Source organism: Lissotriton helveticus, chromosome 3_2, assembly GCF_964261635.1.
Source record: "Lissotriton helveticus chromosome 3_2, aLisHel1.1, whole genome shotgun sequence".
NCBI classification, from domain to species: Eukaryota; Metazoa; Chordata; class Amphibia; order Caudata; family Salamandridae; genus Lissotriton; species Lissotriton helveticus.
In genome coordinates, this window is record NC_136062.1 from 17,081,696 (window position 1) to 17,225,874 (window position 144,179).

A 144,179-nucleotide genomic window follows, 5' to 3' on the forward strand; every position below is an offset into this window, starting at 1 on the left:
TGTGCGTGAAAGCGGGGAGGGTCACCTCCTCTCTTTGCGGAGCAGCTAAGACAAACGGTGGGGGCCAATCGACCTCAGCCAACAAAATGTCATAGGTAGTTGTCAGATTTTCCCCCCAAAAAAACCTTTTATGGTACGTTCTATGTCACCTTTAATCAATAGGACAATTTCATAAAGCCTATCAGGGGGAGCCACTCTAGTGTCTGCTGTCTCTACCACAACGAAGGTGTCAGTCGCTGTCACCCTCAGTAGTGGATGCAGCGCAGCGCCTCTCGAATGATGGTAATCTCCGCCGCGCTGTCCAGCAGATTCAGCGCCCATGTCAGATTCCAAAGCTGTGTTCTCACTATCTGTGGCATATCTCGCTGTTACTGCAGCCACTTTCTTCTTTTGAAACTGGGGCTTGGACGCTGCGTCTCGTCCTGCTTGCCTTTTCCATCAGCCTTACAAGGTTGCTCACGGCTCTGTTGGGCACCTCGACCTCTGCCCCCACCTCCTCCACCGGTGGCTGTTACCGATGTTTCCTGGAAAGAGCGAGGAGAACGTTGTTCAGGAACCTGAAATCTGTCAGGTGACTTAATAGTACTGTGGTCACGCAAATCATATGTATGCTCAGCGGGGGCAGGTGCAGGCGAAGCGGAACGGGACCCCTGTTTCTGCTGCTTCCCCTGTTTTTTGTTCTTACTCCAATTTTGTTTCTGAACCTTTGGGCTGTCATCTTTTTCAGATGACGTTTGTTGAGTTTGCTGCTGTTTTTCTTTCTTAGCGAAAGACTTAACACTAAAACTATTACGGCCAACGGTCTTATAAGCCTCTGTAGTAATTTTCGGTAACTGACGGGGTTTGTCTGCGTCGGGGACATCGCACAAAGCATTAGAGACCAGGAAACTTACCGCATCTCCCTTAACATTGGCAAGGACGAGATTGTGTACCATTTCAAATGCTGAAAAGTTAAAGTTGGAGGGTGCACTGCAAACTGGTTGTTCTGAGTTGAAAAACTATGGGGTTTGGTATAAACAGGTAGGGTGCTCTCACAGGTGGCGTTTCCGTCCTGGTAACGTCTTTGAAATACTAGTGAATTTGTGCACACTGTGGAATGTGTGTGCATCCCTGTGTGTTGAGGCACTCCTTGGGGTTCAATGAAGACTCCAAGGGTAATCGGAAGATAGTCTTTATTTATTCTTGATCATTAAATGACTGTTTAGCTTGATATTATTTGCATATCAGCGCATTAGAATCACAATATTTGACTTTAGTGGAACTCCGATGCATTTCGGGCATATCCTGCCCTTTTTCGAGGAGTTACTAAAAAAACAAAGAAGATATGAACAAGCCGGTTAGGAGAAGAGAATGTATAACGGAGGTATCGGTGGTGTTAAAAAGGGCATGCGGAGTGCTCGTCATTTGAAAATCGAGACAAAATCAGGAAAACAACTATTTGGCGTGTGTTAGTTGGGTAGTGGTTAGGGAGTGATTGGGTTGCTATAAGGCTACGTGATGTGCAACAAGGGTCCTGTACTTACGGATTTCGAAACGGTGTGGGAGGGGGTCGGGCTAAAAGAAAAACGGCGATAGCAAGTGTTAGAAATGAAGTGATATAAATTAAAATATGCAAGTGAGAGCTTGCAGTGAACGCGAAGTGGGTTAAGAAAGCTTACGTCGTAGTAATAGCGTTGATGTCTTGAAGCGAAGTCAATGTTCGGGACACAGGTTATTGTGGTGTGGAGGGGTGGAGATCACCACGTTTAATGGGAGGGATTAGTAATAGAAGATGGACTAAGTGTTTGGATTAAGGGAGGGTGAGTTTAGACACAAAAGTTGGACAAACGTTGAAGCCATGTTGGTGAGTGGTCGGGGCAGGTTGGGGAGAGAGGAAAGTAGTTGAGCAGTACAGAAAAAAGAAGGTAATTGAGCAATGCAAAAGAACAAGAGTATACAGCTGTTATGTCGATGACGTAGAAAAATAAATGAATAAATAAAGGTATACATCTATCATGTCGATGACATAAAAAGTACTACAAGTATTATTATAGATAGCAACTGAATTCTGTACGATCATTAAGTCCATATGGCTTCAGTGATTGAAGGCGGTATATCCATTCCATTTCTCGCTGTAAGAGAATCTTGCGATTATCTCTTCCTTCAATTTTGGTGATGGTTTCAAGAACAATACATTTTAGTTGAGCAACGGAGTGTTGTAGTTCTGAAAAGTGTAGAGCTACACTGGATTTCTCATTCTTGTTGCAGATGTTTGATTTATGTTCATTAATACGTGTCTTAATTTTTCTCTCCGTTTTGCCTACGTAGATCTTTCCGCAGGGACATTTAATGGCATAAATGAGGTTCGTGGAATCACAGGATGCATCAAGTTTAAGTTTGATGGAGTGTCCTTTCATGGGGTGGGTGATGTTGTTACCCTTGATGATACAATTACAATTGTTGCAATTCATGTATGGACGGGTTCCTTTGTGTGTTTTGGGGATGCCCGTTTTTTTGTGAGTATTTGTTGGATGTTATTGCTGCTGGTGTAAGGGAATAGAGGTTGAGTCTTGAAGATGTCCCTGAAGTCGGGTTCCATTTGTAGAAGGGGCCAGTGTCTTATGATGATTTTCTTAAAGGTGGTGCTCAAGGTAGAGAATTTAGATACTAGGATCAATCGTTGGTCCTTTGGTTTGGTGATTTTTGTCAGGGTGTCTTGTCGGTTGATGTTTTCGGTGCGTGTCATGGCGTCTTTAAGAATGTGTTCAGGGTAACCTCTTTCGCTGAATCGGTCGTACATTTCTCTGGTTCTGGTTTTGAGTGTCAGTACATCAGATACAATACGTTTTACTCGCAGCATTTGCGAGTATGGTAGATGTTTCTTGAGGGAACCCTCGTGGAAGCTAGTGTAATGTAGAGAATTGTTCCGGTCTGTGGGTTTTCGATACAGGTCGGTGACGAATCCATGTTCTGTTATCTGGATGTTGACGTCCAGAAAGGGAAGGTTGGTTTCACTTATCTGCCATGTGAATTTTATCCTTTCATCCTTGGTGTTCAGTGAGGTTAAAGCATTTTGGAGAGAGTCTTTTGAGTCAGTCCAAATTATGAGAAGATCGTCGATATACCTGACGTACAGTTTGATTTTGTCATTTAGATCTTTGTTGCCATATATGTGTGTGTCTTCGAAATTTTGCATATTAGCATATGTGGGAGCCGCACAGTTTCCCATTGCCATGCCGGACAGTTGGAGGTACCAGTGGTTGTCATGTTGAAAGTAACTGTGGTATAAAGTGTATACCATAAGTTCCATCAGAAATTCTTGTGTGGGTCTGTCAATCTGGCTTTGAAGAATGGCTTTTTCAATTGCTTCAATACCTCTCTGGTGGGGAATGGAGGTATACAAGGAGCTGATGTCAGCTGTACATAATACTAGAGATTCTGCCTTGTCAATGTTGATTTCCGAGAGTTTCACTAGTAATGTTGTAGTGTCTTTGATGTAGCTTTTCATGTTGGTGACCAGAGGTTGTAAATAACGATCTATGAATTTTCCCACCGGTTCATGTAAGGATCCCTTGGTGGACACGATGGGCCTGAAGGGTGGGTCGTTAATGTTCTTGTGGATTTTTGGAGACATCTGAATGGACGGGCTTCTCGGATGTTCGTGTAAGAGATAGTTTTTTGTGCGAGGTTCGATGGTGCCTATGTCACAAGCCTTTGTTACTATGCTTTGTAGGGTGGTTTGAAATTCCTTCGTTGGGTTGTTGTCTAATTTCATGTACATAGTCTCATCGTTAATATGTTCATAGAGTTTTTTATTGTACATATCTGTGTTCAAGATTACTAAGGCTCCGCCTTTGTCAGCCTTCATGCATTTGATGTCAGGTTTGTTGGCTAGTCTTTTAATGTGTCTTTGTCTTTTTGTGTGATGTTGCCGTACTTTGTGGGTTTTTTAAAATTGATTTTCGATAGATCGTTTCTGACCAGATTTTCAAATAGGTCGATGCACTTGTGGCTACATGGTGCTTGGTAAACCCTGGTTGGTTTCAAGCCTTTAAGTTGGTCTTGTTTTTCTTCCGTTTTGGGAGGTAGCACGTTATCGAAGAAATGGCGTAATTTGAGTTTGCGTGTGAATTTAAAAGTGCTGACTTCCAGTTCCAATAAGTTGGTATTTGCTGTCGGTATGAACGACGTGCCTTTTTCAAGAAGTTGCATTTGGTACGATGAAAGGGTGGTATTTGAGATGTTGATAACTAGGTTTTTTTGGGGGGTTTCAGGTCTTTCTTGGTTACGGTGCTCCGTGTGGCTGGTGGGCTCTTTTCTTTTTCTTTTCTTTTGGCTCCTCCTGAGTCTTCCGTTTCTTCCTGGCCTAATTCTAAAAAATTAACCGGGGTAGGTTGTTGTCCCTCTTTTGAGGTAGTCGCTTGGTTGGATGGTTGTTGGTCTGTTTTAGATGTCATATCATTTTGTGTGGTGGTTTTTCTAGGTTGGCGATATGCTGAATCGCTTCCGGATGATGAGGTGTCTGTCTGGGTGTTGTACGGTTTGTTCCTACGTCTTTGGGCGCATACGTCGGCCCATGTATACACTTCATCCAACTTATAATCCATGGTGTCGCTCCTGAATTTTCTCACTTTGCGTTCATTTATTTCCTTGCTGTGTTTGTCGAGTAGCGAGTTGATATCTGCTAGGGTTTTAGTGAGTTCGTTAGATGTAAGTAAATCTGTAAGTTCGCTTTCTATATCTTTGATTTCTTTGTCGAGTTCTTTGAGGATACCGGATAATTCTTCTACTATGAGTAGAATTAGATCCAAGCTACACTTATTAAGGATGCCGTTCCATTTTTCTCTAAAGGCTTTAGAATTTTTACAGAGGGAGGGCTTGAGGGCTATCCGTAGGCCACGTGGAATTCTGAGGGCTCTGTGGTATTTCAATAGTGTACTTGCGTGGAGCTTTTGGTTGATATGGCGTTTAGATAAGCATAACAGTTGTTTGATGCATTGCTCTTTGGTGCGTCTGGAGGGGGTTTGGTTAACATCTTCTTCGATTAATGAGTAAATGCGTTGTCTCTCTTCATCGCTGTAAGCGAGGATATTGGCTCTTGCTTCAGTTGATTTACTGATTTCATCAAATTGCATGATCTGGGCGTGCTACCCTCGTATGGGCGGATAACAGTAATGACGAAAAGTTAAAGTTGGAGGGCGCACTGCAAACTGGTTGTTCTGAGTTGAAAAACTATGGGGTTTGGTATAAACAGGCAAGGTGCTCTCACAGGTGGCGTTTCCGTCCTTGTAACGTCTTTGAAATACTAGTGAAATTGTGCACACTGTGGATTGTGTGTGCATCCCTGTGTGTTGGGCACTCCTTGGGGTTCAATGAAGACTCCAAAGTTAATCGGAAGATAGTCTTTATTTATTCTTGATCATTAAATGACTGTTTAGCTTGATATTATTTGCATATCAGTGCATTAGAATCACGATATTTGACTTTAGTGGAACTCCGATGCATTTCGGGCATATCCTGCCCTTTTTCGAGGAGTTACTAAAAAAACTAAGAAGATATGAACGAGCTGGTTAGGAGAAGAGAATGTATAACGGAGGTATCGGTGGTGTTAAAAAGGGCATGCGGAGTGCTCGTCATTTGAATATCGAGACAAAATCAGGAAAACAACTATTTGGCGTGTGTTAGTTGGGTAGTGGTTAGGGAGTGATTGGGTTGCTATAAGGCTACGTGATGTGTAACAAGGGTCCTGTACTTACGGATTTCGAAACGGTGTGGGAGGGGGTTGGGCTAAAAGAAAAACGGTGATAGCAAGTGTTAGAAATGAAGTGATATAAATTAAAATATGCAAGTGAGAGCTTGCAGTGAATGCGAAGTGGGTTAAGAAAGCTTACGTCGTAGTAATAGCGTCGATGTCTTTAAGCGAAGTCAATGTTCGGGACACAGGTTATCGTGGTGTGGAGGGGTGGAGATCACCGCGTTTAATGGGAGGGATTAGTAATAGAAGATGGACTAAGTGTTTGGGTTAAGGGAGGGTGAGTTTAGACACAAAAGTTGGACAAACGTTGAAGCCATGTTGGTGAGTGGTCGGGGCAGGTTGGGGAGAGAGGAAAGTAGTTGAGCAATACAGAAAAAAGAAGGTAATTGAGCAATGCAAAAGAACAAGAGTATACAGCTGTTATGTCGATGACGTAGAAAAATAAATGAATAAATAAAGGTATACATCTATCATGTCGATGACATAAAAAGTACTACAAGTATTATTATAGATAGCAACTGAATTCTGTACGATCATTAAGTCCATATGGCTTCAGTGATTGAAGGCGGTATATCCATTCCATTTCTCGCTGTAAGAGAAACTTGCGATTATCTCTTCCTTCAATTTTGGTGATGGTTTCAAAAACAATACATTTTAAATTTATTGTTTTAAATTTATTGTTTTTGAAACCATCACCAAAATTGAAGGAAGAGATAATCGCAAGTTTCTCTTACAGCGAGAAATGGAATGGATATACCGCCTTCAATCACTGAAGCCATATGGACTTAATGATCGTACAGAATTCAGTTGCTATCTATAATAATACTTGTAGTACTTTTTATGTCATCGACATGATAGATGTATACCTTTATTTATTCATTTATTTTTCTACGTCAGCGACATAACAGCTGTATACTCTTGTTCTTTTGCATTGCTCAATTACCTTCTTTTTTCTGTATTGCTCAACTACTTTCCTCTCTCCCCAATCTGCCCCGACCACTCACCAACATGGCTTCAACGTTTGTCCAACTTTTGTGTCTAAACTCACCCTCCCTTAACCCAAACACTTAGTCCATCTTCTATTACTAATCCCTCCCATTAAACGCGGTGATCTCCACCCCTCCACACCACGATAACCTGTGTCCCGAACATTGACTTCGCTTAAAGACATCGACGCTATTACTACGACGTAAGCTTTCTTAACCCACTTCGCGTTCACTGCAAGCTCTCACTTGCATATTTTAATTTATATCACTTCATTTCTAACACTTGCTATCGCCGTTTTTCTTTTAGCCCGACCCCCTCCCACACCGTTTCGAAATCCGTAAGTACAGGACCCTTGTTACACATCACGTAGCCTTATAGCAACCCAATCACTTCCTAACCACTACCCAACTAACACACGCCAAATAGTTGTTTTCCTGATTGTGTCTCGATTTTCAAATGACGAGCACTCCGCATGCCCTTTTTAACACCACCGATACCTCCGTTATACATTCTCTTCTCCTAACCGGCTCGTTCATATCTTCTTCGTTTTTTTAGTAACTCCTGGAAAAAGGGCAGGATATGCCCGAAATGCATCGGAGTTCCACTAAAGTCAAATATCGTGATTCTAATGCGCTGATATGCAAATAATATCAAGCTAAACAGTCATTTAATGATCAAGAATAAATAAAGACTATCTTCCGATTAACTTTGGAGTCTTCATTGAACCCCAAGGAGTGCCTCAACACACAGGGATGCACACACATTCCACAGTGTGCACAACTTCACTACCATTTCAAATGCTCCCATTGGTCGCATTCCCAATTCCATAGCCGCCTCTGGTCCATGTTCAACCTGAACACGCTTGATCACAGAGGGCAGGACAGTCATTGACGGGGTACCAAAGCACCTAGTATATACTGCCACAAAAATCACACCCCAAGTTGTACACTCATTTACATCCGGCACTAAGTCTTTCTGCAAACTAACTGTAAGGATGTGGAATTTTAGTTCGTGAATTGAACATCATCTGCGCCATCTTGCCCATTCCTCAGACTCATGTATGAACATACACGACAGCCATTTTAGGTACCATGGTCTCCCTGTTCACGATCGATCATCAGCGCACTTCCCTGACCCTGCAAGCATCCCCCATGCACCCTGGCTGCCCCCGCACTCACATGCACAAGTCATGAACCCTCCTCTTCCGCATGACTCTGTCTCTGGGAATCACACCCTGCGCCTGACCAACACCTCCTTTCCTTCCATGAATACCCCTCTTTTGATAAACCCTTCCTCTATGCTCGATTGTCCACACCGATCCTTTCTTTCATGGATATCTCTCCTTTGATGACCCCTTCCTCTGAGCCCGATTGTCTGCACGGACCGCTGGTCATCCCTTGGCCTGAGGATACAGTTTATTGCCCATTACTGTATGCACTCGCCCCTCTTCAAAGGAGCTACTATTGATCATGACCGCCCCACCCCCTGAGAGTCGATCAGGCGCACACATTCCAAAGGAATCGGCGGAACACTCAGCTGCGTGATAGCCCCCTCCTATTGTATGGGGGGGTGAGGACCTCTACTGTAGCCACGTGTTGGAGTGAGCCGGAACGGGGGGGGGGGTGTATGTCATTTTTCCTTACTTCACAATGTCTTTATTGTAATAAAGATCGGTCACATGTCGTAAACCAGTGTATAAAAGGCCAGGCCTCAGAGAGGCTGTTAGAGAGCACCTCGAGATGATACCTTGTTGTCCGATCTGATGTGTTCTGCTCCGTCGGAATAAAACTTGTTTCCTGTCTTCCTGCCTCCAGCGCCTGCCTCTTTATTTGATAAACTTCGTATGGTATTAGAGGTGTTTAACGCCGGGCAAACTTAAGAAACATCGACTAAATCGCCTGACCATTTTCCTGACTTTCCTCAATTGGCGTCCCAAGTGTGGGGCCCATCAGCGACACGTGGATCCAGTGGGAGAGGTCCCGACGACAGAGTGAACGACTGCAACGATCGGGAGAGCTCCTGTCCGATAGACCCTCGTCTGACAGCCGATCATCCGAACTTCACTGGTTCCAAGCAGACCTCTCCCGAGTGATCTACGGTCCTGACTGGGAACCATCAGGATTGCCACGGTAGCAGCAGAGAGTAGAGGACGATCGGGCGCTGGAAGCGGAAGACGAGAAACTGTCCATGCGGTCCGGGTAAGGTCGTGACACACGACGAATTACGAATTGATTGATTGTTTGATTGATTGAAATACTAGTATTTGCATTGTCGCTCTTTGAGATATTCGCTGCCTGCAAACGGGGAGGAATAGGAATATTCTATCTCCCTTTGCGGATAGTGAAGGGTAGGTAACGCGGACTTTTGTCCCCCATTGTAATCTGTCGTACTTATTTTTCTCCCCACTGATTGATTGTCCGAACATAGATTGTTTGGAGTATAGTTCTTTTGAGGTTCTCTGCTTGCAAATAACGTAGAATAGCCATATTCTGTCTAGTCTTTGCAAACAGTGAGAGATAGGTAGTGCGGACCTTTGTCCCCCGTTGTAATCTGTCATGCCTGTCTTCTCCCCACTGATTGGTAGTTGGAACAACCCGGACCGCTTATTAGAGATGAACCATCCAGCTCCATTGGAAGGCACCCCTAATAAGGACATGTTCATTAAACAAGGACTAGTCGCTATAGCTTATAGTAAGTTATGGCATAAATATACAAAAAAGGACCCCGAAAGTCAGTGGCCACTGATAGGTTCCTTTGATGAACATAAAATAAAAGCGCTAGAAGCAGCTGCTAGAATAAATAAGGCAACACCCACCATGCTCGATAGTATCGGCATGTGGCGCAAAGAAGCAGAGCAACGAAGGAAAAGAGAAGAAGCAAGAATAGGGAAAGAGTTACGAAAGGCAGCCCACCTGGCAGCGAAGGAACTAGATGAAGAAATAAGAAGGAGAGAGGAAGTTAGACAAACGCAAGAATCAGGGTCGGCAGGCCAATGCCCTGTTAGGACCCCCTCTATGCTCTACCCGGAGGTGCCCTCCAAACAACGGGCAAATGACGAGTTACTGCTAGGTCCTCCGATTATCTACATGCCCCCTCCTTATGCCCCCTGCCAGCCTCTGGCACAGCACCTACCAGTTCTGAGTGCGGGCGAGGGTGACCCTAGCGCTAGTGCCCCGGCTCTTACGGCCTTCGCACCAGCCACATTGGTAACAACATCAGATGAACTCGAGACTAGCAAGCAGCTAACGGCCAGACCAAATAGGTTGAGCAAAGATGAGCGGGATGGGATTGACAAGATAGCAAAGACATTGGTAGAACCGAAAGAGAGCGAAGAATATACGATGGATATGCACAATTCACATGCCGGTAGCCATAGACGGCATTTCATTTTACGGTTCAGCTACCACACCCTGAACGCATATGAGGATAGGTATCAAACTAAGGGTCCTGCTAAGCTGACGACTCTATATAGAAAGATCGATGTTGGAGATGGGACTGAACGCGATGTGACGGACCTCTTCATGCAAACGCTTGAAGTCTTCCGCCACCTCACGGAATAGAAACCAGAGGTCAAGATCACAGTCCCTGAAACGGCTGAGTCCCCATTAGAAGTAGCCAACACTATGATGCCTATCAGAGAAGCCGCCCCCTACTGGGTTCCCCCAAGAGGTCAGGGAACAAACGACGATATCAACCACACAGATGCAAAAGGAAGGGTTGTGTACAATTGGGTTTACCAACCATGGGATCGACAAGATATTTTAACCTTTAGGCAAACCCTGCCTGATTTAAGGAAAAACCCGACAGCATTTTACACCGAATTAGGCACAGCCCTGGGCTCAACGATAATGACTCTAGCAGACATTGATTTGTTTTTCGGGTTATGTCTGCCGGCTGACGTGTGGAAGCAAATCCGGAAAGCCGATCACACAGATCTGTTCGGACATACCTGGAATCAACTCAGTGAGCTAGATAGACGACGAGAGCCCGGAAGGAAACCGATAAAAGACATACTGGAACTTCCGGACAAAATAGTTCAGAAACTAAAAACCTTGATCCCAGAGAAAAAGGTAGATTGGTCAATAGTCATGGCTTGCCGTCAGAAACCCCAGGAAGACGTATCAGAATACTTCTCCCGATTTGAAACGGTGTTCTCCGACTACAGTGGCCAAGACATGACCACCGCAACCGGTCAACACCTATTTGTGCAAAACTACGTAAAGGGTCTGTCACGAGAGGTTTCCGAAAAGTTACAAACGAGCGAGAGTAGTTGGGGGGCCTCCAAACCCGCCGCTATCCTCCAAATGGCTCAGTACTATGAACACCAAAAGAATGAGAATGATAGGGCAACCGAGAGAAAGAAGAAAGATTTGAAAGAAAGGGTGATGATAGCCCAGATACAAGGGGTGGCAGTCGGGAAAGAACTACACAGGGGGAGTTATCAATCAATCGCCCCTAGAAATCCACCCCCAAAGGACCGCACACCCACTCCCTACCCTGGACGTAGGGACATAGAAGATAATCAGTGTGCATTTTGCAGAGGATTTGGACATTGGAAGTCTCAATGTCCGGCTCTTCTGGAACTAATTAAAAATAAAGAAACGAGGGACATGACGAATGGCCCCAGGACTAGAGGGCAGGGGCGGGGGTACACAAATGACACCAACTGTGATAGACCAGGAAGATCGAACACATTTGACCGTCCCCGACAGAACCAGTACCAACTATCTGACAGTGAGAACATTCCCGACTTCGCATAGGACTGCCAGGGGCAAGGGAGGGATCCAGTCGAGCTCTGTGTTGACCAGCAAGGTCCTTACGTCACCGCTAAGGACCTGGGTACAAAGTCTCCATTCTTGGTAGACACTGGAGCGACACGTAGTGTATTATCAAAGCGACTGATTCCAAGGGCACCCTTGTCTGGCTCACACATTACATCGATAGGTTTCGATGGAACGCCCTCCACTAATCCCCTGTCTGTACCTATCTCCTTTGACTTAGGAAACAACCCCACTGACACAACATTTCTGCTCTCCTCCAACTCCCCTGACGCCATTATGGGTATTGATTTATGATAAGCACAAAAAATGTAGCAGCGGACCATACGATGCCGCACCTAAAACCCAGTTCCAACAAGAGTCTTTAAAGTTTTGTGCCGCCAACCCCGATGTCAGCTGCTAATTGACGTCGCTGTGCTTTCCAGATCAAAAAGTACTTTGTTTGATTTTCTATGGGGGCGCACCAAGAAGGAAGTCCAGAAATGTAGTCACTTGTATAAGTAGAAAAGTTCTTTATTTATTTTTGTCCATCCTTTTAAAAACAATCAAGCACTTTACAAACAAGTCAGCCAACGCGTTTCACTCCCTACCAGGGAGTTTCTTCAGGGCTGAAAATCAAAATAAAAAAAACTTTCATGAGTTTTGTATTTCATAAATCCTATACCTAAACACAGTTCATCATATACATTTAGTATTCACTTTAAGTTAAAAAACATGTTACAGATAATAACTCTCACCACAAAGGAGAACATAGTACCCAATATGAGAAAGACAACTAAAGCCACGGTACAGTGTAACATAATCCCAATGTTAGAGTTACAACTTATTCTTGCATAGTACCTTCTCATTTCCTAATCATGTATTTTCCAAAACATTTTTGACGGAGTCTTCTATCGCACAAGTAATCAAAGATCCTGTACATATGATCATTGTAAAACATGCCAAAGACCCCTGGGTAGGACCCTATTCTAAACTGTGTGGCCCTGGAAGGGGGAAAAAGAGCAGGATACACAGCAACACAGAAAAGAACAAGGGGATGAACAGATATTTGTTAAATCTTACAGAAAAAGATACTTATACACCTTTACAGTCTAATATATTCCGAGACAATTTGTAATTTCTGAGGTTAGCTCAGTTAAACATCTAGTGACTGCGTCATTGATTGCAAAAGTCACAGGCAATGATAAAAACCAACAAGCACCAATAAAACAGACATTGCAATAAGGAAATAAGGATTTAAGGTAAGTGCAGCAGAGAAATAAGTTGAACAAAAAGGGTGGGTAAGAGAAAAACAAATAATAATACCTCAAGCACGAGTGGAAACAATATTTGTTCAAACTAGACCATCCCTAGTTATAGTGATACTTAACAGAAATGTCTACCCAATCCAGACCTTATCATTCATCTGAAAATGATACCATGTATGTGACTAAGCTTACCAACTAAAGTTTTCACCGGAAACGTAGGTATTGACCCTTCAGATATATAGATCCCGTTAGTATTTCTTGTTCCTGATCGTTGGATTATCTAAAGATAATGAAGAAATCATGCCATGTCCGTCAGTAAATCTGCAAGTCTTTAGTGGTTTGAAGTTACAGACAATACCTATTCTATCTATATGGTCTTAAACTATTGGACAGCTTGAAAAAGGGGGGTTTCCAGAGACATAAGTTATCGTCTAAACGTTGATAAGGGTTCACAGTGTACATGATTCAAATGTTCGCCTATCGCCTGTTATACTAACCTCCTTATCCTTGTAATTGATTGTAGGTGTATTCGAACGTATTCTATTTAGATTTCTAAAGGTCCTGGAATGACCTATATGTGAATAGGAGGGGAAGAAGTTGTCATATCCCTCAGAATTACACATACTTCCCAGAAGTAAATAGAAGTAGCCTCATGCATACCTGATGGCGGGGACAAATATATTAACCCCTGTTGTTGACGTTTCACGTTCCGGTATAGAGAATAATGGCAAGGGAAGCCTGATCACTTCCTCCTCCCACAGAAATTTGTAGGTTCCACTGTAGCGAACCTAGTTTGAAAAAACAGACTAACTGAGTAGAAGGTCCCAAAATTTGTTACTGGATAAAATGTACATAAGAATTATTAATAAAAGTTACTAAAGGTGTATGGTATCAATGAGCCTCCTTGTACTGGAGACATATAGAGAAAAACGATCATTTAACAATTTAACAATTTAAATGTCATACATATTTTCAGACTCCAACTCCCAGTATTCTTAGCGACTGGTGTTCAAGTGCAATGGGTATTGATTTATTAAAACATTTCCGAGCTACTATTAGGTGTTCCCCAGATGGAGTCCGAGTCATCCTGTACGACAACCCGAGCATGTCCAGATCCCGCCCCGCACGACATATGTACTCTATAACTGATGCTGACCTAACCTTGCTCGACACCCTACCCCTGTACCTATGGGCCAGAAATGACTCGGATGTAGGACGAATGATGATCAACCCTGTGCACATAACTGTTCGACCAGACGCAATACTCCCGAAACTCCCACAGTACCGGATATCGCCCGAAGGCGAGAAGGCATTGGTAGCGATTATTCAGTCCCTGGTAGATGCAGGAGTGGTAGAGGAAGTGGTTAGTAATGTCTGCAACAGCCCTATCCTACCCATTGTTAAGAAGCAAGGTGAGGGAGATGAGAAAGCGTACCGCTTCATCATCGACCTGCGAGAAGTCAACAAAGTGGTGGTGCCACAGTACCCCGTAGTCTCAGACATCACCACCATTCTGACCCTCATCCCGTCCACTGCCACCACCTTCACCGTTATTGATCTCAAGAATGCATTTTTCTCTATCCCCATCCATCCAGACAGCCGTTATCTCTTCGGCTTCACCTTAAAAAACCGTTCGTACCGATTTTGTAGAGCTCCCCAGGGCTACACTGAAAGTCCCAGCATTTACAGCCAGGCCCTCAAAAGACAGCTGGACGCCGTCCAGCTACCAGATGGAGTGGTGTTGATCCAATATGTCGATGATATCCTTTTGGCGGCCGACACCACTCCACTTGCAATCACGGCCACTATCCAACTCTTGCACTTTCTTGCGGAGAATGGCCACAAAGTCTCCAAAAAGAAACTGCAGTTCTGCCAGCCTCAAATGACATACCTAGGCCATCTCCTGTCCAAAGAAGGGAGGAAACTTACACCCGACTGAATCCAGACCATCCTAGACACCCCCATCCCAAGAACACAGAAGCAAGTCCGTTCATTGGTGGGCCTTACCTCTTTTTGCCGACAATGGTTACCAAATTTCAGTCTCATTATAAAGCCCCTACTTTCCCTGTTGGCCAAAGACGTTCCCTTCCCACTCCCTTGGACCCCCGAATGCCAAGCGTCCTTTAAGGAGTTGCGGGATGCCCTTTGCTCGGCACCCGTCCTAGGGACACCAGATTACTCCAAGCCCTTCTCCCTCTTCACTCACGAAAGGGAGGGATGCGCATTGTCTGTTCTAACTCAGCCCATCGGCTCCAAACAACGCCCTTGTGCCTACTTCTCTGCCACTCTTGACCCAGTCGCCAGAGCTTTACCTGCCTGCCTTTGAGCAGTAGCCGCCGCTGCTGTCTCTATCCGTCAGAGTGAGGGTATTGTACTTTCAAACTCTCTCACGGTGTTGGTACCCCACGCAGTTGACACCCTTTTGAACCAGACCAAGACTCAACACCTGACTAGTGCACGACTAACGGGGTACGAATTGACTCTACTTGCACCCCACATCACTCTGAAGAGATGCACAACTTTGAATCCTGCTACACTGTTGCCCTTGCCTGAAAATGACCCCGATGTGCCCCCTATACACGACTGTGTGACCCTCACGGACGAACAGACTAGGAGTAGAATTGACCTCCGAGACACTGCTTTTACAGACCCTGATGGAGAGCTATGGGTAAACGGCTCTTGTATCAAACTCCCAGACGGCACCACTTCAGCTGCCTATGCGGTGACGACGGCCCGAACAGTAGTTGAAACAGCCCGCATCACGCAACGATCCGCACAGGCGGCAGAGCTAATTGCCCTCACACGAGCATGTATCATAGCAGCAGGAACCACGGCGAACATTTACACGGACAGCCAGTATGCCTTCGGGGTGGTTCATCATTTTGGGCTCTTGTGGAGGGAAAGGGGATTCCTGACGTCCCACGGCACGCCCATCCTTCACGGAGATCTAGTCTCCGCCCTGATTGAAGCAGTTCTCCTCCCCAAACGATTAGCAGTGATCAAATGCCAGGCACACAAGAAGGTGACGGACTTAGTTGGACAGGGAAACGCACTGGCCGATATCACTGCCCGAACCACAGCTGAGAATAGGACGACGACACGCATATATGTGACCAGGTCACAAGCAGAAAAATGGACTGACGCTAGGGAAACGATTAGGGACATCCAGTCGGCCAGCACACCTCACGAACTGACTGAGTGGGCACGGGTGGGTCTAAAGGATGATGAAGGCTGCTGGCGGACAAAAGACACATTCAAATGGTTGCTGCCTGACTCATACTTGATCCCCATACTGACTATGGCACACTCCCCTGCACACATAGGTTCTGCCCCCATGATTGAACTCATTTCCAAAGTCTGGCACAACAACAAAATCCCCGACTCAGCCAAACGCCTGGTCCAGCAGTGCCTTATCTGCCTACAACACAACCCCGGGAAAGGAACTGTGGTACCCCGGGGAGGGTTTGGGATCCCCGACCACCCCTTTGAGGTCCTCCAGATGGATTACATCCAGCTGGAGAGATGCCAAGGCCTGAAGTACGTATTAGTCATTGTATGCGCCTTCAGCAAATGGGTGGAAGCCTATCCAACCCGTGATAACACTGCCATGACTACTGCCAAAGTACTACTGAAAGAGTTTTTCCCTCGCTACGGCCTTTGTCGAATTTTATGGAACGACAATGGCCCCCACTTCATAGCTGAAGTTATCCAACTAATCTTGAAGGGGCTGGGGGTAAAACAGAGGTTCCATGCGGTCTTCCACCCCCAATCCGCTGGCCTAGTTGAGCGACACAATGCTACACTGAAACTGAAACTGTCAAAAATAGTGGCCACCACAGGACTTAAGTGGCCAGATGCCCTCCCACTGGCATTGCTATCGATGCGCTCCACTCCCACTAAGCACCACTTGACCCCCTACGAGGTTGTGTTCGGGCGACCAATGAACCTCTGGACTGCCCCCAAACCAACATCCATTCACGACGTCCCCGACGTCCTGCTGTCAGATTATTTGTGCAAATTAACTAAAACGTTGTCTGTCATTCATCAACAGGTGCAGCAGGCCATCCCCGATGCTTCCAGGGGTCCCGGTCACGATATCAACCGGGAGATTATGTTTTAGTCCGGAATTTTCAACGGGCAAAGAGTCTGGAACCCCGGTGGACGGGCCCCTGGCAAGTACTGATCACCACTCGGACGGCTCTTCGAGTAGAGGGAAAAAGGCACTGGCTGCACGCCCACCACTGCAAGAAGGTCTCCTCGACCCTGGCCACGACAGAAAACGTCGACACCCAAGAAGAGCTCCTGAACAAAGACCGGCCATCACTGAACTGCTATCCTGATACCGAGGCACTTGAACTTGCAAAATTCTCTGATCCCACTGTGCCATCCCGGGAAGGGTATTTCCTGCGTCGAAAGGAGGGAGCTTCGGCTAAGTAGACCACGGACTAAGTTAAAAATCTCAGAACGGTGGCCTAAAACAACCAAGGGTTACCCGGAGAGAAGCTAAACAAAGTCTGTGGTTCTGCCCACTACCGAGCACCTTGAAGATGATGGAAGCGCCAGATAAGAAGATGATGGAAGCGCCAGATAAGAAGATGATGAAAGCAACAGGAAATACCCACTACAGGAACCCAAAGACTGACAATTTGCACAAATCAAAGACAATCGCCTTCTTCATTCTCTTCCTCTTTTTCCTCCTCCTCATGACTTCCTTCTGGATCTTGGAGGACAGCACACCCGCTCATCAGATAATGCTGACCACTGCACAGCCAACCACCATGAAAGAGCATCACCTGATCTCCCTTTCGCCTCAGCTCCGAGAAAGGCGTAAGGAGTTCTGGAACAATTCCTTCGTGCAACTATTGCACCAGCACAACCTTGCTGCAAATGCCACGAACTGCTGGGTCTGCGGGTTGCTCCCGCATGCCACTGGACACTCCATCCCCTTCATCCCTTCTCCTTTCTCAGTTCACGGCTCCTGCCTCGCCTGGTTGATCCTCTTGCAGGAAAGCCACAAGGACAACGCCGCTTCTGGTCAAACAGTGTCACACTTCTACTATGGGTTCTGGCTGAACAAAACAGGAAGGACGTCTGCCCCCTTTTGTCCTGTGACCTCAGGTTCCGCCTTTCATATGAACATCCCTGCCAAAGAACGAGTTGAAATGCAAGTGCTCCACAATCCAGCTAGACCCACCTTCTCCCACCTGCGGAAGCGAACGGCTGCCACTCTGACTGTGGCCCTGTCTGTCATTAATGTCACAGGTCTCGTGTGCCTCGAAGGCCAGGGAACACAGCTGGTGGGTCACAGTTCCTGCCGTATCACCAGAACATTGGTCTCAGTTGATCCCCCCTCCTTTGTTGCTTCTCCGAATATGTACTTTGTTTGTGGCATCAAAGCTTACACTTGGCTTCCTAAAGGTTGGAGGGGTACGTGCTACATCGCCTTCATTCTTCCCCCCACGTATGTGGCCCCAGCCTACCATCACCGGCAAAAGCGCGCCGGAGACATTGGACAAGCCGACTCCACCGGAGCACAGTTCCTGGATGCGGTGAAGGGACTTGTTCCTCTGTGGGGCCCAATGGCAAATAGCCGTGCTATCCGACACCTGACTCAGGCAGTAGAAAAAAACATTAACATCACGGCTGGCATCCTCGCTAACAACACGGCTGAGCTTCAGGCAGTCCGCCTGGTGGCTCTTCAAAACCGCCTTGTTCTAGATGTGGTTCTGGCCGACCGTGGAGGAGCATGCCGCATCATCGGCTCCAGCTGTTGCACCTACGTGCCAGATAACTCGCCTTCAGTCTACAAAGCAATCGAACACCTCCACAGACTATCCTCAGAGGTTCACCAGGAGCAAGAAGGATGGTCGCTTGGAAGCTGGTTTTGGGACACTTTAAAGGACTGGGGATGGAGGTTGTTTACATTTATACTGATACCAATCATGATACTGTGTGGGTGTTGCTTAGGTATTCAATGTTTGCCACCTTTGTGTTCACTCATTTCTAACTGTATGTGCCCTAAGACTTTGGACTTTAGAACTGAGCACATGAGTCCCCTCTATGAGATAGAAATACGTGGCCTTATGGGGATAGATCCGAATTGACAAGCTGGCGAGACATGTTAAAAGGGAGGACTGTGGAATTTTAGTTCGTGAATTGAACATCATCTGCGCCATCTTGCCCATTCCTCAGACTCATGTATGAACATACACGACAGCCATTTTAGGTACCATGGTCTCCCTGTTCACGATCGATCATCAGCGCACTTCCCTGACCCTGCAAGCATCCCCCATGCACCCTGGCTGCCCCCGCGCTCACATGCACAAGTCATGAACCCTCCTCTTCCGCATGACTCTGTCTCTGGGAATCACACCCTGCGCCTGACCAACACCTCCTTTCCTTCCATGAATACCCCTCTTTTGATAAACCCTTCCTCTATGCTCGATTGTCCACACCGATCCTTTCTTTCATGGATATCTCTCCTTTGATGACCCCTTCCTCTGAGCCCGATTGTCTGCACGGACCGCTGGTCATCCCTTGGCCTGAGGATACAGTTTATTGCCCATTACTGTATGCACTCGCCCCTCTTCAAAGGAGCTACTATTGATCATGACCGCCCCACCCCCTGAGAGTCGATCAGGCGCTCACATTCCAAAGGAATCGGCGGAACACTCAGCTGCGTGATAGCCCCCTCCTATTGTATGGGGGGGTGAGGACCTCTACTGTAGCCACGTGTTGGAATGAGCCGGAACGGGGGGGGTGTATGTCATTTTTCCTTACTTCACAATGTCTTTATTGTAATAAAGATCGGTCACATGTCGTAAACCAGTGTATAAAAGGCCAGGCCTCAGAGAGGCTGTTAGAGAGCACCTCGAGACGATACCTTGTTGTCCGATCTGATGTGTTCTGCTCCGTCGGAATAAAACTTGTTTCCTGTCTTCCTGTCTCCAGCGCCTGCCTCTTTATTTGATAAACTTCGTATGGTATTAGAGGCGTTTAACGCCGGGCAAACTTAAGAAACATCGACTAAATCGCCTGACCATTTTCCTGACTTTCCTCAAGGATCCTGTGTTTCTCCACAGGCCTAGTATTCGGGAATACTGCTTCCAGTTTGTTGAATTTCTCGGCAAGCCAAAAAGGCATCTCCTATTTAGCCACGGGACGCTTGCCCATGACCGCATTAACCGTGACGGGACTAAGCTTCAGCCCGCCACCACCAACTGAAAGCGCCGCACCACCCAGGGCCCCACCGGGCGGTTGCGGGTAATGTAATGAATCAGACCCCTGATAACTGATACCGCAGAGGCATATAGGGGCCTTAGTTGCTGAACTGTTAACTGCCCCACCTGAGGCAGCAGGGTGTAAGCAGCTAAAACAGGCCAAGTCGCGCCTGGAATCGACAAAGACCCCTGTCTGACCGCTGTTATAACGTGTGGGAGGGCGCCATTAAACCAAACGGCATGCTGCCAAGCAGAAATTGGAATTTCCACTGTCCGATATGGAGCGTAAGCTGCAGGAGCATCAGCAGGGGTGTAAGTGTGAAACACACCAGTACCAGCATCTACCGCGGGAAATGTAACCCATGAGTAGTATAACTCAAACGGGTACGCCGCGTCAGCTGAGAACACAACAACCACTGCCTGCCATCCATCGAAACGAGGTATTCCTGCAAATGATTCCACACAGCTACACGGTTGTGTGCTGGGATATCAACCTCAGCCATATCGAAACAGTAATAGAGAAGTACAATGCAATAGAACAAGGCACAACTGGGTAGTAATTCAAACAGAAAACCTTTTTAAATTATCAAGCTTGAAGCAACCTATGTAACTATAGGTAGGTTTTATCCGTAACTATTGTCAACCGGAAACAATAGTGAGGGGGTCGTAGACTGATATAAGGACTACTAAAGTGTCTCACAATAAGACCACACTCGTTGGCGGCGCCATGTTGCAAGGATTTCTGCTCATACACAGAACTGTGCACAGAAACCTAGGACATTACTGAATTGTGGTGTACCAGAAACCCACCTCAGTACCTAGAAAACGCCAACCAGCTAGCATCAGTGTCACATTAGCTCTTTGTCCAATAGCAAAGTAACCAATGATTAGACAACCTAGAACATGCGACTTAGGACCATCTTAGGAATGGTGGGAAGTGAGAACACTCTTTTTTTGTACTTTCATACAAGTGCACAACAGGAGTAAATAAGAGACACGGTAAGGTTAAAATATTTATTTTAACGACGTGAACTCATGCGCAGTATCTTAGCAAACATAAGCAGACATATGATTAAAAATAATATGGTCAGCATGGTTACAACTCCATAAAATACAAAAGGAGGAATCGTATTACAATGATAGTGCAAACAGGTGATAAAAGCGCCTAGTTTAAACACCCTCTCTATTTTGGAACTATGTATTATAAAACTATAGAAAGTCTCTTGAGCTGGCTTTCAGGGACCCCATTACCTGTCCGCTCCGTAAGTGTAAATTACATCTGGATCGGCTAGTCTCTCTGTATCCCTGGATGCTTCCAAGTGTGTGAAATTATGGGAAGTGTGCTATGATAAAGGCGCCAGAATCCAGCTTGCAGCTGCCAAAATATTGTGTCTAAAATGTGTTACACGGACACGCCGATAAACAGGCTCACATGCTATGATAACCTTGACGTCTCAGCACTCACTGTACAGACTGGGGGCACGATGTATGTCTAGAGATGTCAAAAAACAAACCTTTTCTCATGTATGGCCCTTCCTAAAAGCGAACTTTGCAAAAACATCTAAGCAGTGTCGTGTGCAAAAAGCAGCAAAAGGAAAAATGGCGTTTAAACTTCTAATGAGCCATGCTAACTTAACATGCACGTAAAAGGAGGCCCATAAATCATACTACAGGGGCTGGCACCTGCCCCTAAACAGATAGTAAAAACCCTGGGGGTTTGGATCGACAATGCTCTTAGCTTCCATTCCCAAACCAAGATACTGGCCGGGGCCTGTTTTGGACTTCTGTGGGGGCTCAAACTTTTGCTGGGCTTTTTTGATCCCCCAATCAGGCAGGTTATTGTCCAGGCTTTGATTAAGTCAAAACTGGACTATGCCAGTTCCCTGTATCTGGGGTCCAACCAGACTGAAATTGTCAGACTACAAAGAGTTCAGAATGCGGCTGCCCAAGCTCTTTTTGGTCTGCCTAGGAGGTGCACCACTTCTAACACTAACCGTCGCCTCCATTGGCTGCCTGTGGCCAAGCGTATAGAAATTAAGGCCCACTGAATTACGTTTAAAATCTTGAATTTTTCTTCCCCTGGTTTTCTGGCCAATCTGCACACCTTTTATACTCCCTCCTGCCTACTCCAGTCAATGGGACAGAATCTTGTGGCTGTCCCTAGGGTGAGGAGGATCCGTGCTGGAGGGCGCTCCTTCCGGGTGTTGGCCTCGAAACTTTAGAACGCGCTCCCTTCTTCCATCCGCAGTATAAAGCTCTAGCTGCCCTTTCGCAAAGCTGTCAAAACATTCCACTTTCCTCCGTTGTAAGTTGCCTTTGGCCTTTAGCTACGCAGTTTTCTGCTTTTAGCGCCGGGACGCCCCTTTGCTGGGACAGCTGTGCGCTCTATAAGCCATTATAACATAACATAACTTATAACATAACATCATGAGCCAACCCCAAAAGGAAGGTTCTGAAGCGCTGGGGTACCACCAGCGCCCGGGCTGACCCAGGCTCAGCCACCCATGGCTCACTATACAGGAGATCACTCTCCCAGTAAATCAAGTGTGATCCAGACTGATCACCTGCTGCCTAGTTTGCTGCCTACTGCCGCAAACCTACAAGAGAATCAATCAATCAATCAATCAATCAATCAGAGCATTTATATAGCGCACTACTCACCCGAAGGGTCTCAAGGCGCTAGGGGGAGGGTCTGCTACTGCTCGAACAGCCAGGTCTTGAGCTGCTTCCTGAAGGCGAGGTGGTCCTGGGTCAGGCGGAGGTGAGTCGGGAGGGAGTTCCAGGTCTTGGCGGCGAGGTAGGAGAAGGACCTTCCTCCTGTGGTGGCTCTTCGGATGCGGGGGACGGTGGCGAGGGCGAGGGCGTGGCCGGTCGATCGAAGCTGGCGTTTGGGAGCGTAGAAGTTGAGGCGGTTGTTGAGGTATCCTGGGCCTTCGTTGTGTAGGGCTTTGTGTGCGTGGGTGAGGAGGTGGAAGGTGATTCTCTTGTTGACCGGGAGCCAGTGCAGGTCTTTCAGGTGTTTGGAGATGTGGTTGCGACGGGGGATGTCCAGGATGAGTCGTGCTGAGGCGTTCTGGATCCGCTGGAGTCTCTTCAGGAGTTTGCAGGTGGTTCCGGCGTAGAGGGAGTTGCCGTAGTCCAGACGGCTGGTGACGAGGGCCTGGGTGACCGTCTTCCTTGTCTCGGTGGGGATCCACCGGAAGATCTTACGTAGCATGCGCAGGATGTTGAAGCACGACGAGGAGACGGCGTTGACTTGTCTGGTCATGGAGAGGGAGGAGTCCAGGATGAAGCCCAGGTTGCGTGCGTGGTCTGTTGGTTTGGGTGCGCTGCCTAGGCGGGGGGCCACCAGGTGTCGTCCCAGGCGGAGGGTGAAGATCCCAGGATGAGGACTTCCGTCTTGTCCCAGTTCAGTTTCAGGCGGCTGTTCTTCATCCATTCGGCTACCTCTTTCATCCCTTCGTGAAGGTTGGCTCTGGCGGTGGCGGGGTCGTTGGTGAGGGAGAGGATCAGCTGGGTGTCGTCGGCGTAGGAGATGATGTTGAGGTTGTGCTGGCGTGCGATGGCTGCGAGGGGGCTCATGTAGACGTTGAAGAGGGTTGGGCTGAGCGAGGAGCCTTGAGGAACGCCGCAGATGACTTCGGTGGCTTCTGATCTGAACGGGGGAGACGGACTCTGTGTGTCCTTCCGGCGAGGAAGGAGATGATCCACTCCAATGCCTTCTCCTGGATTCCGACGTTGCTGAGGCGCTGCACTAGGGTGCGGTGGCAGACAGCGTCGAAGGCCGCGTAGAGGTCTAGGAGGATGAGGGCCGCTGTTTCTCCGTTGTTGAGCATGGCTCGGATGTCATCGGTCGCTGCGATCAGGGCAGTGAGAGAGGGGCACTTCTTCTGTTCCTCACAGAATTTCTCCCTGCAGGGCCCCCCTTCCTGCTGCCATTTGGTCAGCCCGGGTAGGTCCCCCAGTTCAGCCACTTGTTCCCCTGTAAGCTCCAGGGCATCCCCCTCAAAAGGTGCCTCCTCCTGGACTGGGGGAACTGTGGGGCCGGTTTCTCGCGCCCCCTGCCTCATCTCTTACTGGCAGGCACCTGGGCAACTGTTTCAGGCTCCAGGTTCTCTTGAATACCTTTACTGGCTACCATAGACCGAGTCACAAGCCCACTCAGGTAGATCCAACATCTCCAAATGCGCCTGGCGCTCCACCTCCTTCCAGAGGGAACTCTTGAGGTCATTCCCTTGCAGACAGTCTACAGGCATGGACGGACTTACAACAATCTTCAAGGAACCTGAGACCCCTCCCCATTTAAAGGAACCAGCGCCACCTTGCAGAGGCACACTGAATTGTCTGCTGACATTGCAGGGTGAAGCACATCGGGAATTACTTGCTCTTGAGACACCCACTGACACCTGACAGATGTCAAACAGGCTCCGGTGTCCCTCAGAGCCTCCACCTTCTGTCCATCGATGGCCACCCACTACCTGTACTTTTTAGTGCTCTCAGGCAGAGAGATTTCCTGGACCATCTCTCGATCTCCTAAGGAGACCTGGGTCATAACTGCTTGCTCCTACCCATTCCAAGTATTCAATTCCTCCCCCAAGGCTACACTCACTAAACCAGGTGTTGGAGCACCAGGGGATGCAGACGACTTTTTGGGGCATTTAGGGGAAATATCACTCACTTCTTTACAGACGTAACACGTAGGAGGACTTCGGGCTCCTTCTTGCCCTTGAAGGCCCAGGGCCTCTTGGCCTTGGGGGACTAGGACCCCACTTGGGGGAACTACCTAGGGGACCTTTAGAGGGCCTCGCCCACCTTCAGCGGGGGCCCTGCATACTCTTGGCAGTCCCAATCCCCTTGTGGACCCGGGTACTAGTCCAGCGGTCAGCCTCCTCAGCAGGCTTACTGGGATCAGTCAGCTTCTTATCAAATAGATGCTGGTGCAGCTCTGAAACACACAGACTACTCAAGTGCTCCCAACTGACTAAATTGCATAAGCCCTTAAAATTATTGACCTTGCTGCCCAACATCCAACCATCCAGTGTTCGGGTGTACTCATTCACACTTTCTACCCAAGTACAGGATTCTGGTTTCTTGGAGGTCCTGAACTTCTGACGGTATTGTTCAGGAGTGAGCCTATCCCGGAGGCATAAAGCCTCCTTAATGTTGGCATAGGTTAGAGTTCCCGACCTCTCTAAAGATGATATAACATCCCTCCCCGAAGCCTCAAAGTGTTTCTATAGGCTCATCCCCCAATGCTTTTCAGGCACCTCATTCATCCTTAGTGCGATCTCATATGCCGTGAACCACACAGAAATGTCATCACCCCTCTGATAATCTCGCCCTAAATCCTTGAGAATGTACACCTTCCCTACTGGCACTAGTGGTGCGCTGCCAATATTCGAACTGGGCTTGGGTTGTCTACCCTTAATGTCCAGTTCCCTCATGATTAGCTCATGAGCGAAGAGAATCCGTTTCTCTTCCAAAGTGAGAGCGTTCCTGCTCTCCTCTGCTTGAGCTTTAAGTTTTAACACCTCCAACTCATGCAGTCGGACCATTTGGTTTTCCTCCACTCGTCTGGTGAAAAACTCCTCCTTGAATAGCTACTCCCAGCCTGTGTCTGGTCCCTCCACTGGCAAATCTGCGGGGCAAATCCATTCCCTGGGTCATCCTCATCCACCTCAACATTACCCATCTCCTTAGCCTCTTTGGCTTCCTACCATGCCCTCAAAGCCACTTGCATCTCCTCCTTCTTGGCGCTACCCTTCATGGGACATCCCAAAGCTCTGCAAAATTTCCTCAACTGATCAACCTTGTAGGTAAACAATGCCTCAATGTTAAACTCTCATTCTGCAGCCGCAGCCTCACAGGCTATCTGGCTGCCATCCTGAGACGTGATGTGTGGTTTAAAGGTTACTCAACATTAGAGCCAACAATTCAAAACAATATACTGTTGCGTCGTAGTCTACGATCAATTTATGATGTACACCAATTACTATGAGTGGTTTTGCACACATGCGTTTCAATTATGTTAGGATCGTATCCCACCGCTCTGCCGCCAAATGTTGGAAGCCGGAGTCCCAGTCCCACACCACTGTCACCAAATGTGAGACCCAGGACTCCTCACTCAACATTAGGCCAAGTAAGGACACCGTTTGAGATAGCCCTGCTCACCCCCTTAGTAGCTTGGCACGAGCAGCCAGGCCTATCTCCAAGGCACGAGTGTACAGTATGTGCAACCACACTCACAGCAACCCACTGTTGACATCACAAATGGACTCCACACGAGTTTGATAAAATAAGTATAAACTTTATATAAAAAGATATACGATCAGACCACATGATACAAGGGTAATATTCGTTCCGGCTGGCTGGTAGGTTCAAATCCCATCCATCGCTTTCAAAATGCTATGCTGGTCGCAGTGCTAGAATCACATGTTGCAATAGACAAACAATAGTGCGCTGCGTAACAATACAATCCTGTGCTGGGCAAAGGAGAAATAATACAATGCGTAACAATACACCCCGGTACCTTGAAATGGGAGAAATAAGGCAATGCGTACCGCTACAACCATGTACTGCGCAATGAAGGAATAATGCAATGCATCACACCCCAATCACATACTTTGCAATGAAGAAATAAATGCAATGCGCACCACTACAATCATGTACTTTGCAATTAAGGAATAATGCAATGCATAGCTACAATCATATACTTTGTAATGAAGAAATAACGCAATGCGGGCTTCTACAAACCTGTACTTTGCAATAGAGAAATAATGCAATGTTTAGTGCTACAATAGTGTACTTCGTTATGCAGAAATAATGTCAGGCGTCATAAGACAGTCCGGCAGTTCGTTAGCAGCAATATTGGCAATGTGTATTACGACAGTCAGCCTCTTCGATAACAGTTGCCCTCCACACGTATCAACGATGAAATAAATCACAGCTTCTCCCTCTGGCCCCCCTACTGCTACTCCTTTGGTCAGTATGGGCCCCAATCTGAGCCGAAGCAAAGGCTCACGTCACCAGAAGGACCGAGAGACAGAGAGAGTGTCCCTCTGAGCCCGCACCCCGCCCAGGCAGTGATCTATATGTTACCTAGGGGCACGACCCCACTCTCCTCCCCTCCTTCAGCGAACTGGGTCTTCCGTGCAGAACTTTCTCAATGGGCCTCAGTGGCTCGGCCTGGTAGCTCAGCTCCTCCAGGGTTGCCGGTCCGGGCCGCGACTGTTAGGAAGGTCTCAGGCTGCCGCAGGGCACACGTACCCCATGCCTCTGAGATTACGTTACTCCGGGTGCACGTTCACCATAGCATCTTCCGGGTCTCCTCTGGCATGAAGACACACACACACAACGCTGATGGGTCTTCATGTCGACTCCGAGTGCACGTTGACCAGGCACTCCTTCCTGCGGTCTCAGTTGGCACAAAGACATGCACACCACTCTGCGGAGACTCACTTTTTTCCGGTGCACAGGATGATCAACCGATCACATCCACTGTCCCAGGTTGCACCAAAGCACGCACACTGCTTCACTGAGACTTAATCCAACTTCGGTGCCCCGATATGCAGGCAATCTTCACCAAGGCCTTTGGCTGCACCCCGACATGCTCATTGTGTCCGAGCCTCACTTCTCTTCCGATGCACTTGATGACCAGGCGCTCCTCACCAACGCCTCTTGTCCACCACAACACGCACTCTGCGTGTCCGAGTCTCACTTCACCTCCGATGCACACGCTAACCAGGCGCTATTCACCAATGCCTGCGGTGCACCACGACACGCACCCAGCACGTCCGAGACTCACTTCTCCTCTGTGTGTGCAAGATCACAGGACACACCTTCCGAGGGTCTCAAGCTGCCACAACACTCGCCCACCACATCGCTTGAAACTTCTCCGGAAACTTTTATGTTCCAGTGTTTCCAAACAGGGAGCCAGCTCACCTCGATCCCTTGGGGCAACAAGACACAGCATAAAGCACAGTCTTCTTGAAGCAGGGGGACCCAGCGCACAAAGCACAGTCCCAACAGCCTTGGCTAAAACAGCTAACTGCAGACCAGCCTCAGATTACAAAGCAAGAGTCGGTCCTTCCCAGCAGTCTCTTCAGTTGTTCCTTCCTTAGCAGAGGTTCCTCTTGACCACGAAATGGGTCCAAGCCTTTTCAGTCTCAATCCATTTCTATTCCAACGTTCAGGGGTCTCAGCTCTCATAGTTATGCCTAAATCAGTTCTGGGTGTCTCCCTCGCAGTGTCACCTTTCTTCCTTTGATACTGGGGTTCTGGATCCTTAATCACTCAGCAGGAGATGGGTCAACTGTTTTATAGCAGCAACCCAGGCCTCTTGACCTCCCGGGGGTTCTCCTCCGCCTACTCTACAAATGCAGGTCAGCCTGCTGCCATCTCATGCCCTCCCTGGGTCAAGACCTCCCCCAGCTCCTCTCACCTCTCAGATCCAGACAGTCAATCCACATTCAACAGAGACCCACAGGAATGCTTAAAGCACAAAACTCGGCCACTTCCTAACAGAGTGGTTTCTGAACACACTGTGACAAAACCACTTTCATAGAAAGATGTGTTTGGCAAACTAGACTAACAAACAGTACCCAGCCTCCCCAATACTACCTAATGGGCAGGATGGCCTTTCACCAGTGAAAAACTAAATGGAGTGTTTGTCACTGTCAGGACATAGCATACACCTCAGTATATGTCCTGCCTTTTGCTCACCATGCACCCTGCCCATGGAGTTACCTGGGACCTACCACAGGGGTGCCCACTGTATACGTAAAAGGGAAAGTATGGCCTGACAAGTGGTTGCACTTGTCAGGACAACATGCTAACTTAACAAACTGCGCGCCGGCCCTCCACTTCAGGCCTGGTGTCCGTTCTCTGCGCACCCTTGCATTACTAGCCCTGGCACATAGAGTGCACATCACTAGGGACTTTACTAGTAAGGCAAACATACAAATCATGGCCAACCAATTACCATTACACTTTGCACAGGGAACATTTGTACTTTGACACTGATCAGCAGTGACAAAGTTCCCAAAGCATCTAAAAGCGAAGGAGGTAGAGGCAAAAAGTCAGGGGTAATCATGCCAAGATATGCCAGGTCTAACAAGGCTATTATGTAGGAGCGTGGCATATTGTTGGGATACTGCATAACTGGTCAGTAAAACTCCCAGAACCCATCTCTGGCTGACTCGTCTGATGTGTCTTGTAATGCCTTTCCATGGGACTGCAAGAGGTGCCTTTGTTGTCGGTAACACAGGTACCGACAGCAGGACAGCTCATATTGTTCCTGCATTTCATAGAATGGTATCTTATTCCCTTGCCAGACGTTGCCCAGCATGTAGATTCCCAGCACATCCCATTTTCTGTGGCACTCAATTATCCGCAGAATATTCAGTACCTCTGAGTCTCAGAGTGGGGTTTCTAGCATTAGTTTGCCCTTCCACCCCAGGGCCTTAGTTGCTATCTATCAGATCTTGACCACCACGTTGGTGGGGGCCGGTAGCAGTGTGATCCCTCTTTCACCAAATAATTGACAGACGTACCTCTCCGGGGCCACTGACCGTCTGTCAGCCATCACTAAGGGTTCCAGCTGGGAGGAGGACGTGCAGTCATTGATCACTTGCAGTTGTGTTGCCCAATAATATACGCATAGGTTTGGGAGGGCGATTCTATCTTCTTGGGGTTTCCTAGTGAGACGCCCAGGCGATTCTCAGAGTCCGACCCTCCCACAGTAGGCCTCTCTTTACCTCTGTGACTGCCTAGATGAACCAATTGGGGATCTCGAATGGGGTGTTCTGTAGAACATAGAGGAATTTTGGCAAGTAAATAATGTTGTACATGGCAGCTTTGTCCAAGAGAAAGAGTGGTAGTTTCTTCCATCTGTGTCTGTTTTGTCCACAATTTTCAGCACCCTGTTGATCAAGTGTTTCGGATCCGGTAGATACAACAGTATGTCACCTGCATACAAGGAGACATCTTCCCAGTCTGAATACCATCTTAAACCACATATCAATGGGTCTTTTCGCAGTCAGCGGGCCAGGGGTTCAGTTGCCAACACAAAGAATAAGGGGGACAGCGGGGATCCCTGTCAGGTGCTTCTGTGTCAGCTGAACTCTCCAGAAAAGGCCTTGTTTACACAGACACTTTCTACTGGGTTTTAATATAACAATTGCACCCAAGCTATAAACTGTGTCCATTCCCATTTTAACCAATATCGCCATTAGTTATGGCCATTAAACCAAATCAAACGCCTTTTTGTCATCCAGAGAAAGTAGGATGACTGGCTCGGCTATCCGGTTGCATTGCACCAGGCATCCAGTCAATATACGAAGGTTATGTCTGGTGGTCCTGTAGGGCATGAAGCAAGATTGATCAAGCCAGCATCTTTGCAAAGATCTTTAGTTTCCATATTGAGGAGTGATATTGGATGATAGGAAGGCATACTTATTCCTTGCTTGCTTGTGTATCATGGCTATTGTTGCCTGCAAGAGGTCGTGGGTCAGGATACCCTCCTTCCTCACCCTATAAAACATTGCTCTCAGCAGGCCCACTATCTGTGATTTTGTACATGTAAAGAATTCAGGGGGGAAGCCACTGGGATCTGGGGATTTCCCATTTTTCATCTGACTCAGGGCATCGGGTGATCTTGTGCTCCCACAAGTCTGTGTCTAGGGATCGGCTCATCTTCCCTGGTTTGCAAGCACTGGTAGATTATTAATAAAATCCCTTCGGCTATGTATGTGCATCTCCCCTCTAGGTCAGTAAAGGTCAGCCAAGTGCACCCTAAAGGCTTGCGCTATGGCCGCTGGGGTTTCGGTCATTTTGCCATATCCCATATTAATGGCAGAAAGCCATATTTGGCTTTCCTCTTTCTTGGCTAGCCATGCTAATGTTGCCAACCTCAGAGTTTGCCCTGTTCCGCCCTATGCAGTGTCCTAACCTCACGGTGTTCTAGGGTACGCAAATCACCTCTCACATCTTCTATCATGGTGGCTAAGCTATGGGTGAAATTGGTCACAGTCTGCCTCCCAGAGTGCGAGTTTTGTATCACAGTCCCTAACCTCTTTGTTTTGTTCCTTCTGTTTGCCGTGACATGTGCATAAGTTCTCCCAGCAGCACTGTCTTGTATGCTTCCAAGAGGTAGGCCTCGGAGTCAACGTGCCAGAGTTTTCTTTAAAGTATAGTTCCGGAGACTGGTGTTCCGTCAGTTAAGTACCAAGGGTATAACTTCCATTTCTCTCTCACCCCCGTGATGTCTGTTAGTAGATATATTATCATGGCGAGTAGTCCGATTCCTCGTGGAATGATAGTTGTATTTCTAAACCTGCCCAGTTGATGTTTTGGCTTTAAAAAATAGTGAAGACAAAGAGTGCATTTTGTAAGTTATATATGTACTGTCCTGTCCCCGGGTGTTCTTCCACAGCATGTCTGCTAACCCATTAAGTTAAGGAACGAGGCTAGACAATTCTAGGTCTATCCCCAGACATGGTCACCCTATCTAAGTTGAAGTCCCCTCCCATTAGGAGTAGGGCCTCAGATGCCTCTGTTATTCAAGTTCTCATTTTGTTCAATTCCTCGTCTGTTGCTCAGGGCAAGGGGGGCATTGGCAGAGTATCAGACTCGCCCGCTTCCACCGCTCATACTCTTCTGCCTGGCAACCCATGGTGTCCACATGGGCGTCCGCAGGGGGCGGCAAGGAGGGGCGCTTGCCCGCCTCCCCCCCGCCCCCGGAGCACCCGTCCTCCCCCCCCCCTGTGGACACCCATGATATTACGGATGCCTTTTGTCCGTAATTCTGGGCCCTGCAGGGAGCAGAGATGTTCCCTGCGGGAGGCCTCAACTCCCTGATGGGGCGCCTTGCACGCCTCCTCGCAGCCCCTCCCACCCATTGTCATTCTGTCTGTGGCTGATTATCACACACAGAATGACAATGGCCAGTTTTAGCTGCTAAAGCATACAAGCATACATCCCACCCTGAACCGTTGAGGCAGCTCAGCAGGTTAGGTATGCGCTGCAGAGACCAGCGGATACAGAGCAGTGTTGTGTGTCCCATGATCGGGTTTTTCTCCCTAAGGCCATGAAACTGAACAGGCTCTGCCTCGAGTGTCACTTGACATCACCACTGCTAGAAGTGGTGCGGAAATACACCCACCCCTTTCAAACTCGTGTTCATTGGCATTCTGGTTAATGCAGTCCTTTCCTGAATCAGCCATAGGTGAAAGTGCAGGCTGAATCCTAAGGGGAAGTGGCAAACTAGGTCTGGACACCAAGACCTCCTTATAACACTGTATAGCCTGAGAGCAAGCGGTCTTCTGAATGAAGTTTGGGACGGGCGGGGGAGGGATTGATGCATTATCCTCCCAAGTCAAAAATTAAGGTTGCAGCATGGATTTCAGATCCCACTAAAACGTGCAGTCTTGTGTCAATAACATATCTATCTGCCAGTATGCAACCCTATCATGTCTGGCAGGACGTCCCGACCCTGTGTTTCACTGCTTTATATCCCTCTGTACCCCACTCCCCGCGCTCACTGCCTAAAATCTCTGTACCCCACACCTCTCGCTCACTGCCTTATATCCCTCTGTACCCCACACCTTGAGCTCACTGCCTTATATCCCTCTGTACCCCACACCTTGTGCTCACTGCCACAACATATCCCTCTGTATCACACTCCTCACACTCCCTGCCTGAGCGCTCACTTTACCCTGCCATTCATCTTCTACGTGTTCTCTCCCCTTCCACTCGTTCTACCTATGTTCACCCCTTACTTCTTTTAGTACCTTACTCCTTGCTCAATACCTCTACTTCTTTTCCTCTTCAGTAACATCTCTGACACATCTCTGCACTTCCTTTATATCAACGCACCCCTCTACCTCACCTGTCTACCTCAGTCTTTATTATTCCCGCTTCCTCAGCTGTCTCTACCTGTCTCTGACACACCTCACCCTCTCACGTTCTACAACTGAGTTATTCTCCCCTCTCCATCTTTAATTTACCTGTCTCTGTTACTGAATCTTTCTTCTACACCTCACTTTTGGCTACCATTCACCACTCGCTACCCTTCTGTTTGCCAAACTACGGTCTTTACCCGACCCACCTTTCAGTGTCTCTTCCCATTTCGCCTCCCTCCCTCACAGCGCTCTCATAGCATGCATCTGTTTCTCCCCTCACCATCATGCCTGCCTCTACCCCTCCTTAGCTTTCTAACCAGCCTAACTTTCTACATTCCTCTTATTTCTGGTAGTGAACCTTTCATTTCACGCCTCCAGTTGTATTATCTACGCATTCAAATTGAGTAGGTCATTGCTGTGCTCCCACCCCGACATTGAGACCCAGTCCCCTAGCCTCTTAACATGCCCAGATATAACAACAAGCATTGGCATAGCCAATAGGTCCCGCCTTTGGGAACTGCTGCATAACTAAATACTTATAAGGTCCCAAAGGTGAGTCCTATTGGCTATGCCAATGCTTGTTTTTCTCAGCTTGGCCTGAGCATTACCCGATCCTGATTGGTCTGTTTAGCCACGCCCCCATTGATTAACATTATCCATGCCCCTTCATTTGCCAGGTTAGCCCCCCCTTGAAAAATTTCTGCGGACGCCCATGGTTGTCCAACCATGTTTGGAACACCTGTAGAGGGAGGGATCTCCAGTCCAATATTTCCATTCCCCTGGAGCCCTAGGAGAATCCTGCATGCACCAGCAGACTTTACCTGCCGTGGTAGAGCACCATGCAGTTGTTTCCCGCAAGGTGTGTTTCTTGCAGTAGGATTATATTGGGATTTTGCCTCACCAAGTACTCCCACATTGTGCATCTCTTCACCTTGCTACCTAGTACATTATTATTCAAGGACAGAACTGCAAGGGTTATCGTTCTGGACGGCGCCCCAGACACCAGCGCCCTTCCAGGCACCCTGTGTGCCCTTTACACTGTAAACATCAGCTATGCTTTGCCCCTAGCACTAGAGGGGTCAGTCCACTAAGAACAATTCCATGCTAGCAGCTGTGGCCCATGCAGGTATGTGCAGTGGGCTGGCTGGGGGAGATTTCGCCAGACAGTGAAAAGAGAAAATGAATAACTAATTCCCTCGTCATCGTCCATCGAAATCCCCCCTCCTGGCCCCACCACTCTTACCTGCACACACTGCGGCTGCATGTTAGAGATTCAGATTTTTTTAGGACACCTAATGCCTTCACATTGTTGTGGGGGGAGCGCTCCTCTGCATCTTCCACCCTGTCCTGTAGGTGTTCAATTGTTTTTTGCAAGGCCCTCTCTGAGAGTGGTCCAGTCAGGGCAGCACCCTTTCAGTTTCCCCTACTCTATCCACCAGTTTCTTATGATCAGTCTGCAAGAGTCCTATATCCGTTGCCACTGCATTGATTTTTTTGTTCCTGGGTGTTTCCAGGTCCTGTTGTTCCTATGGGGTCCCAGCCATCGTCTTTTCACTGGGGTGGTCCATAGTTGGTCCCATCTACTGTGTTTGTAGTCGCACCATCCCTCTGCAGGTTTGACAGATCATTGCCCAGTTCCCCTCTTGGTACCCAAGTCTGCTATCAGGCATCCGGCGTCCACTGTGGCAGGGCTGCCATGCACAGTGCCACACCCTGCACTCCCATCCCGGTCAGAGCCCCAAGCACCTGCTGGCTGTGGCAAGACGAAGGGGCCAAGTCCAGGCAATCGAGGCAGTATCCCCCTCTGCCCACAAGTAGGAGCACCATCTGCTTACCTCTGCCCCCCACTGGTTAGGGGTTCTAATCCATTGTAGCATGCGGTCTCCCTTTCTCAAGGTGCCCCCTGTAAGACCATGTGGGCTTTAATGCCATCCCCGCAGGAGGGCCCTGGCCGGGCATTCTACCTCCTGCTCCCCCCAAGGGTATCTGGTGTCTCCCCACCCTGTCGTCTCGGGGTCTGGCTGGTTTCTCACTGCCCCCCTTTAGTTCTATGTTGGGCGGCCTGTATCGCTCCTGCTCCTTTTCCCGGGCTGAAGCGGCCTTTCATAGCCCGTTGACCACCTGCACTTCTTGGGCCTCAGCACCCTAGCCCCTTGCTGTCAGTGTCACTGTGGCAGCTTACCCTCGCAGGGCCACGGAACCACCACCTCGAAGTGTGGCTCAATGGTTAGAGTGGCAGACCCTGATGCAGAAGTCTGGCCCGGGACCAGGGTTCAATTCCCGCCTCGGCGGGTCTTGGGATCAATTTCCTCAGACCTGATCATTCTCGCCTCGGTGCCTATTCTAATCATGAGTCCCACTCTGCAACTCTGGACAATAGCTTGCTTAAGCTCCACAACGGACCCAACAACGCTAGGATGCCTGGCTTCACCTTGGGGGTGCCCAGGAGTGGGCACTTCACAGGGAAAGGCCAGGAAGGGTTCCTCAGCGGTATTCGTACAAGCGCCGAGAGGCCTCCGGGTAGTCGTGCGCTATACAAGTACCTCTACATTTACATTTACTTACGTCCGGACTCAGATGAGGGGCCACCAGGCTCTCAATGCTCGGCTGCCGCAGCTGCCATAATCCTGGGTTTGTGCTGCTTTGACTGTACTTCTGACGCATTCGGACCAGATTATCTTTTGACTGGGTATCCATTTGAACCCCTTGGATTATATCTGGGTCATTCTGAACCTCTGACAGTCTAAGTATTACCTATCTCCTTTAGTCTGCCGTTTTTGGTGTTTCATTATCAGCTGCCACCCCTCTTAAATGTGCAGATGCTAGTGTATTAAGGGGGCCCCCCTCTATGTGACGGGACCCTCTCAAGTGCTGCATGTTTAGCCCTTTATCACAGTCAGTTAAGAAGTCATAATCTTGTTGGATTTGATACTACTCTGGGATTTAGTCCCACCCTGCATCCCCCATTTGCTTGGATTTGAATTATTTTGTACCCTGAAAAAGGTGTGACCTCTCCCTTTGGTCAGCAACCAAACATGCGTTGGTGCTTACCAACTGTTAAATACAAGGGCCTCCAAAAATGGACTGTCATATTTTTAAAATCATGTGTGTATCGTTTGAAACACTTTCTACAACCACTTATAAGGTTGAATGCTGTTTATCTTACCGTCTCGGTTTGTTCTAGGGGATTTACAGTCACCCACTAAGAATCTATGCAAATATTGTTATATCTATTTGATGCCTATGTATAACTATAAACTCAATGTGATGTTGGTCCTTGTTATCTCTCAAGTCATATGTTTTTTAAACTTATGTTTTTTTCTGGATGTTAGTGGTCGTTATGGGCTACATGTGTAGTATGAATGTGATGTCTGAGTCTGATTGAAAGTATGAATGTATATGGGGTGTGAACAGCATGTTCTTCAGAGTAAGTCCTTATGTCTATAAATAGGTATAAGTATTGTTGTTTCCTTTATGTCCCAAGGGACACTACTGAATTCTGTTCTATTCATAGCCTTTTTGTATATGTATGATTGAATAGTATTGTGAATACATTGAAATGGCTTTTTGATAATAAAGATGCTGATGTCATTTATTTTCTTCTTTGAATCACAAGGCTCTATTGCGACTTGTTAGCGCCATAGATTTTAGAGACATATTCCTGATCTATATTTCCTAGAAGGCAGGCTGTTGTGTTTGGATTATGATCTTCCCAGGTTTGCCCTGGGAGCTCCTTGGCGTTCCAGTCCTGGCCTTCCCCCAGCATGCCCGATAGGTCTTGTTGCAGACTCCTTTCTGTTTGACGGGTCACCAGAGTGGGTCTCGAGATCTTCACCTCCACTGGGCCGTTTGCCAGAGCAAGAAGTTTGTGTCCATCTTTGCCTGCGGTCAGGCCTCTTCTCAGTCTCTAAAGCTTTAGACCTAATGCTGTCAGCTGCCCATCTTGACAGAGGGATGCTAACCCCTCCAGCCTCATTACACATTTTTCTATTTCAACCACCTCCTGGAAGGTTCAATATGATGCTTTATGAACTGCAAATCTATGTAATTCATAACGAATGCTACAAGCTCGAAAAAACAGGTTTATTAGCACATAAAAAAGTACCTTATCAAACAGAAATTCACAAATTTTCACAGAAGACATTTTCCACTTTGGATTTCCAACATTTTCGGGTATCGTCCTGGTACAATATGTCTAAAATGAAAACATTTGGCTCGAAGAGCATTTATTGTTGCTGAGTTCATAGCAATTACAATATTTCTACTTAATAAAAGGTCTGTTGATGTAATACAAATGTTTAAAATAATCTTAATGAAAAAGGAAATGTCATGTAAAAACGTAATTACAAAAGAATTCATTTAAGAATGATCTCAACCATACACAAAAAGATTTCAAAAGCGGTCTTGAGAAAATAAAATAAGAAACGGTCTAGCAACTTTCCCCCTCAATAGGGTCTCCATGGTCCTGCTAATCCAAAAATGTCTTCTACAGAGATAAGAGAATAAAAAATGTTTTTGTTTTTCCTATGTAACAAAAGAGTAGTCATTTAGTAGAATACCCCTGAAAAAAATGCGAGAAACAAACTTTCATTTTAAGCTGCCTTTTTTTTTTTTTAGATTAAATAGAGGTAGATGGATTACGCTGGTGGCAATATTATTCTTGCCCCCCAACAACCCTGGCCTAAAGCACACTAATGTCAAGTATTTTTTTGCAAATTCCACAGCAGCTTCATGTTAATAGGAAAGATTTCAAGAAGCCAGCCAGGGGACCTTCCCTGCTGGCACAGGAATACTTTCAGTCCAACTGTCCAATTTGCATAAAATGAATATGTGTGCAGAGAATGAGAGCTGGAGACCATTGAAGTGGCAGCATTGTTCATGCATTACACAGTCCATGCATCTGGCGCGGGGAAACTCGCTTTTCCTTTTCCAAGATGATACGTGTAGGCTGAAATCGCTGGTGCTTATTTAGCAGTGCCTAGTTAAAATAGGACTCCAGGGTCCCCCGGCGACGGATGTCACAGGTCCAGCAATGGAAGCCTCCTCCCAGTGAATTAGCATGACGGATATTCACTTTGATAGTGGATATACCTGTGCAAAATATAACGGAAAGAGTGTGAGTGTTTGTGGACATTTACTGTACAGATATTATAAAAGCTGTCTATTTCTATCACATGTAGCATGAAAGAATGTGCAGAATTGCTGTAATGAAGTGAAATGTAGGCACAATCACACTTGATTACGGAAAATGCAATCCGTCATCTAGTGCCATATTTCATCATAAAATGCGCCCTCGCATCACACATTTTGCAGTTTAAAACATTGCATAAAAAAATGACACAAGCAACATTTTCTGAGCTAGCCGTTAGTGTAATTTCTGCATGCTGGGGGTAAAATTTTGCTGCGAACGGTGCATAAATAGGCAATGTGGCATAATTTCGGGAACTCAAAATTGCCAAAATTATGCTAATTGTACCAGAATAAATGAAATCTCAACTAGACCTAGTAGCAAGCACTTTGTATGATTCTAGTAGGTATCATGAACTATTTGTGAATGTACAAATCGCATTATTTAACAGAATACCTTCTAAACAAGCAACATTCTGGAATGCCGAATGTTGGTGATTAGTACAGATGCACAACTGAGTAAAATGGGCTGTTTTTTTCTTCAACATTGGAGACCCCCTTTAAAGAGGGACTGTTGCAGGTCACTGTTTCCCTGGTAAGTTTGGAAATACCCTCAAACTAGACAATGGGTATTCTCATACTACTGACTCCTACCTACCCTGAAAACAGTCAGGGATGTACTCTTGCCACGGTGGAAAAAGTGATGCAGAACTCCCAACATTTTTGGGGAAGTAGATAAAATGTTAAATTTTTGCCTGTGAAGTAAAATCAAGGAAAACAGAAATGCAGCAATTCACAAAGGCAAGGGCATTCTGCAAGTGAAACTGCACAACAATAACATTATCCTTGTGGAAATAAAGGAATTCACAAAACATTTTCCGGAAATAGTACCGTTTTTCACGTGGATTTGTAGTATTTTGAAGAAGAGGAGTAGGTTCATTACATTTCTGCCCTATTTTTAGAATTCAGGGTTACAATATTAGAGTAGATTCAAGAACAATATCAGACATTTTCTTTTAAACATCAAAGCAGGGGGTCATAGGACATAAGCGATCCGTGTCTGCATTATCTGTGCGTGCCTGCTGCAAAAGTAAGAGCGGCAGCATAATATGAAGCTGCAAAATACTACTAAGTATTGAGTGCAAGCATGTTATGTGATGGAGCACTGTACGCTCTAAATCACATATCAGGCCGACATTCTATTACATTCCGACATCTTCCGATCTCATGTTATATCAGATCTGCTGGCTCTATCACAGGCAAGCAGATAATTAAGACAGTTTGGTTATGTACTCTGAATGTGGAGAAACAAAATGATAAACAAGCACTGCCAAAGCCAATAAGGCTGGCCTCGACTGTCTTTTGTATGTCAATAGTGACTGGATTATACATTTCATAAAAGAATGAGGATGAGTGTATGTTTTGACATTTCCCGTGTAATAGTGCTTGCACCAGTATTAAATTTGATGTGTAATGGTGCTTGCATCGTTTTGACATACATACCGTATTCATTATATACTCCATACACACAGAAATAGGCTTCTAGTCAGCATTCTTCCGCTATTGGATTGACATTTTTAAATATATGTAGGCATATACACAAAGCAATTTTTTGTTTTGGACGGCAGAAGGAATTTAATTGCTTTTGTCAGTTTTTGGACAAGGAGATGTCAGGTAGGGGGTGGGAGTAAGCAGGAGGTAGGGGGGATGTTGGAGTGGGGAGGACATGGGGGAAGCAGCTATATGTAAAAAGGACATTTTTTAAAAACGTACCTTTTTACCGAGTCTCTCCTCCTTAATCCTTTCCTCGCTTGGTCCCAGGAAGCACACCCAAGCTCCCAGTCAGCCAATCAACACTGCCTTATCAGCGTTGTGATTGGTCTGAGCGCCGAAATACGGCGCTCAGACGCTGACTGGAGGCCTGGGCATGTTCTATACGTAGGCTGTAATGCAGCCTGCATGGAGAACATGCGCAGTGTGCAAGCCTGTTTAGGGCGGCCCGATAGAGCTGTCCCAGCAGTCACTGCGCACTTTAGGAAGGTACTGCCACTTCTCCCCTGTCCCTGCCTCCTCACACAAAGCTGTGGGGTGGAAGTAGGTGAAAATAAAACTAAAATAACGCGAGTTATTTTATTTTTCCTTTCTCCTGGTCTCAGAGCAGTGGGGTGACGCTCCTCTGCCTTAGCAGAGGAACTGCCACTGGCCCAAAGATGTAAAAGGACAGTCGTTCTTTTACCCAGAGCGGTACAGAGCCAAAGATTTCCTCACAGAAGAATACAATGGAGATGGAAAGCTGCAGTTGCACTATACTAGTAACAGATGTCCTCAGAGAAGATGGAAGCCCGATATTGTAAAAAGACTAATGCCAAAAGAGCGCAGAAGGAGTCCAGAGGATGGCAACACTTTGAGAGTGTCGCAGCTCTTTCGGAGTAAACAGTGTTGGAAATTGAGTTACTGGTTGACTGGGGTATCAACCCTGGTCAAGCAACAACGACAATCCTAGTCAGGGTTAGGGGCAGCCAAACTCTAAATTAACTTGTGCACACCCTCTGGTAGCTTGACACAGAACAGTCAGGCTTAACTTAGAGGCAATGTGTAAAGTAATTTTGCAACACTTTAAACCGTAAAACTGTGAAAACACTACACAAAAAGGATCCCACACCAGGTTAGAAAAATAGAATTGAGTTTAATAAATAAAAGACCAAAACAACAAAAATTCAATGAGTAGAACTGGAATTATTGAAGTTCAAGGTTTGTGGTGAGAAACGTCGCCAAAAGCAAAAAGCCCTATAAGAGAATATCTGGTCATGTTGGACTGGGACAAAGTCAGATGTTTAGGCTGGGGTGCGATAAAGTGCAGGCCGTCTACGGGACCCTGTTGCCCGCTGGATAGAGTACCATGAATCCTGGTTGTGGAGCGTTTAGTGGATCCACGTCCCTCAGCCGAGGCGATGCACCGGTTCAGAGATGTGTCAAGGCTGTGGTAAAAGGTTCTGTTGCATCCACATTGAGGATTCCGTCGACGGGGCTTGCGATGTGAAGTCTTTATCGGGATGTGATGCCCAGCTGAGGCAATGCATCAATTCAGATGAGCAGTGAAGCTGCGATGCATAGTTTCGACGCAGTTACCGAGGCTGCCATTGACAAGATGTGAGGGCCTGCGCTGGGGAAGTGGGGCACAGTGGTGGTTCCGAAGGTGATGCGTCGGACCCAAGATATGGGTTGCGGTGGCGATGCAAGCCTATTGCTATGGGTCCAATCTCCGCAGCAGCAGCAGCGATGTATCGCTTCTGCTCCTGGATGAGACACTCACCCAAATAGATACGTATGTTCTGTTTGGGAATGCGTTTCTCAAAGGAGATGCATCAATTTTGCTTATAAGCACCTTCTGTCCACTTCCAGGGGTCTAAGCGTGGGGGCGACCACTTGGCAGGGTACACTCCCTGTTGGCAGAGTCCAGGTGCAGGTGTTGAAAGCCTCTTATGTCCTTGAGGATTCTGATAAGGAGGCCAGCTAACTAATTCTTGGAGTCACTCTGGGTTCTAGTCCTCTGTCTTTTGAGAGGGCAGCAGATCAGCACAACAAAGTAAGAGTCCAGCAGAGTGGCAGTCCTTCAGTAGCACAGCAGTCCTTCCTGGCAGGGAAGGCACAGGTCCAGAAGTGTATGTATGTATTTTGGTATTTGTTAGGCGTGTGTATCACCCGTAGGTCTCGCAGCGCCAGCAGATACTCAAGAGCCAAGGTATCATCAGAACTGGAAAAGCCAGGTATTAAAAATTTTGCGTAACTTTTTAAGATCTTGTTCCAATCAGAGGTAGAGGTAGGGCGTTCCAGGTTTCAGGGCCAATTTTGGAGAAGGCTCTGGGTCCATTACTTGGTAAACAGCGCTTACAACGCAACTTTTACCACGCACTACCTTTACCACGCAACTTTTACAACGCAAGTCGTTAAAATGACTTGTGCTGGGGGGCGCTGTAGGATAGGGAATAGTTTAATTTACTATCCAAAACCTTCCCTACTATCCACGGGGACTGGAGTTGGAATAGTAAATTAAACTATTAACTATCCAGCGCCCCCTAATGCAAGTCGTAACGACTTGCGTTGTAAAAGTTGCGTGGTAAAGGCATGCATTGTAAAAGCATGCGTGGTAACGACATACATCCCCGTTACTTACTGTACGTACTTTTGCTACTGCTAGGATATGTTTACTGGTGGAGCGCAGGATTCTAGTTGGTTGGTATTTTATTAGTTTTCTGGCTGTATATTTTGGCCCTTTGCTGGTCAAGGTCTTGTGGACCAAGAAGCATATTTCGAAGTTAATCCTCTTTTATAGGGAGTCAGTGGAGTGTCTTCAAGCTGGGTGCGGAAGGGGGGAGGGAGGTTTAGGACCAATCTGGCCGCAGTGTTTTGTAGGACTTGAAGTTTTGACTACTGCTCCTCATTAATGGAGGCCAATAGCACGTTTCCGTAATCTAGACGGCTAATGATTAGTCCTTGTACTAGGGGCATGTGGGACGATAGGGGAATCCACTTAAAGATTTTTCTGAGTGCTCGTATTAGACCGTAGCTTATCCGTACCACATTGTTTATGTGGTCCGCCATGGAGAGTTTATCATCTATTATTATACCCAGATTTTGCGCTATGGATTTGGGAGGAGGGCTGGGTCCTAAAGACGGCGGCCACCAGTCACCTGTCCATATTTTCTGAGCATTGCCAAAGAGCAAGGTTTCAGTTTTGCTTGCGTTGAGTAATAAGACGTTTCTCACCATCAAGTAGTTAATGGACAACATGCATTGTTTGAATCTGGATTTGGTGTCAGTGGGATCTGATCCAAGGGTGATCAGTAACTGTGTCATCGGCGTATGACACTGTGTCAAACCCATGTGCTTGGATTATTTTTGCCAATGGGGACACATACAAGTTAAAGAGCGTGGGGCTTAATATGGATCCCTGGGGGACTCCCTTGTCGATTATCTGATTTTAGAGGAGAAGGCACCTATTTGTTTTTTTTTTAAAAGACCTTTATTGTACGATGTTAATTATACACAGCAAAGTGCCTACAACCCTGGGGCCGGCTGCTAAATCTTCAGAAACACGTTATTGAAGTATCATATACACATTTCCAGCTTCGCGTATATGGACCATTTATACAATTTTGTCATTATTAAGGTCTTTAACTTTTCGTTACAAACAGGAACAAGACAGTTGTGGATTCAGAAACTCACCACAGTATCAACATAACCAAATTGAGACTTCTTCATTACTTCTTATTCAATAAAAGCATGCATTCAGGTGTCGATGGGCCAGATCTTTCGGGACCCTAACCCATACTAATTTCCACCCTTAAGGTCACTTCATGGTGAGCCCTCTTCTTCTGTGACTCGTGACAGTAGATAATCTGTGAGATAGCACCAGAAATCTTTAGGCCTAGCCCTGGCAGGTAACTCCTCCTCATACGTTTGTAGTTTATCCCTGCAACTTGTCATATCCAGTATCCACCTACTCGTTTTGGGTGTCTTCCTGCTGTGCCAGCATTGTGCAATCTGCCTCTTGGCCAGTAGCAGCGCTATCGCGCAAAATTTACGTTTTGTAGCCCGTAGGTGTGGGACCACTCCCAGCAAGCAAACTGTGATTGTACATTCTATCTCGACCTGCAACATGGTGGATAGTTCAGTAGTTACCTCTTGCCAATAGGATTGCACCGCTGTGCAACACCAAGCCAGATGTGTGAACCCTGCTCCCCCCGCATTACATCGCTTACACCTGTCATTATCTTGTAGGCCAAATTTATACATACGCTCCGGTGTGTAGTATGCCTGATGTATAAACTTGTAGTGTATAATGCGTAGATTACCGTTCGGTGTGAGGATCTGTGTCAGAGCACATGTTTGTTGCCACTCCTCCTCCGTTAGTGAGTTCTCTAGTGCCTCATACCATCTTTCCCTAGCCCTGGACCCAGCTTCTGGCATCTCGGTTTGTGCTGTAGCGTATAGTCTAGACACTAAATGTGAGGTATCTTGCGAAGTGATGACCATTTGTAGTGATTGCAGGCTTTCCGGTTCCAACGGAAATGCCGGGTAAAAGGCTTGCATAGCACGTTGCAGCCGGTAGTGTGTAAATAGAAACAGCGGAGTTTTATTCTTTATATAAATCAAGTCTACTGCATTCAGAAACTTGCCCTCCTGGAACATGTCTCCCATTTTTTCTATGCCAACTTGTCGCAGTATCGACATCCCCACTTTCTCCCCCGTGACAGAGAGCGCCTGGTGATGCGGAAGAGGCATTGCTGGCGCGTATAATGGCTCTTTGTGTGCTAATCTGGCCAATTTCCTCCAAGCCTTAACAGTGGTGTCAATTGTATTAATATCCTGATTATGTAGAGGTTGGCGAGTGTGCGAAAGCATTGACGCTAGTGGTATGGGTGCAGCATCCCTTTCCTCAATGGCTGTGTGCGTTAAATAAGGTATTTCGTGGAACCAGTATGCCGCGTATTGTGCTTGAGCGCATAGATAATACAGCAGAAAATCCGGCACTCCGAAACCCCCTCTGTTATATGGTAGTGTGAGTGTTTGTAAGGGCACTCGTGCTTGTTTTCCCGCCCAGATCAGTCGTAAAACCAGGGATTTAATGCTGCGGAAAACTGCAGTTGGCGGTTCAATAGGGATATTGTTGAAGAGGTACAGTAGTTTAGGTAGGACATTCATCTTTACAATCGCTATTCTATCCGCTAATGACAAAGGCAGTTGTATCCAGCGTGTTACTTTATCCTCCAGTCTGGATATAACCGTACCATAATTTGACCTAATCACTACCTCTGGATCCCTGTGGTATAACACCCCCAGATATCGCACCGGGTCTGACTGCCATTCCAAAGGGTAATCTGTGGCATGCGAGGTCGTCGTGTCCGTCAACGGTATGATGGAGGACTTTGACCAATTTATAGTTAAACCTGAGTGGCCCCCGAATTTTATATACTCTCGCATTATTGGGTTTAAATGAGTGCTAGGGTCGCGTATATACAGAAGCATGTCGTCCGCATATAGTGATATATGCAATGGTCTGGAAGGGAACTGCAAGGCCGAGGCCTTGTAATTTTGGCGTATTATACAAGCTAGGGGTTCCAGTGCCAGCGCAAATAGCAGTGGAGAGAGTGGGCATCCCTGCCTAGTGCCGCGCTGAATACTAAATGCTTCCGATACGTATCCATTAATGCGTACCCTCGCACTTGGATTAGTGTAAATGAGTTTGACCCATTGCACAAACCGCTTGGGGAATCCCATCCTGAGCAACACCGTGATTAAATAGTCCCATTCGATGGAATCAAAAGCTTTAGCGGCATCTAACATGACCGCCACGGCCTTGGTTGATGGTGTAAGATAGTGGGATAATGCAAACAATGATCTAGTGTTGTGGGCTGTAGAACGAGTGGGTATGAACCCAGATTGGTCCGGTAATACCAGCCGTGTCATGAGTGGTTTCAGCCGTACAGCTAGTAACTTCGCTAGTATTTTGGAGTCGGTATTAATAAGTGATAGTGGTCTGTAAGACTCACAAATTTCCGAGTCCTTACCAGGTTTAAGGAGCGCTATTATAGCAGCTTCACGCAATGATGGAGGAAGTGCTGAGTTGTCGAACGCCGCGCCAAACATTTCTACCAAGCGAGGTGCAATGCTATCAACAAAATGTTTGTAGAATTCATTTGTGAACCCGTGAGGGCCCGGTGCCTTCCCGTTCGGTAGGGACTTTATTATGTCTGTCACTTCCTCAACCGTTATGGGTGATGCTAATAATTCCCTCTGTCCATCTGAGAGCCATCCTATCGCCACATTATCTAGCTAGGTGAATGTTTCCTCCCTTGACGCTGTAGGTCTCGATTTGTATAGTTCCCCATATTCATTAGTAAAACAGCCCAGAATGTCCGCTGCCTGCGTGTGTATCGTGCCATCCTTCGCCTTAATACGTAGTACAGGGCTATGTCCCTTACCATCACAGATTTTGGCCGCCAATCTACTGTCAGGCCTGCCACCTTCCCCAAACGATCTGGCTGATATTCTCCTATCTAAATATTTGATCTCATCATCCACAAATGACTGATGTTCGGTGTGTAAAGTCCGCAACTCGCCTAGATGTGCGATGTCACCTGTAGTGTCAAAAGCTTGCTCTAGTTCCCTCATCCTTGTTTCACAGCGTGTAATTTGTCGTCTGATATCTTTTAAGATGCCTATCGTAGTGCTCATGCATATACCCCGAATTGTGGCCTTGAATGCTTCCCATAAAAGACCCGGGTCGTCCACAGTAGGTTCGTTTAGTAGGAAGTATTCCGTGATCGCTTTGTGAATAGTGGCTGCATAGATCGTGTCCGTGAGTGCTCGGGAATTGAATCTCCAATGAAAGGGAGGTGTAGTGTAGTTCGGTATTACCAGTGTAAGCAGCACCGGATTGTGATCCGATAGCGACCTTGGCAACACCTTAACGTCCCTTGTCCACAGCGCCACGGTATCGGAGCCCAGCCAGTAGTCCAAGCGGGACCAACTGTTGTGAGCTGCAGAAATGTGAGTTGCTCCCGGAACCTCAGGCAACCTGTGCCTCCAGATGTCTGTTAGTGATAGGTCTGAAATCATGTGTAAAAGTTTAATCCTGGCCTGCTTATGTGGTTCCAGTGAATTTGAGGAGCGGTCAACCCCTTCCAACAATGTCACATTCCAGTCCCCCCCACAGATTATGTGTGTGGTTGTCCGTGTCTGAAGATGTGTCCACAACTCCTGGTAAAAGTCCGGGGAGTCCGTATTGGGACCATATACATTAAGCAATGTTATTTTTTGACCACGTAGCATGCCTGACACAATAACATACCTGCCACCCGTGTCACATATTACCTTGTCAACCGCAAAGTTCACCCCCTTTCGTATCAGCGTGATCACACCCCTCGAATATGAGGAGTAATTAGCCAAGTATGTGGATTCCGCCCATCTATCACCAAGTAGAGTACGTGTGTTAGGTGCAATATGTGTTTCCTGAATCACCGCTATATCTACCTCCCATCTCTTCAAGTATGCGAACACCTGTCTGATTTTTTTAGGTTGAGTTAGCCCCCTTACATTCCATGTTAAGAGGTTAAGATGCAGTTTACTGTTGCCTCCTGTTACCTGTGCCATATATCAAAACGTAATTGCATTCTTGCCACCTGGAGTCTATTTTGTACAATACAGTATCTCGAATCCCACGTGCAGAGTAGTGGAGTCTCCCCAGTCTCCACCCCACCAACATACCCGAAATGCACTTGCATAATCAATGACAGTCTCAGAACAGTAACAAACCCCCCCTGCCCACCACCCCCACCCACTCCAGCAACCCAATTCTGCCGAAGCCATTGACCCATATTCAACTCACACAATTAACCGTACTAAATGAACAACTTTGGTGGGTGTTACCCTTTTGGAGGTCCGCCTGGGGCACAACTCTACACCCATACGCCTGGGTGCAGACGACTCACAATGACGTTACCTTTCCATGCAAGTTATCTGTGACCTTCTGACATCCTCCCGTCGCCCCGTGGGCCACGTCTTATGAGACCTGTTAGTAGTTGACCACATTCCCGTTACCTCCCCTAGCAGCCCGTACACGTGTGCCCTGCCTGGGTTTTACCCTCCACCCAACTAAGCAATGTGATGAATGTTCGTGCAACACCATAGTCTCTCGTCTGCCGCGATGCATCACAGAAGGAGCCGTGATAACCCCTGCTAGACCTGGCCTGTAGTACAGACACCCATATCCGCGAAATGAAAATACTAGGGCCTGGGAGGGGTAGATTGCTCACACGCAGTTAATGTCCCACATGTCGCTCCCACAGTTCAAGCGGATCACCTGCACACGCACCATTAATACATAAGTCTGCGACTTGCAAATGTGATGCAGATGGCCCTTTAGCGACATCTTAAAGAACGAAAGGAACATTCTTACCACAAGTCTGGTTTACACCCCCTCCAAGCTCACTCCTCTACATCAGAGTCCGTGCGTTGCTCTTCCCTTGCGCGTTGTTTGTTTTGCTGTACCAGTTTTTTAACAAACTCCTGAGCTGCTTTCGGGGACTGTAGGATCACCACCTTGTCCTTCCATGACACTCGTAGTCTCGCCGGATAAAGCATGGAGTATCCTACGTTCAATTCCCTCAGTTTGGCTTTCACAGACGCAAATTCTTTCCTCGCTTGTTGGACCGCCATGGTGTGGTCTGGGTAGAACTCCAGGGTGTTTCCTTGGTGTGTGATCTTTCCTTTCTCGCGCGCCAGGCGTAGTATCGTGTCCCTATCGCGGTAGTTGAGTATTCTTGCCACAATCGGCCGTGGTGTCGCTCCAACTTTGGGTTTGGGCGCCAATGACCTGTGGGCCCTTTCAACTATAAATATGTGGGATAGGGCCTCTGCCCCAAAAATGTCTCTGCACAGCTGTTCCACATATACCTCCATTTTGCCCGTGTTGGTTGTCTCCGGCAAGCCGGCTATGCGTACATTATTACGTCTGGAGCGGGCTTCCAAATCCTCCTCACGCGCCTTGATTACTTCCAGGACCCGTTCCATACCGGTACATTTGCTAGTCGTGGCATGTGATTCGTCCTCCACTGCAGATATTCTTGATTCGGCTTCATCTAGCCGTTCGTCGTGTTTCACTAGTTTGCCCGACATCCCCTCCATCCTGCAAGTAAGACTGTCTAATTTTCCATTAATGTCTTGTACATTAGCTTGTATGGACAGCAACATTTTTTCCATGGTGGATGAGGATTCCGCAGTCGCCGATCCTTCCCCATCCATCGCTTGATCTGTGCCTTTCGACGATTTTTTGTTTTCAAATGAGATTTTCGGTTGTTGTCTGTCCGGTTTCCCCATTTCGACCGGTTCAAGCGGCTTAGTATGTGTCAGCTGTGTCGTTTGCTTGACGGCCTTGATGGACGCCGCCGTGGCAGCACTTCTGGTAGTTATCCCCGCGGCGGAACTCGAGGGTCCGTGGTCTTCCAGGGTTCTACTCACCCTCACTTCCAAACCCTGTAGCGATGTGCTGGACTTCCTCCCGCTCGAGTGCTGTTGCCCAGTACCTTGCTTTAATTGTATGCAGTATCCTCACAGTGTCATGCGGGGGAACGAGAACCACTCGTCTGTGCTCAATGACTCGCGCTTTTAGATCGCTCTCGCCTTCAGCGCTGGAAGCGTTGTTCTGTGGAGTAGCCTAAACTTCTTCAAGACAAGTAACATGCGCCTTGTGAGGTACAGCAGTAGTATGGCGCAACGCCTCGGTGCCCCACGCGATAATCCCTCAAGACTACCTACGCGCCACTTTATGGTGATGTCGCCGTTTGTAGTTCGTCAGCTCATCTGCAGTTTGTGTCCGCACCCTAGCACTGCCTCAGTGAGTGAGTGACCCCGGAGCTCCGACCCCGCTCCCTGCACAGATCTGTATCGCACGCTGGCCGTCTATTCCCGCCACTGCCGCAGCATAGTGCAGTCCTCGGGATCCGGAATATCTGCCGCTCCCCCCGTCTAATAACACCGGAGTCCTCACTGCTCACGTGGGAGATGGTCCGCAGCGATCACGCACCAGGTCTCGTCGTAGGTGTCCTAGCTATGGCAATACATAGCGCGTCTCACCCATCTCGCTCCACATCCGTCTGTCGAGTTTAGAGGCACTCCGCAACGCTTCTTACCCGCAGACAGTCACCAGCTTGCCTCATTCCCGTGTACTCCGGCGCCCACCACGTTGTGCACCTGGGCGCCGCCATTTTGTTTGTTATCGTCCGTTACCTCTTAAAGGGGCCGTGCGTGACTGGACTTCTTACGATTTATGGTCTAGACCTCCCTGCAGTCCGGGGTTCGCTCCCTTGACCAGAACGCACTGGATTCGTGCGTCGGATGCAAGTGTTGGTGTCTCTGGGGGTGTCAGCCGTGCGTCGGGGTCTCGATGCTCTCGGGGCTGGTCGCCATTTTGCGGGCGCTCGCTTGGGGTGTCCGCGACCTTTTCCTTCCTACTGGTTATTCAGTGCCAATCTTCCGCCAGAAAACGCATCATTCGGGGCCTGAAGTCATTACCAACCCGATGACGCTGCCGTTGGCGGCAACGACCGTCAAACCGGGCACATTACGCACATTTCTGTGAGCCGTCTGGCGGAGCTGTGTAGCTACCCAGCCATTCCGCTTTGCGCCCCCTAGCGCCCTCCGCAGAAGGCACCTATTTGTACCTTGGAGGACCTGTCTGTCAAGTAGCTCTTGATCCATCTTAATGCTGGGCCCTCGACACCAAACTCCAATAGGCGTTCCAGAAGGACATCATGTGAGATGGTGTCGAAGGCCGCTGACAAATCAAGCAAGATCAAGCTGGCAGATTGTCTTGCGTCGAGAGAGATCCTGATGTTGTCGACTATTTCGAGCAGGGCAGTTTCGGTGCTGTGAAACGCCAGGAAACCCGACTGAGATGGGTCCAGGAGATTGTTTTCCAAATGTTTATATGTATGGCCATTGACCAGTGATTCCATGACCTTGCCAAATAAGGGCAGGAGGGTGATAGGTCGATAATTGGCAAGTTGTTTAGGGTCAGATGTAGGTTTAAGGATTGGTCTGATTATGGCCTCCTTCCAGTGAGTGGGAACAATAGATCGTGATAGTGAGAGGTTAAAAATGTTGGTTATGTGTTGGATAATAGTCGGAGCGATTTTAGATAGGATCTGGGAGGATGCCAGGTCGGTAGGAGATCCAGATTTGATTTTGTTTACGGTGAGGGCTACTTCTTCTGTAACTGTGCAAAATTCCTTGAGGGAGGTGATTGCGCGCCTGTTTGGATGGAGTGTCAGCTGGAAATCGTTTGTAGATGTGGTTTATTTTGTCTACAAAAAAAGATGAAAGGGAGTCGAACCAATCTTGGGAAGCAGTGAGTGGTTGTTGGCACGAGGAGGTATTGGGAAATTCTTTAACTATTTTGTACAGTTCTTCATGGGAGTTGGAGGCTTGATTTATTCTGTTTCCTAGGTATATTTATTTGGCTGTAGCTATGTGGTCCATATAGAGCCGATGCTTAGTTTTATAGTGCTGTTTGTCTATTTTGTTTCTTTGTGTGTCGCCATTTACGTTCTGCTTTTCTGACAATGAGTTTGTCAGTTTTTAAGTCTGGAGTGAACCAGGGGGATGGTTTTTCCAGGCACCTAGTGGCCTTTTTCGGAGCGGTTATGTCTAAGGTCTTACTGATGGCTAGTTCCAGATCACTGGCTGCCTTGTTAGTGTGGGTTATTTCAGACTGGGGGAGGGAAGGGAAATGAGTGGAGAAAGACTATGTTTATCTTGTTCCAAGATCTACTTTAGCTTTGTTTCTTTCTTGGGATGAGGTTTATTCTGCTTCCCGTGTATTAAGAACCTTATTTCATTGTGGTCGGACCATAGAACTAGGAGTAGTTGGTCGATCATGACATTGGGGTAGTTTGTAAATAGAAGGTCTACAGAGTGGCCAGTGATGTGGGTGGGGCCATTCACCACTTGCTTTAGGCCCAATGTGCCCAGACTGGTGATGAGATCTATTGTGTGGGGATCCAATGAGAGTTCAGCATGGTAGTTAAAATCCCCTAGTGGGAGGAAATTGTCGGTGGCCAGAATGTGTGGTGCGATTATTTCTGTTAGGTTACTAGTGAAGTGAGCCTGGTTACCGGGCGGTCTGTAGAGGAGGGAACCTTTACATGATTCTTTGTTGTAATGCTCTGTTTTGAAGATGCATATTTCGCCCCATTCTGCCAAATGGGATTCTACAGTTTGTATTTTAATGTTTTCCCTGGAGGCAATCGCTATTCTGCTGCCTCTTTTGTCTTTCCTGTCTAGTCTGCTGCCTCTTGTCTTTCCTGTCTAGTCTTATCAGCTGATCGTCAAGAGGGAGTGCAATGGCTATGTCAGGTAAAGATGAATCTTGAAGCCAAGTTTCTGTGATAAAAAATAGATCAGGTCTAATAAGGACCAGATTTCTAGTGCGTGTTTTGGGAGGGAGTGAGCATTGCAGTATAGACTGGTCAGGTGTTTGGGCTTTGATGTTGTGGAGTTGATTAGGGGGCATTTGTTGCTGTTATAGGATGTTTCGACTTGTCTCCTAAGTGTAGGGTACTCGTGCGTTATGTGATCCGTCATTATTGGCAGGGTGGAGGTGCCGTCTGGTTTCCCATGGGGTAATTTATTAAGGAGGAGTTCATGAGTGGTGTATTTAAGGATGGCCATCCTGTACTTGTGAAGGGAATTTGCTGGTGGGAAAAAAAAGTGCAGAGTGACTGGCGTCTGGCGGCGGTCAAGCGTGGACAGGCACAGACGGGCTTGACTTTGGCGCGCTGCTGTGCACGTCCTCTCGGCGGACTTCCTTTTATGCAAGGAAGTGGGCGGGACCGCAACAGCGTGCCTGGAGCTCCGACTAACTTCAGGGGTAGGGCAAGTGACGCTGGGAGGAAGTGAACAAGGAGGCCGCTGGTGCCTAACCCCTCCGCACAAACGGCACAAGCCGCAGCGGACCAGGGTGCACAGAGAACACACAGGAGTAAAAGCACACAGTTTAAAAGTTTTAAAAAGATTCTGCAACGTCAGTTTAAGTCCTGACCTGCCTTGGTTCAGTTACTTGAGTGTATTGAAGCAATGGTGTCTGAGGCCCAGTACTTATACGCAGTGATGCCTTTGAAGTTGGGAAGACTTCAAAGACATGCCTTTGAAGTGCACACATGTCCTCCCTTCCTGCCCTGGCACCAGACTCACTACAGGGGGAAATGCAGCCGTTTATGTATAGACAGGACACAGCCTATTCAAGTGTAAGTGAGGCTGTGCCCATCTCCTCCCTCCCATCCTTCCAGAGATGGCCCATTGTGAAACACCTAAGCTCCCATTGTGCGTGGCTGTCTAGGAGAATACACAAAGCCCAACTACCAACTATACCAGTCATGTGATTAGAGACAGGCACCAAATGGCTAAGGAAAGAAAATGCCAACTTTCTAAGAGTGGCATTTTTAGAATTGTAATTTAATATCCGACTTCATCATAAGTAAGGATTTTAAATTAGGAGTCCAAAGATACCAAACTTAAACCAGTTATATCCTTCCAATGGTATCCTCTGAGAGATATTGGTCTTGCAGTAGTGAAAAACGAATTGATGGGGTTTTCACTACTAGTACATGTAAAAGTACAAGTCCTGCTTTTAAATACATTGCACCCAGCCCTCTGGGGCTGTCGAGGGCCTACCCTAGGAGTGACCTATATGTATTGTAAAGGAAGGTTTTGGCATGGCAAAAGGTTTATTTTGCCAAGTCGAAATGAAAGTTTAAAACTGCACACACCAGCTCTACAATAGCAGCCCTGAGGCATGGTTAGAGGGCTACTTAAGTGGGTGGCACAATCAATGCTGCAAATCCACTAGTAGCATTTATTTGACAGGCCCTGGGCACATGTAGTGAACTTTACTAGGGACTTATAAGTAAATAAAATAGGCCAATTTGAATAAGAGCCGGTATTACTATGTTTAGAGGAGAGAGCACATACACTTTAGTACTGGTTAGCAGTGGTAAAGTTCTCAGAGTCCTAAGGCCAGTAAAAACAAAGTCAACAAAAAGTATGACTAAGGCAAAATGTTTGGGGCGACCCTGCAAAAGGGGCCATTTCCAACAAATACCTAATGGCTCAACCTATTCAGTTTTTACTGCAATCTGGTAATTACAATATTTTATTAAGAACTATACACAGGAATAGCAGTATTAGACCAAAAAGAAAATAAGGCTGGTCTTCTTGCACTCTTCATACATAGGCCTTGGAAGCTGAACTATGCCGTCTCTGTATCTATCTTGTGTAAATGTGAGACCATACTTGCATCATAAGAAACAAAGGCATGAGCGTGCACTGACAACGTTGACACCTTGAGAAAATGAATACAGCAGAACCTTGTATCTAGGTCCATGCTTTTCACAGCTTCAGATAAGTGCTGTAAAGCTGAAGCATCAATATGCAGCCAAGAGATGTCCTTGTAGGAGAGTGCTAGGGAGGTGAGAAAGCTTGTTGCACTGTACTTCAAACAGTTGTCCTCCGAGAAGAACACAAGAATGCTTGAATGCTGAAATTCCAACAGAGGTCCTCATATAACAGTGCAACATAAATGGAAAACATGTTGCACTCTACTACCAACAGTGGTCCTCACAGAAGAGTCCAATGGAGATAGAGATGGGGTGTAATTGAAATGTAAAGCTGCAGTCGCACTATATTATCTCAGAGGGCCTCACAGTGGAGTGCAATGGAGATGGAAAGGGGTGTTGCACTATACTACCAATAGAGGTCCTCACAGAAGAGTGCAATGCAGATGGAAAGCACGTTTCATTATGCTACCAACCCAAGTCCCCCGAGTAAAATGGTGTCATAGCACTTCCTGGGTGTATATTTACGTTTTAGAAGGCTGGTTTATGCAAAAGGCACGCAATCTTGACATCTTGAGAAAATACATAGAACACTACTTGACACCAAGGCTCATCTTTTCCTCAAACAAGTGCAATACACGGAAAATTAACTTTCTGCAAGATCACATTTGCCATGCACGGACTTCCACTGTTGAACTTTTCCTTACTTTTTAGTAATTAGGATGTGCAGTTAAATAAGTAATGCCAGCTGTGCAACTATTCAGGGATCACTCTACTATTCTGGAATTTTTGCACACAATGAACACAACTGCAGAACCAGTGTATCTGAAAGAAGCACAAACTAGCTGCAGTTCCTCAAGTCGTTATTAACGGTCCCTCTTAAGTCAGTCACAATTGCTTGAAATGTCACTTGAAATTTGCATTTACACTCTTGATACCCTACTGCTTGTGCTCATTTATCTACAAGATAAATTGGTTGATATGGATGAGTCACTTTGCAACTTACAATAAATGTTTTGCATGTTATGGAAAAGGACAACCTACTATACAAAAGTAGTAGCAGTTGCTGGTAAGTACAAGTGTCCAAAAAGACCTATTGTTGGGTAACTCGTTTTTAGGTGCCTGTATACATGTGCAAGAGCAAAACGCAGTCACTCAAAGTAAAGGCATCCAAGTGCTGAGGTTAGCTGATCCATTAAGCTATACTTTGTGCTGTGGTGTGAGGGAGCATCATTTGTGAAGCATCTGAATAGACAAATGGCAAGAAACTGTTGATTGAGTCTCTGTATATGTATGCACTCTTAGGACAACATGAGGTGGACCAGACAGTGAAAACTAGATCTAAAAAACAAAATAACAATGCCCTGGACAGAAAAAGGAATAGTGCTGATTAAGTACGGACAAAGCAGAGCGCATTTAGGATCAGTGTGGGCAGTGCAGACGAGTGGAAAAGCAGTCTTGTTGAGCCTGGTGCCCTCCGCTGCTGTCAAATACAATGTTTCTACATTATCCAACTCCTCATTAACAGGTCCTACTCTAATTTGAAATGTGGAGTATGAAAATGCATTCTGCAGGGTTTCTAGTTAGTCAACATTTAGGCCTGATCTCTTTGGATTGTCAAATATTTCTAATCTTAGTCTTAATTAATGTCCAGGGAATTCTATGGGTCTTTGTGTGTGGATTATTTTCATTGTTTTTAATTTAGCTCGAAATGTCAGCAGTACACACTGCAGATCTCCATTTCCTGCTACTGCAGATAATGTTGCTATCCATAAAGCACTGCATTTTAATCTACAATTTGGACATGAATAAATATGCGGTTTCAAGCTTCATGAACAACTCTTGGTCCCTACTCGATAATCATTCTGGATACGTATTTCATTATCCTTCTTAGCACCTCGTGAAGTTGTTTTCAGTGAGGATTATTCTCTAACTCCTGGGATATTTGAATCAATGTCGTTACATTGCCATGCACAGTTTTAGACGTTTTCCATCTAAATGTCCCTTTTAATTTACAAAACGATTTGGATTTCTTGGTGTGTATACACAATATTCAAATATATTGTTTGAACTTGATGTAATTTATTTTAGTGATTTGTAGCAGAAGTCAGATTACTATTATTGACTTGCTAGTACTAGGTTTTCGCCCAATTTTGTACTCATATGCCGCTAGGGATCCAGATATATCCTGTCAGCTCCCTGGTTTATATGGTAAAGCAAAGGATCACTCTTCCTGTACAATGGGATATGGTATACTGATGGACAGCACGTGTATTAATAGGGCTCCTGTACACTTTCTATAGTCCTGGTGAATAATTGAGCCCAGTTCTTTGTGCGATTATGATTCTGTGCAAAGGCAGGTGCAAGTGTGAAAATAAATATCAGTGTCACTATTTACCTAATTTTTCAAACATCTGATGGATCGAGTGCTCGTTGGCATCCACCATCACACGCTTTTGATCAAGCATTAAGACGTTCATGGAGAGCCATTTGGAGGACATCCAAAGTGGGTGATCTAAAACCAGAATAACAACACGGTTAAAGATGCTGATACGGACTCACAAAAAAAAATATTTGGATTTTACATTTCAGAAGTAAGCAAAGAATACCTTCAGGAATAAGGGGGATTGGAGGAGTGACTACAGTCCAGCCAGCCTTCTTGAAGAGGTCAATCTAAAAAAAAAAAAAACACATAGAATATTAAGCTTGTTGACAACTTTTAAAAATATGTATTCTTCACCGTGATTTATTGCTGCACTGGTCTTCAAATAATCTAAGGTGTAAAGATGTACCTGGTGGCAAGGACGGTCTGGGTTGGAAAGCACAAGGCCAGGTCCAATGATGTTAAAGGTAGCATCAATGTGCATTGGGTTAGGATCCTTAAAAGAGATGATGTGGACTCTGTACTCTGGAGCAAGATGTCTTCGCATCCACTCAATGCCCTGGTAATTTGTAACCTAGAAGAAAACATTTTTTTTGTTAGAATTCAAAATGCCTGCTCAAGGTATTTTGATGAATGTTTTAAATATTGGAGATCAACTCTTTCAGCAACTAATTTTTGTTTTCTCTACCACCCACTTAACGATGGTCTACAGTGTGCTGGTGTCAGTTCCCATTACCAGAAGCACTTTCAGTCACTCAGTGCAGAGACAGAAAAGCATGGGAGACTGGCCTTGACACTGGTTTGCCATATTCTTCCAGACTAATTATCTGTGATCCATTACACAAGAAGAGGGAAAAACTGGTCAGGACCCTGGTATCAAGCTCCACGTGGAAACTGAACATGACCCAGATGATTGTGTGTATCGAATGGAGCTGAGAAACTCTGGAGCACCAGACAATGAGACTTTAGCACAATTTTGTATTTGTAGGAAGTCATCAGGCACCCTGAGGCAGGTTCACAAAGATTTCTTCGTGCATGTAAGGCTTGAAATAAGGTTTACATTGCATTTTATGAGTGACAAGTGACAACCCCTTTTTGTAATTCACAAAACCCAGGAACTCGTAAAAGGATTTACTTACAAGGAGACTTCGTACGAGTAAATATCCTGTTGTGGGTGGGAAGTTGGAGTTCTGGAGTGTAGATGAGCTAGGGGTTTGTGAACACAGACAGTCATACGTGTGTAGGATTCACCTACGTGTGTTGTATTCACAAACCATTATCTGGCCCCTTCCCATCCTGGTAATGGTCAGAGATGGACTCACGTCAAGAGCTTAAGTAAAATCATTTTAGAGAAGAAATAGGAAAGATAGCCGCCAACCCCCCCAGCCTCTCCCCGAAAATAGTGGTAAAGGGTTTCTCCAAGGGAAAAATGTTTCCAAGCAAAAATGTGTTTATTCTTGAATGTAAAGATAACTTAAACGTTTTTTAAGAGAATATCTAGAAACCTGACTGCCATGTTATTTTGTGTAATAATAACTTTTCTTTTACAAAGCTTCGCAGATCTGCAAATAACAATTACTATCACTAACTGAAAGGTACTCAAATATTACTGATGTAGATCTTGCACATAGCCGATAACAAAAATTAATAACCTTTTCCTCACGTGTGGTCAACAATATCTTTTTAAATGAGCAATACCATAGTGTAAATCTAGCAAAGACAACATACTGAATCTTGAACTATTTTAAGGAACACATAAAAACTTTCTATTTTTACCTGACTCCTTTGCGCAAAAATGTCTCTTCCAGCTCTCATAAAATCAGCAGCATCAAAGCACGGCTCAAACTCGGTTGTCACAAATTTTCCCTGAGCAGCCAGTTTATGCCTGTCTTCCACAGTACGGATTGGGTAATCCTGAAAATAACAAACGGGTAAAAACAGAGTTAGTGAAGCATAGTCAGTGGAAGAAAAAACGCAAACCAGGTGCCATGTTTTAAAGGAACCCAAGAGAAATCAGAAGACAATTATGAAATAATATTGGCTGTAATAGATGTTTAGGCCTGGACTTCTCAGAGGTGATTACTGGGTCACGAGAATGTGGTCACGATATGCAAGGTATTCAGTAAAAAGTGAGTTATATTATTAATGATTTAGTATAAATACCACAGGTTTTATTAAACGGTTCCTCGTTTATATGCCATTTAATAGTGTTAGTGCTTTAAAATAATTTGCATAACGTGATTTAAAGTACTTCTTCACACAGACCATGAGTCTAATAGAGAAAATATTGGGTCAGAGCCCTAATACTTTTACTATAGAATTTGAATTTTTCTTCTTCATAGGAAACAAAGTAGAAATAAATCTCGAAATAAATGCTAGCTTCAAACAAAACAAATATTGGCCGGTTTAAAAGAAAGCGATTAGAAAGAAAGCGATTAGAAACTTTAACCTTTGTTTGCAACATAACAAGAAATGTTTTTGCTTTTTTGACATGTAAAGAGGTTAGCTTTTCTGGGGGTTTAGGGTGACTTTGTGAAGAAGCATGGAAGATATTCACCCGATTTATGTGAAATCAGGGAGCACATTTGGAAAGGAATAAAACATGGTTCTGAGCACGCTCTTAAGGTTTTGTTTACATTACTCTGAAAAGTGCATTATAACTCTGTAATGAACACGTTAACAAAAAAAAACATCTTACTTTATAGTGTCCCATGCCGGTGATAAAAGGAGAGTTGAACCCAGATTGAAGCTGGCCTTAGATCCAGGCTGCCATGGATAGTATGGTCCAATTCTGCTCTTTTACTCCTTTTCCGGACATTCAGGGACGTGAATAATCCTAGACTGCGTCGCTTAAAACCCAGGACTGGACATGCTAGCAACCGGTCACTGGTAAAATCACAAATGATCCAAACTGTTGCATGTATGTAGGCCAATCATCACCACACACATAAATAGAAGTAATTGGGATACCTGGTCATAAAGTTCATCAGCCATTGTGGGTTTTGGTGCAGTGGTCCATTTGGCACCGCGGCGAAAGTATTCCTTGATAAGAGGTCTATATGCTCTGTATTCAAAGAAGCGAGCACGCCACGCCATAGGTGCCTCAATTATTTCATTTCCAACCACTAGTAGAATGTCTCTTGGCATTGCAGCATAAAGGCCTGCAAAAAAATATAATACTATTTAAAATGGGAATAACCGCATGTAATCACGTCATGCAATTGACGTTTGAGCTATGGTAGTAAATATCATTGCAATGGCATTAATATAACCACTCTTCAAAGTTTCCTTGAATGGTGCTTCACTTCATGGATAAATCATGGTTAATACATGACACCTAAGGGTTGTGCGCATTATCTTGGGATTCTTGGCATTCCCACAACTGTATTGGCAAGAAGAACTTTCTTAGCACTCTTAAAATTATGCAAGATGCTTTCGAGAAGAAATGCAAGATGCCTGACTTCTACAAGGTATGCCTCTCCTCGCTGAACTTTTCTTCCCATTTTATGTGACAGCATGTGACCCACTAGTAAAGCGGAGGTATAGATATAGATGATTAATAGACAAGACTTAATATCAGACTGTACTATTGATCCCTTTAGAGTGAAAATACAATTTCAAAGCAGCTCCTGCCTGCCACATGAATATGGAACGCACTTTCAAGCTTTAACCCCTCGGCAATGACTCCACATGCTCTCTTCTTGTCCGCTTTACCAGTATGTGGGAGATCTCAAGCAGCAATCATTTGGCTAGCGCCTTTTCTTAGGTGCCACTCTATGTTCCTTCTTTTCTTTCGCTCTTTCCCTCAGTTTCATTGTCCACCAGCTTCAAAGATTCCAAAGTAACCCAATGTGAAAAGTCTAAATGATCCAAACCCAACATTGATAGATCATAACCTTTGCACATAATCATCTCTCCTCCATCCTCCTCCTTCTCAACCCCCAAGCAGTCGATCATGATGCGCTAGTCACAAATGTGCCAAGTAGGGCATCACTGGCACTGCACTCTACTAGCTTTCCTTCTACAAACTGAATAAATGGTGCTTGCAAGGAAATCTCTAGGATTCCCCCTTTTCCATGCGATGGGGTACTGTAGAAAAGGGCCACTTTTTAGCATGGTCACCCCCACTTTTTTGCCTGGTATCTGATGCAATTTTGACAGAAAGCGCACAGGGTTCCTGCTGTCCAGTTCCCATGTGCCAGATCTCTTTACCAAAACTGTATAATTGTTTCCCTAATTGGCAATACCTTATTAATCACCCCTTGTAAGTCCCTAGTAAAAGGTACCCCTGGTACCTAGGGCAATGAGGCTAAAGTGGGTCTCTAACAACTGCAGCATGTATTGTGCCACCATAAGGGACCCCTCAGCACCCACATGCAAACTGCCATTGCAGACAGTGTGCCATGGTGTAGAGAAAAGTGAAGACACGATATGGCACACCTCCTGTGTGCCATTCCTGCAGACATTGCATGTAGTATAGATAAGTCGCCCCTACAGCAGGCCTTACAGCCCTATGGCAGGGTGAAATTTACATGTGTGGACTAATCTGCATGAGCAGATATGCCCCAGTAATTTAAGCCAATTCTTAGACATTGCAAGTGAACAGGGGACACCATTTGGATTTCATGTGCTGGATACTGGTGTTCACAAGTTCCCCAGCTACGTGATGGCTAAACTGAAACTAAATATGTTTGGTATCAAACACCTCATATTAATAAGCCCACACTAATTCCAGTGATTGATTTATTAATAAAAATACCCAGAGGGCACCTTAGAGGTGCCACTGGAAACCTACTGTCTATTAGTGCTCTAGCTGACTGGTGAAGACCAGCCTGTCACCACAGACAGGTTCTGACCCCCTGCAGGTGAAAACCTGTGCTCTAAGGGAAGAAACAATGCCTACTCCGGCTGGAGGTGTTGTCACCTCCTCAAAGCAGGATAGCTAAGTGATCAGCATCTCAAAACAGGAGGCTTCAAAGGCCTCTTCTGCCTTTGATATGCAACCCAAGGCTTTCCCAGACAGACGAAATGCCACCTCCTGCCCTGGGCCCATTTAGCCCCAGGAGAGGCAGGAAAATTAGCTAGTTAGGAGGCGCATCTCCTATCTGAGGCTAGTACCACCCCGGAGATAGGCTACCTGATGTGGACCAGACTTTAGGAATTCTACCATCTTGGTTTTGGTAGAATTAGGCTCTCTGGATCATGGCTATGCCCGTAAGAAGTGGTCAAATAGAAGGTGTAGACACCCTAAAGGTAAGTAGCCCACTGGCTACTACCTGTCACGCCCCGTAACGCACCTACATTGAGTATTTTGGTGGAACCCCTGACACCAGGAACTTAGATTTGACAGATCAAGTAGAGAAGGACACAGAGAGCAGCAAGAAAAAGCAAGAACTAAAGACTGCTGTAGACATTTTGCACCAAACCTGCCTCCCACACTAAGTCTCAACAAACGTAACCCAACGACTCATCCTGCAGCTGACCAGCTTCCAAGAACCCCAGAATACTGCCAGCTCTTCACAAATCACCACTCAATCTTCCTTGAAGTAGAGGCGCTACTCCCCATAACTCCACATGCACCAAACTGCAAATCTGGTTTACTGTGTTGCAGTTCCCTGACCAGCCCGGCACAGCAGCCCCCATGAAGTGGACCCTGTGCTCCTGAAGGTCAGATCTGCCTCCCCAACAAGTGAGAGGACACCAGGACTTAGGAACAAAGCTCTAAGAACACTCTAAACACCGAATATTGCAATAGTTCACTACTAAACAGGCAGTCGCAAGTGCAGTTACCTTACAGTCAATGGTGTCATGATTTGAATGGTACAGCAGGCGCAGTGGCGCCGGGGTCAAAAGTTGTCATAACTCCTTTATTGCTATATTTTACTACTAAAAGGGGGACCTTTCCACATCGGGGAAACTGACCTGGGAGCCTGACATTGGGGTCCTGGTTCGCCGCAGCACAGGCGCTGCGACACTGCTGCCCACACCGGGTTGCCGGCCTCCCTGACGACGCCGGAGACAGAGGACCACATCCCCCAGCACCCCTAGCGCCGAGGAAGGCGCGCACGTCCGGTCCCGCCCCCGGAGGTGCTCACAAGTTCAGCGCGAGCCCCGGGGGAGCGGGGGACCTTTCCACATCGGGGAAACTGACCTGGGAGCCTGACATTGGGGTCCTGGTTCGCCGCAGCACAGGCGCTGCGACACTGCTGCCCACACCGGGTTGCCGGCCTCCCTGACGACGCCGGAGACAGAGGACCACATCTCCCAGCACCCCTAGCGCCGAGGAAGGCGCGCACGTCCGGTCCCGCCCCCGGAGGTGCTCACAAGTTCAGCGCGAGCCCCCGCGTCGCGGGATCGCACGCGGGCCAGCGCCCGGGGCTAAGCCCGGGCAAAGGGCGGGCCCTCTGTGGCCCTCAGAGGCACGAGGAGGCCGGGACGGGCCACCCCACTTGATCCCATCACAGAAGGAGGTATTGTGCTGCAATATTGTTTTGACCTTTGTGGCGTATTTTATTTTTAAACTATTAAAAACACGATGTCTATATGGGAAGAACTCAACGCCCTGTGTGGCACAAAGTACGTCCCTGATCCTATAACCTCCCCTACTGTGGATACAGTTTGTCTTAAGTCAGATGGCCCCGCTGATAAAGCCTACAACCAAGTAAATGCTGCGCCCCTGGGCTCTTACAATAGAGGGAAGCACGACTCCGCAACTGACATTGGGAACAATACAAGTATACACATTTTGTGCACCAATGTAATACCATCACCTGCTAAACCAACAGCATTTATCGAGGACACGGCCGCGGACAAATTAGAGGACCCTCTTTTGTCTCTAAACATGACTTTATTAGCCAAAATTGAGCAACTGCTGGTAGCTGCCATCTCTCCCTTGGTCACAAAAATCAATGATTTAGGGGAAAGGCTGACCAACATTGAGTCTAATAAGAAAGCATCCTCTTCCAGCTACCATAATGGCCACATCCGTCTGCCCTAACCCTACCATCGCCCCCGAAAAGTATAAATCTGGCAATGGTGCCACCCAATTACAGCCACCCTGTACACCTACTTTAATAGGCCCCAAAGTAATTGTCAAACCTGCATCAACTACCCATACAGTGACTAGATCCGCCTTGGCAAGAATGCCACGTATCAACCTGCCCCCTGAGGCCGCCCCGTATGTGTCTGTCCTCTCCGGGGTCCCTGCCCTCACCCAGGGAACACGCGAATCCCAGCAGGATCTGTTAAATAAGGCCATCTATTGGCTAAAAAACAATAGACCCTTGCCGCCGGGGCTAGATGGGGGTATCTTGAGTGTCAGGAGGGTGGGATGGTTAGGGACGCTGCCCAAATGCATTGCTGGGGACCTGGTACTAATTCAATTCAAAAACAGCAATGTTGCCCCCTTCTTACGATTTTGCACCCCCAAAGAAATACAAGGCACCATCCGTATTTGGGATCTGTACGATTTCTACCCGAGCTCCCCTCATTTTACATAGGACTACTGAATCTTGCACAAAAATTGTTGAAAGATGGTTTTTTTCTGTGTCTATGAAATGAAATGTCTACGGTTTTTATTCCTGTATTGTCGATGCTTTTATGATTTTTAATCTAAAAATCGAATAAAGCTTATTTGAATTTGAATTGAATACTACTAAACAGGCAGTCAAAATGCAGTTATCTTGCAGGCATTAAGGGTATGATTTGAATGGTGCAGAAGGTGCAGTGGCACCAGGCCCAAAGGTTGTCAGAACTCCTCTAAACACATATTGCTATTATATCATTTAATTCTATAATTTCCCTCTTTCCTTTCATTTTGCTATTACTTACCAACACTATGCCACTAGTAACAGCACAATATATTGCCTTTTTGTACATAAACAAGTCACAACACTTTAATTGACTTTCGGGGCCTTATATTGTACAATTAATCAGCAAGCACAACTTACGACAAAAAGCTTATTATTAATCACATAGGCAAAACCTGATGCATTTACCAATGCTTCTTTACATACTTACTCCCCTTGTTTCTTTCTTCTTTTCACAAACCACTTACTCCCATTTGCACTGTTCTTCCTTTTTTTAAACCCCTTACTCCCCTCTTGCTTTACACACAAGCAGTAACTTACCCTTGTGAATACCAAAACGTAGTAAACTTTGACGTAACTCTAAGTTTACTACTTAAGTCTCACTTGTCTACTTTTTGATATTCAAACGTAAGTTACTACAAGTAACTTTACTACTAGTAGTCTTACTAGTAGTAAAGTTACTACTAGTAAAAATACTAGCAGTGAAGTTACTAGTAGTAACTTACCTTTGAGAATACCTAAAAGTAGTAAAGTTAATTTTGTTTCAATTTAGACTTTTGGTCTAACTTTCCCTTTGTGAATCTGGCCCTCAGTCACCAGCCCATGAGTAGTCTAACAATATCCCCTGTAAGTTCTATGCTGCGTATTTCTCATTGTCTCAGTTCTACTCCTCCAACCACTTTATCTCTATTTAACCATACAGAGTTCAACAGGTATCAAAGGGACATGCAGAAAAAACGTTTAGAAACTAAGCAGCTGTTCAGTCCATTCATTAACAAATTCACGGCTTCTAAACCCACAGGTCAGCGCACGTGAGTGGGGGGCGGAGTGGGTGGAGGCCCAACTCATCAGGTGACTCACACAATCGTACCATATAATGAATAACCTCCTCTCGGGTAGAGGGTGGTAGTGTGGTGACAACTCTGAAAAGGTTTAGTGGGTCTGTGACCCTCATTCTCATCTGTATTTATTCACCCGTTTTCCACTGGGTTCCCGGTAAACAGTATGCCAATCTGGGGGTACTCTGAATTAGCGTCTTGGTGGGTAGGCGTAAATCCAGCCCCTTTAGCTCAGTACTATCCAGTTGGTTCACCATAAACCCGTGCGCACTAACCTCACCCTTCACTCCTCAGCCACCGCCCACTCTCTCAAGTGGGCATGTTTGGCGTCCGAGGCTGCGCCCAGTTTATGCCCAGCATCTCTTTGCTAGCACCAGTCCCACTAAATGATTATCTTAAATGTGTTGTTCTATCGGCAAGTACTTCATGATAATTTAAAATTTACGTTATGTTGTGGCAATACAACACATTTATTCTATACTGTTGATGCATTTTGGAATTACAACTAAAGCGTGTAACAAAAAAAAAAAACATCACACGGATGTAAGTAAATCATCCAATAAATCAACTTTTCGGTTTCTGCATCACAAAATATTCTAGCTGGTTTGTTTCAAATATGTAAAAAAGGCAGAGAGGCTAGTCACTTGTGGGATGAGCAAGAAAACGTCAGTCTAGCAGTGGAAATCAAAATCTGAAAATATAAGAAATGCAACAGGTCAGCAGGATCTAGCATTTGCATTAGTAGGACGAAAGCATAAAAAAAGACTCGATTACTCGGATGGATTTAGAAAAGCCACATCGATTAATGAGTTATAATGGCAAACCTGCAGACCAGATTCAAAAACCAGGATGGACAGCACCTCAATCTTTCGCATCTCTACCAAACATGGCATCACACCCTTGCATAAGCCAGACTGGTTTTAAACCTTCCAGCGCAATCTCCCTCTGCTCTCAGTCTGAGGCCGCTTCACTGGCTGCCTATTAAGAAGCGGATACACTTCAAAATCTGTCATGTTCACAAAACCCTCAATAGACTGGGCCAATTAAAGAAGTATCAGCCTTCCAGGACACTTCGCTCTGCAAATAAACACCTACTAATAGTTCCCACAGTCCAAACAGCTAAGCAGGGCAATAAATCCTTTTCCAAATTGGCCCCTACCCTTTGGAAGGCTCTGCCTATACACCTATGAACTGAGATTGAGCATTCAAAGTTTCATAAGTCCCTTAAGACCTGGCTATTTTAAATTTCTCTTATCTTCAGCAATTTTCTCTGTCTATTCCTAAATCGCGGCAATAGCGCTATGAGACCTTTGGGTGATATATGCGCTATACAAGAAATAGTACATACACAGACATGAACAACAATATCCGAGCTCAAATATCGAGCTCAGAAACTGCAAACAAATCTCTTACAGGCGCTCTTTTAAGTGTTTTAGGAAGTTTCGGTTATATCACTGTGGCTTACCTGAAGACTCGAAGTCCGGAGTTTTATACCGGACTGACCAGTCAATTACTTCTGGTCTCCTAACAGTCACTCCTTCCATTTTCAGTATATTGCACATTTCCTCTATCTCAGCAACAGCCTTTTTGACATGTTCAGGAGGGAAGCTCTGCCCCCCATGCTTCTGGTAAAATGGCCAGTGTTTTTCATAAGTGTTTGCCTAAAAGGGAATAGGAGATATTAATGAAAAACAAAAAGTCAAAAGTTCTCTCTCCCCAACATCTTAAATCAATGCAACACTATCTTGCAAAGCATATTTTTTTAAACGTAATTTTCTCTTTGCGCACACACACACTACATGTTCGAGTGCTTTAATTGCACAAAATGCAATTGCTTTGAAAACCATATTTTAAAGGGACAGTGGTTTTTCCATGTTTTGTGGAAAAGACATCGTAATGACAGCCTCTAAAGAAATGTACTATTGCCCGTTGTTTAATTTGTCCCCTCTTCATGAAAGCTAAAGCAAAACTAGAACATTGAAACTGAAAATATGGCCCTTGTTAAATGAACGTTGCAGGAGAAATTTCAAACACCTCTGAATTTAGCAAACGTTTATTGTTTAGTTAGCAGTCTAGTCTATTTGTGAAACCTAAGAGAAATATGAAAATCCTAAATACGAGGGCCCATTGTTAGTTGAATACTGCAGAAGTAGCTTAAAGAATCTCAGCACAACCACAGCATATTTAATCAATAGTTATTAATGAAAGCAGACATACTAAATACAATCAAGACCCATTGTTAGCTCTAAATTGCCGACAGCAGGTTCAATAGTCTCTGATTCCTATAGTCAGAATCTTAAGAAAGCAAACCTTGTTTTATCTGGACCATGTATTCTTAGCTACACTATTAAATATTCCCTCTTCTTTCAACTTCAGACATTCAATATAGTTCAGTATTTTACTAGCTGCCTTCAATAAACCTTTCCCTGTTTAGTAAAAGCATTTATACTAACTGCACTAGAACAGGTAATATACAACTATATATCGGGTAACTTTGTTGAAACGTTTTTATATTGCTATCTCAAGGTTCTGATGACATTTACAAACCACCCAGCTTTCAGCCATGTACATTATAAAGTTACCACCACCCGAGATGGCAATACTTATGGGATAAAGTATCCCCTGCTGTACACTATAAGGGCATTACAAGTCACAGAGGAGTTCTATGACCTTATAGTGAAACATGGCCATACACCAAGTTCCTTTATAAGGTCATGAAACTCTGAGGTGACTTAAAATATCCTTCTAATGTACAGCAGGAAGTATTTTTTTCCTTATAATACATGGATACACCATAACCCTTGGGAGGGGATGTAGTGTTATGCCAGACCTGCCAACTAAACAAGAATTGGCATAGCCAATAGGTCTCGCCTTTGGGACCTTATAAGTGTTTCGCCACGCACCAGTTGATGTTGTTGCACCAAGGATATTGTGCTGCATAACTAAATACGTATAAGGTCCCAAATGCGAGACCTATTGGCCATGCGAATGCTTGTTTCAGTTTGTTGTGAATTTTACTTGGATTTTTGGTTGGAGACAGCTGTATTGTTGCTGGGAGACGCCAGGACAACAGCAGTCGCCGCATTGATAGTTCTTATGTTTCTACCGAGAGTCAAATATGCAGAGCAGTTGCTGCTCTCGTATGGCCGTCTGATCAACCTACATGACATGAGTGCAGTGTACCCATGTGTCCGATGTTGCATGTATATTAAGCCAATGTTTTCATTGACTATTAAGCGGAGTCCACTGTTTCTAGATATGGTTGGGTCAGGCAGGCAAGGTATGTAGGCTGCTTATGTGTCGTTAACCTAGCTCCAATCAACGCATGCTGCACAGTAATGGAGTACAAAATAAACTAGTACTGGAATTAGTTATTGAAAGGAAGGAGGCATAACGAGTAGGTCACAGTACAAGAACTGGGAAATAGAGAGCAATTTTCATTGGGAGAAGAAGGTGGGGATCTGCTACCCAGTGTAATTACTTGAAGAGATGAGCATATGGCGTGTGTACTGCAGTTATTCTTGCTTGGGGAATACACTATGTACAATATGTTGGTGTGGCAGATTGGGACTCACTGAGTTGTTTCCAAGCACATTGTGAGCATTCCCTTCTCTCTGATCTACCCAAAATCTTGAGGAGGGTATGGTTTTCTCCAGACTACACGCTAACATGTTTTCCGTCTGAACATGCAGAGTGAGTGCTGGCATCTGAAGAGGAGAGGGCTTTTTTTCCCCTGTTTAATGGTGCTATACTTTCTGCTGAATATACTGCACGAACGAGGTACAGAACTTTAAAGAGAGAGTGGTCCATACAAAGTGCGGTGTTCTTCACTTCGCTAGAGTCTGATCAGACACAATGGGCTCTAGGGTCAGACAAGCCTGGAAAGTGGAGCTGCTGACAGTTTGGTATGGGATTTTCATCGCAGCTTGTGGTAACGGGAGCTCGCGACCCTGGGAAAAAAGCACATGCCCGCTCCTTCTCTTTTGAAGCGTGTCCAGAAAAGCTGGTGTACTTTGTGCCATAGAAGCGGCATAGAGCCCCCCTACGAAGGGCTGTTTGCTTCTATGATCAAACCCGCTCAGTCTGTGATGAAACAACCTTGCAAGGCAGTGGGGGCCAGCTCCTGCCGTCCCTCTATCGGGGGGAGGGGCTGCAGCACCTGACCACATTTGCTTGCGAGGAGTGGATGGCTCTTCTGAGGTGGCGCACACTTAGGCCCTACACATTTGCAGCATAAGTAGGGACAGAAAACAATTTCAAAGAAGGTCATTTATAACCTGGAAAGGCTGCGCAGCCTGTTTTTTTCTGGTCCATCTATAAGTGAATAAAGAACACGAGTTTACAATGGCTTTCTGTTGTGTGAAAGTTCGCCTTTTTTGTATAAAAGGGAACAATAGCGGGCTGTGGATTTGGAAGCCATATAATAGTGCATACATCTGTGTAAAAAATCCAAACCGCTACATACATCCATACAAAGTGCCCAGACCCACGCAGAAAGGCAACATGATTATTGCAAGTAAGTTGTGTGTGTTTAACTAGAAGCGAGCGGACGCTCTCGTAAAAAAAAAAAAAAATCAAAGAAGCCGCATGCCAGATGGGGGTAGGGGAAAGCATTAACGAGCCTTAAAGAAGCCGCGACAGCTGTTCACGACGCACGCGCTCGTGGGCGTTCTAGCAAGCTGATCGCCGGCAAAGTAGCATTTCTCAGAGCACCTACTAAATGTCTCGGCCGAGACCAGCGAATGAGCTGGATCAGGCCGAGACCTAAAAATGGGGAACCAGGTTAGAGTCCTGGTATTGGCTCAATATTCTATGATTCTGGGCAAATCGCTTAATATCTGTGCATAAAAAAAACCTGACTGTGTAGTGTAATCCGGTGCGGATGTAAAGAGCTCTATGCCTTTGGGCCAAGTTCATGTTACATAAAACTCCAAACAAGACCTATCCACAAATCAATTAAGTCCTTCTTATGGTGCCCTTTCATTTGAAAGAATAGGATATTTGCTAGCATGAAGAACATTTGAATATCTACTCAAAAATTAAACCGTAAAAAGCAGTTAGATATTTGTTGTAAACTGTATTACCATGGTTCACACATGTGAAATAGTATTGGGGGGTATCTTCATGAGTCACTGATTTGCATTATATGCACATGCTTCGTCTACCTATGACATTTTTCTGATGGCTTTTTTCTCTTGTTTTTGTGCCTTCTGTATGTTTGTTTATCATTACAGTGTTGACGGCCACTGTCATAAATGCAAAAACAAAGTTCCTAAAAATAAAGATATTTGTTACCAAAAGCTATTAGAATCAGTTTAATACAAGTCGTATTTAAAAAACTGCTGCAACTTGAATTTGTAGAAACCCTTAAGAATGAATCTGTCTTTCCTATATTACCTACAGCATGTAAAAATAACATGTTCCCATAAATATCTCTTGTCTGCTTTTCACTGTTCATCTAGAAAAAAATCTGCAAATTAAGGGGCCGATTAGGATGGCGGACGGACTTGCATCCGTCCGCCACCCCTGAGTAGGAGGGACCGTCCGCATGGGCAGCGGCGGTCCCTCCATGGCAATTAGGATGTGACCGCCAGGGTGGCGGTCACATCCTCTATTTTTAACATTGCGGCTGCACCCGCCGCAATGTTAAAAATGCATGTGTTGCATTTACATGCACAAAGCGGCAGGCACCGCACGGTGCCTGCTGCTTTGTGTACGCAAATGCAGGGGGGTACCATAGGTACCCCCCATGTGCACCCCCCACCCCCCATTCACCCAGGGGGCCCGCAACGGGCCCCCAAAGTGAATGTCCGTATGCTTTTCCATGGCGGAAAAGCCGCCGTGGAAAAGCATATTTACACCAACATCATAATATGACGGACGGTGTCTCAGACACCGCCTGCCATGTTATAGCTTTTCCGCCGCGGTCGGAAGCCGACAGCGGCGGAAAAGCGGCGGACGGAATTCCAGACCCACCAGCCATCCTAATTTGGCGGTGGGTCTTTGGAGTCTCCGCCGCGGTTTTTCCGCATCCTAATCGGCCCCTAAATGTATAATCCAAGTAAAGGGTGGGTTTAGCAATGCTAAATTCATAAATGTTTGAGTGTAAACTGTTCTAGAAAAAGTGAATCTGAGCCCAACTACCCAACCTCTAATCTGCCCTCCTAACTTGAGTAGTTTGTTTTGCTACTCTAAAGTCTTAAGGGCAATTTACTGACTTTTGTATGTGAAGCCATTAGAGTGGTGACTGGTGTAGATTCAGGAGGGCTGGATTCATGCCAGATTTTTGGGTTAATCACTGTTTTAGCAATTTAGATTCATTTAGAGTCATTATCTGTAAATTTAACTTATGTGACTCAATCAAGAATCCAGGGGCGGTTGCTGAAAGGGGCGGTTGCTGAAATGGGCGGTGTGGCCACACCCATCCAATTTTGTAAAGTTATGTGGATGGTAACTGCAAAAAGCAATTACCATCCACATTTCTTTAATAAAACAGTGCCTTTGCTTGTCAGCAGTGACATATGTTGACACGGTTGTGGTCACAACAGCCACAGTTTTCCCAAGACACATGTCTAATTGTGCATGTGCCAATCCTTGTGACTCGTAGCAAGCCCTGGCTTGCAGTACTTGATGGTCCTTGTGGACCACCCACTGATGACAACAAGAAGCGTCATATTTTCAAATGTCAGCCCTGTACTCCCGGGGCTGCTTGCCCTATATTGCTAAAGCTGCCTCTACCCTACCCCTAACTTATCTAGGGAATCTTGGAAAGGGGCCTTACTTTACCGTCTCCCAGGTAGCAAGGCCCAATTTACCAGTCGCCTTATGGAGACAATTGCTCTCCACGTGCTAACAAGCGATCTTTTTCTTCTGTTGGATTGATTTTAATTATCATATTGATCCTTCCACTGACCAGAATGCAAATGATCTTATTTCTAGTCTTAGTACCCTAAGGCTTACACAAACAGTAAATGGTCCTACACATATAGCTGGTCATACGCTAGACCTTTTATTTACAAATTCTCACAACATAATGGCTGACTCACCCATGCCTGCCCTGTGGACTGACCATTACTTAACCCCATCCTCATGCCATACAAATCCTATAGCAGAACAAACATGGTGTAGACCGTGGAAAAATATTGACCAGGCATCTTTTTCTGCATATTTTATTACGTCCCTGATGTCTAAGACTAACCCTCCCAATGATGTAGCCACTTCATTAGATGCTGAAATCTGCAGGCATTGGACAAAATTGCTCCAAAGAAAAGAGTAAGAGGTTTTCACAAATCCTCACCCTGGTTTACTCCAGCCTTAAAAACTGACAAACTTACAGCTAGAAAGGCTGAACTCAAATGGAGACATTCAAAAAGCCTAATTGATCGTAATGACTACAAACTCTTACATAGACAGTACTTAGCCCATATTATATCGGCAAAAAAAATATATCTAGTGGAAACAATAAATAAAGCCTCAAATTCTCAGAAAGAGTTTTTCAAGATTCTCAATGAATTTACACATCCTGCCTCCATGCAGCCTCCATTGGTTGCCACCTAGGAGTGGGTCGACTCTCTAGCCACTTTTTTGTAGAGAAAATTGACAGAATATATAGTCAATTTCCACATGACTGTCCAATTGCATACTCAGAGAACAGAAGTATATTGCTCTTTGGTGGCTTCTACCTTAAAATAATTCTCAGAAAAAAGTTTTTGGGGAACTTAAAAAGGTAAAAGCAGGCTCCCCTCTTCTCAGGTTCTATTAAAATTCAGCTCAGTTATCACTCCATGTCTAACGAGGCTCTTCAACCTCTCATTACTACACTCGCAGGTCCCCATAAGGTGGAAGGAGGCCATAGTTAGACTCATTTTAAAGAAACCTAAATCTGACCCTGAACAACTAAACAACTACTGACCTATATATCTTCTCCCCCTGTTTGGTAAAATCCAAAAGTCCCAGATAAATGGTCAACTAAACATCTAGAGAAAAATAAATTGCTGGATCCCTCTCAGTCAGGGTTCCGAGCTTTTCATAGCACTGAAACAGCTCTACTTGAAGTGGTGGATAGCAATAGACTCTGTTAGGACAATCGGAGGTCGGCCATCTTAGTCCTGTTAGATCTGTTGGCTGCCTTCGACACCATTTCCCATTGCATTCATCTGGATCGCCTGAGAGACTGGTGTCGAGGGCCCCGCATTAGCCTGGTTTAGGAGTTATCTGAGTGACTGCACCTCTCGAGTCCAAATTGGCGCCTTCACCTCTAAGAGCCAACTTATAAATAAAGGCATCCCCCAGGGATCTATCCTGAGCCCTACGCTCTTTAATTTATATGTATCTCTCTTGGCTACAATCATCAAGGACCACGGCTTCGACACACGTATGCCGATGATACACAGCTATTAATCACTCTTGTCTCGCATGTTGCAAGTACCAAACACAGATTTGGACAATGTATGCTGGAAATAAACAACTTTTTGGTAATGCACAGACTATGGACAAATGACTGGTGGCCTTCTACCTTAGGTACCTGTTCTATCCCAAAAGAAACCGCCAGTAAACTCGGTGTAATGATTGACAACAAACTCTCTATGCGGGATCATGTCAGTCATACAATACGTACTTGCTACGGGATAATGCACGCCCTTCGTAAAATCTTTAAATGGGTCCCTTTGCCTTCCCGTCTGCCACTGGTCCAAGGTCTGATTGTTAACCGTCTGGATTATGGGCAATGCCTTGTTGGCTTCCATAAACACTGATCTCCTTCATAAGCTCCAGGTTCTACAAAACACAGCAGCCAGACTGGTTTTAAAACTTCCAGCCCGATCTCCCTCTGCTCCTAATCCGAGGTTGCTCCATTGGCTGCCTATTAAGAAGCAAATAGACTTCAAAATCTGCTGTCGAGTCCATAAAATTCTAAATGGACAGGGCCCTCAGTATTTGGCAACAAAACTACAGAAGTACCAGCCTTCTAGGACACTTCGCTCTGCAAACAAACACCTACTTATAGTTCCAAAGGTTCGAACAGTTAAGCATGGTATTAAATCCTTTTCAGAATTGGCCCCCACCCTATGGAACTCTCTGCCTATACACCTACGAACTGAGATCGAGCACACAATGTTTCATATATCTCTTAAGACCTGGCTATTCTAAACCTCTTTTGTTCCGAGCCTTCTTTTCTGTCTGTGCCCGAGTCTCGGCAAAGCGCTATGAGACCTCTGGGTGATATACGCTGTCTACAAGAAACAGTACATAGACACAGAAATACACCGCTTTAGCCTTTGAATTGGACTGGTGTACAGTAACTCCGTCTGGGTGTGCCACCAACTGCTGCTGGGACTGGACTGCCTAAGAATGCCCTAACTGGATGGTGGACAAGACTTTCCTGGCCTCAGCTTCACCCAGGAAAGTGTGCAATACAAAACTGACAGGAGAACAGGTCCCTCTCGGGCCCTATATCCATGCCCTTAACTTTAAAGTTTTAAATATTCAATGTTCAGAAATCATGCACGTTTTTTGCTAGTAAAGACTTGGCTAGTAACAACACTGAAGAACTTCTGAACAGTGAATGCTAATAACATTAAAGCAATCCTTAGCGTTTCAGTGTCTGGCATTTACATTTCATGCATTCATCTTGCATTCCCTAGGAGTTTTATATTTAAAAGGTCTTCTATTTCTATATTTTTAGTAGTCTTGTCTAATGCAGGCTTTTAACTGAGTAGACAATGTTAATGAGGGTGCCACCCATGATTGAGAATTTTTGGTGTCCCAATATCACTCTTTAATAGTGCATACCTCAAACTGAATATCCACCAGCTGTTCATAAATGGCCAGCAATCAGCGCTCTGGATTTGAGGCTGAAGGCCTCGTAGTACCTGCCAGTGGGTCAAAAAGGTGTTTAAGATACAAGCCATCCAATTCTTGCCCTCTGTGTAGAGCTCAGAGGGCAATGGTCAGGTATTCCAGTTGCAATTGAGATTCAGAGCAAAAGTGTGTCAATTCTGCACACAGTGCAAGACACTGGGCAAGCACACACTTTTAAGAGTCTGAAGTTGTCGCAGTGTACAATCTGCATACTATAGTAGCCGTTGAGCACATATAATTCAATGAGATATGAGGCAGTACCCAATGTGTTTAAATATTTCAAGACTACACGTCCACAATTACTATATAAAGCACCTTGATTTGTCACTAAATTCTTTATTAAAACTTGCTATAAAATGCACTATTTGGTACACTTTTTTTCAAACTTTTCTCAGGGGAAGAAGCCCGCCACCCCCCCTTTTGTCACCCGGGCTCACTCGCTTTGCTCACTTGCTACTTTAAACTCATCCACAACTTTTATGCCTCACCATTTTCAAATGTTAGCAGCCGCCACTCAAAGAATCTGGGGTGGGCATGCCTTCTAGCCCCAAGGTAGGCATGCTTGGAGCAGTCACCACAAGGCTAACTGGGTGTAAATGCCCCTTATAAGGCTAATAATCAGGTGGCTTGCATGACCTTGTCTGATATGGGCACTATATGAGCTTTTCAATAAAGCAGACACAAGAAGGTAGTTGTTCTCGCTAAGACTTAACATAGAGAGTGAGAGAATAAGATCTTTAGCCAATCAGATTGCCTGATTTGTTTGAGCCTCAGAGAATCTTAGACTCTACTGAAAATGTGTGGCTCCAGGGTGTAGGCACTATTCTAGTTGGGATGAGAAGAACGATGGTGGATGCATGCCTGTACAGACATAACTTCTCCATGTTGTATCCTTTACAGTGGTAGTATAGCAGGAAATGTAGGAGGGTGTGTCTGGTCTTGTTGAATAAAGAAGCCTGAGGTGGACAACAGAGAGTTTGTGTTACAAATTGTAGACAGCAGAAAGTTTGTAGGCCAGCTAACAAATGTGATATCAGAAACATCTGGACACATGGCTCCTGCAACTTTGCAGAACTACAAGGGGAGGGTCTCAAGGCCTGAGGATTGAAGGCTGCACAATTCGTGGTAACAGAAAACAATGAATTGGGTGAGTATTCTATCGATTTGGGGATGTAATAGGTGGATTGTGTGCTTTGTTAAGGAAGATGTGCCATGGCTAAGCAAGCTTTTAGGATTATTGAACAGAGAAAAAAGGATTCAATTATGACATCTAGGGTGAAAGCCTGGTGACTGGAAGGACCACACTGCCTACAAAAGACGTATGAATGGAGTATAAGAGCTGGAAGATAATCTTGTCTGTTAAGCATATATTGTTAAATAGCAATAGGACAATAAGGAAAAGAGAACAGAAAGGAAATCTGTGCTTTGAGTTCAGACTGAGAGGGTGTGTTGGATTGAAAATGTAGCGCTGAACTTAATGATCTAAAAAGTGTGAGATGAAATGCAATACCTTTAGGCTGGCAAGATCATTAATATGCATACCTATTAAGAAGGTGCATACCTATTAAGCTAATAGTTAGGCCTGGGTAGGGGTTTTAGGTAGAAAACAAGCTTTGGCAAAACCAATAGCTCTTGCCCATGCAACATCGAAAAATCTACAGTCCAGCTGGCAGATAGCCTGAAAATAGAAACTAAGGGAGTTAAAGGGGGGTTAGAACCAAAGTTTAAAAAGGGTATTGATTCCACAACCTTAACGAAGAAAAATGGCCTAGTTACTTCGCAACACACACAACACAAACCCAATAAAAACAAGACCCCGCAACCCTTGGCTACTACAAATAAAATCATCTCACCTACACAAACTCAGGCACCACCACTCCCCCCCAAAATATAACTGCACACCCCAAAGATAATGTCATTTCCTCGGACAAATTGCAGAGTGACTTAAAACCCCTAGATAACATGCCAAATAATCTCCGTAAAACTAAACCTGTGAGCCTACCACCGGAGGCGTCCCCTTACACAGTAATCTTGGTGGGTGTACCTGAGCTAAAATCTACCGCTACAGAGACGACTGCCTCCCTTAAGAACAAAGTCATCAACTGGTTGTCTATATATAGACCTCTCCCGCAAGGCACGACTAGTGACGTTCTTATGGTGAGACGGACTATTTGGGTTGGAAACACGAGAAAAACATTCAGATGTGATTGTGTGGTGGTCAATTTTAGAGAACCCAGGACAGCCTCCTACATCTGTAGCTGGGCCCCCGAAGACCAAGGGAGCCAAATCCAGTCACTCCCTCTCTCATTCTTCTACCCATCGAACATGTATACATTAGAAGACCAAAGATGGGGGTACCATCAAGAACTATTGGAAGAGTGGGAGAACAATCGTGCTGGGAGGAGGGACACTCATTACCATAGGAGTATGGTCCCTGAACATTTACCCCCATATGGCGACGAAGAGGGATGGGAGATTAGTTCTAGGAGGAGGGGTGGATGGGGGGGTAGAGTGAGAGGAGTCCCGGGGCCATATAGACTTCACCAGCCAGCTTAACTCCCAACCTCTAATAGGTACAGCAGCCTTGAAATGGTTGACGAACTGCTTGAGCCCAAAGGTAGGGACCAGCATCAATCCTATACAATAGATGGTAGTGAGGATAGAATTATCTTCTGTGAACAACCCCAGGTTTCACGAGAAGTGATAACTGCTCCTAATGATCTTACACATTGTGAGGACCCCAGTCACTCTATAGCAGATACATTGGGTAATGGTAGTAATTTAGGGGCTGGTCAGGGGGAATCGCTACAACATCCAATGGCAAATCTCGTTACAAAAGAGAATGACCATCTTGGCACCGTCTTATCTCCAAGACCTCCAACACTCAACCTGATTTCATGGAATGTAGCTGGGCAATAAAATGGATTGCCCGGAGTGGGCTTCTTTTATTAACTCAAAAAGTATTTGCCTCTTCCAGGAAACCTGGGCAAGAGAGGAGTATACATGCCCGGGGTTTGCAGTGTTTTCAAAACCTGTCTGAATGGGGGGGAAGGAGACGACCGTCAGGAGGGTTGGCAACTTGGGTAGCCTCTCAATTAGGCTGTCAGGCCAGACAGCTAACAGTCGATTCCGAAGACATATTACCTGTCCTGTTAGAATGGCCAAACTCTTCCAAACTGATGATAATAAATGTCTATTGGCGACCTGTAGTTTCACTACGCGAATCGAATACCATTGAGGAACTCTCGGATTTCTTGAGCGAAATCCCAAGAGACCTCCCATATGTGGTTGGAGGGGACCTGAATTCGCACTACGAGCCACTGCTTGGCCTTCTTGATGGACCCTCCCTAGAGGAGGATTTAAGATGGCTGATACCTGCCACGGTGGCACCCCCACCAAGAGCTTGGACTTCCCTCGCATTGCAGATCACCGCCCTTACCCTTAACCATGGTCTAAGGGCTTGTAATGGGCGTACTAAATCAGATATTCCAAGTAAGTGCACCTATAATAAAGCAGGAAAGGAATCCAGACTAGATTATGTCCTAGTCCAACTGTCTTGTTGGTCACGAATCATCGACTTCAGGGTATTGGATAGAGGGGACAGTGATCATTATGCCCTCGAACTTGAATATGCCATGCCAGGCATCGAGGACATGGGACAGGACAAAGAAAGTGTAAGGACAGGGTTACTCCTGGAGAATAATAGGAGGAGAGTTAGGTGGGGAAAATTGGCCACAAGTGGCGACAAGTTACCCAGGCTTTATGCCAGAATTACCCCTGTGCTGGAAAAGGCATTCGTTCTTGGTAAGGATCTAGGCAATGGGGAAAATAGAGAGCAGCTATGGCGAACCCACGGAGAAGTAATAAGTGCCTTGGAGTTAGCTCTCTTTGCAAATGGCACTGTTAGGACTAGTAGGATACATAAAAAGTCCTGGTACAATGCCACATGCCGGGACTCGAAACGTGAACTCCTACTCGCAATTAAGGTGCGTAGATGTCGGGAGGAGATACAAGCCAGAAGACGGGCATATAAGATACTGTTGGCAAATGCCAAGGCCGAGTGGGATCAACAACACTGAGAGGAACTCTCTGGTGCATTAGTCACCAAAGACTCTCGAAAATTCTGGCGGTTAGTCAACAATTGGTCAGAAGACCTCCCGTCGGCAATTGAATCCAACATTGCCCCGAGCGTTTGGCAAAATCACTTTCAGTCCCTATACGCAATAGAAGACGCGGCCCTGAGCATACCCCACCGCATTATAGCGAGTGACCAGGAGGGGGAACCCTTTACGGAAAAAGAGGTTCGGGCCGCAATTGCGGGCTTGGCAGTAGGCACAGCCCCGGGGCTCGATGGGGTGCCAGGAGATGTCTTTAAGCAGGAGCCAGGGATATGGGCCCCCTATCTCCTGTTGATATATAATGCGATCCTCAGGGGAATGGAGGTCCCGGATACTTGGCTGGGTGCAGAGGTGTTCCCAATATTTAAAAAGGGATCCCCTCTGCTCCCAGCCAACTATCGCCCAATAAGCCTCATTGATGTATCCCAGAAGCTTTTCGGTAGGCTAATATTGGACCGCTTGCAGAATTGGCTTGAGGAGACCGATACCCTGAGCCCATACCAGGCAGGATTCAGGAGGGGGGTCTCCACAATTGATCAAATATTCAGATTAAACATTGTTGGACCCGGTCCTTTGGGCAGGTTCACCCCGAGACTTTTTGCTTTTTCCCAGCCTGTTTTTGGAACCGGGGTTGGTGATTTTTAGGCCTCTGCGCACTTTTTCACTGTGGTACAGTGTAAAGTGCGTGTGCTCTCTGTGTATTTGTGGTGAGCGACCTGCCCTCCCATAGGAATGAATGGGGAATATGTATGCCCTTGGTAGATTCCTGATGCGTGGGGAGTGCAGGGTCGAGTTTGATATGTGTGAACTCGTGAGAATGAATGCTGCATAATGGTATATGCGGCATGGCTGTGTCTAGTCTAGAAGTGCCACTTTTAGAAGTTGGCATATTTGTGTAGTGAGTCTGCTGGCACGTGATTGGGTGATGAGCCTGGCCCAGGAGTGCCTGGGCCTGCTTGTGGATTTACTGTCTGGTTTGAGTGGGACAGGGGCTGCAGGGCCCCCGGAGGGGGTCGGAGGCAGCCCCAGGATGAAAGGCCCCCATCTGCTGTCAGGGATGGTAGGAAAGAGCATCTGGTGGTACCGGGCTGTGCCTGTCAGCCCACCATGCTGGCTCTCCCTCCTGATGGCCCACTGTCACCTCTGACCTGAGGCTGACAGGAGAGGGAAACCAGATACACCCAGGGTTCAGGGCTCGCTAGCACAAAGACTTCAAAGCCTTTTCTGTGTATAAGAAGGGGCTGTGTCCCCTTCCAAAAGGTTCTTGTTCTTGTCTTGTTCTTGAGGCTGACTTGAATCTACCGGGGGTGGGCGCTGCCCAGCCCCTGGATGCCTGGAGGACTCCTGATGGAATCTCCTGGATCCCTGGACTCCTGGGGGACCCCTCTGCCCTACCTGGGCTGATGGGGGGACTTGGCTTTACCCCTGGGAAGCTCTGGGACCATTGCAGCATGGAGAAGCTGCATTTTTCTGTGGAAAGCGCTGGAACTGTGTTTCTAGCGCCTGGGGGCGCTGAGCTTCCCCCTGAGCGCTCTGCCTGTTTGCTAGCGCTTTGGAGCGCTTGATTTCCCCCTAGCGCGTAGGAGCGCTTTATCCTTGGCCATAGCGCTTAGGAGCGCTTTATTGTGTTCTGTTTATTTGATTGATTGGGCCGATCGAGTGCCTACCTCGATTTATTCTTTTTTAAAGAAACCGGTGCCCACCCGGCATTTGCCTCCCATTCACCGCCGTCGCCCGGGCTTGGAATTGCCTAAAGAACCGAAGGTGCCGCGCTCTCATTGGCTGAGAGAGCCGAGCCTCCTCACCAACGCCGCGACGGGATAGGCCCGTGCGGCGCAGCGTCATGGCCCTGGTCGTGCCGTGATTGGAGGAGGAGAGGAGACTCGTCAGCGGGGCCGCGACGGAATTGGCTGGTCGAGGCGGCCCCGGGAGAAGAAAGGAAGGCGCGGGAGATGGCGGCGGTGCGCGGGGCTCCTCTCGGATGAGGGAGCCCCGAGGAGACGAGGCGGCCGGTTGGCAGGGCTCCCGTGTGCCGAGGGAGCCCTGCAGAGAGAAAGAAGCTCGACCGCCCCCGCCGCGAGGCCTCCGTGCTGCAGGAAGAGCCCCGCCTTCACCCTCGAGGGAAGCGCTGCTGCCGGGCGAGGTGAAGGAGACGCGCTGCCCCCCCCCCCCCCACGTCCAAGGAGCCAGTGAGTGGAAGCCGGCTGGGATTTGAAGTGCGAGGTCGCCTACCTCGCTGGTGCAGTGTGCGCAGCCGCCCCGCTCTGCAGAGGGCTCGGGGGTGGCTACGGCTGGGGCAAGCATAGCAGGAAGGACCCGCAGGGCGGCCCCGGTTGGCAGTGGGTCGCCCCCACGCGTTTTGCGAGCCCAGGGAGGCTCAAGGGGCCTCATCTTGTTTGGCGAGCCCAGAGGCTCGTAGGGGCATAATTGACTTTGGGTGCATCTAGGGCGGCCCCGGATGGCAGTGGGTCGCCCCAACGTTGGCTCGAGCCCACGAGGCTCCCCAAGGGCAGTTGCAGTTTAGAGGCCTGTGTGGCTCCAACGTTGGGCACGAGTAATGCCAGAGCCTGTGTGGCTCCAACGTGGAAATAGGTGTGTGTAGAGCCTGTGTGGCTCCAGCGTGGCGCAGTTCGCGCCTGAGGGCCAGTGAGGGCCCTGGCGCAGTGTTGATGATTTTCCAGCTGCCCAGCAATTAGTGGGCAGCTGCACCGTTTAGGCGCAAGATGGAGAGGGAGTCCCTGAGAGGGACAGAGAGGGCACAGTGGTGCCAGGCCAGTCACAGCTGCGCAGCACTTAGTGCCAGCTGCAGCGTTTAGGCCCTTGTGAGTATTCCCAGGTGCCCAGCAAGTAGTGGGCACCTGCATCGTTTAGGCCCCTGATATTGAGACTCAGGGCGTTCTAGCCCCAACAAGGCCAGTTGGCCTAGGGACTGCCACAGGTGGTTGCTTATGTGAGCTTTTGCGCAATTGTATGGTTATTGCACCTCTGAATGTATTTCCTTGCATCATGTGTTATTCCTGCACCTCTGAATGTTTGTAGACATCATGTGACTTTTGCGCTACTGTATTATTCTGGTACCTCTGAATGTATTTTTATTTCATCATGTGCTTTATTCTTAACACCGCTGAATGTGTAGGTTTATGCATTATGTGTTTTTCTTTACTACTCCTCTGAATGTATATTTATGCATCATGGGTAATGTGTTCTTTCTTAGACCCCTAAATGCTGTGTGATACTCAGGGTGGTGTTCTTTTTAGTACAGGTGGTCCTAGTGAGGTCCTGGTCCCCTGCGTGACAGTCTCCTAAGGGTTTAGGGTTGCGTAGGTGGTACTTACCTGTTCCCAGTAGATACGGGATGTGATCTATAACTGTTACTTTGTGTTACAGTGAAGTTTATATACTTTTATTCTAATTTCTGACAAGTATTTCTATATCTGCGAAGTGTTGATTCTGACAGTGGCCCATGTGGCCCTGTCTTGTAAATAATCCCTTGTGAATATGGCCGTGCCAGTTGGCACAATGTACATGTGTGATTTCTATCTGATATGTTTTGACAATACAAAAGTTATTTTAATATAACCTTGTGTGGAGTCTCTTTTGTGGTGTACCTAGTATGTTGTTGCTGTTGTGCGCTGGCGCAAATGCTTTACACATCGCCTCCGAGTTTAGCCTAGACTGCTCGTGCCAAGCTACCTAGAGGGTGAGCAGGGGTTATCTTGGCGTGTGACTTCCTTGCCCTGACTAGAATGGTGGTTTCTGCCTGGCTTCGGCGTCAGCCTTAGCCTACCAGAAATAGCCGGTTCTAACATTGTTGGTCAGCGGTGCGGATTTGGACTTGTGTTTGCGCAGTGCCATAGCGACAACTGGCTACATTACAAAACTCTGCATTTTTCAGATAGTCACATGTTTGGGTTTATTGTTTTTGATTTTGTTTTTCCTCAAGATTGTCATTTTCGGATGGTGTTCCTGCGCTTTATCTTTAGTGGCAGATGAGAGAAAATGACAGGGCGGGACGCCAGTAGAGAGGGGAGGTTCCCATAGATTAGGAATCCCTTGCTGGGTCCAGTGTCCATTTCCTGTTCCTGTCCCTGTGTGGGTAGATGGAAGAGAGGGAGGGTGGAGGAGAAATTGCTTGCTCAGGAGGGTGGTTATTCCCTGAGTGTAGTGTGTGTGTCTGGATTCCCCAGTAGGGTAGGATCCAGTGGTGGCAGCTTAAATGTGTCCAGTGCGTGAATTCCCATTCCCAGTTCCCAGAGTGTGGTGCCTGGTGCTCAGTAAGAGGGTGACAGGTTGAGAGTCAGAGGCAGTGAGGAACTGTCTCACCAGTCTGGAGGGGGAGTGTGTGGATGAGTGGTGTTTTGAACTGGAGGAGTTCGTGTGAGTTTTTTTTTTAAGGAGCTTGCACGTGAGGTGTACCTCTGGTGGTGTGCAGGAGGTTCTGCAGAGGCATTGGACAAGAAGGTGGGTGTCTGGCGGTGTGCTAGACGTCTTACAGAGGCATTAGGGAGTGATTCTAAAAGTAGTGGCTTGTGTATCTGATGATCCTGTGTAGGTGAAGAGGTTCATGTGTAGCCCGGCTAAGTCCCATTAGGATGGTAGGGGTGTAGGGGCTCGCGTCCTGTCTCAGTGGAGGCGGAGTGAGTGTGGGACGGTGTGTCCCACGTTGGCCCGAAACCCTGTCTCAGGGCCTGGAGGGTTCCCTAAGGGAGCGCCAGGTCGGGGGCCTAGGCTGTACTTACAAGTCATTTGAAGAGGATCTTCCTGTGTCCAGAGGACGGGGAGTGTCTGTAATCAGAACTCCGGCGGTCCTGGTGTTGGTAGTACCGCTCCTAAGTGGAGGGTGCAGAAGTCCTGGTTCGCTGGGCATTTGACCGTCTAGAGTGCTTGACCATTTTTTTGGGGCCTCTGGAGGTCGCTCCCTGAGGAGGGGGGAGGCCAGGTTCAGGTTCAGCCTGACCTGGAGGGAAGGGCATCTGTAGTCAGTGTCCTGACCGGTTGTTGGCTTCCAGGGGTACCGCTCCCAGGTGGGAGGGTGCAGAACTGGAAGGGGGTGCAGAAGGACGGGGTACTTCTGACCCCGGTGCAACTTGAGGGTTTAAATCCTAGGTTTGGAGATTAGGAAACTTCTAGGTCAAGAGGAACTCTACCAAAGTGAATCAGCTGAAGAGACCGAGGGGGCTGCCCTTGCTGTGTGTTCTGGGGCCCGCCTGCAGTTTGTTGTTTCCACTAAGGTAGAGGAAAGGGGACTTTGCTGTGTGCTGTGTCCCCCACCTGCTTGAAGAGGGACTGTGCTGTGTGCTTTGTACCTCAGAAGTGGAATAGTTTCCAGGTGGTAGACCAGTGACGGAGTGAGGTCCTGATCTGGTAGGAGAGTTGTGTTCTGGTGAGTGCTTCCCTGTGAGGGTTATTCCTTCACCCTGACTGGAAGCAAGGGTCCCTACTTGGTCTAAGGTACTTACCTCTGCCAACTAGAGACCCCCAGTTCTAACATTGGTGGAGTAGAGGTAGGGTGGGGCATTCTTGCCGTGACCTCTAGTCAGCCTGAGGGTGTGGTCCCTAGGTTGTAGGATCAGTGGTAGTGTAGCTACACTGAAAGAGAGTGGAGAATGGCTATTGTGTGCCAGGGGCTACTGCCCCCCCTCTGTGGATTGGTTAGGACCTGTGACATTTGGATGGCCTAGGGCCTGGTCCTGGCTGTGGATGACTAGTGGGTACCAGCGGGGTATCCTAGTTGTGTCAGAGCTTTTGTTGAGGGAAATCTATGTGGGTTCAGAGTGGCGAAAAACTGGAGGGTGGCCCTGCCGTGCAGGCCCGTGTCCCGTGTTTTGTCGCCCAAAGCAGTGAAGTCCATCAGTGTAGTGATTGGTCTACCCTGTGTTTTGGCTGGAAGGGGGATGTGTTGGACCCGGTCCTTTGGGCAGGTTCACCCCGAGACTTTTTGCTTTTTCCCAGCCTGTTTTTGGAACCGGGGTTGGTGATTTTTAGGCCTCTGCGCACTTTTTCACTGTGGTACAGTGTAAAGTGCGTGTGCTCTCTGTGTATGTGTGGTGAGCGACCTGCCCTCCCATAGGTATGAATGGGGAATATGTATGCCCATGGTAGATTCCTGATGCGTGGGGAGTGCAGGGTCGAGTTTGATATGTGTGAACTCGTGAGAATGAATGCTGCATAATGGTATATGCGGCATGGCTGTGTCTAGTCTAGAAGTGCCACTTTTAGAACTTGGCATATTTGTGTAGTGAGTCTGCTGGCACGTGATTGGGTGATGAGCCTGGCCCAGGAGTGCCTGGGCCTGCTTGTGGATTTACTGTCTGGTTTGAGTGGGACAGGGGCTGCAGGGCCCCCGGAGGGGGTCGGAGGCAGCCCCAGGATGAAAGGCCCCCATCTGCTGTCAGGGATGGGAGGAAAGAGCATCTGGTGGTACCGGGCTGTGCCTGTCAGCCCACCATGCTGGCTCTCCCTACTGATGGCCCACTGTCACCTCTGACCTGAGGCTGACAGGAGAGGGAAACCAGATACACCCAGGGTTCAGGGCTCGCTAGCACAAAGACTTCAAAGCCTTTTCTGTGTATAAGAAGGGGCTGTGTCCCCTTCCAAAAGGTTCTTGTTCTTGTCTTGTTCTTGAGGCTGACTTGAATCTACCTGGGGTGGGCGCTGCCCAGCCCCTGGATGCCTGGAGGACTCCTGATGGACTCTCCTGGATCCCTGGACTCCTGGGGGACCCCTCTGCCCTACCTGGGCTGATGGGGGGACTTGGCTTTACCCCTGGGAAGCTCTGGGACCATTGCAGCATGGAGAAGCTGCATTTTTCTGTGGAAAGCGCTGGAACTGTGTTTCTAGCGCCTGGAGGCGCTGAGCTTCCCCCTGAGCGCTCTGCCTGTTTGCTAGCGCTTTGGAGCGCTTGATTTCCCCCTAGCGCGTAGGAGCGCTTTATCCTTGGCCATAGCGCTTAGGAGCGCTTTATTGTGTTCTGTTTATTTGATTGATTGGGCCGATCGAGTGCCTACCTCGATATATTCTTTTTTAAAGAAACCGGTGCCCACCCGGCATTTGCCTCCCATTCACCGCCGCCGCCCGGGCTTGGAATTGCCTAAAGAACCGAAGGCGCCGCGCTCTCATTGGCTGAGAGAGCCGAGCCCCCTCACCAACGCCGCGACGGGATAGGCCCGTGCGGCGCAGCGTCATGGCCCTGGTCGTGCCGTGATTGGAGGAGGAGAGGAGACTCGTCAGCGGGGCCGCGACGGAATTGGCTGGTCGAGGCGGCCCCGGGAGAAGAAAGGAAGGCGCGGGAGATGGCGGCGGTGCGCGGGGCACCTCTCGGCTGAGGGAGCCCCGAGGAGACGAGGCGGCCGGTTGGCAGGGCTCCCGTGTGCCGAGGGAGCCCTGCAGAGAGAAAGAAGCTCGACCGCCCCCGCCGCGAGGCCTCCGTGCTGCTGGAAGAGCCCCACCTTCACCCTCGAGGGAAGCGCTGCTGCCGGGCGAGGTGAAGGAGACGCGCTGCCCCCCCCCACTCCCACGTCCAAGGAGCCGGTGAGTGGAAGCCGGCTGGGATTTGAAGTGCGAGTTCGCCTACCTCGCTGGTGCAGTGTGCGCAGCCGCCCCGCTCTGCAGAGGGCTCGGGGGTGGCTACGGCTGGGGCGTGGGGCAAGCATAGCAGGAAGGACCCGCAGGGCGCCCCCGGTTGGCAGTGGGTCGTCCCCACGCGTTTTGCGAGCCCAGGGAGGCTCAAGGGGCCTCATCTTGTTTGGCGAGCCCAGAGGCTCGTAGGGGCATAATTGACTTTGGGTGCATCTAGGGCGGCCCCGGATGGCAGTGGGTCGCCCCAACGTTGGCTCGAGCCCACGAGGCTCCCCAAGGGCAGTTGCAGTTTAGAAGCCTGTGTGGCTCCAACGTTGGGCACGAGTAATGCCAGAGCCTGTGTGGCTCCAACGTGGAAATAGTGGGCAGCTGCACCGTTTAGGCGCAAGATGGAGAGGGAATCCCTGAGAGGGACAGAGAGGGCACAGTGGTGCCAGGCCAGTCACAGCTGCGCAGCACTTAGTGCCAGCTGCAGCGTTTAGGCCCTTGTGAGTGTTCCCAGGTGCCCAGCAAGTAGTGGGCACCTGCATCGTTTAGGCCCCTGACATTGAGACTCAGGGCGTTCTAGCCCCAACAAGGCCAGTTGGCCTAGGGACTGCCACAGGTGGTGGCTTATGTGAGCTTTTGCGCAATTGTATGGTTATTGCACCTCTGAATGTATTTCCTTGCATCATGTGTTATTCCTGCACCTCTGAATGTTTGTAGACATCATGTGACTTTTGCGCTACTGTATTATTCTGGTACCTCTGAATGTATTTTTATTTCATCATGTGCTTTATTCTTAACACCGCTGAATGTGTAGGTTTATGCATTATGTGTTTTTCTTTACTACTCCTCTGAATGTATATTTATGCATCATGGGTAATGTGTTCTTTCTTAGACCCCTAAATGCTGTGTGATACTTCGGGTGTTGTTCTTTTTAGTACAGGTGGTCCTAGTGAGGTCCTGGTCCCCTGCGTGACAGTCTCCTAAGGGTTTAGGGTTGCGTAGGTGGTACTTACCTGTTCCCAGTAGATACGGGATGTGATCTATAACTGTTACTTTGTGTTACAGTGAAGTTTATATACTTTTATTCTAATTTCTGACAAGTATTTCTATATCTGCGAAGTGTTGATTCTGACAGTGGCCCATGTGGCCCTGTCTTGTAAATAATCCCTTGTGAATATGACCGTGCCAGTTGGCACAATGTACATGTGTGATTTCTATAAGATATGTTTTGACAATACAAAAGTTATTTTAATATAACCTTGTGTGGAGTCTCTTTTGTGGTGTACCTAGTATGTTGTTGCTGTTGTGCGCTGGCGCAAATGCTTTACACATCGCCTCCGAGTTTAGCCTAGACTGCTCGTGCCAAGCTACCTAGAGGGTGAGCAGGGGTTATCTTGGCGTGTGACTTCCTTGCCCTGACTAGAATGGTGGTTTCTGCCTGGCTTCGGCGTCAGCCTTAGCCTACCAGAAATAGCCGGTTCTAACAAACATCATGTATCGGAGGACTGCATTGATCGAGGGCGGCACCTTGTACACGGTTTTCGTGGACCTACGTGCCGCCTTCGATCTGGTGCCAAGATCAAAACTGTGGAGGGTAATGGAAGAGTTAGGCGTCCCGAAAGACATCCTCTCAATCCTGATAAAACTACATCAAAACAACTTCGCACGCGTCAGGTGCGGGAGAAGTGGTAATTTAACTGAAAGATTCCCCGTTCGCAGAGGGGTGAGACAGGGTTGTGTGCTTGCACCGACCCTGTTCTTCCTCTTTGTGAACGGGGTAATCGCGCACCTGGCGGGGATTGCAAACACTGACGCACCAAAATTGAGCGGCAGCAGGGTGCCCGCAATCATGTTTGCGGATGACACCCTGCTGCTGTCCAAATCCCCGATGGGTATACAGCGGGTGTTAGACGGTTTCCTGGAATTCTGTACAGAAAGGGGACTTGAAATTAACCCGCAGAAAACAAAATTTATGATCCTAAACCCCACGTCCTTCAAGCGTTCAAACCCCTTGCTTGGCACAGTGCGCTTGGAAAGGGTTTACACAATAGAGTACTTGGGGATAACTAAACCAAAACCTCACGTGGGGGGGAACACCAGACAAAGGCGAACATGAAATTGGCCCAGAAGGCGGGTGGTATTATGAGAATTGCGACCAAGTCATCATATCGCCCTCTCAGCCCTGCTATTCAAATTTATAAAGCACAGGCACGGGGGAGGGTCACCTACGGGGGAGAGATGTGGGGCCACATTCCATCGTCCACTTTGCTAACCACAGAGAATAAATTTCTGAGGCAGCTGACAGCTCTTCCCCCAAGTACCCCACTCCTGCCCCTGAGACTGGATCTGGGTCTGAGGCCTATCACGGAGGAATTGGGGCTCAAACCACTAACATTTTGGCATCGTCTTTGGAGCAGCCAAGACCTTCCCTCCTATAGATCTGAGTTACAGGAATTTTTATCCCTACCCAATGCCACCAAGATCCCTTGGTTAAAATACATCAAGAGAACTTGCGAAACCCTTAGACTACCAGAATTATGGTCAGACCCGGAAAGCACATGCACCAGGATTCCAAGGAAAGCGCTGTCCAGAGCATACTATGATAAAATGCTTTCTCGAGCCCTGGATAGCGCACGAGAGGGTTCTCTTACACACTGCTTCATCACAACTAAAGACTCATATAACCTTGAAAATGTTTTGGATGGTATGACTCCTGCCCTAACAAGAAAACTATTCCTGCAATGGAGGTATGGGACCCTTCCTTTAATGTCTTTTACCAAAGCATGGTCCTGTCGGTCTCCCACAGAGACGTGCCCGGCATGTGACCACAAAAAGGAGAACGAGGTGCACATGATCTTTTGTCGAGCCTACCAGAAAAGCAGGACAAGAGCTATTGGCTTTGCCAATGTGTTTTAGTCATGTTGTACACCAACGTGGCTGCTATTCAGCATGGCTAAAAGTTAGTGGCATAGAGGAGAGTCACATGCTGTGTTGTAGAGCAGAATGGCGAAGAGCAGAATAGAGTGTTGTAGTGTGGAGTGGCAGAGTGTAGTGTTTTGGAGTGGCATAGTGTAGAGATACATAGGGTGGCATGGAGTAGAGAGGACTGGTGTAGAGTGTTTCAGAGTATAGTGGCATAAAGTGTATTTGCATTGAATTTAGCACTATACAATGCTGCGTCGTAGAATGCAGTGGCATAGTTTAGATGTGGCGCAAAGTAGAGGGAAGTAGAGTAGAGTGGCGTAGAGACTGCAGAGAAGAATGGCTTACCAGTCAAAAATAATTTCCTTTAGAAACCACTATATTATTAATTATCAGACGCTTTACAGTGCGGCACAGCAGTGAAGGATTTGGAGAGCCATTGTATGCCTCCAGGTAGGGAGACTCACCGCAAGTGCAGTCACCGCCAGAGTGATCATCAGGCGCGGTTCGTCCATTGGGGCGTGGGGGCGTAGCCCCCCCTGCCCGCCGCCGCCCGCAGCTCCCTCATGACAATCATATCAATGAATCAACATGACGTCAGACCGCCGGGCGGGCGTCATGTTGATTGATTGATATGATTGTACAGGCGGCAACACAAGTACGCATGCGTGGGGACGGAGGGTGAATTTTTACCCGTGCCCACACATGCGCACTTGTGTTTTTGCGGCCTTGCGCATGCCCATCAGGAGCCCTAATGGGCGTGCTGCGGGTGAGAAGGTACCTGTACCCCTGGCGCCAGGATTGGCCAGGGGCGCTGTGAGCCTGTGACATGTGGGGAGCAGAGCCCAGAGGTGGCGCGGACCGGGACCGGCAGCAAGGTAAGAGTGTGTGTTTTTCTTTTATTTTAAAGTGTTTGGTGCGAGCGTGCGTGTATGCATGAATGTTTGGTGGAGAGTGTTGTGAATGGATGTGTTTGTATGTATGCGTGTGTGAATAAATTTCTTTGAGTGTGTGTATGTGGGTGGGGAGGGGGTCGCCGCCGGCCTGAGTGGCCTGGGGCCCGCACTTTCAAATCAGTTTGCGCCCCTGTAAAATGTCACCAGCCGCCCCTGGTGAACATAAGAAGAAAGCTTTTTAGCTTCTATAGTTATGTAGCTTACTTGAAGCCCCACTCGATTAATATTTGAGATGACATGACAAACGCTGCCTTCAGGGATGATGCCGCCAAATCTGCTGACATACCAGCCAGCACTCGCGGGGCAGCTTGGCTGACGCTATTTCCGGCAGGCAGCATGCTGACTGCCTGATGACACTTGCAAAGAAGGAGCTGGCGTGGCTCCACCATCAGGAAGGCTAAGGACCACATGACTTCTCCCCACCTTGTAACATTGAGGAGGAAAGCAGAGTTTAGGGGATATGACGTTCTTACAGATGTACTTTCACTGTTCATCTCTACACGAGGCCCTAACTTTACTTCACACTCTTAACATATCTGCAGAAGGGCACACAACTCACTGATAAAGGCAGAGCTCATTTACATCAATTGGTTCAGATTGTTACCTTAACTTCCACTGAGAATGGAGGCACATAGGCATTTTCGGCTCTTCCCACAATGACTTCCTCTAATGGGTCCCATTCATTATATGAGCACACGGGAGAGTCCTCTGGGACAGGGTCTGTGACCTTGTCATCAGCAGCACAAGGACTCTGGGACGCGGCTGCTGCTTGGGTGCTCTGGAAAGTTCGCTGCACCCATCCCGTAACTCCTCGACTCAACTAAGAGAGAACCAGACAGAAAGAAAACAATAACAGTTAATGACCATTCACGAACCATGATCCGAAAACACAGAGCACATGGTGAAGTCTTCATATGGTGAAGTCACCGTTCAGCTAGGCTCGCTCCGTGCCCTGCAGTGGATGAACGTTCAGTACACGGGGTCTCCTTGTTAATGCATTGCATCCATACCTTCATAAACAATGTCAATAATAAGCACAGGCATAGGAATTTAGTTGATGTTCAAAACAAGGAAGAAAATGTAGCCCAGTAATTCTTTCACATAGAAAGATGTCAGTTTCATACCCTAAACACACACTAAACATAGTTCCCATAGATCACAATATAAACACAAAGTTATAATAAAAGCCACAACAGCAGAGCTAATTTGCTGGCCTGGTGCGTGATTTGCAGACAGAGTGCATGTGGATGTGACCTATAAAATATCATGCTGCATTGCAAATTGTACATTCGCAGGGGCCCGCAAAACAACCTACCTAATGAATATTAAATAGGATCGTCGTAATTGCGACTCATTGTGATTTGGAGCTAATGCAGATATATTGGCCTGAAATGGACCTGGGGATAACTTCCCCTTGCTTACCCCAAGCCAGGGCTATTACTAATCACTACGACCCTATCTGACGAATCTGCACATAAACTGCTGCAAAGATTGAACTGGATAGATGTGACAGAAGTTTTCTGACCTGTCGCGTACCAGGATATTCTGGGCCTGATTCACAAAGGTAACTTACACTTGAGTAAGTTTACACTTCGGTGTAAGTATACTACTTTCAGTGTAAATTTAATACAAAAGGGTAAATTACATATCTTCCCCCAGAGTCAAGCAACTTGCTTACTTTTTGTGTGGGTGGGTGACGTCCCTCCCGAATCCCCCTCTCTGACGTTCCCTACGCCCCTCTTACCCCTCCATAATCCCACCCCTGTAGTAGTAAATCTGCCCCTTCTCCCGTTCACGCCATTGTGTCCCTCCCACATTTACTATTAAAACCTATACTTACACTTGCGAAGACTCCTCAGTTGGTACAGAAATCTCTACACAGAAAAGTATAGGTAAAACGTACATTTTGAAGTATGTTTGAAGTACATTTTTCAGTACTACAAAACGTGCTACAAAGTACAGTTTGTGAATCAGGTCCAAGGAGTTGCCAGAAGGAAAACTCAGTGACCTCTCAGGCACTGGCCGATGGCCAGACAGGTAGCTGCTATTCTCTCTAGTGAGAAACAGAACAGCACACAACTTCTTCAGTGACCCTAAGTGTCATGCCTCTCTTCCATAACCCTAGACATTCTGTTTGTGTTTCTCACTGTTACAAGTTCTTTTTCACCAATGGTTTCTCCCCTTCTCTATAATTTCTTAGGTTTCTCTTCCTCCTTAATGCTCGCTTTCTGCCTTCCCCTTACTCTGCTTCAAAGTTTGGTGATGAAAAATAGGTCTCGGTCACAAAAAAGCGAGTGCCCAACTCCTGCATTAATTCGGCACTACCTAGTAATCTGCAGGGAGGGGGAGTGGGATTTAGATGTTTTGCATAAAGAAACACACATCAGTGTTAGGGCTCTCTTGTTTATATCACGTTTATTTGAATCCTCTCCCTGACACCAATAGCCTGCAGCTGTTCATAAATCGAAGGTATGTTTTAAGGTAATGTATATTATTTTTGCATAACACAGCCCACTTGGGCGGCTGTTTTAGAATGATGCTACATTGGAATGCAGAGGGGTTGTGACTAATTGTTCTTAAATTAGTAAAATAGCACGAGAAAGCAATGAAACAAAGAAAGCCGAGCTTGAATTGATAACGACTAACGGTGCCTAGATCAGATTTTCTTTGTAAATCCATTGTCTGTGTCCTTGCCACACAGTTAAAGAATGCCCAACCCACGGTTTAACCTTCACTGTGTTTCAAAATGGGCGATAGGTTTCCTACATGATCTAAAACAGAACTTTGATAAATTATGTTAATCTTTACCAAAGATGTGATTCAGTGTGCACTGATAAAGTGTGACAAATGCCTCCTTGCTAAGGGAGTGCTTAGGGTGGGTTTTATACACTTTGATTTGTTTACACTCAACTTGACCCAACCGATAAGTCCGTGTGTATGTAGACAAGGAAGTGAAAAATACACCAGCAACTGTGTACCGGAAATAACACTCGCATTTTTATATACATTTTCCTTATCGTACAGCAGGTTTCTCTGTGCTTCTAAGGGACAGGATTGCTTTCCAGATCAGAATTTGTTGCCCCGGGGCAGTCGAGTCGATAAAGTTGCAGAAATTATATGCACGGTCCTTCGGAGACTGTTTTTTTTTTTTTTTTTTAAACCTTTATTGACGCAAAAGTGTACACCGCTATTTAGCCGAACATCCCAGGGGCACGGCAGCACATTAAAGACATAGAATCACGGCATACATCGATCATATTGCCGGATAGGTGAGGTTTAATTTTACTTTGAAATCAGGATGACATCAAGAACGTAAAAAACTCCAATATAACGTAAAGAATGTGGGAATCAGGTGCCTAACCGTAATAAATAGTCATATAATGGGCAAGCCAAACAATAAGTCCTGCATAATGAAGACGATCACAAATAAGACCTGGGCAATGCATCAGAGATGCAGGGTATACATGCATACAATTACTACAAGCATCAAGTAGGCGTCCGCCCATTTACACCAATAATGCAGCAACAGCTAGGACACAGAGTACGACAAATCAGTGAAAACTCAGGGAATAACCCAACCGACTGATCCCAAACCCAGAAAAAGAAGAAAGTGAAAGGAAAACCAAAAGAGCGAAGAAAAAAGGCCATAGAAACAAATTAGGAAAAAAACAAGAAAACCCCTCCCCCAAACCCCCACCCCGCACAACTGTAGATGGCTACAGCCTACCCCCCCTAGCAGCGTGCCTGTCGCCCAGCATCCAAACCCGAAATATAGAAGAGAGAAGAAATAGAAAAGAGAGGAGAAATATAAGAAGAAAAGAAAATAAGGAAAGCGGAGGAGGAGAGAAAATTAGAATATGAGCTTCCAGTCGCCCACCCTCCGAGCCGAGACCCTCAAATCAATACAGAGCCAACATTCGATTCAGTCATTGTACAGCTAGTCCCGCGTGGTCACCAGCCGTCTGCACACCAGTACTCGAAAGAACATCCTCAGCCCTGTCCCCTGCGATCGATTATGGCAGCGGAGTCCAGCCGGCCAGCCGCCATATTGGATCAATGTGAGATCAGAGACCCCTCGGGAAGGACCCAAGCGCCACAATAAGCCACCAAAGTCCGTTAGCATAAGTTCCAGGAGAAGAGGGGGAGTCACCCCAGAAGTCCACAGCTGAATAGTCGGACGCGGCGTTCGGGATCGAGTCTCCACACACAACGCTGGGCCACCATCACCGGACCACCCCTCGTCGGTAGCAATCAGTCCTGCGGCCGGCACGAGATCCTGGTCCTTCAAAGTCCCCATAGCCACCGGGGAAAGCATCTCACCGCGTTCGGGTGCAGGGTGTGGCGCAGTGTCCCGCAAGCGAGGAAAATCACAGCCAGCGCAGTACACAGTGGGAGCAATGGCGTCCAGCTTACTCTCCAGATCCCTGGCACGACAAATCAGGGCAATGCGCAAATCACCTAGAGCACCAAGAACATCGCTGATACCCAGCGTTGCCCCAGATACAGAGGCTCCAGCACTCTTCCCAACGTGAGGCTCCTCGGCAGAGCGGGACTCACAAGCCCGAACACCACGCTCACATGCGTCCATCCGGTCTCCACACCGCCACTCACCGGAGTAAAATCGGACCGGGACCTCGGGACCATCGGGCTCCATAGTGTCACGATTGGTGGCGCCGACGCGGATGCAACAGTGACCCAGAGCGCTCAGTAGCAGGCGCCAACCATGCGAAGCTTAAGTCGTCGCCAGACAGAGCCTCGGGAGCACAAAGGAACTGTCCGGGCAGCTCAGGGACAGTGAACCAAATACAACGTAGTCCCCCAGATCCGCGATGTCCCACAGTTACACGACACCGCCGGGTGGGCTGGATGGCTGCAGCAAGGAGCAGCCAGCACAGAAGGGTCACTCCGTCCGGCCGACTCCTCCCCAACGCGGATGGCCGTTGTTATTCCATTAGGGGCCGGCCGCCCCCCGCACTCAATGTCCCGGTCTCATGGACACAAAAGGCCGGAGACTAGGCGAGGACGCTTCGTCACTTTCCCAGCCAGTAGCACTCCCGAAAACACGCCAACGAGGGCAGCTTCATTTCTCCCACAGCAGGACACGGCTCGGAGGCAGGATAAATACAGGATATAAGCACAAAGCAAGAAGGTCGGCGGAGCTGAAAGTTTAAGCGGCCATCATGTTTGCCGGCGTAGCTCCTCCCATCCCTTCGGAGACTGTTATCCATCTGATAGGTAGGGCTGGAAAAGAGCAGGGACACCGGTTCAACTGTTTCACTGTGGGACACTAGCACCAAGAACAGCTGACAAGGTCCATGGTGGAGCCGGTGGCCGCGTTGCCAAAGAAATGGAGGGATCCAGAGCCCAGAGCAGCAGAAAGAAACTCGTTCAAAGCGAGTATCGCCCAAAACAACTGTGGTCAATACGAGATCTAGAAGCTATGACAAAGTACAGTCAACGCTGCTGCTTGCAGAATCATGAGACATAAGGTAGGAACAAGCATTCTTAAAGCCAATAGGTCTCACCTATACAAGAGCTATTGGCTTTGGCAATGTGTTTTTGCCATGTTGTACACCAGTGTGGCTGCTGTTCAGTAAGCATGACTATAAGTTAGTGTTGGGGAGTGTCTTAAAGTGAAGTGGGGGGAGTAGAGTGAGTATGGGGAGTTCAGTGGCAGAAGTGACAGAGTGGAGTGTCTCAGAGTGGAGTGGGGTGGAAGAGGGAGGGTTGGAGTGGATTGAGGTAATGGAGTGGATTGCCGTAGAGTGGGTTAGATTGAGCGGGGTGGATTGGAGTGGGTGGGGTGCATTGAAATGGGGTGAGGTGGATTGGATTATAGTAGGGTTGTTTAGAGTGGTGTGAATTAAAGTGGAGGGTGGTGGACTGGAGTGGCTTGGATAAATAGGAAATGAGTGGAGTGGACTGTACTGGATGGGGTGGACTGAGGTAGGGAGGGTCAATTGGACTGCAGTGAGGTGGACTGGAGTCGGGTGGACTGTATGGAGTCTATTAGATTGGAGAAGGATGGACTGAAATGGGGTTGGGTGTATTGGAGTGAGGAGCAATGGAGTGGGGTGAATTGGATTGGTGTGGGGCGGGTGGATTGGAGTGAGTGGGGTGGATTGGGTGGGGTGTACTGGATTGAGATGGGGGTGAGTGGATTTGAGTAGGCAAATTGTTTTGGGTTGGAGCAGAGTGGGGTGGTGCAGATTTGAGTGGGCAGGTTGTTTCAGACTGGAGCAGAGTGGGACAAATTGTTTTAGATTGGAGTGAAGCAGATTGTTTTAGTTTGGGGCAGACTGGTGTGGTGCAGATTTGAGTGTGCAAATTGTTTCAGACTGGAGCTGAGTGGGGCAGATTGTTTTAAATTGGAGTGAGACATTGTTTTGGATTGAGTGGGGTAGACTGTTTTGGATTGTGCAAGGGAGATTATATTCAGTGGATTGGAGTGGGGTAGATTGGACTGGGCTGGATTAGTGTGGGGTGAATTGGAGTGGGTTGGATTAGGATGGAGTGGGTGGATTTGGGTGATGTAGATTGATTGGAGTGGATTAGGGAGAATTGGAGTTGGGCAGATAGGAGTGGAGGAGTTTTTGTTGGATTGAGCGGGGTAGATTGATGTGGGGCAAATTGTTTTGGATCCGAATTGGGCAGATTGGAGTGGGCAAAGAGTTTTGGAGTGAGGCAGATTATTTTAGATTGGAGTGGAGCAGATCGTTTTGCATTGAAGTGGAGCATATTGTTTTGGACTCAAGTGGGGCAGATTGGGGAGCAGAGATTGGAGTGGGGCAGATTGGGGCGGATGTACTGGGTGTACTGCAAGATTATGTGTTAAATCATTTCAGAAATAAAACGTAAGAAACAATGTCGCTTTCCAAAAAGATAATACTTATCTTTTTTTAACTGCGCCCATAAGCAAAAACAAAAGAAAACTTGAGTACAAAGTGAGAAAAGAAGATTTAGCAAAATAAAAGAAATTTAACTTTAGAAAATAAATCTTTGCAATTTTGCTTGTCCTGCTGGGAACGTTTTTTCCGGTCACCCGTCTTCTGTTTGCAGGGGACTAACAGTTAAACAGAACAAAATAGTAACTTAATCACATCTAGAGCAGCGGGCGGGCACTGATTAAGCTGAATCAATCAGTGCTTGGTCCCTGCTCTATAGAGAGGAAAGGAAATTATGTTAACCCTGCCTTGACAGATTACGAGTGCTACTGCAACAAAAGATGGGCGGAATGCTGAGTAAATCAAAAATTCACGCTCAGTCCAGAGAGCTGGATTAAATCCATCTTTCTTTTGCTCACTACGCCACCCCAGTTTGAAACCAGCCATATGCAAACCAGTCTTGACTATGCTCCTCATAGGAACAGTCCAGCCTGAACTGCCAAGCCGGGCCCTAACTGGACCAGTAACAAGCACCCTGGGTGGGACTGGTTTCAGAGTTTCATTCCTCCAGTGGCATACCCATCCCACTTAGGGCGAAAAGTGCTACAGCAACAAATGATGGGTGGAATGCTGAGAAAATCAATCACCCACCCCCCAGTCAAAAGATCTGATTTAAATCCATCATTCTTTTGCTCACTGCGCCACCACAGTTTGGACCCAGCCATATGCAAATTACAAGGCTATAGAGAAGAATGACATGCAAGTCAACAAATGGTACGCAACAGGCGGGCTTCAAACCCTTTTATGTAGTCAAAAGTGTCTTGCAAGAGACCCTAAAATGGTAAATCCTCATCCCAATAGATGTGGTAACAGCTCAGCTCTGTAGTGTGTGGGGTGTGGGGGTAGGAGGGAACACACAGATCATGCTTTTCACCAGATACGAACTACAATTGCATTGGATGATGGCTAATAAGGACCTCTGCTTAGGGATGCGATCACGATACAAGGGGTGTCGCACTGATGGGGATACAACTGCTTTACAAAGGACTTCTGCATGCTCTCACCAGTGGAGTGTCTATCAAAGGATTTGGGATAATTGAAACATGCCCCTGCCTTCTCTGTTTCATGTTAAAGTCATGGGATATACAAGTCCAGTGTACACACAAGTCCACAGTACACCAAAAGACTATCACTAAGTGTTATTTTATTGTATTGACGAATGGCTTACTGCCAAAGGGTTATGGTAGACACAGGCCAAAAGTGTTATTACATCTGCCATATCACAGTCCTGCCCTCTTACACTGGTCACTGATGTAGATCTTGTGGGAAGTCTGCTGGATTAGGGACAGATGTATATTCTCTATATGGGGTGCCCAACATAAATTAGATGTTAGACAAATCCCCAACTAGTCAAAGACAGAAACTAATTCTATAGTATGGTCCCCTACATACATACGTCTCGTAGACGGCTTTGAAGTATCTTTGGCAAACATCATGTACTTCATTTTTTGCATCATTGAGCTCCAAACCACGCTCATCACAGAAAAGTTTAAAATTGTTTAGTAGCAATTTGAGCCCTCGTGGGTACTTTGATATTACTAATGTGTCATCGGCGAAGCGTACAGCGTGTGCTCTTATCTCCCCAACTTTTGGGGCATTGCACCCATCCCTGTCAAGGAAATCTACTAACCCATTAATAAATAGCAAAAACAGAGTGGGAGCTAAAAAGGCATCCCTGTCTCACTATACGGTTTTTCATGAAGGGCTCGGTCATTTGTCTATCCCCCCCCCACCTAACTGGAGCTTTATTTGCTGTGTGCAATGAATAAGAATATCTAATAAATTTTGAGGGAGTCCCAACTCTGCCACCACCTTCCAGAGTTTAGATTGAGGGACTAACTCAAAGGCTATGCGCAAATCCACGAAGGCTTCATATAGCCCTCCCCACCCCCATTAAATAAAAACGTATTTCCACTAAATGCAGATAAAGGGGAAGACCTGGTCCAGGGTACTGATGTTGGCATGAAAACCCACCTGGTAATCAGACAGGACATTTTATTCTGAGATCCAATTCTGGTCAAGGGCCAATAACTGCTTGCAGAAGATTTTCTGCAGAGTCAATTAAGCTAATAGGCCAGTAGCTGGCCAGGTTTGCCCTATCTCCTTTCTTATAAAGGAGTATGACCTTAGATGAATTCCAGGAAATAGAGATTTCCATACCCGAATGTATGGGATCCAAACTTCTAGATCCTCTTCTTTGTTAGTCAGTAGGGATTCGATCAGGGCCAGGAGCTCTGGTTGGGATACAGGAGCTAATAGCTACTAGGGTTTCCTCAAAAGATATTTCTAGAGCTTCCACAGTCCCAGATGGTACAATCTCCCTCATGCCTACAGTCTCCTCTTCCTCCTTATTTCCTAGAGCATACAGGTTCCCGAAGTGAGATACCCACTCTTCTAGCAGGACTGTAAACTCTAAAGCAGACTTAGGTCCATTCAGAAAAGATGATGCTTTCCTCTAGAAGGACATATTGTCTTTGACTACCAGAGCGCTATGTAGAAAGGACCATAGGGAACATTCCAAATGTTTCTTGGCATAATCTAATACCTGTCCGCATCTAGCTCTACATGGCACCATATCTGGGCGGATCTTAGATTTCACTGCCTGGAGATTACCCATGGCTTTTCTACATTCCAGAATATACCAGTCTGCCAGAGGGGCCTGCCTTTTTTTACATGCCAACCCCTCACTTTTTTCAACTGCCCCTTGTTTCCCTGATCTGCATATAAAGAATCTCATGCTTGTTACTCAACTTCTGTATTATTTCTGCTATGGAAGTTTAGACCGCATCACCACCACCACCTCCTCCAACACTTAGGATTTAACATCTTCCAAAAACCCAATGTTTCCTCCACCCAATCCCATCTAATTGTTCTCAGGTTATTGGTAATGGATAGCTTGCCCGCATCAGTTTAGCCACTAATATCAGGTTTTCAATCTCCATGATTTATTAGGGAAAGGCTCAGGGCACTGTGGTCATTGTCAGATTGTTTTACCCACCATCCTATCTGACACAGAGGGCTATAGGCTAAGGTCAACCAAACAGTAATCAATTCTACTGGCATAGTCAGGTCTATTGAAGGTCATTTCACCATTAGGCTCTGATTTTGTCCTGCCGTTTGTGGCCCACAAATCATGCTGCAACGTAAGGGCCAAAACTTGGCCTGCTCTCTTGGTCCATCTAACCATAGGGAGATCTAGCTGCAGAATTTGCCAAGAACTGCCCCACTCCTCAGTCAAATCTTAAAGGGCAGGGGCAAGAGATTCAAGTGTGCAATTAAAATCCTTGGCTACCAATAATGGGGTATTTCCAAAGCGTTAAGTCAGGATGTGATCTAAAATACCTGTAGTATTTGTTTCCTCTATACCCAGGCCCACTCTATTATATACATTAAAAAGTCTATTTTTTAAGGTTGAGTGTAAAGCAAGATCAATTGCCAAGATGTCCTGGGAGTCAACAGGGATTAGTTTGACTTTGCACAGAAGTGCAATTTTGCGCCAGATCGTTAGACCACCCAAGGGTCTCCCCTTCCCTTTTCTTGTTGCGTTGATACCATAAGTGGAAAACTCGCACCTATTGGGGGTATACAAACTCCAGGTCTCTTGGAATAAGATCACATCATGGGAATCCTCAAAATTGCCCCATTCTGGTTCTACTAACATTCTATACCAGGACTCTTGACTGCTCATGAGGTACAACAGAGGAGATAGAATCAAGCCTATGCTCCCACATTACACCCCTTTCCTTCTCATGGATAGCACCACTGGCTACCCCTCCTACTAAACCTTCAGTAGTTGAGGCCAGAGCAACGTGGGGTTTGCAAGGGGCCTAGACAAGGAGGAGTGCCATAGTTGTTTCCTGTTCCCTATGCCTTGGTTTCTTATCCCTTCCCACTTACCATCCTGGCCCCGTTTCTTATCCACCCTCACACCTGTCTCATTTTGTTTTCTTCTCCCCATTAACCCCCCCCCCCCCAAGTTAGCCACCCGCCCGATTGCCGGTACCTTCCCCCCTCCCCGCCTCTCCTGCCTCTTGTAACGTTCCCCTAGAGTTCACCTTGGAATGTTGAACATGTTGTCAGTTGCGGAGAGTGGACGACAGAATAAAGGTGCTTGAACATACCTTGCCTTGGTCATCTTTATTACAAAACGCAGCTATGAGTGAGACCTATTGGCTGTACCAATGCTTGTTTGATTTGACAGCCCCTGAATAAATGTTACAGTCATTGTAACACGAGTCTAAATCTCATTTAAACATGAGCTCTAAACCTAGCAGTAATGCACAGCCGAGGTAATAAATGTCCTGGGTGGTATTACCACTGTATACTGTATCATGGCGGAAAACTTGAGCCGTTGTTGACACATTGGTCACTAGTGCTCTAGTAAATAGATGCGTACATGTGCCAGTCTCTCAAATCATACACCAGGGGAAAATGCAGTGATGTAACACAAAATGATGCCCCCCTCCCTCCCTGCAGAATATGAAGAGGGATGAGACGCTTCGATATTCATCGGTCTTGAGATGCATGGGACCCACTGAAGGGCTGCCACCATACCTAAATGGCTGCCTTACATCCAGGGCCGACCTTGGGCATGAGTGAGCTGGGCCCCGGCTGGCAAATATGCTAAGGGCCTTAGCAGGGATCTGCTTGACTTAATGCGATGTAACAGCAGCTTATCCACCCCAAATGGTTTCAATTGGGTCCCGTTAGAAAATTAGTAATCATCCCTTAATGTACTTCAGCATTATTGTTAGCACCCCATCAACACCCTGCCCTCCTCCCATCTTCCTCACTGCGGACCTCAAACACATTTATGTTTCCTCCCTGGGCGCTGTCCAGGTCAGTCCAATTTAGGGCCGGCCCTAGGAAACAGTAAGGTGAACTGTACAAGACTCCTTATTAATAAGCAGGGCCACTGGAATTATGCGATAGTGCAGCCACAATTGTGGCAGGGTCGTGGACCAGGGTCAGCGGACTCGATAATTCTCGCCTCAGGTGCCTACTCTAACCAGGGATCACACTCTGCAACTCTGGGCATTAGCTTGCCTCATCTCCACAACGTCCCCCCACATATGCCGGGGATGCCTAGTTTCACCTTGGAGATACCCAGTAGGGACCATCTCACAGGGAAAGCCAGGACGGGTTCCCCAGCGGTCTACAGAGCAGAGATACTCCTTCGGGAGTCGATTCTAGCGCTTTAGAAACCCACAATTAATTAATTAATTGTCGATTTGCCATATAAACTGCAGATTTTAACAAAAAATGTTTCTTTGTAGCTCAAACGGTTCGAAAGCGACATGTGTTGACGCGCAGTGGAAAGACTTTTGCAAAGTTTGACTGCTCATCTTTCTGTAGCTTATTGCTATAGATGGATGTTAAACTGGTACTAATGATGTACAACTAATGCCCAGTGTGTACACGTTTAAAAATGACTAAATAATTAAGTAATACCAGGGCTTTAAGTGGGCCGGGTCTCACCGGGTCTGAGCACCTGCAGTTTTTTAAAGGAGGCCTCGAATCGGGTCTCTATCGGGCTCTGTTTTGTGCTGTGGCACAGGAGGTCCGTTTTTTTCTAGCATTATAGGGGAAGAAAAGTCCTTTTAAGAGAGTTATTTTCTCTCTGGATTGCCCTTCTCTTTTTGAAACCCACGAGCAGCAACATTGTCGTGGTATCACCGTGGCTTTATGTGGAAGATTTTTCAATATTAATACAAGCCATAGTTGCTGCTAATTTATCTTATGCAACTAACAGCCATTGACAAAGCCAATGGTCCTGACTTGTTGTAAGTAAATGTAAACGTCATGGTACTTATAGAGCGCACTGTCACCAGGCGGTCACCTTGCGGTGTCGCCTATTCGGCTTCCTGGCGCTGATACTCATACCGCTGTGGAAACCCTCCTGGCTTTCCCTGTGAAGTGTCCACTCCTGGGCACCCCCAGGGGGAAGCCAGGCATCCTTAGCGCTGTTGGGGCCGGTGTGGAGGCTAAGCAAGCTATTGCCCAGAGTTGCAGCGTGGGGCCTGTGATTAGAATAGGCACCGAGGTGAGAATTAACAGGTCGGAGGAAATTGAGCCCAAGACCCCACCGAGGCGGGAATTGAACCCATGTCCCTGGCCAGAACTCTGCATCAGGGTCTGCCGCTCTAACCATTGAGCCACACTCCTCCACTAAGTATGATGTTACTTGTGTTATCCTATATCTGGAGGCAATGACATGAATAGCAAAATACAAGTCGGGTGCACACTATTCTTAGCACACTTTTAGCTTACCTGCTTTTAAGCCACGCCCTTAATTACATTGACCACGTCCCCTTGAGAGACCCCAAGTTTTTTCATCCCACTTAAAGCCCTGAGTAATACCATCACAAAATAATTTCTCATTTTTTTCTAGACGCATAATTCCAGTGGCCCTATTAATACGGTATGCCTCTGTGTCATTCACTAGACTATGGCAAGATCACAGTTGCGGTGGTAGGCCTTCAAGTGTTTTGACCGCAGAGTAGCCTAACGGATCAATGAAATAAACACATCTGCTAAAAACAGAACCTGCTTGGAAACGTACTAACTACAGCATTGACAGCTACAATTGACATATTTGCCACTTGATTGGCTGGTGGTCATATATGAATGGAGCTAAAAACATTCATCCATTTGTCAGAATATCGTTATACGCGGGGCTGACCCTTGAACTCCTTTCACGCGCAGGCTCTAATGCAGTACCGCACGTAGGCCTCTTCTTTATCGGCTCCGATAACAACTGACTTGTGACCCCAGCCTTCCTTCTGGAATCCTGCTTCTCAGAACCACCTATTTACAGACTGGCTCCTGGAAGGCAGGCGTAGCTGGGATTGCTATTTCGGACAGTTGTGGCGCAACTACCTCCTCCCCACGTGCTCCTTCGGAGGCGTGTCACTCAGGTTATCGTACCCTGCACCCAGAGCGTGGGGGTAAGGAGGGCGGGGGGGTTGGCTCCTAGCCCTGAAAGGCTAAGAGGCCGAGAGCTCAGCTGAGGAAGAAAAGAGTGGACCTGGTTGAATTAAGTGGTGGATAATATATTGCACTTATAAAGCGTGACTCTACGAATTAAATCACTGGTCTCGCAAAGAGGTCAAAAGGTGAGAATGGATATGTGAATTCTATATTTGAAAACGATATTGGCAGACACCACAAGAATGCACAATAAATGAAAGAATTGCTTACGAACTTTATAATAAATCAATGGCTTGTAAAAATAGATGGGCGCCTGCATGAGGCACTTCATTGGTGACAGAGGGCAGGCTCAGGTTCTGTACTGAAACAATCAAAACAAACCCCTGCCTAAAAGATTACAAACGTTAACGAGCAAACAATGCAGCTATTGTTTCTACGAGGGCGGTCATTTACAAAAAAAAACAAGGGAATGGGCAGTGCGATTGTATGTATGTATTCCTGCCGTTTCCCGCCTTCTCGATACTGACTCCTAAAATACAACTATCTTTTGAGATTCTGGACCATAAGAGGCGCCGTGGGGCATGTATCAGGGCGGCAGGGATGCAAGAGATCCAATCATTACATCGCTGAGCACTTTAATAAGACAGGAATGCAAATACTTCCCAGGGAGCGTTTTAAATGCAAATGTCGTTCTGCACACGAAGGAATTTGCTGAGAATTTCGAGATCTCATAATGAAGAGGAGACACACTGGCCCGGCTCCTGTAGGGACATTTCTGTGGAGGAGGGGTTGAACACAGACAGCGCGCGATAAGTCAGGATTCTGTGATAAGCACTACCACTGCACGCAGACACTCCAGCCCCGCCCATCCCTATTAAGTGACGCTAGAAAAAAAACTGCCTTGCCTAGCGAAAAATGTCACGGACCTCGCCACGTTGTTAGGTGTCCTGACACATTCTCTCCACTCTCCATGCAGCTGCCAGCAGCAGCAATGGCAGCGCAGGAAAGACCCCTCCCCCCACACAAGCGTGAGGCCCAGTCTGAACTTGGGGGTGGGGTTGGGCTGCGGAGGGTGCCTTGCGCCCCTGACTGGCACAACCAGCATGCCTTACTTAAAATATTTAATTCTCCAACTGCAGAACTGTGTACAGCACACAACCTCACAGATGTACTCGGTTGGTGTGCCACAGGGTAACAGGAAAGCGGGAGGGCATGTGTATAGTGCACACACTGAAACTGAAGAAATGGCACCAAGGATGCGTTCGAGGTCTAAAAAACCCTCCCTTGCTTAGCAGCCAAGACATGCCTAGTGGAACGGCCTGCACGGACTGTTTTTTTTTTTTTTAAGTGGAGAAGCATCCTCGGATGTTTGAACAGCCGCTGCACAGCAGGCAAAAGGCTCGGTTTACAGCACAGGCTGAGACAGCAGGACGAATTTACAGAGAACCGAAAAGCTGGGTGTGTGGAGGGGGAGGGGGCTTTAGGCTCAAACAGATCAGCAGCGGCAGGGGAAAGGGGTGCGTGGCACACAAACAGCAGGCTAGGGGTTATGCAGTGAATGGTCACTGCAGACTGTTACAACCCTGCAGCTCCTGCAGCTGCTGCTTCAAGACTGTCGAACCACGGGGTGCAAGAAAAAACCTCAACACACGTTTCAGTGTCTCCGATCGCGGGTGAGGGGCAGCAGAGGAATGCGTTTCTAATTCTGCCACTGGCAGGCACCGGACGATTAGAATTAGCTATTTCTGAACGAAATCAGAAAAAAATCATAAGGTATAAAAGAAAACCTGGTTATCCTTTCGCCGCAGACGCAGGCAGTTAACAAGCAAAGAGATACGCACCATCGATCCTATGTAGTGGACGGCTTCGGCGCCCCTGCTGCCCCCTCTCACGCATCGCACCCGCAGCATGGTGGCTCTCTCCGGCTCTGACGAGGAATGTTCTCACGACTGGTGCAGAGCTTGCAGCCCTCGGTGTCTGTCCCTGACTGGACGCAAATGTGGTGAAAGGGAACCGTTGTACTAGCGGCTTTATATCAGCTCTGCAGGCACGCCCCATTGGCTGCTGCAAAGAACAGGTGGTGATGCAGGCAGAGCTAAAGGTCACGGAATTCCCAGATTAGAAGCTATCCATTCCAAGAAGTGCCAACCGTTTTCCCTTTTTTAGCAGGGGCTCCCAACAGAGCGGGGACCCATCCAGACACGCATGTGCACATGTCTCTCTTTTCAGGATGATTTCAATAGTGTGTGACTGGATGCAGAATACAAATTTTATCCTCTCAGATATTAAATTTATTATTTTGAAAGGATGTCACCCGTATCAATTTAATAAACACCATCTGGCTGCACCATAGTTACTAACAATGGCGTTTGGGGGGGGGGGGGGGGGGGGGGGGCAGGTCGACCAAATTGAGAGCAGGGACGTGGTGGGCGCCGGGCAATCACCCGGTGCGCTGCACGGGTGGGGGCCGGTTTGTGGACCCTGGGGGCCGTTTTTGTTACAGGTCCGTTTTTGCAGCAAATCGGCCCTGTAACAAAATCGGCCCAAAACCGGCCCTGGCAAAGAGTTCGGCGGCACCCACAACAAGGGGCGGCTGGTGTTAACGGGCAACATGGGCGTTTCCTTGCCCCTACCACTCTGAGGGAGAGGCAAAAAGAGAATTTAGAATATCACGACCACGAAGCTGAAAAGAAAAAATTACTTGCAGTTGTTGCTTTCTTAGTTTTTCATGGGCAGCTGTGATGAACTTTGCAGATGTCCTGCTCCTGCTGTGTATGTGCCTGCTGGGCGAGGTATTCTTTGACCTGCAGGCACAATCTACAGCTGTGACATCAGGGCAGAGGGCGTGCTGTTTTTCAATGCACTGAATAAGGTTGGATTTCAGGCGCTTTCACAATGCCCCTGGGAGGAGTTCACAGAACTCCATTCTGTTCATTAAACTTTATTCGGTTCTCAAGATAAAAACCATAAACGTTACATTTTATCAATATAAAAACAGGATGAGAAAAATATACATATCAAATAGTGCAATTAGCCATAAATCTTGCGAATATAAGAGGGCGGAGTACATCACATTATTAAGTTAAAAGGCAGTTCATAAAGGTACAATTCATCCCAATCAATTAAAATTCCAGACATTTCCTGTACCTTAAGGAGCATTTTAAAAAGCCTACAATAAATGGAATATGTTCGGGTTTTAACATTTGCAAATAGAACAGGGCTGGGCGAACCTGCGAAAAATTTTATTTTTTTAAAAAGGATTTTAAAAACAGCCTACGGGGGGCTTCGTAGAAATTACAAAAAAAGACAAAGTGTAGCAGGTCCTGTGGAGACAAGTTGTCGCAGCCACAGGGTGCTAACACCTGGCCTTTGTGGCTCCCCCTAGGTACTATAAAATGGAATCCACTAATAAGGTGATAGTGATCCCTACAATGGTGGGGAGCACACAGTGTTGTTTTGAATACCCCTCACACACCAACAAGCCCCTTGGTGTCATGCTTCATCATCGGGGCCTTCGCACCCCTCTACGGGATGCGGCATGCTGCGACTCACGACTACGTAGGAGCACTGAAAGTGAACTATGTGTCGGTGTGTGTAAGAGGAAAGATACGTGAGTGGTGAGGTGAAAAGTGATAGTTAAAAGATACCTGGCTCGTAGGAGAAAAATTAAACAGTTTTTATAAGGCACTCGGCTGGTATCATTAAAAAGGTGCAGGGTGGGGTTGTCTGTTGTATATTAAGGAACAACAACCTCAAAAGTGCGTCGACATGTTTCGGAGTCTGGGAACTCCTTCTTCAGGACGAGGATATGCACAACTATCCTCACCTTACTCACATGGGGTGTAGATGTAAAAGTGTATTATACAAAAAATAATTTTACAAAAATATAGGTGAAATGTACCTATTGGTGTTATTTTGCGGATAAGGTCTGTTGCGCCCTATTGGCGTGAATGGTACAGAACCTATGGAATAGATAAAAACATAGCAGGAAGAAAAGAACCCCCAAAACCACGCTTTGGCTCATGAGGCCAGCTAGCCTTTATCCTTAAGTAAGCAAAATTGATGTAATTCTTTTTCCTCCAGAGATTCCCTCATGGGGGAGAATGATGGCGTTTTGAACCACCAGTATGTGTCTTTGTCCCTATGTGTGTCCTTGTCCCTTTTTTCCTTACAGGCAGGTTGGACCTCTATTTTTGGTTCACCTTCACCATCCTATTCATGAAATAGGTTTTTCTTGACCATCGACTGTGATGTGATAATTTACTATGTTTTTATCTATTCCATTGGTTCTGTACCATTCACGCCAATTGGGCGCAACAGACCTTATCCGCAAAATAACACCAATAGGTACATTTCACCTATATTTTTGTAAAATTATTTTTTGTATAATACACTTTTACATCTACACCCCATGTGAGTAAGGTGAGGATAGTTGTGCATATCCTCGTCCTGAAGAAGGAGTTCCCAGACTCCGAAACATGTCGACGTACTTTTGAGGTTGTTGTTCCTTAATATACAACAGACAACCCCACCCTGCACCTTTTTAATGATACCAGCCGAGGGCCTAATAAAAACTGTTGAATTTTTCTCCTACGAGCCAGGTATCTTTTAACTATCACTTTTCACCTCACCACTCACGTATCTTTCCTCTTACACACACCGACACATAGTTCACTTTCAGTGCTCCTACGTAGTCGTGAGTCGCAGCACGCCGCATCCCGTAGAGGGGTGCGAAGGCCCCGATGATGAAGCATGACACCAAGGGGCCTGTTGGTGTGTGAGGGGTATTCAAAACAACACTGTGTGCTCCCCACCATTGTAGGGATCACTATCACCTTATTAGTGGATTCCATTTTGTTTGTGTACATTGCCAGGGGAGACTGAATCCACTGCCTCCTCTCCCTCCCTCCTTTTGTTAGCTATTTTGTTCTAGACAGCGCACAGCTGTGGGAGACCCTCCCTAACTTGGACACACGTAGACATTCGACACACACTACATCCAACGCCTATATTTTCTTCTCCCATACTCATATCATCATGGAAGATGAACACGGCCTTACCTTCAGTGAGGACGACATTGACAGGATTCTTGCAGAAGTAAATCCTTTTGAAGGACTAAGCAACACTGACCCAGGCCCAGCAGTGGCGGACTGGGACGAATTAACAAACTTAAGAAAAGTCCAGATCAGAACTGCCTTACATGGTCTCCTAAAGAGGGAATATTTGAGGAACAAAATAGCCCCTCAAGGACTCCTGGTTAAAAACGAACCCTTTATTTTTCAAGACGATCTCGTGTTTAAAAAAGCCTGGTCCCTTATCTCCTGGCACTGTACCAGAGACTGGCTGGTATTGATAGTACAAACAGCCATAAGAATATCATTAGAACTGAAGTTAGAGATTCAGAAACTTGAAATACAACTAAAAGCATTCATTTCACCCGCAGCCCTGAAGAAAGGGCTGGAAGAACTTAATCAACAAATGACTGACTTTGAGAATACATTAAAACAAAGTAAATTTAACAAACTGAAAAAAGATAAATACAGTTTCACGGCCGAAAGGGCATATCCCTACACAAAAGCTGATTATGTGACAAAGGGAAACACAAGTGATGCTGATAGTGTGAGCTCAGATGGTAGCTCCTCCAGTATCAACTCTGGACCTTTTCAACAAAGAAAACAACAAAGGGGAGGCTACCGCCAGCAGAGAACCCAATTTCCACGCCAAAGAGGCTGGAGAGGCTTCCAGGGGCCACCACAATTCAATCCTTACCAAGGCCAATACCAATTTCCTCAATTTCAGTACGGCCCACCACAAATGGGACCAATGTACCCACAATGGGGTCCTGATCCTAATGACACACCCCAAAATCCTCAGCCTTTTTTATCGTGGGGCCAAGGACCCCGAAAAGGCAGGAACAGAAAAGGAAACAATGTCAGCTGGCAACCTGTGGAAGAGACAGATCCCAGGGTCCACACCAGGAGCATGACAGCGAACCAGGCCTCAACAAGCAAGAGGGGAACTTAGTTATTAACATATCTCCCTGGCCCTTAACAGGCCGACAGAATGAGGTGCTCAATAAGGGCTTAGGGTATGTTCCTACCAATAAACCTGACTCTTTTCGCCTACATAAGGAAATCCAAGGTTTTGTAAGAAGTATCAAGCTGAAAGCATTTTTCAAAAACCAAGATCCTATCCCGGATGTTTCCGACACAGGTCTGAGATCTAAATCGACCTTCACGCCAATGGACAATCAATTACCTGTTGAAGTCCTAGCATTCGAGAAAGCTATCATGCTCGAACTCAACAAATTAGACACCGAACAGAAAACCTTTCAGATCATGAGCAAACTTGAGAATGAGGCCATACGAGAACTTACGCAGAACAAACAACTCACCATAAAACCCGCAGACAAAGGCGGGGCAGTGGTGATCCAAACCACAACTGCATACGACCAAGAATGTAGGAGACTCCTATCTGATAGGAGGAACTATCAGATTCTCTTAATTGATCCCACTGAATCCCTACGTATACAGATAGGGGCAATGATTGAGGAAGCATTGGCTCACGACTGGCTTACAAAAAAGGAGTCAGAGTTTTTGGTTAAAAAAAACCCTTGTACACCTTATTTCTACACTATACCAAAGGTTCACAAAAGTATGGAAAATCCTCCTGGCCGCCCAATTGTGTCCGGCATTGCATCAATATTAGAACCATTGTCCAAATTCGCTGACGCCTTTCTGAGACCTTTGGTGCAGGCAACGGACACATACTTGAAGGACGCGAAAGCAGTCCTTCAACTATTACAGAGTCACCCATTTGACCCAGACTCACAGATGTTATTGAGCCTTGACGTAGAAAGTCTCTACACCAGTCTTCCACATGATGAAACCCACTTGATCATCGAAGAGGTGCTACATTCCAACCCATGGAGATACAAACCCCCCGAGGTGTGGTAATGGAATGTATTTCCTTAGCACTGACCAAAAACTTTTTTGAGTATGAAAGCACTCTGTATCTGCAATGTCATGGAACAAGTATGGGGAGTACTTTTGCGCCGAGCCTGGCGGGATTGTATGTACACCATCTTGAGTCTACTAAGATTCTCCACCCTAACAATCCTTTCAGGGAAAAGATTTGCCCCTGGCGACGTTACATAGACGATATCCTGGTGATCTGGGAGGGAGATAGCCAATCGATCAATGATTTTATGAACTGGCTAAACACACAAAACCTCTTCCTCAAATTCACCCACCAAATGTCCAACGAGTCAATGGTTTTCTTGGATTTAAACATCTACCATGAGGCGGGGTTTCTATTAACAGAAACTCATTTCAAAGCGACGGCGAGGAACTGTCTTCTCAGGTTTGACAGTTTCCACCCACGTCACCTGAGAGAGAATCTGCCATATGGACAGTTCCTATGCCTACGTCGCAATTGTAGCGACGTAGCTAAATATAAATCCCAAGCCCAAGATCTGAGTATAAAATTGAAACAGAGACGTTACCCAGACAAAGTTATCAAAAGTGCAATTATAAGGGCACGAAACAACAACCGAGAGTCTCTCCTTGAGGACAGACCAGCCAAAGAAGATACAACCAACAGAACAGTCTGTGTAACTACATACAGTTCAGTCTCAAACCAAGTCTCCAAACTATTGAATAAACACTGGCGTATCCTGACGAGTGGTACCCTGGATTTAGAAAAACCTTTGTTTGCCCACAAGAGAGGCAAGAACCTCAAAGACATCCTTGTACACACAAGACCTCTAACTTCAGTGATCCAGGAAACCAGGTTACAAGGGTTGTGGGGACATCATCCTTGTGGGAACTGTAACAATTGCCATCTAACTCAAAAAAGTCAGACCCTCACTTTCATGAATGGCATTGAATGGGAACAACGAGCGTTCACCAACTGCAACAGTAGGAACGTAATTTATCTGATCACGTGCCCGTGCAACAAAGAGTACGTAGGCATGACCACACGAGCTGTGAAGATCCGAATAAATGAGCACAAGTGCAACATAAGATGTAAAAAATCTACAACAAAAATGGCAGCTCATTTTTTAGAGACACAACATTGTATCAACGAACTACATTGGACAGTGATTGAACAGCTACCAACCGATGTTGGGTTATTTGAGAAAGAGCAGAGATGGGTGTTCCGACTGGGCACGGACACCACTGGACTCAATGACTCCATTCCTTGGAACCAATTGAATTGATCATAAGACTCCTCTCTGCAGAATTACTTTTCCTTAATCATAATTTTTTCCTTAAAATTTGCACTTAGTTGATGAATTTTTTCGCTTATTGTGTAGTATTCCATTTAACATTCTACTATACCACCACTCCCTCTTATGTGTATATTCGTGCATATTTTTCTTGACAAATGTGTTCAATCCACAGATATAAGAGTGAACCATTCGGCACAATCACCCAGTGTGCAACCATGTCTCAGTAGAAACTACCCTCGGCGACTTTACCGCTGCGTGTTCTTGTCTATTTAGCCCTTCGGCATTTACCACACATGCGCGGGTAACTAGTGCACCTCGCGCATGCGCTGAGATAGTACCGCTTCCCTATGCGCATGCGCAAAAAAGAATGATACGCCCTTGTTCACCGCGCAATACCGGACACCCCTTTAAGGGTTGAGTCCTTCTTTGGGCATAGTTCCGCTTCTAATTACACCCTGATTGAAGCAGTTGAGCAGTATTTAAGGAAGCAGCAAAGAACGACTCGACACATCGTCGGAGCCGCGTTGAGGGGAAGGCAGCCTACCAGGTCTTGCAGAATCCGTGAGTTATGTCCATTCCAGGCATGGGTAGTAGCGTCCTCTTTCATATATTTCACTTCCTTGACCCTAAACCTAGCCTTTAATATCTTGCAGGTTGCCACACCGAGCAGGAAGAAAAGAACCCCAAAAACCACGCTTTGGCTCATGAGGCCAGCTAGCCTTTATCCTTAAGTAAGAAAAATTTATGTAATTCTTTTTCCTCCAGAGATTCCCTCATGGGGGAGAATGATGGCGTTTTGAACCACCAGTATGTGTCTTTGTCCCTATGTGTGTCCTTGTCCCTTTTTTCCTTACAGGCAGGTTGGACCTCTATTTTTGGTTCACCTTCACCATCCTATTCATTAAATAAGTTTTTCTTGACCATCGACTGTGATGTGATAATTTACTATGTTTTTATCTATTCCACAGGTTCTGTACCATTCACGCCAATTGGGCGCAACAGACCTTATCCGCAAAATAACACCAATAGGTATATTTCACCTATATTTTTGTAAAATAATTTTTTGAATAATACACTTTTACATCTACACCCCATGTGAGTAAGGTGAGGATAGTTGTGCATATCCTCGTCCTGAAGAAGGAGTTCCCAGACTCCGAAACATGTTGACGCACTTTTGAGGTTGTTGTTCCTTAATATACAACAGACAACCCCACCCTGCACCTTTTTAATGATACCAGCCGAGGGCCTAATAAAAACTGTTTAATTTTTCTCCTACGAGCCAGGTATCTTTTAACTATCACTTTTCACTTCACCACTCACGTATCTTTCCTCTTACAAACACCGACACATAGTTCACTTTCAGTGCTCCTATGTAGTCATGAGTCGCAGCACGCCGCATCCCGTAGAGGGGTGCGAAGGCCCCGATGATGAAGCATGACACCAAGGGGCCTGTTGGTGTGTGCGGGGTATTCAAAACAACACCGTGTGCTGCCCACCATTGTAGGGATCACTATCACCTTATTAGTGGATTCCAATTTGTTTGTGTACATTGCCAGGGGAGACTGAATCCACTGCCTCCTCTCCCTCCCTCCTTTTGTTAGCTATTTTGTTCTAGACAGCGCACAGCTGTGAGAGCCCCTCCCTAACTTGGACACACGTAGACATTCGACACACACTACATCCAACGCCTATATTTTCTTCTCCCATACTCATATCATCATGGAAGATGAACACGGCCTTACCTTCAGTGAGGACGACATTGACAGGATTCTTGCAGAAGTAAATCCTTTTGAAGGACTAAGCAACACTGACCCTGGCCCAGCAGTGGCGGACTGGGACGAATTAACAAACTTAAGAAAAGTCCAGATCAGAACTGCCTTACATGGTTTCCTAATGAGGGAATATTTGAGGAACAAAATAGCCCCTCAAGGACTCCTGGTTAAAAACCGAACCCTTTATTTTTCAAGACGATCTCGTGTTTAAAAAAGCCTGGTCCCTTATCTCCTGGCACTGTACCAGAGACTGGCTGGTATTGATAGTACAAACAGCCACAAGAATATCATTAGAACTGAAGTTAGAGATTCAGAAACTTGAAATACAACTAAAAGCATTCATTTCACCCGCAGCCCCGAAGAAAGGGCTGGAAGAACTTAATCAACAAATGACTGACTTTGAGAATACATTAAAACAAAGTAAATTTAACAAACTGAAAAAAGATAAAGCCCGTCTCACGGCCGAAAGGGCATACCCCTACACAAAAGCTGATTATGTGACAAAGGGAAACACAAGTGATGCTGATAGTGTGAGCTCAGATGGTAGCTCCTCCAGTACCAACTCTGGACCTTTTCAACAAAGAAAACAACAAAGGGGAGGCTACCGCCAGCAGAGAACCCAATTTCCACGCCAAAGAGGCTGGAGAGGCTTCCAAGGGCCACCACAATTCAATCCTTACCAAGGCCAATACCAATTTCCTCAATTTCAGTACGGCCCACCACAAAAGGGACCAATGTACCCACAATGGGGTCCTGATCCTAATGACACACTCCAAAATCCTCAGCCTTTTTTATCGTGGGGCCAAGGACCCCGAAAAGGCAGGAACAGAAAAGGAAACAATGTCAGCTGGCAACCTGTGGAAGAGACAGATCCCAGGGTCCACACCAGGAGCATGACAGCGTACCAGGCCTCAACAAGCAAGAGGGGAACTTAGTTATTAACATATCTCCCTGGCCCTTAACAGACCGACAGAATGAGGTGCTCAATAAGGGCTTAGGGTATGTTCCTACCAATAAACCTGACTCTTTTCGCCTACATAAGGAAATCCAAGGTTTTGTAAGAAGTATCAAGCTGAAAGCATTTTTCAAAAACCAAGATCCTATCCCGGATCTTTCCGACACAGGTCTGAGACCTAAATCGACCTTCACGCCAATGGACAATCAATTACCTGTTGAAGTCCTAGCATTCGAGAAAGCTATCATGCTCGAACTCAACAAATTAGACACCGAACAGAAAACCTTTCAGAACATGAGCAAACTTGAGAATGAGGCCATACGAGAACTTACGCAGAACAAACAACTCACCATAAAACCCGCAGACAAAGGCGGGGCAGTGGTGATCCAAACCACAACTGCATACGACCAAGAATGTAGGAGACTCCTATCTGATAGGAGGAACTATCAGATCCTCTTGGTTGATCCCACTGAATCCCTACGTATACAGATAGGGGCAATGATTGAGGAAGCATTGGCTCACGACTGGCTTACAAAAAAGGAGTCAGAGTTTTTGGTTAAAAAAAACCCTCGTACACCTTATTTCTACACTATACCAAAGGTTCACAAAAGTATGGAAAATCCACCTGGCCGCCCAATTGTGTCCGGCATTGCATCAATATTAGAACCAATTTCCAAATTCGCTGACGCCTTTCTGAGACCTTCGGTGCAGGCAACGGACACATACTTGAAGGACACGAAAGCAGTCCTTCAACTATTACAGAATCACCCATTTGACCCAGACTCACAGATGTTATTGAGCCTTGACGTAGAAAGTCTCTACACCAGTCTTCCACATGATGAAACCCTCTTGATCATCGAAGAGGTGCTACATTCCAACCCATGGAGATACAAAACCCCCAAGGTGTGGTAATGGAATGTATTTCCTTAGCACTGACCAAAAACTTTTTTGAGTATGAAAGCACTCTGTATCTGCAATGTCATGGAACAAGTATGGGGAGTACTTTTACGCCGAGCCTGGCGGGATTGTATGTACACCATCTTGAGTCTACTAAGATTCTCCACCCTAACAATCCTTTCAGGGAAAAGATTTGCACCTGGCGACGTTACATAGACGATATCCTGGTGATCTGGGAGGGAGATAGCCAATCGATCACAGATTTTATGAACTGGCTAAACACACAAAACCTCTTCCTCAAATTCACCCACCAAATGTCCAACGAGTCAATGGTTTTCTTGGATTTAAACATCTACCATGAGGCGGGGTTTCTATTAACAGAAACTCATTTCAAACCGACGGCGAGGAACTGTCTTCTCAGGTTTGACAGTTTCCACCCACGTCACCTGAGAGAGAATCTGCCATATGGACAGTTCCTACGCCTACGTCGCAATTGTAGCGACGTAGCTAAATATAAATCCCAAGCCCAAGATCTGAGTATAAAATTGAAACTGAGACGTTACCCAGACAAAGTTATCAAAAGTGCAATGAAAAGGGCACGAAACAACAACCGAGAGTCTCTCCTTGTGGACAGACCAGCCAAAGAAGATACAACCAACAGAACAGTCTGTGTAACTACATACAGTTCAGTCTCAAACCAAGTCTCCAAACTAGTGAATAAACACTGGCGTATCCTGACGAGTGGTACCCTGGATTTAGAAAAACCTTTGTTTGCCCACAAGAGAGGCAGGAACCTCAAAGACATCCTTGTACACACAAGACCTCTAACTCCAGTGATCCAGGAAACCAGGTTACAAGGGTTGAGGGGACATCATCCTTCTGGGAACTGTAACAATTGCCATCTAACTCAAAAAAGTCAGACCCTCACTTTCATGAATGGCACTGAATGGGAACAACGAGCGTTCACCAACTGCAACAGTAGGAACGTAATTTATCTGATCACGTGCCCGTGCAACAAAGAGTACGTAGGCATGACCACACGAGCTGTGAAGATCCGAATAAATGAGCACAAGAGCAACATAAGATGTAAAAAATCTACAACAAAAATGGCAGCTCATTTTTTAGAGACACAACATTGTGTCAACGAACTACATTGGACAGTGATTGAACAGCTACCAACCGATGTCGGGTTATTTGAGAAAGAGCAGAGATGGGTGTTCCGACTGGGCACGGACACCACTGGACTCAATGACTCCATTCCTTGGAACCAATTGAATTGATCATAAGACTCCTCTCTGCAGAATAACTTTTCCTCAATCATAATTTTTTCCCTAAAATTTGCACTTAGTTGATGAATTTTTTCGCTTATTGTGTGGTATTCCATTTAACATTCTACTATACCACCACTCCCTCTTATGTTTATATTCGTGCATATTTTTCTTGACAAATGTGTTCAATCCACAGATATAAGAGTGAAACATTCGGCACAATCACCCTGTGTGCAACCATGTCTCAGTAGACACTACCCTCGGCGACTTTACCGCTGCGTGTTCTTGTCTATTTAGCCCTTCGGCATTTACCACACATGCGCGGGTAACTAGTGCACCTCGCGCATGCGCTGAGATAGTACCGCTTCCCTATGCGCATACGCAAAAAAGAATGATACGCCCTTGTTCACCGCGCAATACCGGACACCCCTTTAAGGGTTGAGTCCTTCTTTGGGCATAGTTCCGCTTCTAATTACACCCTGATTGAAGCAGTTGAGCAGTATTTAAGGAGGCAGCAAAGAACGACTCGACACATCGTCGGAGCCGCGTTGAGGGGAAGGCAGCCTACCAGGTCTTGCAGAATCCGTGAGTTATGTCCATTCCAGGCATGGGGAGTAGCGTCCTCTTTCATATATTTCACTTTCTTGACCCTAAACCTAGCCTTTAATATCTTGCAGGTTGCCACACCGAGCAGGAAGAAAAGAACCCCCAAAACTACGCTTTGGCTCATGAGGCCAGCTAGCCTTTATCCTTAAGTAAGCAAAATTTATGTAATTTTTTTCCTCCAGAGATTCCCTCATGGGGGAGAATGATGGCGTTTTGAACCACCAGTATGTGTCTTTGTCCCTATGTGTGTCCTTGTCCCTTTTTTCCTTACAGGCAGGTTGGACCTCTATTTTTGGTTCACCTTCACCATCCTATTCATGAAATAGGTTTTTCTTGACCATCGACTGTGATGTGATAATTTACTATGTTTGTATCTATTCCATAGGTTCTGTACCATTCACGCCAATTGGGCGCAACAGACCTTATCCGCAAAATAACACCAATAGGTACATTTCACCTATATTTTTGTAAAATTATTTTTTGTATAATACACTTTTACATCTACACCCCATGTGAGTAATGTGAGGATAGTTGTGCATATCCTCGTCCTGAAGAAGGAGTTCCCAGACTCCGAAACATGTCGACGCACTTTTGAGGTTGTTGTTCCTTAATATACAACAGACAACACCACCCTGCACCTTTTTAATGATGCCAGCCGAGGGCCTAATAAAAACTGTTTAATTTTTCTCCTACGAGCCAGGTATCTTTTAACTATCTCTTTTCACCTCACCACTCACGTATCTTTCCTCTTACACACACCGACACATAGTTCACTTTCAGTGCTCCTACATAGTCGTGAGTCGCAGCACGCCGCATCCCGTAGAGGGGTGCGAAGGCCCCGATGATGAAGCATGACACCAAGGGGCCTGTTGGTGTGTGAGGGGTATTCAAAACAACACTGTGTGCTCCCCACCATTGTAGGGGTCACTATCACCTTATTAGTGGATTCCATTTTGTTTGTGTACATTGCCAGGGAAGACTGAATCCACTGCCTCCTCTCCCTCCCCCCTTTTGTTAGCTATTTTATTTTCCCCCTAGGTACTGCCATAATCCAATCTGAACCTGACTAGCAGGAATCTTTCGTGCATTGACAAAGGCCACGAGAGATATGGCTCCATTTCTAGGGAAGTTCTGAGCATTAGGTGTTTACGGACTCCATTTTTCGTCAGTTCCTGCTCCTCGCGTTTAATCTGCTTGCGCATTAAAAAACATTCCTTCACAAGTGCCACGTCTGCCTTAGTAATGCGCTCTGGAGTTAAAAAGAGGTCATAGCGGCCCAGCTCACTAAAACACCCCTTTAGATAGTTAAGCCATGGTATTGCAGACATAGGGTACAAGTTCAGCGACTCCCTTAGTATTTTTTGTGTAAGTTCCAGGTCTTTATTTAGGCAAAAGTCAAATGGGGTTAACCCAGTATCCCTATGAACCTGGGCAGTTAAACAATATTATCAACAGTTGGTTCAATCGGGTGCACAATATTTCTTTTACTTTCTCATTTCTGTAGCGTTTAAAACAAAAAATCAGAATCCAAAACCATCCAAGTATTTATGTACTGTTTTATCAATTGTAATCATTCAAAAGTACTTATATCACATATAAATTGCAAAATAGGCTGTACAAAATGGTGAACAAACAGTGCAAATGGTGACTTATAGTGCTCAGTGCTTACGACGCAAGGGTGACAAAAACTGTACAAGTATTATATACAAGGGGGGAATACAACCAATAGTTTAGTGTGGCATATGCTAAATCAATTATACAACTGTATACTGCATTTTTTCAGTACTAGATACAGGATATTGATGCAAAAAGTCCACTAATTCGTCGACGTTTCGACCCTCAGCGAGCGCACATTGGGCGTCAAAACCGGATCTTTATCAGGACTGTGGGGGATAGCGTGCAGCCTAAGTGATTTAAGGGAGATGGATTTTTAACAAATTTTTTAAAAAAAATTTAAAAATGGATTCTGAGAATAACTAAGGGCCTTAAATGCCTATACTAATAATGGCACTCACCTTCGTACAAACCCAGCCGGGTTTAAGGTGGAGGTTGAACTGTATTATTCTGTTCTAATACAAGAAAAACCCTAATTAGTACTTCCAACCTTAGGACAAATTATTAGGACAGGTATTAATCAAAACACTATTCTCTCATTCCTTACCTGTCGGCGTAGCAGTTAATTGCGCCCCGACGAATGTTGTAAATAGCGGCTCACAAGCGTTAAGAATCACTCTTCCTAACTGTAAGGAAGGGGGCAGGCATTTAATGATGTGTACAATCTAAAGAGCCTGTTATATGCGTTAACAAACTTCCTTTTTGGCTCACCTGGGATCATTTTATGTGGTTGGAACATGCGGATGGTGCGGGACAGAAGTTTCCAAACACCCCGTGAAGTCAAGACTGAAATAAAAGGAAAGTTTGCGGTCGTGAATGTGCCGCTAGCGAGCGATTCTGGAATTGACCACATTTCGGCCCTGAGGCAGACGACCCGTCTTACCTTGTCTGACTGCTTTGATTTACAAACACGGATGCAGAGCGCCGAAGAGAGACATCTTCATTCTCGGCACGGCTCCAAGACAGTTTCGCTCAGGGAGCTGAGGCACCGGTAATATGCATCAGCTGTTCCGTGTGCAAGGACGCCTATAAACGTGGGTCCTACGTCATCACGCAGACGACTTGGTAACCATAGTAATGGGACACTTTGCTGACGGTATGGCGTGCCCGAGTGTGAATGCACGTCAACTACTGCCGGGCATAATAGCATTCCGTCAGTGTATGTCTGACATTGATGACCCGGGGAACTACCTGGTTATACTGTTAGATAGTCGAAATTAGCGAAGCTTTCCACAGTGATGTCAAGTTTTAAAAAAGCTATTAAACATTTGATGCTGTCAGTATGTGTTTGATATTAATGACACGGGGAACCACCCGGTTTTGGTACTATTACATAAAAAGCATTTACAGAGCTGACCACAATGTGATCACGTTTTGAAAACAATTAAACATTTGATATGAATTATACAATTTCAATGATTGTTCACATATCCTTTGTCTATAACAATGTTAAAAACAATCTTATTCCTCAAGTAAACCATATTGATTGGTATTAAAATACAGTCACGTCAAATAAAGGGAAATTAACCAGGGCAAACTAATAGTGTCTTATAATTGTCCCATTTGCCTATTGGTTTCTTCAATCTCATTCAATCCATTCCTCAAAGAGTCTAGCGAATGTATCCAACGACACTCCCTGTATTTCAGAGAATGGGAGATGGAGCCACCCCTTGGATTAGAATGTATTTTTTCTAACACCCACCACCTTATATCTTGTGGGGTGTGGTTCTGGTTAATAAAGTGTTCAACAAGAGGTGCTCCTTGTGTTTTACACCTTACCCTACTCATGTATTGTAGAATGCATATCTTTATTTTTTGTGCAGTTTGACCAACATATATTTTAGCACATGGACAAATTATTGCATATACTAGGTTGGTACTATTGCAATTAGAGAAGTCACGGAGTTTGTGTGTTCTATCTGCATGTGTGAAGGTGTCCCCTTCTTGGCAAAAGTCACAGGCCTTACATGAACCGCATTTATAATGACAATGATAGGTGGCAAATTCAGCATGCACCGGTGCCTCAGCTCCCTGAGCAAAACTGTCTTGGAGCCGTGCCGAGAATGAAGACGTCTCTCTTCGGCGCTCTGCATCCGTGTTTGTAAATCAAAGCAGTCAGACAAGGTAAGACGGTTCGTCTGCCTCATGGCCGAAATGTGGTCAATTCCAGAATCGCTCGCTAGCGGCACATTCACGATCGCAAACTTTCCTTTTATTTCAGTCTTGACTTCACGGGGTGTTTGGAAACTTCTGTCCCGCACCATCCGCATGTTCCAACCACATAAAATTATCCCAGGTGAGCCAAAAAGGATGTTTGTTAACGCATAAAACAAGCTCTTTAGATTGTACACATCATTAAATGCCTGCCCCCTTCCTTACAGTTAGGAAGAGTGATTCTTAATGCTTTTGAGCCGCTATTTACAACATTCGTCGGGGGCGCAATTAACTGCTACGCCGACAGGTAAGGAATGAGAGAATAGTGTTTTGATTAATACCTGTCCTAATAATTTGTCCTAAGGTTGGAAGTACCAATTAGGGTTTTTCTTGTATTAGAACAGAATAATACAGTTCAACCTCCACCTTAAACCCGACTGGGTTTGTACGAAGGTGAGTGCCATTATTAGTATAGGCATTTAAGGCCCTTAGTTATTCTCAGAATCCATTTTTAATTTTTAAAAAAAAAATTGTTAAAAATCCATCTCCCTTAAATCACTTAGGCTGCACACTATCCCCCACAGTCCTGATGAAGACCCGGTTTTGACGCCCAATGTGCGCTCGCTGAGGGTCGAAACGTCGACGAATTAGTGGACTTTTTGCATCAATAACCTGTATCTAGTACTGAAAAATGCAGTGTACAGTTGTATAATTGATTTAGCATATGCCACACTAAACTATTGGTTGTATTCCCCCCTTGTATATAATACTTGTACAGTTTTTGTCACCCTTGCGCCGTAAGCGCTGAGCAATATAAGTCACCATTTGCACTGTTTGTTCACCATTTTGTACAGCCTATTTTGCAATTTATATGTGATATAAGTACTTTTGAATGATTACAATTGATAAAACAGTACATAAATACTTGGATGGTTTTGGATTCTGATTTTTTGTTTTAAATGCTACAGAAATGAGAAAGTAAAAGAAATATTGTGCACCCGATTGAACCAACTGTTGATAATATTGCAGGTCTTTATTTAGCCAGCTTTTCAGCCAAAAGAGCAAGGGGCGCAAACCCAAGATATCACTAATATGTTGAAGGCCAGTTTCTTCATGGACAGAGAGGTTTGCTGCCCCTTGAGGGACCCCCAGCAATTGTTTTAGGAAGCTGTTTTCAGTCACCTGGATCCCTTCCACTCTAGTGTACCCCCACAGCTCGCTCCCATAGGTAGCTATGGATACACTCCTGGCTTGATAGATTTTCAACATTGCAGCCACATGGCAATTACCCATTTTTCCTGCAAAGCTGAGAATCGCTGCATTGGTCCTAGACACCTCCCCTCTCTTCTTCTTGGTCAGGGCATCCCAGTTCAAGCGGTCGTCCAATAGGATACCAAGGTAGGAAAAGGTAGAGGATATTGGTACTCTCCCACCATTTACCACAAAGGAATACTGGTGCTTTGGACCCTACCTGCATTATGTATGATTTTGCGTTGTTTATGGCCAGGTCTCTCTCTGCCATAAACCCTCAAAATGTATTAAGCAGGATTTGCAGGCTTTTAGGGGTGCGTGCCAGGAGGACCGCGTCATCTGCATATAGCAAGACGGGCAGTCCCCTGTCTTCCACGTATGGAAAATCGGCCCCGGTTTCCTGCAGGGTCCAGTCCAGGTTATTTATAAATAGGTTAAAAAGAAAGGGGGCTAAAATGCATCCCTGACGTACCCCCCTTTCTATATTAAAATTCCTTGTGGCCTTTAGGTCTTGAGAGTACCTAATATTTGCCCTGGTGTCTCTGTGTTTGTCCCTCAGGAAGACCACCAGGTTTGCTTCAACCCCATGGCCTCCATGGACTGCCACAGCCTTTCTCGATTAACACAATCAAAAGCTGAGGATAGGTCCATGAAGGCCATGTAGATTGTTCCCCGACGGGTAATGGTGTATTTACTAATAATGAGGTAGAGGTTGACACATTGTGCCACGGTTGAGCGTCCTGGTCGGAACCCAAACTGCACATCGGATATAATCTTGTTTTCTTCCGCCCAGGCGCTCCATCTGTTTAACACTACTCCACCCATAACTTTTACCATGGAATCAGTAAGGGAGATTGGTCTGTAGTTTGCGGTGCAGTTACGATCCCCCTTTTTAAAAACTGGAACTATTGTAGAAGTTCCCCAGGATTCCGGGCATCCAACCTTTGCTGCCGCGTTCAACACTGCCACCAACACTGGATTAGATTAAAAAAAGATCAGGTGGTACACCGTCGGGGCCTGGAGCCTTCTCACAAGTAAGATTATTGATACCGTCCTCCACTTCTTGTGCTGTAAATACAATCTCGTTCCCACGCTGTGAACTTATCAACAGCGCGGGGACAGATGTTTTACTTTTAAAGATAGCGCTAAAGTGGGCCAATCATTCCTCCTCTGTTATGTTTGTGCCCAGATCCTCAGATTTGTTAATTGAAAAAAAGTGGACTATTAATAATGTTCCAGAATCTGGAACTGCTGAATAAGGTCATGGGTTCTAAAAGCTCCCGCCAGGTGTCCTCCTTTAATTCCCTTTTGCGAATACCTATCCGCTTTTTGTAATTAGTTTGTGCAGAACGAATTAAAGCATTGTCCCTAGGGATAATTTTTAGGGCAGCCTTTAGTTCTCTGGCGGCTTTCGAGCATGAGCGATCAAACCATTTCGGATAATCCATAATCTTACTCTGACCTGGGACCGATAACAGGTTCCCAACCTTGTCAGTTCCCTTGAAGGCTTTTATAGTGCCCAAGGCAGTAGAATCTGGGTTCAGACAATATAAAAATTCTGCCTTACACGATTCTTGTAAATTTTGATAAAAAAGGGATGGTGTTACCTGGGTCCATTTTAGACGTCGCATACCACTAGTTGTCTTGAGGGTTTCCACCACTTGTGCAGACTCCTTCCTTTTTAGAAGGTTCTCGCCTAGCCTAACACAGACGGGGTTATGGTCGCTAAAAGGGCTTTCCATAGTTGTAGAACCCAATATAAGGGTATGAAAGTTTGTAGAAATTAAGATGTGGTCTATAAATGACCCGCCATTACGTCCTTTAAAGGTAGGTATGTTTTGTGTACTCAGTGGCGGTAACAGACTCGTAGCTAGAAAAAGATCAAAGTCATTAAGCATGTCATTTAGGGCATCCCCTTGTATAGAGTGCTCGAAATGTAGCCCCTTAACCCTCGGGCAGCCCAATTCACACATTTTGGAGGATCCAGGATCACCACATGGGTGTACATTGAAGTCCCCCACAATCATTACACTATTTCTTTGGGGACCACAGTGCTGCTTGACAAATTTATCCAGTTCAGCTATCTTACAGCCCTCTTCCCTGTTAACTGCGTTATAAAAATTGATCAGGCATAGGCTGAAGTTCCCTCGTTCAATAACAATGGCCTGTTCGTCTCTATTTATAGAGGAGATAGGTTTAATTCTACAATTCAGGGACAAAGAGGTGAAAATAACCAGACCTCCCAGTGCTCTCCCTCTAACTGCAGGAGTCGCGGGAACAAAGAAGGCTTTGTACCCCTCTAGAAAGAGATTGCAATCAACCAGCCATGTCTCCTGAAGGCATATGACAGAAAAGTAGGTAATGAACTGGATCCACATTGGGTCAGTAAACTTATCAGCAAGCCCAGCTATATTCCATGACTGTACATTAAATGTATGGGTCTTAAAAGGATCCGCTAGAGGGACTATATTTAGGTTCTGTGATGGTATAACCATGGGAGTTCCTGCCAGTTCGCAAAGTGTTCTACCTTTGACCATAGCGGAATCTATTGGAATTACACTAGTTGATTCAGTTAAGTCTGTGGGCGGGAGCTCAGTACCCATCAAGCCCATTGCAATTTTTGCAGGTGGCTCAACTAGCTGGGCTGATTGGACCGAGTTCTTACTTAGTCAGTCACAATCATTTAACCTTGAAAGGGCTTCAAATCTATTCTGTCCCTGGTTGAAGGCTCCCCAGGGGTTAGCCCTATCCGCATCAAATCTATTTTGTCTCTGTATGGAAGCTCCCCAGAGGTTTGCCCTGTCTATCCGATGGCTGGATTTACTAGTTCTGCTGTGTACCACTGCGTTAGAGGACCATGGTGGAGTTATGGTGTGCTGGTAATACTCCCTACTCTTCTCTGCCCTATAGAAGTAACCTAGGGGTAAAACCTGTATACCTTGGACACTATGTAATGGTCCGGCTGTGGCCTCCCTCAAAATTCTCTCAGCATAAACAGGGTTACTAAAGTTCACCACAATACAGTCCCCCCCTGCCCAGTTTCCTTGAACCTCCTACCCAGGCAACTCATCGAACCATAATAATGCTATGTGAAATATTGGGGCCAACAGATGTATTCAGATTCAGCCAGTGCAGTACTTTGTTTTTTAGCTGGACATGTTCCTCTATTGCGCCATTCATAAGGGGTGGGACATTTCCCAGAATTACCACCAGCGGGGTTGATTGAGGGGGCAAGTCGATAGTTACTAATTTATGTGGGACAGCGTTGACTTGTAGCTGATGCAAACTTCCTATCTTTGTTGCATCTTAATCCACTGTTACTGTGCTTTGAGTTAAATCTGGATTCCGGCCCCCCGGGGTTTGGTCCCTCGGCTCCACTGCTCTATTACTTCTGCTGTGGTCTAAAACCCCTGGAACACCGGTTCTTTGTCTGCTTAGATGCTCTTCCCGCCTCATAACAGGCCCCCTCGTAGTGTCAGTGTTGGTTGCAGCAGTCGATACTACAGCATCAATGCTTCCAGATTGAAACGAAGATTGTATATATTTGTTTTGGGAAGCTATAATCTGTTCAATGTTGTGTAACTTCGTGAAGATTGGACCTAATTTCTCCTCTAAGATGCTGTTTAATGTGCATTTGAAGGCTTCTAATAATGATGGACCAGGCACTGTCTGTCCTACCCCTCCCGAGGGACATGGGACATTAGTTCTTGACTTTTTAGCTTGGCTACCCATTTCTTTACCCTTCCTTTTGGTGCTGCCAGCAGGGGGCAGGTGAGAGGGAGAGAGGAGCACATCACAGGGGAGGAGGCACCAGGAGAGAGGACCCGTGCAGAACTCCATTCGTTTTAATGGCAGGGGGCGGGGCAAGCTTAGAAGGAGAACGAGGTAATGGGTGGTAACAATTTAAACTCATCTCAAGAGGGGGTGGGCTGTAGGAGGGGTGCAGCCGGATTCTGTCATCATTCCGCGTGTGCTGCTTTCACTTTTGGAAACGTAACCGTTACTTATGAAGCTGAAGCTGAGCCCAGGCCCTTTCTCTGTGGACACAACTCTCTCATCTTGTGCGACACAACACAGGCCCAAAAGAATATAGGTTGGCAGTGGCACATATGTTCCCTTTAAGCTGCGATAACATGATCCCTGCCCTGGCTACATTAGAGAGTTCATCAAGTCTTAGGCCCACACACTCGGACTCTCAGAGGATGTGCAGCTAAGCCTGCTGCACCTTAGACACTTTCACCAGTTCTTGCCAATCGATATCCATCCAGACTAGCGGCATTTAATCAGGTAAGTACTGAAAAATATACGTAAAATGCTTATCTTTTAACAAATGCGATTTACGAGCTGAAGTTAGTAAGTTACAAGGACATTCGATTTTAAGAAAGGTAGAGATCGTCAGGTTACTTGTGCATTTGTATATATATTCAAAACCTGAAGCGTTTCAGGATTTGACTCAGTAAACCTGGTATTTCTACTTCATCACCTGCTACATTCTTATTTTTTTAATGTATGATTTAACTGTTATTAAGAAGCTCCAAGCACCAAAAAGCATCTCTAGTTTAAGTAGTTGGCACAAAATAATAAAAAATAAATACATTGAAAAAAATGTAGTGTCTGCTTTTATAGCTACTTGATCGGTGATGTCCCCTTCTGTGATTTTTCACGGTGATACTACTGGGCCTGTGCAGAGAGATTTATCAGAACCCATTCTCTTGTTTTCAGCATGTAATCAGTACACAGATCTGATGTATGTCAATTAATAAACTGTGATTCAGAAATTGTACAGAATACAGTCACCAATCGATATGGTAAAAAAAGGCTTTAATTGCAGAGACTAGATTAATAACAGAGTGGGGGTCAAGCAGGGCCTCTAAGCTGAGGAATGGCTCATTGTGTGTCCCTAAGTTCTCTTTATTAATTCCTAGCATTAAATATTCTGCAGTTCACCTTTGCAGTTTTGTCTGGAAACATTAGCAGTCTGTTAAAGTGTGTCCGGAGAGTGCCTGTATTTGTCAAGTTGTATGTACTTGTGTGTGTTTTATGTACATGAGGGTGCATGTGTCTCTTCCTGTCTTTGCACACCCGAAAGCATGCATGCATGCATGTTTGCCGAGCACTTTGCCAGGGCAGGTTTTGGTTCCCAGTCCGGCCCTGATGGAGCGCTGCACCCCAGGATTAATGGGGAATGGAGCAGTCCAAACACTTCTGGCGGTCTGAGCTCTATCAGGCTATTTTATAGCCCTAGGTTTATATAGGTAGACATTTTAGGTGTTCAGCAACCATTTTGTCTTGATGACACGGTGGCTACTACTAGGCCCTTAGCATTGTTGCCCTCCCACCCTTCCCTCGAGCCAGGGCTTAGAGTCTGCAGGAATTTTGAGATGCATTTGTTTTTTAGGGCATGCTTTGTCTGGAACAGGTGTGCAGGGGGAGTTCATAATCATGCATGGTAGTCGCTTTGAAGCAGGCGCAGGAGCGGATGGCTGAGAAGTTGACATGGTTTACCAACGTTTATTGTTGTTGACATCTGAAATCCAGGCTGAAAGGAAATGGGTAGACAAGCTCATGTGTGGACAAGCCAGGAAGTTAAAGGTTCATTAGGGAATGATGTTAGTTAGGGGTTAATAGTTGCAGTAAAGCCGGAGGGGAGTTTATAGGTATCAGTGGCAAAAAATTAGCACAGGAAGAAGTAGAGACTTACAGAATTAAGTTGTTGTGTAGGGGGGAGGTACATTTAGGGATGCAGAGTAGTTGACATAGGTGACCAGTTCTGTATAGTGAGGTTTTAGTTTTGTAAGGCATATGGTCCATGGTTGTTTATGTGATGTGCACCTCTTTCAGTAAAGCAGACTTTTTCACCCAATCATGATGTCAGTGGTTTGTGCTGCTCCCCCTTTTCCCCAAACATTTCTTCAGCGGGTAAGAGGTACAGTCTGGGGTATCACTGGGAGCTCATGATCATGCCCTGGGTGAAGTAAGATGGCTGCGACAATGTATGGTAGGCAGTATGCAGGACAAATTGTTTAAGGGCGGAGAAACCATGCATAGCATTTACAGATTACAAAAGTAGGGGTTGAGCTGGTCACTTCGTTAAAGCACTTTTTCAAGAGACCATGAGAAAATGTTGCATTTTGAAAAATAAACACATGGATAGGTTTGAAATCGAATCCTTACATATAAAATGTCAAACTAATTCATTAAAAAGGTGCATTTTTTGGTAGAAATATCAGACATTGATGTAAGTATGATGATCTTTGTTAATTGAAAGTACATTCAACCCAACACTTCTTAAAATGTCTTTTATTCTGATAACAGTTTAGGAATTCTGATTAGGTAATCCATGCATTCTGATTATTAGATATCACTGACAATTCTGGAAAGATGTCCACTGAATGAATGTTCAAAGACAAAGAGAAGTATCTGAGGTACAGCAAATTATTTCATATTTCAAAGGAATATATTCTGCAAAGGAGACATACAAAGTATTCTCTAGTGTACAAAACGTGAAGTGCAACGCACCATATCTTGATGCTGAACAAGGAGTGTTATTCTGGGTTGAATGCTCTTGTGTGAATGTAGAAAATTAAGTAAGAAAGGCATACAGGTTGCAGGAAAATACTTTTCCATGAATGAGTTTATGAGCTAATATTGCACTTCATGCCCATAATTATTTCATGTACTCTGGAACTGTGTTAGAGAAACAAAAGTCTCAAGAGCTGATCCATATGTACACCAGTTAGTTTGTTTCTTAGCTTTTTTTTGTTTTACACCCATTGAGGAAAAGTAACACACATATATATGTTGAGCACAACATATAGTATTTTCTGTATCAATGTAAAAGCTGACTGCAAAATTTACCCGAAATCCTCTGACTCATTGTCCAAGAAGGAGGACTTAAAAACAGAGCTGTGTTGCATGTCAATTAGTTTAATCCCAACTGTTTCCTTTTGAAGCCAATAAGTTAGACAACTTCAAGATTACTTGCTCTAACCATCCACATATTTTCTAAAAGACTGAAGAGTGGGTTCAGAAATTAAAACTGAGAAAATTGTCTTTTAACATACTGGGAAACATCCTCCAGATAGTATACACAATGGTTTAGCCTCAACACCATTTCTTGAGTTTTCTTCAACACTATTTAAAAGCTTGCAATTTGGGAAAATGTGTCCATCGTCCAGCTGCACTCTGAACAGGATGAGTTTATTCTCGAAACAATAGCCAGCACTGATCATTGAGGGCACACGTTTCTGTCTGCCTTGAAGTGCCAGATTGAGAACATTGAAATGTGAGAACACAAATAAATACATTTACTGCATTTAAACGAAACCATTACAATTCTTAATGCAATTGAAACAGTAAAACAATGATTAAAAAGGCAGGTGGCAATTTCTATCAAAAATAATATCAGTCTTGCCTTCTTGTTCTACAGTAGAATTAGGTCTTTTAGAATTGCACAAGAAATGTGGGACTAGAAAACTGTTGTAACAATGTATAGGTATGGCCCAACAATTTAAAAAAAAAAAAAACGTTTTTATTGCAGAGCCAAATCTCACATATATCATACATTTATGATCACCTCACTGTATTGTCAACAGTACCAAACACTGCCTCGGGCGAGTCATCCACACAGCCATCGAGCCCACAACCCGGAGGTCGGGCGGCGTTCTTCAATGATGCCCGTGCCCTAGTAGTCTCCGAGCTCGTTTACTCTTGGTGTCAATATGATAGCAGTCCGCTTTTACATTTTTCAACCTAGCCCCTCCCCCCAGTCCCCTTCCTACCCTAGTTCCCCACCTCCCCCCCCTCCCCCCGCCACCCTTCACCCGATGCCTGCTGGCCCAACCATGTAATTAGTTTAGCTATAGAATAGTTAGTTTGTAATGTGAAGCAACAGACACAGTTGCTTCTTTGGTTGAATTTATATTTTCTTCTTTAAAGGGAGCACACAGGTATTTTCTTCATAGGTCTAAAACATTTGAACAGAAACAGATTACATAATCCTGCTTATACCTACAGAGCCTGCATCCGGTCTGATGAATGCATATTGATTTCCACAAGCATTCAAATTGTGATAATAGAATAGAAAATAATTTAAATCTTAAATATCTCATCTTTATTGCTGGATTTAATGGGAAGTGTCATAGTCTTGCCTTACCATGTAGTAAGAATCTCGTAATAGCTCAAAATATTTTGATAAGGACTACTTATGCTGAATAGCAAATCCAATGACAAATATATATTTCTGTATATGCTTTTTATTGCTGATTACATTTAAATCCACACTGTATTTTGTTTTTTTGCTTTATTTCAGCAAATAGTAAGCTTTGTAAACTATCCACATTAGCTCAGCAACAGTTGCAGACATAGTTAATTGTTGCAGCTCCTTGAAGATTAGTCAGTGACGCGAGCTTAAGTTCCAATCAGATTTTACAGTGCTGCATTGAAGTATGAAGTTAAGGATTTTATGATTTGAATGCAGATTTTTCAGCTCTAATACTTTCTACCTTGAATACTAAAGATGCATATCAAAGTGAAGGGTTAACCTTAGAATTCAAAGCTGAGATTGAAGAACCAATTGCTCTACTGCCTTAAATATTTGTGAATCTTTTGACGGATTTGGTTATGATGTTTGATTTTTGTTTCTCCTAAGCATATGGTCCACCCACGATAACTTGTTGTTGATGGGTATCCCCAGGTAGTCATGTCTTTATGAAGTCAATTGGTTCCTCCCATAGGTTCCTGCCTGGGTGCTTAGTAAGTGTACCAAAAGACATTATTTGTTTTCCTTAGAATTACGATTAAGCCATTCTCAGCAGTGAATTTATGTAGCCTAGATAGTTGACGTTGTAGGCCAGCTGTAGTTAGTGGAAAAATTAATCACCAGCATAAACGGATTACATGCTTGGTTGGTTACATAATTCTGGACAACATCAACAATAATAAAGCACTTACTCCTGCATCCCACGAGAATTACTATCAATTAATCCCTTCATTAATTTTAGCATAGGGAAAAAATGACCAATTAGCATCTGGTTCATAAGGGTATGCCACTATAATAAGATAATGCGATGGTGGTTGCTGTAAAAAAATAAATAGGAGACGTCACGTAAGCAACTGCTATTTGCCAGTTAGCTAGGAAATCCGCCTGTCAGGGCTACTATTTATCAGCATATTCCTATGCGTGCAGGGATGCTTTACACCCCATCAGGTGTTATGCGGCAGGGAAACCTGGTGTGTGTCTCTATTTCTAACCCCTATAACTTACTGTGTCTGGTCCTCAGTATCAGAGTGTTGCTCTAACTCACTAGGTCTCTTGACCACCAAACTAAAAATATGTGTCCAACTGACTATTATTGTTCATTATTTATAAAGACCCTGGGCGCATGATTGAAGTACCAACCAAGAGAATCATGGGCAAAAAGCAAACAACTTAGTGATCAACATCTCAAAGCATCGATTTAACCCGATAGAGATGCAAACTTTACAAAAAGGTACCTCATTTGTCCCCACATGTTACACCAACTACCTTGAATTCGAAATTAGTTTATTTGAATTTATGCGAAATTTACACTTGAGGAACTTCTTTGAGAACATTGTGGTTGACCAGGGCAAAGACCAAGATAACCTTTTGAAGGGTTTAAGACCTAAGAGTACTTTCCTAGCGACTCTTAGCCATAAGATTTTGGATTCTTTTGAAACATTGGTTAGACAAGATATTCAACATTTTAATTACCGGCAACAACACAAACATGGCAATTTAACGAATAAATAAGTTGGAATTTTAAAGAAAATTGCTCACAATCCTAATATGACCTACATGCCGATAAAGGGGGAGCACTCGTTATCATGGATACTTCGTTTTACAAAAGAAACGTAGATGAACATGTTTCAGACATTCATACATATTCTATTTTGAATTACAATCCCCTAGCAACATTGGCCAACATCTTGAAGACTATTTTGGATAGAGCTATAGACAATGGCACTATCACAGAAGAAGGGAAACATTTCTTAATTCAAGCAAACCCTAAGAGTCCGCATAGGTACATGCTACCGTAGGCGCATACAAATCTGCACAATCCTCCGTTAAGACCCATTTTATCCACCAACGGAAGTTTACATGAACAAGTGGGCACATGTTTAGACAGACATCTACAAACTTTTGTCCTAAAAATGAGTACTTACATCGAAGATACCACTGAACTTTTGGTCGAAGTCAACAAAGTTACCTTTAATAAGGAAGATCAAATCTTATTTTGTACTATTGATGTTAAATCTCTTTATACTTTGATTCCCCATGATCTTGGGATGGAAGCAATTGAGTATCATTTGGTAAATTCATCACTGGATGATGAGTTCAAGTTATTCCTGATGGAAGTTTTACACTTCACTTTATATCAGAGTTACTTATGTTATGAAAACCAGCATTATCTACAACTTACTGGCACTTCAATTGGCAACTGTGCTGCATCTGCATACACAAATTTATTCATGAATACATTTGAGATGGGACACATTCTTAACAATGAAACATGGGAAACCAATGCTATCTTTTTTGTAAGATATTTTGATGACATCTTTACCCTATCGATGGGCACAAAAAAGTGAATTGATAAAGGCACCTACTGAACTCAACAAAGTAAATGAGAGAATTCAATTCACTAACAAAATTATTGACACTTGGATGCTTTTGTGTCTAAGAATCCAAATAAACTCGACACTAATATGTTTAAAAAAGGCACAGATCGCAACAATTTGTTGCACTTTAAGAGTTTTCATCAGAACTCTCTGAAGAATCATCTACCATTCTCTTAATTGCTAAGGGTTAAGATAATTGTATCTGACCCTGATGCTCTCAACGAACAGATGGTAAAGGTGGTCGGCAAGTTTAAAGACAGAGGTTAACCTATGAAGGTTTTAGATGAAGCCTTAACGATGTGCCACAAAGACAAGACACAAACTATTAAGTCCCATCAGAGAGCAAACACAGAATAAAAGAATGATCCTGATTTCTACATTTTCCAACATGAGATTGCAGTTTAAGAATTCTGTAATAAAACATTGGCCCATGCTTGTCATGGAACCAGTTTTCAAATGTATTTTTGTAGAGCTGCCCCTTTTTGCCTATGAAAGAGGGAGTAATGTGAAAGAATTACTTAGCCCTAACATGACTCAAATTGAAAATTGAGTGTTTAAAGGGACAGTGCCGTGTTATAACTGTAACAATTGCAACAGCATCACCAAAGGTCCATCAATTACAAATCCCATGAAAGGCAATAAAATCAACCTTAAGGTCACAGCTGATTGTGATACCATGAACGTAGTATACTTGTTGAAATTCCCATGTGGGAAGGTGTATGATTAAAACAAGATTCAACGAACAAAAGAGTAACATACGAATCAAGAATATGAAATCTGTCAACACCACACATTTTTTGGAAAATGGCCATAACATTTGCCGATTTAAATTTATGTTTTTGGAAAAAGTGAAGAAAAGAGAAGTGAAAGACATGAAAACATTTTTTTATTACAAATAGAGAATTTTTGGATAAAAAGACTTGACATACTCAACCCCAATGTGTAAAATGACAGCATGGAATTCAATTGTTATTTATGACACTTGGGTTATGTACCTTCAAGGTGATTTTTCTGTGGAGTATTGTATGTGATGTATATATATTTTGTGTATATGTTGTGAACATATGAGGTTGCAAACTGAAATCATGCACTAAATGAATTATGATAATATATGACTAACACAAAAAGAAAAAGGACAATTATTCAAAAGATAAAAATAAAATAAAATATAGTTTTGTATCAAAAAGAAGTACATTGAGTAATATGTTTATGTTTATTCTATAAGCAACCCTGTATAGAATCAGGCCTGTGGTGATGATGAAATAATATAGTTCTTGTATCTAGCATAACCCTTTACCCCATGATTTTTCTGTAGATACATCCTTATGAACATGTTTTTTAGAGTTGACCATTCTCTGTTTCACCTTTTCAGTTGTCACTGTTGTTATACAGATGGCAGTTATTTTGCACTGTTCCTCTGTAACTAGTTTACTTTTTTCATGGTAGCTCCCTTTCAGCCATTTATTAGAAACTATAGCTTTTCTCCTTTTGTTTACATAGTCCAAGATGACCGCCGTCAGCCCCCAAACATCAGTTGGTCTACATTTGTACACTGTGAATTTTTCAATATATCACTTACTTTGTCCCCGTAATTTTATTTCTGATAACCTTGTACTTGCAAGGTGATTCCCTTCTCACCCCCTCTCCATCCCCGTTTTCACGTATCTGTTTGTAACACACTTTACGTGTGTCCTGGCAGACCTCAGTTTGTAAACCGGAAGTCCTTTTTACTTTATTTAAATCGACATTTCCGATTTTTCCATACTGTTGTTAGCACGTCCGTGTGCCCTTTAGCCGCTTCTAAAGTAAGTAGAACGTTGGCGTTTTCTCAATGTTTATTTCACTCTGGATAATTTTACCTGTTCTTGTTGTTAAATACGTTCTAACCATTATTGAGAGAGTAATCTGAGCGTTTGTACTAAGTTTCATGTGTTACTGTGATTAATTAGACTGCACGAGACACATTGCATGACACCACGTTTAGTTTGCGTTTTATAATGATGCAAGTCCGGTTGGCACAGGACAGTTTATTTTGTTGGTTTCATTTGAGCACCATGACGGTTGTGTCATGTTTGAGATGAGGGTCACTAGATACATGTGTTTTTCAAGGATGGTCCTGCTTTGTTCGTTTTGAATATTACATGGTGACGCAGTAATTATTTTAATATTGTTTTGATTCTAAGCCTGACAACGGATGTATTGTACATTACAAAGGTGTCTAGATAAGGCATGTTTTTTGTAGAAGTGACATTAACAGACACTTGTTGTGTTCTAGTTGCTATGGTAATGAAATCGGAAGATAGATTATTGCTTCGTTATTTCCTCATGTACATTTAATTGATTTTCAGAACGTTTACCCCTGATGAAGGGCTTCCAATAGCCCGAAATGCATTGGGATGGGACGGGATGACATGTAAATTAATGTAATTTTTGATGAGCAGCAAAAAATGAATTACTTTTTGGAATAAAGTGGTATCACACACAGGAATACCACAGATTTTGTGAATTAAAAAGCTAATAGTCAATAATTGGATGACTTTGGGATTTATTATGAAAAAAAGTACCCTCATAATAGAGGGGCAGTGCTGAAGGGGACAAATCCCAGATGGGAAATGCTTACTTTAGTTCATGTATTTTACACTAAAGATCAGAGAGTTTACCCTTCTGCACGCTCCAATCCGCGTAACTTTGGATACTTATTTGGATACCTTGGAGTGCGTGACCTCGTATACTAGAGACATTACGCTGTAGCATACAAGAATGCCAACTTCGCTTATCGTAGCAACACACCAAGGATTTTTTCTAACTGTCTGCCGTTTGAATGCCTACCAGTGGACTGTTGTATTAAATGCATTCACCTGGTGGACAGATTTAACTGTTGACTTTACCTGTAGACTGTTCTACTTTTTTTCTCCCATTGCAGGTGTGGTGCACTAATGTAACTTGAATACTGTTTTGTTAATGTTTTGCAAGCCTTAGTTGTTAATGAGCTTTGCCACCTTTTACTTCTTGTTACCTCTGATCTGTACGTGATGGTAGGTAGTTACTTCACCTTCATTACTTTAGGTAATGGGCCGAGTGTTGGACCTTGTAAAGCTCAGAACAACGTATGGAATCCTGCAGTCAAGGAGGCCGCCTTCCATCTTATCATGTCTGAATAGGCTGTGAAGGTGTTCCTTGGGTCTATTACCAGCCCAAAATATTTAAACTGCATTGCTGTTGCCAGGTAACGTCCATTGATGTTCCATGACCCCGGAATTTTTATTTTCGTACTAATGTTCAGTATCTTAGTTTTTGTCCGGCTGAGCTTGAATTTGTTCCACTTCGAGCAGCTGAAGAGACCATCAAGGAGTAGCCGGAGACCTACACATGCTTTGCTCATGAGGAGAAATTAACCTATATATAATATGTTTGTTAGTGAGTGTCTCCCTAGTTCACGTGGATGAGCTTTTTCCATGTCAAGCTCTCCTGATATGTCTGAGATGTATAGATTGAAAAGCAGAGGGACAAGTACACATCCCTGTTTTAAACCAGAAGATATGTATATTTTTTGGGAGAGCTTATTACCATCTACTATTTTCATTTGTAACCATGTGTCCATGTATGGAGACTGGATGGCCCTGACTAATTTGTGTGATATTCTGTAAGCAGTTAGTTTCTGCTACAGCAGGTCCGTGGTACACAATCAAACAGTGCATTAAAGTATACATAGCAGGTAAACAATATTGATTTAGTGGTGAAGGCATTTTCAGTGCATAGGGCTAGGACTACGAGGTTAGAAAAAGTGCCTAGGATGGGACGAAACCCTATTTGGTTCTGGGGGATAAGATCCTGACTCAAGCTTGAGGGAACTGTAGAATGAGACTCGCATAGTACTAGGTCTTTGTATCTAGGAGGGTGATCAGATGGTAGTTGGCTGGATTACCTTAGTGTCCTTCTTTAAAAATGAGGTGTATTATGGATCCCATCTACGAGTCTGGGATAACTTGTTGTGACCATATATAGTGGTGCAACTCGGTTAGATTTTCTTCCCATAATGCCAGGCAGGAACCACCTCACTAGTCGGGGTAAGTGAAGTGCACACTAAAAGTTTACCTGTTCTCCCCCTCAGGTAGCTTGATACAGAGTAGTCATGCTAAACTAAAGAGGCCATGTGTAAAGTATTTGTGCAACAATATACACAGTAGTACAGTGAAAACACCACAAAAAGACTCCACAGAGTTAGAAAATAGTATTTCCTTTACTTGTTAAAATAGGACCAAAATAAATAAATATTCCATTTAGGAAATGCACTTTGCAAAAAGTATAATGATAACCACAATGTTTAAATCAAACATAGTTAGTAGGTTTCACTGGCACAGTTCCCAGGAGGGGATCAATAGATAAGTTTCTTCAAATTTCCGGTGTGCCACGAGATCTAACAGGCACCAGAACTGAGGAACTTGGCAGGTCTCTGGGAACTGGGGCAATTAGGGGATTTCACAGTAGCTTTTGCTGGCGAGATTGCCGGACTCGGATACAGGAACCTGTGTTGTTTGGTTGCACTCCGCTGGTGTAGGTGTTGCCCCAGCAATGTTTAGGAAAAGGAATGCAGCAATCGTGAGCAATGCGCTTCTTCTTCATCCGGGCTCCGCTGCCACTTGGAATGAAGCGTGGCTTCTGGGTTACACAGAGCCCCAAGCACATAGCTCAACTGTATATCGCGTTAAGCGCTGGTCTTGGTGCACGGAGTGTCATGTCCTGCTGGCAGTCCAGGTAAGAGTCACTGCCTTTGGAAGTGTCAAGCACGGATCTTTGAAGGGATCAGCTTCTGGACTCACAGATGGCAGAAAATCAGTCTTTAATGGCCCTGAGACATTGTGAAGAGGGAGCAAGCCAACACGCCCCTAGAGTTACTTAAGCGTCTTCTAGAGGTTGTAGAGAGAATGTTCAGTCCTTTTCACTGCCCAGGTAAGAGGCTGCTGGCCAAAACATCAAAGTAAGTAGCAAAGTGGCAGTCCCTCCTACAGCACATCAATCAGCAGGCAGCAGGCCAACACAGCAAAGCAGTTAGCAGAGTAGCAGTTTCTCATGCAGCATTAGCTCCTCTTCCTGGAATAATAGGGTAATTCCCTGTGCTTCATAAATGCGACTGATATTTGAACCACAATGGATGATGGTGACTGGATCTTAGGTCAATTTCCATAGATGTAGAAGATGGTAATACACCGTAGTGTACATCCGTCATATAAGGTCCCTCTTAGAGATGTATATGATGTTACAAGATCTTAGTGTAGATCTGTTAGTGGTAGAATATCAATTTCGGAGTGGTAGTCTCTTAAACTAGATCGACCGTTAAAAGGATGATTAGATATCCAGGAAATAGCAGGCCTTTCACAAGATAATATCAGCATCAGCACTTTATTCTTATGAACATCTGAGTAAAGGATTGGAGGTATAACTAACTAGAAAGGAGGAGCACGGTACGATCCACACAGTTTGAAGATGGCTGCCGAATTTATACTAATATATATTAACAAAAAATAAGACAGATTAGGCAGTATTATACCCCTTTCCTTACGATTCCTTTACGGTATGGGTGTAATTCTGCTGAGCGGATATTCTGGACGAAGGAATATCATTATAATATAGCCGCAATGTCATATTTTTAGGAGATTACATGATCATGATTAAAAGATCAAGGACCCAAGATATTTGGTTTTATAAAGAATAGCAACTGGTCTTCTAAATTTATAATATAAAAGAATTATATACAGGGACATAATTTTTCCAGGTACAATCAAGTCGAGTATAGGTTCATACGAAATACATAGCGCAAAGATGCCCGCCGCCTTCAATAAAGAACAGACATAGTCTAAAGTGGGGCGCGTGGTTTATTTACGTTTTGTTTATGTTTTCGTTTTAATCTTTTATCTATAGTGGTTGTATACGCTATTATTTTAGATCCCCAGAAATGTAGTTGGAAGAACTTCAAGTATTAAAATCTGTATAGTATATTCAGGGTGAAGGAATAGCTGCTTAATACACCGAAACGTCATATAGGAAGGAGATCCCATGACCAAGATCACGCTACCTAAAGCGAGCTACGGGGTTGTTGACTCGCGTATCCTGACCCGTAAGAGAAGAAGACGTAAGACGTTCGTAGCGAGCAGAGAGGCCGCAGTATTTTATGCAGGTGAGAACGGAGCAAATGCAGTATGGCTAAGACCACTGAAAACTTAATAACAGTAAATGCGCTACCACTCATTAGGAAATGCAAGTAATTTAACTTAGCAAGAGGCTCCGCACACTAGAACCCTCAAGTAACACCCAAAGAATGAGTGTTTACTACTATAATTATAGCATGGGAGGCACCATTTCACTTTAGATGTCGGGCAGATACAAAGGCTTTACACGCAAAGGCACGCACCAAAATTGATATATTTTAATGATACCGCAGCGGTGTATGCAATTTTTAATAATTTTAAATAAAAAGCCTTATTATAGAGGCTCCGCATGCTAGAATCTTCAATTAATGGCCCAAAAATGGAATGTTTACTATTGTAAGCATAGCAGGGGAGGCGCCAATTCACTTTATATGTCGGGCAGATTCAAAGGCTCTACTCGCAAGGATACGCACCAAAACTGATATATGTTAACATTACCACAGCGGTGGATGCGATTTTCGATACTTTAATAACAACCCTCATTATAGACTTACTTCGCCGATGCATGTAAAACATATGGTTGCAGAAGCAACAAATTAAATAAACAAACAAAAGTAAACAAGTATTTTAAGGGAGGAAGGGAACATGACACAGAATCCAGTTTATGATTAGCAGGTGAACCCTTAATATCAACTCTGAGAGAACATCGTGCTTCTTTAATAATAATTTAAAAATAAAAATAAATTAAATAGGGAGGGAATAAATGACCTTCTTTGTTATGTTATGTCTTCACAGATTTTATCTATCTATTCTTGGTTTGCAATTGAAAGACAGCAACTGAACCAGGTAATTAAGGTTTTAATAATAAATGAGAACATAAATGGCATGCTAGTATATTAATTATTTACCTCGTGCTGTTTCTAAAAAATCTACCTTGCGCATTCTTTTCCTCAGTTTGTAGATTGTAATTTTTTTTAAACGACTACCAGCGTAAATTACAGGTACAATCACAGCTCACCTGTATTGCCCAATGGTTTCTTAACCAAAATACTGGTTTTCAAGGTAAATTTTGGGTTTCTTCCTTTTGGAATAGAGTTGAGATTGAATATTTTTTGGCAACAAAATTTTGAGCCTCTCCCTTTATCTTAAATTTCCTTCAAGGATCCTCAACAATTCTTTTCTTACCTCGGTGGCCCCTACGAACGCTGTCACGATGGAATTGTACCATATCAAAATGTACGTCGATATTTGTAAATGATATGGAGACCAGTCAATAAGCTAGAAGAGGTCCCATACAGGAAGATGTCGGAGTTAAAACTATGAGCCTATACACATATTTTTTAGCACATTTTTTCATCTTTGTATTGTTTTTCTCAGGTTATCCCTCACTGCTATAATCTCAGAAGAGAGGCATTTTACCCAATTGATTAAGGGTAGACTATTTTGATCAAGTGTACTATATTAGGTAGGTTTCATAGTAAGCAAACGGATCATTTGCTCTGGTGTTTGTTGGGTATTGGTAGTATTAGAAATGTATAAAAACAGATTGAGTCTGCGTTGCAATGATTGTGACATAATAACATGACAAATGGATTAGATAATTGGAGCACCATTACCGTGGTTTTTAAAGCTAATATACTGTTGTATTATCCAATATTGTGTTTAGAAAACTCTGTCCTGAAGAAGGTGGTTCATCTATGTCTCACTGAAACACTGCGTCGACTGCTGTGTAGGTTTCTGACGTTTTTTAATAACATTTTGTGTGTAATATTTTGATGTATTATGTCATGTTTGAAAATATGAAATCGTCAAATTTTTTATTTTACCTTTTAACTGTGTAAAAACCCTTTGTGTATACATTGCTCATAACGATGAATAAAAATTGAATTATTTGATTTTATATGTTGTCACTACTTCAGATTTATCTATGTTAATTACATTGCAACTGATGTTATAATAATTGTTACTTGTGACTCGTGCATTCATATTAAAGGTGTCTACAATACGATACAAAATAACACATGAGCCACAGCGAGTTATAGATAGAGATATTTTGTGTTTTGTCGCATAATAGACGAGTGTCACACCCTTTTTGAGTGTACTCAGGCAGAGCCTTACTGATATGCAAGTGTGGTATGTGACAGCTCCTTCCCCACATCAAGTTAGAAATGGCCCATTTTGCCAAAACCTATGGCCATTTGTTTAACTGCCTGGGAGCAATACACAAAAGATCAACTGCCAGTTACATCTAGTCATGTGACCCAGGATACATGCAGCAGATTTTAAATGGTTGGGTTAAGAAAATGGCAGTTTTTTAAAAGTGGAATTTTCAGAACTGTAAATTAAAAAATCCATCTTTAGCATTACATTTATTAGACACTAAACTCAACATTCTTACCTGCTTCCAATTGAAAGTTAGCACTCAGACCTCGAAAAATCTACTCACCCATTTGCACCTGGCGAGTAAACTCAGGCTGGAAAGGAACAGGTGTTCTGTACATTCAGAAAGTGAATAAGCAATAAATATGCCATTAAATCTTGTTTTTATTTGACACATTTGCTGTCTGTTCAAGGAAGGAGGTCAAATGTGAGTTTGCCTTTTAACTAATTGCTGCTTGGAAAATGAGGTTTATTTTTCTTTATCTTACTAGAGTTAGAGGCTTTTGTCAAGTGAGCTGTCTGAAGTTGTCAGTTATGTTTCTCTAACACAACATTTAAATAAATAGCCTATAAATTATTATTACAAATATTTTAAAATGTATCAGGAATTACAAAAGCAATTTTTTTTGTAATTCAGAAGTGTGATACCAACAAAGAGTTAAACAGGAACAAAATAAACCAGAACACTTTACTTGGTGATGTGCAAAATGACACTTATTTGCAGAAACTCTGTTTCCAAACATTATTTGCACACTATATAGTTTTCTCAGAGAAAGACGCAAGTCAGTGGGAACGTTTGTGGCTATTTCAATGTAAAATCTGCTGATTGCAAGTGACAGTATGCTACCACTTCATTTATAAGTTATGCATTTATTAAAAGTGATAGTATTTAAACATGATTTGAGAAACATTCCTGCCCTCACCCTGATAACAGTGCTGGTAATGAACTAAGAGGCAAGTCAGGAGTCATGAGTAGCCTATATGTGGCTAGATTTGTGTTATCTGTAGAAAAAAGCTTAGGGCCATATGTATCAAGCTAATTAGATTTCGCAAAGGCCGAAATTCTGCGAATTTCGGCTTTTGCGAATGCTAATTAGCAAAATGGTATGTATGTAACATGTTTGATGCAAAATAAGGAATCGTAAAATTTGCTATTCCTTATTTTGCGAATGCACTTAAGGAATCGCAAATTTTGCGATTCCTTAAATGCAATGTATCAAAGAAAAAATATTCAAAAAATGCCCATAAGGAATCGCAAATTACCACCAACTTTTAGTTGGTGGTAATTTGCGAATTCTTTTAAAAAAGCTTTTTTAAAAAAAACCCAAAGGTGCCATATGACGCCCATACATGCCCTTAGGTCATGTATGTGCGCCATATGCCCCCGAATGTCATTTTCAGGGGTGCAGCAGGGTGTTCTTGAGACACCCCTGCACCCTTGAAAAAATTCCTAATTTGCGATTAGCAAATTGCTAATCGCAAATCGCCCCTTCATTCCTATGGGCCTCCTGGCCCATAGAAATGAATGGGTAATTTGCGATTAGCAATTTGCTAATCGCAAATTAGGAATGGTAGGGAATCGCTATAAAAAAGCGATTTTGGACATACATACCGTTTTGCGAATTCTAAATAGCGATTCCTTAAAAATCGCTATTTGGAATTCGCAAAACGGAACTATGATACATATGGCCCTTAGTCTATTAAATCAAACAAAATAGTTTTTTGGACATGCTGAACTCGCACATTTGGAGGTGCTCTAATGTGATAATGAAGAAAATGGTGGCTCAATGAATTAAAATATTTGCCCACCATCACATCCTTTGAAACCAGTTTATGGGTCATGAGCATTACAAATAGGTTGAGTAGTGGTTGGTAGTGATGAAGTGCACAGAATGAATTAAAATATTTGCCCACCATCACATCCTTTGAAACCAGTTTATGGGTCATGAGCATTACAAATAGGTTGAGTAGTGGTTGGTAGTGATGAAGTGCACAGAATCCTAAGGCCAACAAAAATGAGATCAGCAAACAATGGAAGAGGAAGGCAAAATGTTAGGTGTAAGACCACCCTAAGGCTGTTTGGTCTAACTCGTGCCCGGCCAGCTGAAAAGTGGGGAGAACGACCCAGCATCCTGGGAGTTCTCATCACTAAGGCTGAAGAACCTGGAGAGACCATTGCACTGGCGTGGTCTGAACCAGGACGATGATTCACCATAAAGTCCATTCCCGGTACGGTGATAGACCATCTCAACAGCTTGGGATTGTCAATCCTCATT

At 45.4% G+C, this 144,179-nt stretch overlaps 1 protein-coding gene and 1 long non-coding RNA gene across 2 annotated transcripts; both read right to left on the reverse strand.

Moving 5' to 3' along the window:
• Positions 1-12,938: 12,938 nt before the first annotated feature.
• LOC144826193 (uncharacterized) lies at positions 12,939-13,529 on the reverse strand. Its single transcript, XR_013609697.1, has 3 exons — positions 13,407-13,529; positions 13,244-13,317; positions 12,939-13,026 (listed from the first exon to the last, which is right to left on the reverse strand). It is a non-coding gene; the product is annotated as an uncharacterized LOC144826193 (long non-coding RNA).
• Positions 13,530-36,934: 23,405 nt separating this feature from the next.
• LOC144826427 (glycine amidinotransferase, mitochondrial) lies at positions 36,935-106,252 on the reverse strand. Its single transcript, XM_078684750.1, has 9 exons — positions 106,051-106,252; positions 90,940-91,155; positions 66,381-66,576; positions 59,239-59,429; positions 58,045-58,182; positions 56,678-56,842; positions 56,495-56,558; positions 56,284-56,400; positions 36,935-37,956 (listed from the first exon to the last, which is right to left on the reverse strand). Exons 1-9 carry the CDS (start codon positions 106,117-106,119, stop codon positions 37,844-37,846), a joined length of 1,269 nt encoding a protein of 422 aa, XP_078540876.1. The 5' UTR covers positions 106,120-106,252; the 3' UTR covers positions 36,935-37,843.
• Positions 106,253-144,179: the final 37,927 nt, after the last annotated feature.

What these genes read in the sequence shown, in the direction of transcription:
- LOC144826427 (XM_078684750.1), bottom strand. Translation starts at nt 106,119, where the DNA reads ATGCTGCGGGTGCGATGCGTGAGAGGGGGCAGCAGGGGCGCCGAAGCC. An exon ending in CAGACCGTCCTTGCCACCAG is followed by an intron (nt 56,559 to 56,677) that starts GTACATCTTTAC and finishes TTTTTTTTTTAG; the next exon opens with ATTGACCTCTTCAAGAAGGC. An exon ending in TCAGATGTTTGAAAAATTAG is followed by an intron (nt 37,957 to 56,283) that starts GTAAATAGTGAC and finishes TATTTTGCACAG; the next exon opens with GTATATCCACTATCAAAGTG.